Genomic DNA, 144,179 nt, shown 5'->3' on the forward strand with positions numbered 1-144,179 from the left:
TGCTGCGGTGCTACAGTGGCCACCTGCAGCACAACCTCAACCAGCTCAGCCAACAGCTGCTCAACCGTAAGCTGGTTGAGGACTACACAAAACCTGGAGAGTACACAGGTGAATATTCACCGACTGAATCCGTATAGCACTGTTCACCAACCAATATTGCAAACCTGTTATTATTATTGATGAGTTTGTTAAGTTAAATTGTAATTATTGATGTGTTTCAGGAGAGCTGATCGGTGTCGAGTACCTCTACTCCCATCAGTGCAAGGAGTTGAGAGAGGACATTGGTCGTGATCCGGATACTCCAGATGGCACCCCAGATGACGAGTCGGACTGGGAGGATGAAGGGTTTGCTGAGGCTGTTCATTTGGGTACGGAGGAAAGTGACCCCACTATCGTCCCGCTTTCGGTTGATCCCCACCGCAGCCTGCTGTCCATCCGTGCTGCGGCAGAGGCAGGGGCACCTCCTCTGTCTGAAGACGCCCCATCTGACCCGCTCCTTCCCTCTACAGCGACGTCAGGCGGGGACGATGATGATGGTGGTGGTGGTGATGTTAACGTAAGAACTTAAGATTTAAATAAAAAAAATTTACAAGAACAGCACAGCATAAATTTGAATAAAATTCATCTCCTTGTTGTTGTTTTTCCTTTATCTTGCTAGGAATTCACAGGGCTTGATGGAGCACCTGGCTACGACCGCGTGGTCAGGCTGGCCATGTACCTGGTGGGGCTGCGTGACGAACCCTGTTTCTCCAAAAGGCATGTTGCTGACATCGTCGCTCTCTGGAACTCCCTGCCAGAGGCTGACAAGCGACGTGTCTCTTACTTGCCGAGACACAGGGCGCGGCTCCTCGAGGGACGGTTCAAGGCCAGCCACTCAAAGACCACCGTCAGCAGTGGGACGGAGAGCTTGAAGCGGTAAGGGCACCATACATGCTGATGAGGATTTTTACAGAGAATTCCCTTTAATAGTAATAATAACAACAATAGTAATAGTAATTTATTTATTTAATAGTTTATATAATGCTTTTCATGCTGGTGTGAATGTGAATTATAACTCATCTTAAGTTGTTTGGCTTTTTGTGTTTTTTCCTGAACAGCTGTTTGCTGGGCCAAGGCACAGGGCCTGCACAGTGGCCCCACGCAAGCCGCCTCGTGGAGGCCATTTGCCTGCAGTTGTGTGATATGCACCCTCGTGGCCAAAAGATCGCCAGCTTCAGGTTAAACCGCTGGGGTGTCGTCCTGCGGGACTACGGCAGGATCAGGAGGCTGGTCCTGAACAGTCCTGGGCTCATGCAGGCGACAGCGCTTCAGCTCTTCGAGATCATTCAGCGCACACTATCTGTGTGGTAAGGGTCTTGATCTAACACTGCTGATGCTGTGCGTTAGACAGTTCTTTTATGTGAATTCTAAATTTGTTGTATTTATTTGTTTTCTTTTTGTTTTTTTTTTTGTGTTGATAGGTATAATGATTTGCAGAAGAAGCAGGAACTGGCTGTGCTGTCTATGGAGATTCCAGTCCCCAACCCAAGCATGACAGCAGCCGTCCCGTTGACCGAGCCCAGGCAGAATGTTCCGGAGCCTGAGCACCCGAGGTCTTTTGTGTTCGCCTGTCCTCCGGACCTGTCTGGGCAAGCTGTGCGGCGAGGACAGCATCCAGTTCCTGAATATTTGCAATATCTGGTGCCAGCACCGTAGCCCGCACCTCTGCCCCGTCCTACGCCAGCACCGCAGCCCGCACCTCTGCCCTACCCTGCCCTGCCCCAGCACCGCAGCCCGCACCTCTGCCCTACCCTGCCCCAGCACCGCAGCCCGCACCTCTGCCCTACCCTGCCCCAGCACCGCAGCCCGCACCTCTGCCCTACCCTGCGCCAGCACCGCAGCCCGCACCTCTGCCCTACCCCGCGCCAGCACTGGAGCCCACACCACCTCTGCTACTGTTCCAGCCTGCACCAGCACCGCAGCCCACACCACCTCTGCTACTGTTCCAGCCTGCACCAGCACCGCAACCCACACCACCTCTACCACTCCACCCTACACCTCTGCCCCAGCAGACTGTGCCACCGCCACCATTTCCGCCCATCCAACTGCCACACCTTCAGCCAGTCCATGATCCTGAAGGGAAAGTGTGGAGCAGGACCACTCAGTGGAGGAGGAGAAAGGCAGCCGAGGCCTTGGCGAGGCAGCAGGGTCTCCATATACCACCTCGCGTCACCCACACGCACTACATCTGTTCCCAGTGTGGGCAGCCGAGGACAAGGCAGTTTGGGCATAGCAGGATGGGAAACAGATTTTTCTGCTCTACAGCAGAGGGGAAGACTGTGGAGGAGTGGCGGGCTGAACAGGGACATTAAGTTTATAATTAGTATGTTTTTGATTATTGATGGCCACACAGCTGGCATATTTGGTAGCCAGGCCTCTTTCTTTCTTTCAAGCTAATTCCCAGCTCCTCAGCCTCCTGTTCCTTTTGCCTTCTCCTCTTCATGTTCCAGGCTGTGCTTTTTGGGATGCCTCTTCCCTTATTCTCTCCAGCCTTCCTCCTCTGCTCTGTCAGCCAGTCATGGGCGCTCTGGCCAGAGGTGTTAGAGCAGAAACTTGTGCCCTTATAGGTGGCATGGCCAAACTCCAGCCTCTTTGGCTGTCCACACAGGTTGCAGGGGAGTCCAGCTGGGGCCTGCTGGTGATGGACCGTTCCAGCTTCCTCCAGGATCCTGTTGTCTTCCTCCACAGTCTTTTTTCTCCTGTACACTGTACATCTGGTCACAGGAACTGAGGTAAACCAAAGCACAGCATAAAATTTAATCTCACAAAAGATCTCATAAGCGATAACAACATGCAAAGGGGAACAAAGTGACAGTAATTCAAAAAAAGGCTCTGCTAAAATGCATTACCTGGTTTAGATCCCTTCCTCCTCCTTTTCTTGGCCTGAGCAGACTGGGCCCTCTCAAGCTCTCTCAGAAGCCACATTCTGTTTGCCCTCTCTGCTGCAGAGATGACGGGCGGCCAGTGGGGAGGGCAGAATGGAGACGCTCTGCTGTCCTCACCCTCTGTCTGCCTGCCACCTGAAGGGGTGTGGGGCCTGCTCCTCCTGCTACTCCTGCTACTCTTCTGACGTTTTTGAGCAGAAGCCTCAACAGTGGGGATCCACTCAAGCTCTCTCCTGGCCTTTTTTCTTCTTTCCCTCTCCATTATGGAGATGACGGGTGGCCAGCGTGGAGGGCAGAATTTTGCTGCTTTTTTTTCTCCCCATCGAGCCTCAACACCTCCGCTTTCATTGCGTGCAAATGTCCATCCGGTCTGCAGTGGACCTGCCTCAGCCACCCAATGTAACTGTGTGACACAAAAAAAATGTAAATAAATTTAAAAAATACACACAGAAACATGCATGACTGAAATGAAATGTTTAAAAAAAGCAAAAAGAATGATTTTCAGTTTTATTTCATATAATAACAATATAATACAAACAAACTACACATTTTAATATTATATGAATTACGGTTGAAAGGATCATTAACAGGCTGAAAATACAGTCATTATGAAATAATGAAATAATAATAATAATTATAATACCTTCTGTCTTTCAATCTGGGTGATGCATGGATCCTCCGGATCCTTTCCTTCTGGCAAACTGTCAGAGTTTTCTTTGATTTTATAATCATTATGTTTTTAATTGTTGATATTTATGTACAATTACAAAACTTTATTCAAATTTCTATTGTTGTTGTTTTATCAGTTGTATTATTACAATTCAACAGTTTAAATTGGCAGTGCTTATAAGTAATTGTGTGTATCTATACTATTTTAAATTATATAACTAATATTCTTATTATTATCCATTAAGCTTTTATTATCTACTCATGTAATAAGCAGTGATACTTTGTAAATAAATGAGAACTTAGCATTACCCTGCAAATAAATAATTTTGTGTTATTTAAAGATGTTTTGTATTTCTCTAAAATAATTAAATTAAAAAAAATGTAAGCACAGATTATATATATATATATATATATATATATATATATATATAGATACACACACACACACACACACACACATTATATATATATATATATATATATATATATATATATATATATATATATATATATATATATAATGTGTGTGTGTGTGTGTTATATATATATATATAAAAGAACAGCTTAGGTTATAAGAATAAAACACAGGGTATGGTGAATTTTCGGATAAGAAATATTTACAAGTTTTGAGGCTACTGAGGTTATACTGGTCAAGCTTTTCTTTAAGCCTTCTTTCCACTCTCCTTTGTGGCTGCTTTTGCCTGGTCTGCAGCACGTTGCTCTGCAAGCCACAGTTCAACAGTCTTTCCCTCGTGGGTTGAGCAGAAAGGGACCCCCTTGTAACAGCTGTGACCCTAAGCATTTTGGCGTGGCTAGCCACAGAGGTGGCATGTAGCAAAGGGGGGCCTTTTCCTGTACTTCACAGGAATGCCCTGCTTCTCCTCTGCCTTTTCTTTCTCCAGCCTTTTCTTCATCCTCCACGCGGTTGTTTTCGGGATGCTCCTCAGCTGGTCCTGTCCAGCCGCTCTCTTCTGTTCGGCCAGCCAGTCTGAGACACTACGGCCTGCAGCTTTGGAACAAAAGCTTTTACCCCTGTAACAGCTGTGGCCAAACTCAAGCCTCTTTGGCTGGCCACAGAGCTTGCAGAGGGGGACCGTGGGGTGCCGCCGGCGAGGGACTGTGCCACCTTCCTCCTGCACCTTCTTGTCCTCCTCCATTCTCTTCTTCCTTCACCATGCAGTAGCCCTAGGGACCCTTTCCATGGCCGCTTGAGCGACCGATGGTGGCGTCGGCAACACTGCCAGGGAGGCTGATGGAGGGAGACCTGACCAAACGCAAAAAGAATGTCACAAAATAGCCCAAAGCAATGCTGTAAAAACAGAATGAATTAAGACTGGTAATAAAAAGGCCTGTCAAAATACAATACCTGGTTCAGACAGATTCTGAAGCACAGGCGGCCACTTGGAAGGGCCTGGCAGGAGCGAGGAGTGCGCGGTTGCAGAGTGGGGCCTGCTCTGTTTGGCCCTGGACTGGAGTTCTGGGGAAGTAGCCTGGGCAGCACTGGCCCTCTCAAGCTCTCTCCTGAACCTCTTTCTCCTCTCTCTCTCAGTCACTGAGATGACTGGTGGCCAGTGTGGAGAGCAAAACTTGTTGTGTCTCTTCTTCTCCCTGTCCAGTCTCTCGACTTCTGCCTTCATTGCTTCCATAAAACCGCCAGGTCTACAGCGAACCTGCTTTAGCCAGCAAATGTAACTGTAGTAAAAGAAAAGCACAAAAACAAACAAAAACGTGAGAAATGATCACCTCTAGGAAGCAATCACTGAAATGACTAAAAACACAAAAAAAAATACTGTACGCTCGAAAAAGAGATATAGGAATATAAATGGCATAGTAATAACGGATCATTTCAGACAAAATGAGTTAAAAACAGGCAAATGAATGACATACTTTCTGGCCTTCAAAGTGCTTAAGGCATGGAGCCTCTGGAGCTTTTCCTTCACATTACCCGGTAGCTGTTTCATGCTGAAACAAAAAAAAAGAAAAAATAAATAAAGAAATGAATGAAAACAGGGAAAAAACAGAAAAGCAAACGAACAAAGAAGCACATCACGCACCTTGAAGCGAGAGCGATTCCTTCACCGTCTTTCTCAGCTGGGCGCTCTGTCTTCTCTTCGCGGTGGGGGGGAGCACAGGTGAACCGCGATGCTCCGCACCTCGGTTCAAGTTTGCCGGCAAACCCCGAAGCCACGCCTTCTCTCGATCCCATTGGCTCAGCTGCTGGCGAGGACCGCCCCCTTAAGAGGGCAACGGCGCAGCGCAGAGCCTGTGGGGCCCACCACCGCTGAGCCCGGAGCGGCCCGCAGTGTTTTTTCCGCCTTAAGGCAAAATAAACTTATCCCGACCTCTTCGGCCCGGTGCGTTCGCGGGGGGCCCACGGGGGGGCCCACAGAGAACATTAGGGCCCAACTTGTGGGACAAGTCAGTGGAGATCTTCTCTGCATGCTTCCTGGATCTGGAGGCATGCGGTTCCAGCAACGTGGGTAACTTAACCCCAATTGTCGTCTCTGCAGACCTGATGATGCGTTGCGGTCTGTGGAGGTCATGCTTGGTGGCTGAGCTGCCCCACACTGTGATGGACGTGGTGCGGTTCTACACAGCCATCACAGAGTCTGTCATCACCATCAGCTCCTGGGGCAGGTTGAACTTCCTCAGCTGACGCAAGAAGTACATCCTCTGCTGGGCTCTCTTGATGATGGAGCTGTCCCACTTCAGGTCCCTGGTGATTGTTGTGCCCAGGAACTTGCAGGACTCTACTGCCACCACAGTTCTGTTCCAGATGGTGAGTGCGGGCAGGGTTGGAGGGCTCCTCCACTGTCATCTCCACTGTTTTGTTGTATTCAGCACCAGGTTGTTGTGGCTGCTCCAAAGGACCACCTGATCAACCACTCGTCTGTAAGCAGACTCGTCACTGTCTCGGATGAGACCAATGACTGTAGTGTCATCTGCATACTCCGAGGTTTTGACTGAGGGGTCCGTGGAGCTACAGTCATTGGTGTATAGAGGGATGAGCAATGGTGAGAGTACAAAACCCTGTGGAGCGCCTGTACTGATGATCTGGGTGTTTGAGGTGAACTTTCCCAACCTCACCTGCTGCTCTCAGTGAGGAAGTTGGTGGTCCACTGGCAGGTGGGGGTTGGCACGCTGAGTTGGAGCAGTTTGTTGTGTAGCTGTCCTGGGATGATCGTATTAAAGCCTGAGCTGAAGTCCAAGAACAGAATTCTTGCATACGTTCCAGGGTGTTCAAGCAAGAGTCCCATGTTCACTGCATCGTCCACCGACCTGTTTGCCTGGTATGCAAACTGCAGGGTGTCTGGCAGATGATCTGTGATGTTCTCCAGATGGGTGAGCACCAGTCTCTCCATATCATTCAATGTTTTATTGATGCAGTTTTCAGTTACATTTTCACTATGTTCTGTGAGCTTTTGGGAGGACTAAAATGTCTGCATGCAAAGCCGTACACTGAGTCATTCTTTTAACATTCAAGTCAGGGGTGGATATTGTACCAGGCCACCTTGGAACTACTTCTCCTGTCTACCATTAGAGTCCTTGAACACATAAATATTATGTGGATGTTTAGGTTACTTTCAAGCAATCACAAACCTACAAATGTTTATAGACACCATATAAACTGACTAACAGGGAGCTCTTTAACATCATGGTTACAGCTATGAATGCAAATGTATTTTTTCCTGTCTCACACTCAGCTTCCACCTCGCCCTCAGGCCTCACTTCTAAAATGTCCTTCTGTCTCTACCTGCTCTACTGTGTCTTCACTGTTTGAACCATAGATATGCATACCTAGATGCCGCGCTGGGTCCAGTTGGGCACGTCAACCGTGCCATCATTTTAGGGCGGTCAACATCGCTGCTGGACTGCACTCTGTACCATTACAGAGCGGCAGTTTGAGAAAGGCACTGTCCAATATTATACTATTTCAAGAATATTGCTCTCAGAAAGCGGGATGGGATTATATAACGGAGGGAACGCAGCGATCCACGCTCAGGTTTGTGTGATGCGCATTGTTTGTGTGATGTTTTTGTGTAGATATGGCCGTGCGGTTGGTGATGCACAGAGAACCTGTTGATGTGATTGTTTTTCCTCTGGTTTTATATTAAGCTTATTTCACTGAATAGTCAATTCAGGGGATCTTAACTTCATGTAGTAGTTATTTATTTACAGTCATGGTATTGCTTTGTAGGTAAAGTATAGCATTCCTTAATCCTTGTAGATATCCATAATAGATTAACGTTAGCAGCTTCTTGTTCGAATTTTCCCGTTCCACCTTAAATGGTGCAGCTTCAGGCACCAGAAAGTTAAGGTGAAACGGGAAAACTCGGAAGAAGCTGGCGAATAAGAAGACATACAGCTTCGTCCTTCTTACTGTGTTTTGGGAGGGTTATTTTGTTTATATGTGTATTAAGATTAGAAGTGATTCACATATTGATGGGTTTGCTGATGTTTCTACCGGAGCTCGAGCTAAACTCGGTGCGGACAGCTAATTAGCACGATCAGTCGTTAAAAGAAATAAAAGCTACCGAGAGCAGTCCGAGCAACCTAAATTAATCTATGCCTGGGGATTATAACAAAACAAATTTGGTGAAAATCGGTTGAGTAATAAGGAAGTTGTGGCCGCTTTAATCATAAGAACTCGTCATTTCTCAATACAAGTGCATTTATTCACAAGCGGATCTTGACCGCTCCAACATGGCGGACGCGCAGACGTATCGCCTCACATAGAGAACAACAGGCAAGGGGGCATCTAGGTATGTATAACCAGAGCCGGTTTATGAGGAGCCTGCCCCCCCCCGTTATATCAAAAACAGGACTGTTAAACAGCAGAGGGCGCCCGCGAGCGAGTCCTCAATGAATGGGAGTGAATGGAGCTCAACGGCTAAAAACGAAAAGTTCAAACAGTTTCTAATCACTTACCCAGAACGTTTCTTTAATTTTAGAAAGTAGAAGGATGTATTTCACTAAAAAACAAAGAAATCTTACCGATATATTTACTTTTTTCTACAGCAAACGGGTTTAGAGCAGCAGAAGGCGGGCTTTACTGCTAGAGCGTGATGATTGATTGGCGAGCGGAGCAGCTCATTGGCTGTTCGCGCTCACTGACGTCATGAACGTACATGAGGCGCCGTTTTAAACTCCTATAACTCGAGTTTAAAAGCTCTTACAAATATAACAGCGCTGTTAAAATGTTTTATGCTGCTCTGTGTTCATGAAATGATTATTTTACATTAAAATTGTTTAAGTATTTATAAACTATGATTTTGATCAAATGCTCCTTATTAACCCATTCATTTTGGACTCGCTCGCGTTTAAGAAAACCCAACCTGAAAGATCCGGTTTTGCCTGACTTCCTGCACGACTGTTTGGATAAAGAGCAAATATATAACACTTCTCCTCTTCATTTTGGAAACAACTATAGAGCAGAAAACAAACATCATGGCACCACTACAATGGGATTTCTGCGTTAGCTAACTGGCTAACACTATACATGTACCTAGATATATAACGTATTTCGTAATGCAACACGTTCTCAATATCGCTGGCCTGCATGACTGTTAGTATATACAACTAACGTAGCACACTTAGACAGATTTGACCAAACATTTTACTCACCTTTCCCTCTTTTTGTTTGGTCTCTTTGGCGCTTTCTACTCCACAAAGGAAACACGGGCCGTCACCTAAAAGGGTCCGACTGGAAAATGTGTCCTTAGGTTTGTGTGCCGCTTTGTCACTGCGCGTTCGCGACTCACTGCTCATTTGGGGGAGAGGGTGGGGGAGGGGGAGAGGGTGGGGGTGGGGGTGGGGGAGGGGAAGGGGGAGGGGGGGGCAAGCTTGTTGTCCCAGAGGCACTGTTATCACTCTCTTTACTAAAAACAATACATTGAGATACATTAAAGCATTGAAAGAGATGCCGAATTTGTGCCAGAATTTAATACAGTCCGCCTTGAAATAAAAGGCATGATTATATTGCTTTCCACCCTCCAGTACCTCAAACAACTTTAAATCAATGTAATGGATTTTTAACTTCTGATTTCGGAAGATTTTCTGCCTGTTACTGTTTATAAGTGCAGTGTGTTGGATTTAGGAGCATCAGTAAGGGCGATTCAGCGCCACTAAATCGTTTACATCATTGTAAGCACAGGTGAGTGTTCAGGGGTAACATTAGATTCGATTCGACTTGACTCAAATTGACTGTAACATGTGCCACTGATGAATGTTGAGGGCTGGTCAGTATTTTGGTCATCAGTTATTTAATAATAACCTCTGTGGCAAACGTAATAACAAATGTAATTTATTTACATATTATAAACGCGTGTGAATGTTTAGAACGATTCGATTCGGTTCGAATCGACTCTGCAGTGTTCGGAGCTGATGACTTTCCCCGCGCGGGAGACTCCGTGTCACTGTTTTTTTGTGTGCAAACATCAGTTACGGCCTCGTTCTGGAGAAACTGTGGCTCGTGCGAGCAGAAAGCAGGCCTGTGTGGAGGCTGTGGTGGGACGCTTGGGTTTTAAAGGGGAACTCATTCAGAGTGGTTTGGTGTGAAATGGTTCATCTGCAGAGAAACTTACAGACTCAGATTTCTTTAAAGTGGTGGTGATGGGAACCAGGGGTCCTGACGTCCACAACACAAATATAGCCATTTTATTTACTATCCAAAACCACCAGTGAGCCTACATGTATATTCTGAGTTTTTATATGTGATGTTGATGATGGTAAAATAGTGATAACCTGAAAAAAATATTTTTCTTTGTGGACTATTTTTGCCTTCATTTATCTCTCCACCATGAATAATGGATTAAAATACGTCTTAGACCAAAAACTTCTCAGACATTAGGCAGCGTATATCTAACCACTTCGTTTAATATGTTTCTGTAAGGGACATTTACGGGTGGACGTCTGGTTCCTATCACCACCACTGTGAACAATTCTGACTCTGCAAGTTTCTCTGAAACGGAGCATTTTACACCAAACCTCTCCGGGTGACTCTGCTTAGAGCATAACCATTTAATTTTACAGCAATTTTGAAAAATCGGTGGAGTTCCCCTTTAAGTGGCTCCACAGCCCTGGCGGGCTCTCTGAACACCCACGTCAGCAGGAGCCGTGTGGGGCTTGTGTGTGTGTGTTTGTGTGTGTGTGTGTGTGTGAGTGTGTGTGTGTGTGTTTTTCCCCTCACACACAAGCGGGTTTCGGTCTTTCGGGCTAAGCAGGAAGTGATCAGTTAAAGCTAGAGGGGTGGGAAAAAACCTCCACCACGACCAAAGTAGCCGAAAGACATGGAGATGGTTTGCGAAAGTGGGACGTGTAGACCGTATCGGACACCGAGCGAGCCGGGTCGTCAGTGAGTATGTTGTTTTGTATGAGCAGAGGGTCGGAGGACGGAACAAAACCCGCAGAAACGGGGGGAGAGCCAGTGGGGCGCGGAGGGATGGAGGGAGGGAGAGAGGGAGGGCGAGAGGGAGGTGGGTGGCGGGCGGAGGTCAGGGAAAGGGAGTCAACGGGCTATGCGGAGCTCCGCGCCCGGGGAGAGAGCACCGCCGCGCCGCTGCGCAGTGCAGGCGCTCCCGCTGAACACGGGGGGCTAACCGCGGGCTCTGGGAGCGAGCCCCGCAACCTGAACCGCCCCGGGCGTGGTGCTCCGCTTTTAACCGCCCTCCTCCAAACCTCGAAGTCTTTATTTCCTTTATTTCTGCGCTAAAAGTCGAAATGTCAGCCTGAGAGGCGAGGACGTTGCATTTTCTTCCCCTCTAGAACAGAAAAGGGGGGAGAGGTCGAGGGGCTCAAGTCAGCTTCTCATTCGCCAGCTTCTCGGTCGAATTTTCCGTTCCACCTTAAATAGTGCAGCAGTTACATTCTGGCGTTGCACCATTTAAGGTGGAACGGGAAAATTCGAGAGAGAAGCTGGTGAATATGAAGCCAACTTAAGCCTCGCATGGGGCTTTCAGGGCTACCGTTTCCACATCATTATCTCTTTTTCTTCTTTAACCGCTTCGTTTTTAACTGTTGGAGGAAAAAGGCACGACGTCCACAGACGGGTGTAGCCTGGTCTACCGGACGGACGGGCGTTTATGTGCTCATTTCTTCGCTATATTAACCTCATTTTTACCTCAGAAATATTGTAAATAATGACAAAAACAAAAAATAATACCATTAACTCACACCTTTAACTGAAAAAACGGAGCCTAAGATATGCTGTTTTGCCTGCTTCCTTATGAAAAAGCCTGTGCTAGATAACACTTATATAGAAATAAAATGCTCGCCTTTTGCTGCCCGTTTGACGCTTCCTACCCCCCTTTTTACCCCCCACCCCAATTCTTGTTACCCGTTGGGAGAAACCGGGGATGTGGGCGTTTTATTTTCCCCACCCGTATTCCGACACGCCGCGCTAGGATTGGCTGGCAGTCCCACACTCATGCGTCATGATTGGCCAATAGAGTCCCTCCTCCTGACGTAGAGCCAATCTCAGCGTAGGAGGGTGGGGCTTTCCGGAATACGGGTGGGAAATAAACAACACGGGGTGTGTCTCCGTTTCTTTTCCAGAGCCAGCGCTTGATTGACAGGCGTTTCAGCCATTCAGAGCACAGGGTGTCTTTTTTCCTTTCTAAGGGAAACAAAGGGTTTGGGGAGAGTAGGGGATGACCCAGAAATGGGCTACTCGGTTAAATTATGGCCTAAATTTTGGAGCACATCGTCAGTGTATAATGCAAATATATAATATAATGCAGTGAAGTACACTTGCATGCATGAAGAATTTATATAGGTGGAATCATAACTGGGCTATGCAGAGTACTCATAGCAAATGAACAAATACTCTTAATTTTAGGATTATTTTACTTTATTAGGTATGGCCTAGTATGTTGCTTAACCTTTTTCTTACTGCGATCCTTTTTTGACATTATATTGCATGACCCCCTTTGCCAAGCCCCGGTTCTGGCCACTCCCCCCGAATCCCTTCCACTCCACACCCCCCCACACCCCCCCCCAACAACACACCAGTATACACATCAAAGAAATTGCAGAAGAGCAATCAAACAGCAAGTCTACTCCCTTACTGGGCCTGCATCCCTTAACTGACTGGGACACCTTTCAGTGGTCACTAGCTGTCAACTTCTTTTTTTTAAGTCAACGTTAACCTGTTTCCCATCCATATTGTGACGTATTCTCTCCCTTGGGAAGGTGGGAAGGGATTGGTAAACATGATATTATTGGTTAATTTTATTTTTTCCAACCTTTCTGGTGCACGATGAAATCATCAAACCTCAGAAGACATTTTGGAAGTGGGCAAAAGTCACCACACTTCAATTAAGGATTATAAGATTGCTAGAATTATGTCTTTTAAGTGGTGTAGAATGATGAACTGTGCTTAAAGGGGCACTGTGACCACACTGAGAAATGTTCCCATTAATATATCTATCGTAAACATGCCTATTTGCCTCTTACAGCAGTGCTGTAGTGATCTCTAGAATGAGGTTTTCCAGTTTAAAGGCTCCTTATGATGATGTATCTTGAAGGTGGAAGTAAATTCTAAAAGACTTCAAGTGCTTTGGGGTGGATACTGATCAACGGCCGATTGAGGTTAGTGCTGTACCACCACAGATGTATTTCTTGGCTGTAGATTAGTGGCTAGCAGTCAGGATTTGTTGAGTGCAGTAGGAGTTCCCAATAATTGCATGATGTATTAGCGTAATGCATGCTGGGTATTGTAGTGTAGTGATGGTGACAGAATGACAAAAAACATGAAAATGTGAATTCTGTCAAAGCGATGAGGTCGAGGGATGCAGAATACTAGATGACATATTAAATGCTAGTTTTAGTCTGGAGTGCCCCTTCAATATGACCAGAGACCAAAACTAACAATGGAAAAAGGGTCAATTTTGATATCAGTGATTAAGCAGCAGTGTAGGTGCATCTTTGCAGGATTTAGTATTCTGGCTTAGGCTGGATCAGAGATGCTCTTGCGAAAGAGAGAGATATCTGGAGATCTCCCTGGAGTCCTGTGCTCTCTCTCTCTAGCACAGATTCGCAGGCTGCTGGTTTTGACTAATATCACTGTCTGTTTTGTTGGTCTTAGCGTTTGCATTATTTACTTTACTGGGCAGAAATGATTTGTCTAATGAAGTCACATGGTATGCAAATATTGCATCATTTTTGCTGACGTGCATTAAAAGCCCGGTGCGTGTTTATTTATTTCAGGCCTGTTCACAGATGGACGAGCGCAGACATGTCGGCCAATCACCAGAGCTGCCTCCTGAAGCAGCTGGACCAGCAGCGGCGCCAGGAGCTCTTCTGCGACTGCAACGTGCTGGTGGAGGGACACCTTTTCCGGGCGCACCGCAACGTCCTGTTCGGCAGCAGTGGCTACTTCCGCATGCTGCTCTCGCAGGGGGCCAAGGACAGCCTGGAGCCGGTCAGCGCCTCCTTCGACGCCTTCAGCCCCGACATCTTCACCGTCATCCTGGACTTTGTGTACTCGGGCCTGCTGGAGCTCAACAGCACCAACGTCATCGAGGTGATGTCGGCCGCCAGCTACCTGCAGATGGACGACGTCATCGCCTACTGCAAGTCCTTCATCAAGTCCTCACTAGAGATCAGCGCCAAGGAGGACGACAGCCGCTACCTGTGCCTGTCTGATGGCAGCCCTCCGCAGGACGGAGGCGAGCAGGGCTCTGAGGAGCCAGTGGCCTGTGAGGTCAGCACGGGCGCTCAGAACATCCTGTGGGACCACCAGGAGGACACCCAGACCAAGTATGAGTACCCTGGAGAGGTGACCAGCCCACAGACGTCGGCCCTCCCTCAGAGCCCCTCGGCCCAGCCCGGTCTGGAGTCCGGAATGGAGGAGGACCAGACGGTGCAGTTCACGGCAGTGGTCCCGGAGGCCAGGAGAAGGGGAAACAGAAAGAGAACAGCCACTCATCGCTATGCTCCAGACGACAGTTCACCTATTGACCTCCAGAGGGCAGCAGCAGCCGCGCACTCTGCACAGAAAGCGGACGAACTCTACGCCACCATGCCCACTATCGTAGGGGTGGTAGGAGTTTTCAATAAAGGTAAGATTGAAGGACCATATTCTATTTTTTTCAGTCAGAGACCACCTTTTATTTCATTTCCAGACAGAACACCCTTAAATTGTAAGTTATTTATGTTTCAGCATTGGGAAAAAAATTACACAGAGGCCTCAACAAAATAATAAATATAATATGAAATCTTTCAGCATTTAGTGTTACTGGGGACTCGCTTTCAGTTCTTCAAACAAATCTGCAGGGATATTTTTTTCAGACTTCCGAAGTTCAGTCTTAGAAGTTGGTTTTGCATTTTCAACTTCTCACAATCAAAGTAATCCCAAACACATTCAGTGATGTTGAGGTCTGGACTTTGGGGTGGTCAGTCCATCATTTAGCTTCTTTTTTGATGTGTCCGTCTCCTTTTCTCAGTGAGAGCTTCTTGACAGCTACACATCCTTTCAGACCCATAGCGCTGAGTTGTCTTCTCACAGTTGAAGGATGGACAGAAACACCTGTGGATGTTTTCAGATCTGAAGCAGCTTGATTTTCTCCTCTCTCTCAAAGATGAAAGCTTTAAGTGCTGTTTATCTGATGGGGGGCAGTTTGGGTGTCTATCAGGTCTTCCAGGTGGTTGTTAGGAGTCTCATTTTCTCTGTATCTTTTAATCGTTTTTTGAATTCCAGATTTGGAAAGACATGTTTTTACTTATTTTCCTTGGATTTTCCCCTTTCCCCTTCATTGTCCAAGTGGATTATCTTGCATCTAATTATTAGATATATTCCAGTTTGACTGGAAATTAAATAAATGATGGGTGCTCTCTGGCTTTACTGTATACTGTACTGTATAGTGTTTACAATGACCATCTCCCAACCTCTCTTTATGCCTATGAATTATACAAGCTCTAGCAAACGCTGATTACATAGCTAAAACTGTGGCAGTTATCACTAACATTAGCTGAGTTACCAGTAGTATGGTAGATTAATGGCTATGGGTAGGTTAAATGAATGCACTGATTGCGCGGTCACATGTAAATATGTTCATGGTTGTGACATCACAGCAATGCTAAATTCAAACTGGCCTGTTTAGTTTCCATATATGGACCGTATGGAAGGGGGAGCCAATAATATATTTTGTTTACATTGTATATCAAACCATAAAAAGCTAGAAAATGTTGGTTTTCGACTCCCATTACTGAGTCTATCTGAGTCTAGTTTACACCGGTCATCCTTGATTCTTCCATTTTCTTGCACTGTCATGACCACTCTTTTCTCTTTTATCTGTTCTTCTGCTCATACTTTATCTCCCCCATCTTAATGTCTCTCTCTCTTTCTCTCTCTATCTCTGTCTCTCTCTCAGACTCCAGCCCCTCAGTGCGCTTTAAGTGCCCGTTTTGCACCCACACAGTGAAAAGGAAGGCAGATCTGAAGAGGCACCTGCGATGTCACACAGGCGAGAGGCCATACCCGTGCCAGGCCTGCAGCAAGCGCTTCACCCGCCTCGAGCACCTCCGCAGCCATTTTGAAACGGTGAGGAGTGCTGCTGGCATCGACCGGCACAGTGTGTACTGTTTCTTACAGAGGTTCCTTCTGAAAATCCAACCCAATATAATGCATTATTCACAAGTGCAGGCCACGCCTGAAACAAAACAGATTTGACAAGGTTTTAAGAGACTGAGGATGCAGAATTGTTTTGGCTAATGGCATCTTGAGGGCTGACAAGTAAACAGAAAACAGGGAGGAGACAGAGTGGTGGTAGGTGCAAGAAAGCAGTTTAGATAATTGCACAAGTAAGCGGGTTTGCATATGGTTAGATGGTCTGTCTCTCAGATTTAATTCCTTTTATGTAACCTCTATGTGAGGCCAACACTTCAGTTCTCAACACTCATAACTACAAAATTTATGTAGTATTTCCAGTGTAGATACCCAAGAATAAGTGTTAATTAATGATTAATAACTACACAATAAGCCTGTTTAAGAAGAGGTTAATTAAAATACAGTGCTGAGGAGACCACCCTTCATTTATTAATATCCCTGTCTGCAGTTCATTGTTCAGCAGATCTTTCTGAGGAGATTAAATATAAGATAATCCATTTGCATAAGGAAGGAGACAGTCGAGGGAAAATAAGTAAAAAAAAAACAAAAACAGGAGTTTCCAAAACTACAGTTCAAAAAGTGATTAAAAGATATAGAAAATGGGACTCCTAACAACATGAAGCCTAGAATTAGGAATTCAGTTTAATTAGGAACCTATAACATAGCTATGATCACACATGGGTCACCATAATAGTATCAAAACAAAGCTAAGGCCCAATCCCATTTCTTATTTTTACCCCTACCCCTCGTTTTTGAGTGTGACCTCGCCCCTTGGAACTGAGTTACAAGGGGTCGTGGTTGTAATCTCTCCTATGAAATGGGACCCTCAAATAAAAAACAGCATTACTTCATTAACAGCTACTAGTGCTGCTCTGTAGGTGACCCTGCCAGTCTGCAGTGACAGCAGAGGAGGGTAAAGTTCAGCTCCTCACTGCTGGGCTTTAGTTACATTTAGGGCATCATATGCCTTCAAAGAGGGGGGCAACTATTTATTATTGTCCACCCCTAATTCTTCAGTGGGAAAATGTAACCTAATAACACTGAGCTTCTGAACGACGTGTAGTTGAATTAGACCAATCAGAAGCAACCAAACAGCCATGTGAGGTGTATATGACGCCCACAGCTAACTGGCAGTGTGGCATACTATGTTCAGTGTCCAAGCTTCAAGCCATATACAAGGTGTATATGGTGGTCTTCTCAGACAAGAAAACAAGCCAGAACCTCAATTTAATTGCAATTTTAATCCAAGTCACAAAATAGTTAAAAAAAATAGTTGCAAAAGTTATGGCACATTTTTATATTTTATGTCTTATTTTCTTCTCGATATGTTAAACTCCTGTTTCCTGTAGAGTATATGTTAACTAATCATGGCATTTCGACCAGGTTGTCCAACTTTTGCATACATCTGTATAGCCAGTAAACCCCCTCTGCCTTCCTCCCTGCAGATCCACCAGGCACGGAAGCTGGTGTGCCGGAAGTGTAAGCGTCCAGTGACGGAGCAGAGCGGCCGTGTGGTGTGTGAGGGGACCCGCCGATACCGGCTGTGCAGGACGTGCATCCAGGAGAGTGGCCTGCTGACGGATACCACCGACACCAACGGAGAGGAACCAGGGCTTCTGCTGGGCGTTGAAGAGGACCTGGACGAGAACAGGGACATGGCCTGGACGATGGACGACGACGATCTGGCCGAAGACTCTGGAACTGACCTCATCATTCAGGAAGTGGAGGACAGCGATGAGGAGACCGCCGCAAAGTGAACAGTGCGGGTGGATGTGTGGACAAACAAGCGACTGGTGCCAATTTAAGTTCACATCTTGAGTTTTTTTTTTGAAACTCACCTGTTTGAATCAAAGGAGAAAAAAGGATTTCCATTTTGAAACTGTGTCTAAAAGAGCTCTATAACAGTAATACTTGTATAATTGTGTAATATAAAAATGATGTAAATAGATTATTTCAGTAATACAGTTGGTTAAATTATAATTATTTACCGTTATATGGGACAGATGATCATGCAATGTTATATTTTGCAAAATACTTGATAATTTTTCAGTTGTTTCCTGCAGTTTTAGTTGACATTTGAAAAAAAAATGCTTTGGACTTGCTTATTTTATCTAAACCTGTCCGTACCTTGCCAAATAATCTAGCTACTTATAAAGATTCTCATGGATATGACAAAAAGGGAAGTTCTTGAAACGAAGTGTCAAGGATTTGTTTTTTCAAAGTGACTTTTTCGAAGTGACTCTTCATTGAAGAGTTTGAACAATCAAGTGTCATTTTTATGTGTGTCATTTCAGTTTTGTGGAGACCAATTTTGCACTGTATCATTATGTATCATTATAATTTTTTATCGTTCTGTAAAACCATTATTATGTTAATTTATTATATTTTTACGTTTTTTAAGAAAATATATACATTTATTATTGCCTTTGTTATACACCTGAATTAAACCTGAATTAAATGGTTACAATTTGAGGTACTTCAAGCATCACTCGTCACTGCAGGCTGACATGACGGGTAAGCAAATCAAACAACTTTTCTATTGAACTGTGAAGATAATAGACAAAATGTACTAATGAATAAACTGGAAACCATAAGTTACCTTGTAGAGATTAGTGATACGACAAAAAATAGAATATTGAGATACTCCAAGAAATTGTCACAATACGCAGTATGCCACAATCTGATCAGTTGGAACTGAGAAAAAAGCACCAGGAGTGATATGTTTTAAAAATGACCACCATTTCTGAGGGCTTAAGTGATATCATATGCTATAATAGAATAAAAATTAATACATAATGATTTTTATAAAGAAACAATGAAATAAAATCCCTGTACTTTTTGACAAATAATATGAATTTTTCAAAAAATACATACTTGGGGTCCCCGGTTGGCCTGAGGGCCCTACGCAACAGCTTATGCTGCATACACGCAGAAACAAAGTCAAATGCAGGGCTTAATTTAAGACTCATGGTCCAGGACATCCTTTGTATGTAACAAAGCAGGATTTCTCGGTTAGCCTGATAATTTAATACCACGTTAGGTTTAAGTGATACTGGATGATGGTTGAGGAACTGGCAAGCAGTGCGCTAACCTGTATGGCTCCACACCAGCAGATGGCCCCACCGCCCCTCTCTCTGTCCAGAGTAAACAGTAGGAGTGGACATGGCGGCCGTGCTGATGAGGTTCGTGCCCTGCTCTCTCGGACCCGCTGTGGCTCAGCGGTCTCTCTCCTTCAGCTCCAGTGCTGCGGTCAGAGCAGTGAGTCAGTTCATTTCATTCATTTATCCGAGTATCACTCAGGGCGACCGCTTTAACGCTGAGGAGCTGTGGCTAACGCGGCCGTTCGTTATGCCACGTTAGTGCTTAGCGATGTACAGATATTTCTGAATCTATCTTTGTGTTTAAACACAAGACGTGGCCGGTCTCGGTCCATTTAAGAGGAAGTAGTGACTCAGTACAAGTTCGTTGTTTTCCTGAGTCCGACAGGCAACTTTTTTCAGTTGTAGTTTAGAAAGTGAGACGGTTTCACTAAGTTAAGGCGGAGTAGACGTCGCGAAAAACTGCAATACCCACCTTGCATTGCGGTAGCAGGTTACCTAGCAACAAAACATCAACAAGCGACGTAGAGCTCTGTCGTCATTTTGTAGGCGGCCATGTAATTAGTGACGTCTAACAGTTTTCCAGGGTATATTTTGGTTTTTCCATCTGAATCTACATGACCAAATCGTAAGGCAAATTATTCAGTAACTGCATGAAATAAATGTAAATTTTTATTTTATTTATTTATTTTTTGGTAAAAGTTCCCCTCAAATTAACAGAACATGTGTTTTATGATACACATATTGCTCTATGCTTACAATTTACTGCTGAAAGCCAAAAATCTTAGACGCTCTTTGTATTATTTTATGAAAATAATTTTTACAGAGCAGATCACTGAAGAAACACCATCTGTTCATAGTTTATAGCCCAGATTTGTGGGAAAATGAGTCGACTTTCAGTAGACAAAAAACTTGTGAGTTCAGCTTCTTTTATTATAAGGGTTTAAAACTACATTACCCATCTATTTGACTGGAAAGAAGACAGTTACAGCTCTCATACGACACCCACCTTTTGAATGTAGCTTATGAAATATGAAGGTTATGAAGAATATGACGAAGTGCATTTTGGAAACACTGGTGATCTCAAGGGGTTGAAGAGGTTAAGTAAGAAAAATCCAACATTTAAACATTTATTATTAATCAGAAAAATTAGCGTAATTTCCGAAATTCGTCTTATTTGAAATTTGCCATATATTTTAGTCATGTTTTTACAGTACATTATAAAGAACATTATTCCTATATGATGGTATATATTACTCATATATGCTAGCTTCGTGTTATATAGCTAATGGTTACATCATGCTATACATGTTATACGGATTTTATGCACCTTTTTGAATATATTCTTCCTAATTAAGTAAAGTTTAGTATAATAGCTACATGACTAAACTAAAGCATGCACATTGTAAAGTGTGCAATAAAAGCATTTAAACATGAAATAAATAGAATTTTTTTTCCGTTACACTAATATCATAGTAAAAAATAAACGTATTGGGATATATGTATCCGATGTATATTTGTGATCCATATATTATGCATATATGTCCAATATTTGATACTTACATATGTGTACACAACATATATGTACAAATATGTTTAAATATATGCCTGGCTCTTTATGATACATGTGCATATATGGCCGTATTTCAGATTTCCATATGGACTCACTGGTTCCTCTGAAATATGATGCTTTTAAGGGGTTAAAAAAAGAGTACATTGATCATCCGTCAGCATGGAAAATTAAATTTACCAGCCACTGTTCTTGTTTGGGGTAATTTTCCTATTCATGCCAGTGTGAAAGGTGTCCGATGTCCATCAGACGCTTTGCGATCACTCAGACCACCTCTTTAGGGATGTAAGTGACCTCACAACATTGAAGGTGTGAACACTAAAGCATCCGGCAGCTGTCAACTCCATCATCACAGCAGAGACTAAATCATTTGTGTGGTTTCATCTCTAAGTGTGGGCTGAAAAAACAGCACAGACCAGCATGAATTGCAAGCTGTTTTAAGCTGTCCTAGCTTGCCTAGTGCATGTTTGACTGGTTGACCAGCATACCAGCATCTAAAACACAACATATGCTGATTTGCTGATGACCAGCCTTGGCTGGTTTGTGCCGGCTGTTGTAGAAGGGGAAGGCAAAAAAAATCACAGTACTTCAAGACATTTTCACCGTACAGGAAATTCATCATGACATTTCATTTTTCGAAGGTTTATAAGTTGTAATGGACAAAAAATGGCACCAAAAACCGTGAACACAGTCAATTTTGACTGTTTTATATACAGAACTGCACTAAATCCTATTAAACCACTAACATAATATGCTCAGAAAAGTATATTGTGATGTAATATTTTATGGTAGCAATAGATATCGTCATCTTAACCACCCCTAGATACCAGTCCATGTATCTAAATGTTAGAATAAGGTGTGCTAGCATGAGAAAATCACTCAGACGATTGAGAAACACTGTCCTGTGGTGCTATATCAGTCCTATAGTACTGTATAGCTCAGCCTCGTTGGTTGGACAGAATTCATGACTTTATGTCGTTTTTTTGTGTTTTTCATTCATCAATATTCTCTCTACATTATGAAAAACATCATACAATCCTGGTGGTGCTAGCCTAGCCACAGAGCTACAGGCTAATAAATACAACCAAGCTAGCGTTAGCGTCTCGGAGAGTTGGATGCGTTTACGCTGCTAAAACTTGTGACTCGAATGCGTCTCAGACCAGCTTCTGAAGTGGTTTGAGTGATCAGATTTGTATCTGTTTTAAATGGTGTCTTTACACTGGCATTTTTATGTGGCCTGGGCTCATCCAGATATACTCCTGATAGTCAAGACACATGAAAGGGTTGTTTGGGATTTAGCCACATGCACACAACTCCCTACCGGACATATAGTGCACTGTTTGTGTGAGGAAGCCACTATTTCTTATTTCACATAGTGCACTATGTAGGGAGTAGGGAGTTCATTGAGATTCAGCCCTACTTTATCTAATCAGTCCTTCAGTAAATTAAACCAGGTGATGCTGATGGAACTGAACAAAACCATTTAATGACTGGAGTGCAGTGAGAAGTCAGGAGTCAAGACTGTGCTCTTCTAACTGTGTTCTTTAACAACATATTCATAACCGGCAAAAACACTCTTACTGTCACGATGGGTTGTTTTAAACGATCTCTGTCTAAAACGTACTGCATAAAATCTTTTACTATTAAAGTAGACTTAGGAGAAAAGGAATGTACCTTTAGCTACAAATTCTTTTTGATGCTTAAATTATTTTAAAGGTTCCTTTACTGGAGTCATTATTTCACTGAAGTAGCAGTACTCGTCTTGTATATGGGTTTAGGCTACATTACAAGTCCAAAAACTGCTTCGAGACGTCATTACACCAACATTTAAACCTGCTTTGCACCTGACTTAAGTTTCTCCTTTGTTGCTTCTTGTATTTACTGGCTAGCTAACGTTTACCTGCACCTCTCATGCGCCATGCACTTTCATTAACAGCCGCTACATTTTGAAAATAGCCCAAGAAAATGCGCCCAAGACTGCTTTTTCAAGCATGGCCCAATTTGGTGGGAAAACTGCGACTCTGCCCCAGAAGAATTGTAGTTTTTCAAAAGGTCCTCCCACCTTCAAGAAATGGCATAATAAGGGGGGTTTAGCTAGTTCTTAAACTGGGCTGTAGTCCATCTGTTTCTCTGCATACTTTGTTGGCCCCCTTTTACCCTTTTCTTCAGTGGTCAGGACCCCCATGGACCCTCACAGAGCAGGTACTGTTTGGGTGGTGGATCATTCTAAGCACTGCAGTAACACTCATGTGGTGGTGGTGTGTTAGTGTGTGTTGCGCTGGTCTGAGTGGATCAGACACAGCAGTGCTGCTGGAGTTTTTAAACACCTCAGTGTCACTGCTGGACTGAGAATAGTCCACCAACCAAAAATATCCAGCCAACAGCGTCCTGTAACCACTGATGAAGGACTAGAGGATGACCAGCACAATCTGTGCAGCAGCAGATGAGCTGTCGTCTCTGACTTTACATCTACAAGGTGGACTGACAAGGTAGGAGTGTCTAATAGAGTGGACAGTGAGTGGACACAGTGTTTAAAAACTCCAGCAGCACTCCTCTGCCTGATCCACTCATACCAGCACAACACACACTAACACACCACCACCACATCAGTGTTAGTACAGTCCTGAGAATGATCCACCACCCAAATAGTACCTGCTCTGTGATGGTCCATGGGGGTCCTGACCACTGAAGAACAGGGTAAAAGGGGGCTAACAAAGTATGCAGAGAAACAGATGGACTACAGTCTATAACTGTAGAACTACAAAGTGCACCTATATAGTAAGTGGAGCTGATAAAATGGACAGTGAGCATAGAAACAAGGAGGTGGTCATAATGTTATGCCTGATCGGTGTATGTGCCTGTTTAATAGGTCAGCTTGTCCACCACGAAGCCTCTTCCAGAAAGGGTGAAGATAGTGGAAGTGGGACCCAGAGATGGACTTCAGAACGAGAAGGTTAAAGAAGTTTCTGCTTTATCTATGAATATGATTGTTCCATATGTCAGTGACCAGCAGGTTTCACCTGAGTATAGGTGAGTAGCATTCATTTTAGTGACATCACCTTTTTCCTTCTGCTAGACCATCGTCCCGGCTGAAGTGAAGATCCGTCTGATAGACATGTTGTCTGAGGCAGGACTTCCTGTCATCGAGGCCACCAGCTTTGTCTCTCCTAAATGGGTCCCTCAGGTAAAATATCATGAATTTATTTATAGAAATATGTACATAAGTGACCTTCAGCTCAGCACATTTCTTTTTAAACATACACAAGCAGTCAAAAGTTTGGGATCACGCGTAATAATAATTGCTGTTATTTTATTTGAGTTTAACTTGTACAGTGTAGACTGATACTGTAAGCTACATACCAGAAGGTACTGTAAGACATTTTATTCAATATTCCTGGGAACATCAAGAAGATATTAAATGATAAATAAAGTGTTGTAATCATATATTTATAGTAATTTCTTAAAAGATTTTATTTGATCTCTGCAAGTCAAATATGAGGCGCGCCAGATGTTAATTTTATTAGCCCTTTTTTAATGTTATACAGCTTTTAGCTTTCATCAGCTCTGGTTATCATTCTGGAAACTTCTAAAAGTTCACAGCTTCATGCTTATTAGCTGGCCTGCGCAAAAGTCATGGCCCATTTTATATTTAATATTTTATATAAATCAAGTGTGGTTGGAAATAAAGGTATGAATTGATGCTATGCACTTTACAGGTTTTAATAAATTAGTAGGAAGCTGTAAATACATTAAGAAATGTTTACAGGATGATCAACAGAGTTGTGAAAAGCTGCATAACATTGAGAATGAAGTTATAATAAATCCAGAATGTCTAGTTTTTTTAGTTTAAGATCAAATCTCCATTATAAATAAAGCCATTGTAAATACAGAATTTAAATATTAATCATTTAATAACTTCGTTTTCCCAGAATGTTTAAAAATATAAAATAAAAATAGTTTAGTCTGTTATATATTGTTTATTATTGTGTCTAAAATTAACAATTATTAAAAGTCAAAAATTATTAATATGATGGTTGATTCCAAACCTTTTACGGTCGTGTGGAGTGCGAGTTCAAGCCTGCAGTAAATTAGCTGCAACCACAGTCTCACATGTGTTTGTTTAATTTACAGATGGCTGACCAAGAGGAAGTGATGCAAGGCATTCACAGGAAGCCTGGGGTTAACTACCCAGTACTGACCCCCAACCTGAAGGGCTACAGAGCTGCTGTAAGTACTGCAGTCTAGAATGGGAAGCTTAAATGCTGTAATAGGATTCAAACAGAAGTTTCATTATCTTATCAGAACTAGTGTTTCCTCCACTGCATACTTTTGTGGTCCAAAGCAAAACTAAAAGACCAGAGATCCCATATATTAACACTTTGAGGGACAAATTACAAATGAATCACATATAGTTAGAAAAACATATTTTGTCTTTGGTTACAAAACACATTTGTATATACAACCCCATTTCCAGAAAAGTCGGGACGCTGTGCAGAATGTAAATAAAAATAGAATGCAATGATATGCAAATCATGTAAACCATATTTTTAAAGAAAAAAAGACTACAAAGACAACATATCAAATATTGAAACTGAGAAATTTTATTGTTTTTTGAAAAATATATGCCCATTTTGAATTTGACAACACTCTGTAAGCATTGGGGAACTGAGGAGACACTGCTGTAGTTTTAAAAGTGAAATGTTTTCCCGTTCTTGTTTGATACAGGATTTCAGCTGCTCAACAGTTCAGGGTCTCCTTTGTCGTATTTTTCATTTCATAATGCACCAAATGTTATCAGTGGTGACAGGTCTGGACTGCAGGCAGGTCAGTTTAGCACCCGGAGTCTTTTAACACAGAGCCTTGCTGTTGTAATACTTGAAGAATGTGGTTTGACATTGTCTTGCTGAAATAATCAAGGCCTTCCCTGAAAAAGACGTCATATCTTTTAATGATATTATGTACCGTAGATGATGAAAAGCAAAAGTTCTTTGCTATTTATGTTGAGAAACGTTATTCTTTGTTGCTCTTTTTGCTCATGCAGTCTTTCACAGAGTGCTGAACCCCTCCTCATCTGCACTTCTGAAAGACTCAGGGTCTCTGGGATGCTTTTTTATACCCAATCATGGTATTGACTTGTTGCTTATTAACCACTAGGTGTTTTTTTTAGCATTACACAACTTTACCAGCCTTTTGATGCTTTTTTGGAACGTGTTGTTGGCATCAAATTCAAAATGGGCATGTATTTAAAAAAAAAAACAATAGAATTTCCCAGTTTCAGCATTTGATTTGTTGTCTTGTACTATTTTCAGTGAAACATAGGGTTGAAATGATTTGCACATCATTGCATTTTGTTTTTGTTTTTTGTTTTTTTTTACATTTTGCACAGCGTCCCAACTATTTTGGAAATGGGGTTGTAGTGAAACCTTTTTGTAATGATACTTAAAGGGCAATAAATTCTAAAAATAAATGGTATGGCCTAGTTAGCATTATCAATGAGATCATGCTCTTGTTGTGCACTAGATTTAATATTGGTTTTAATATTTTTGTATGTATGTGTGTGTATTTTCCTGTTGTGGTTTAACCCCAGGGCCTTTTATTTTTATTAAGTTTTATTACACCCTTCTATAACCTAAGAATAGCTCAACTAGTTTGCACCAGCATTGAACTCCAGTAGTTACTGAATAATAAGCCTTAGTATGTAAGAAAACTGGGATTTTAAGGGGTTGAATGTTGTATTTTATATGCTTTTTGTCTCTGCTACTTATATAATGGATAATCAGAACTACTGTTCACATCACAACAATTTGGCAACCTATGTAAAGACCAGTCATGTCATAAAAAGAGTAAGGGGTGCCCCCCAAAACCACCACTCCATTTCTGTGGTGATGATCATGAATTGATGGTGATTGTAAAATAATAAAAACCTCATTCAATGTTTTTACATTAAACCAAATTAATGTCATTAAAATAAATTAGATTTTTCCTCAGATATAAGAGGGAGACTCTTTCTCTCTCACTCATCCAGGTGACTGCTGGGGCAAAGGAAGTAGCCATATTTGGTGCTGCCTCTGAGCTTTTCAGTCAGAAGAACATTAACTGCTCAGTGGAGGAGAGTCTGCAGCGGTTTGAGGAGGTGATGAAAGCAGCCAAACAAGAGGGAATACCTGTGAGGGGGTAAGACTTTATCCTGTCGTTAAGAACACCATAGAAAGATAGCTTTATCGTTAGCATGCTGCAGTGCCGGCCGGCATGACACGAAACCAATTTGTGATGCTGTTTGGTCGTCTTAAAAATTGCAAGCCATGATGTATCTTGAGTTGGACCTTTAACATATCATTTATGTTTAATGGAGTCTGTGTTTTAATGCAGTTTCTTTTTTATTATTTCTATTTATTGATTATTTTCTCTGTTGTCCTTGTTTATTCATTTAACCCTTGAAGGTTTAGAGTTATAGACCATTCTCATGGTTCCTTTTCCTACTTATTGCACTTTTCTTTGTTTTATTATTTTACTTTTTATGGGTCACAGTTTTCCAGCCAGAACCATGAAACTTTGCAGGATCGTAGAGCCTATATGGGAAGAGTGCACTTGTGCCTTATAGAATCGATTGTACAATAAAACACAGAAATGAATGGCAGAATATTGAAAATTCAAATCTAACTGCCACAAATGATGTTACAGAGGACATCTCTCGCAGTGACCCTATAATCATTACATACAGATTCACATACATACTAGCCCCCAAATATACACACATGGGACTCCATAGCCTTGCAGCACCTTAGTAACCACCTGGGATACCATACCAACGGCCTAGCAACACCTTAGCAACCATCTGGGATTCAGATCTTTCAAAGCTTAATAAAATATCTCCTGTTCTACTTAAAAACCTTAAAAACACAGCTGAAAGTTTAGAATCTCCACTTACAACAGAATTCCCCTGCTTGTTTGATTGAGCTACAAGTAAGAAATAATTAATATAAAATAATAACATGCTTTTGTTATTGCCAGTAATAACTGCCACTTCTAAGATATTTTAAAATTTTACCTGTTTATGGGCAGATGATTAATTCTAATATGTATCTGGAAGAAGTAATAATTTATTTTTGGCCTATCAAAGAAGACAAAAAAGTAAGAGCCTATTCAGAACAGTTTGTAAACATATGCTTTATAAAAAACACTGATACTCTATTCACACTGTCCTCCTCTCACACAGGTACGTATCTTGCGTTCTAGGATGCCCATATGAAGGCAAGGTATCCCCTGTGAAAGTGGCAGAGGTTGCGAAGCGACTGTACTCCATGGGTTGCTATGAGATCTCCCTGGGTGACACCATCGGTGTGGGCACTCCGGGCGGCATGGCTGAGATGCTGGAGGCAGTGAAGAAGGAGGTGCCCGTCCACGCCCTGGCCGTGCACTGCCACGACACTTACGGCCAGGCGCTCGCTAACATCTTGGTAGCCCTGCAGGTCAGACATGAAAGAATTCCCATAATAAAGAAGAGTGTTTACATAAGGATCCTGAAGTGTCACTGTATTACACAGTTGAGGGGTTTCTAGGGCTGACAAATTGCACTACACTACAGGAACCATAGGGGGCGACATGACTTGCACCACAAAAGAAGTCGTTTTGTGCAGAAAAGGAGCTTTAAATGATGCTGACAGCAAAGGAAGAAGGCATAATCATTAGATTTTTTGATTAATCAAGTAATACTTAGATAAGTAATTGTTATTTGTAGTCTTCTTTTCCTTGCTTTGAGTGGTCAACTTAAAGTGACTCTCCAGCCAGACTAGTGCATGTAAGCAGGTTTGGATCGGATTCAGGCTTCAATTGCATGTCAATGCATGAAGTAGAGAAGTAGGGATGCACTGCAAGTTCAGCCACTAAAACAAAAATGTTCAAAACTGGCACTTTTGGCTGAAAGAAAAAGATTTGTTATTGTTGTTATTGTTAGTGTGTGTTGTGCTGGTACGAGTGGATCAGACACAGCAGTGCTGCTGGAGTTTTTAAACACTGTGTCCACTCACTGTCCACTCTATTAGACACTCCTACCTTGTCAGTCCACCTTGTAGATGTAAAGTCAGAGACGACAGCTTATCTGCTGCTGCACAGTTTGTGTTGGTCATCCTCTAGTCCTTCATCAGTGGTTACAGGACGCTGTTGGCTGGATATTTTTGGTTGGTGGACTATTCTCAGTCCAGCAGTGACACTGAGGTGTTTAAAAACTCCAGCAGCACTGCTGTGTCTGATCCACTCAGACCAGCGCAACACACACTAACACACCACCACCACGTCAGTGTTACTGCAGTGCTGAGAATGATCCACCACCCAAACAGTACCTGCTCTGTGAGGGTCCATGGGGGTCCTGACCACTGAAGAACAGGGTAAAAGTGGGCTAACAAAGTATGTAGAGAAACAGATGGACTACAGTCTGTAATTTTAGAACTACAAAGTGCACCTATATAGTAAGTAGAGCTGATAAAATGGACAATGAGCGTAGAAACAAGGAGGTGGTCATAATGTTATGCCTGATCGGTGTGTAACCATAACCAATAACCACTGCTAACCAAGAATAATCATTGCTAAACAAGACTTATTCTTGCATGTATGTTTAATACTGATGGAGATGTCTGCTGTTGTGTAGAACGGTGTAAGTGTCGTGGACTCCTCGGTGGCTGGATTAGGTGGCTGTCCCTATGCCCAGGGGGCTTCTGGGAACGTGGCTACAGAAGATGTAGTATATATGCTAAATGGACTAGGCATTCACACGGTGAGTGTACCGTTTTATTCCATTTCTTTTTTTGCCAATGTCAAATATTATATTACATTAAGACAGGTTGGGCTGCAAGTGTTGAGTATTTTTATTTTTGAATATTCTATCAAAAATACTCTCTTGAGTGTTTGAATATTCTGGTTGGATAAGATTATCATAAAATAATAGGTAAGTAATAAATCTGCAGAAGTATGCAAATCATATGAAAAGTTGTGGTACACTCAGTCTACATATAGTGGCTGAACATCAAAGTGGGAATTTCACAGATTATTTCTAATTTCTGCATAATTCAGTCATTGAATGTTTTTTATATATATATATATATATATATATATATATACATACGTAGATTTGTAGTTTTCTGCATCATTTGAACACAGTGACTGGACCAATAGGAATGCTCTAAAGTTAGAATAAAATCTCTTCACATTAACTAACATAAAAAGTAAAGAGCGTTTTTGCCGTCTCCTGTAAAGTTACCATTTTGGAGTTGCTTTCTTTGGACAGCGATGATATTTATATTTGATAGGGAGCGTGGGAGGAAGGGAAGGACCATGCTTGGGTGGCTTCTTTTGCCCAGAGCACTGTTCTGTAGTTAACTTCCACTAATTTGAATGTTTCCCAGCCACCTCCAAGCCACCGTGGTTATTCTGTTTACTCTTCATTGGACAAGTGTTTTGGAACCATAAACCAGAGACTCTTTCATTTTGATTCAGTTTTAGTTGAGTTCTGCTGGCAGTGATCCTTTTACCAGGCCAGGATTTATGTTTTCTTGTTTTCGTAATATGTTCAGGGATCTTAAGTTGCTCAAATACCTTTTTTTTTTTTCAAACTAGAGCACAGGCTTAATGGCAGGGGCAGTCAACGTAATTCCGTAAATTACTCCGGATGTGCTCTTATTTAATATTTAAAAGAAATGCAACTGATAGCCTGCAGTCTGGTGTAGTAGGGAACTTCCTACTTATTATCACACCTGACAAGACCAATAATGTAGCCTCAGATTGTACTAACAGCTATCCAAATCCAGTTTCATAGTTTTGGTCAATTTTAATGATCAGATTTATTAAACATGTCAAATTTAGCAGATGTTATTGGTTATTTGTTTCAACACAAATGCTCGTCTCATTGTAATATCATTAGTTCTTAAGATAAACAGACAAACATCTGTTGCCTCAGCTAATGTTGCTAACCTAGTCTTTTTTCAGGTCATTTAACAGGGATTTGTGAAAAGTGCTGATACCAAATGGGGTGAATTTATTAGTGGTGAAGGTTAGAGTGAAAAAATGAATTTGAGCTTGATGTTTATCGACACCCTCACTGTGACGCATTCTATGTAGTGCAGCTGCGCTTTGTACTCCTCACTTTAGTTGACTGAATGGCCTTTACTTGGGCCCAATACCATTTCAACCCTCTACCACTTCGCCCTTATCCCTTCGTTTTGCATGTTCACGCCTAGGGGGTAGGGTGTCCCAACTTTTGTTGAGACAGAGGGGTGGGACGAAGTGTTAGAGCTACATGGCCCTCTAAATGAGGGTTTTTAAGAGGCACGCTCCAAAAGGAGAGAAAGGACCATCAAGATGGCTACGCAAGCGACCAAAGAAACCCACAAATGTGAGAATTTTCTCTGTTAGAAATTACGGTAACAATTGTATTATCTTAGTTTAATGTCGTTTCAATGTATTATGGTCCTTTCCTTCATATCAAGCATTTAAAAATCGCTAATAGTTTGCTGATGTCTCAGTAGCTAGCTAAATTTCCCGTTCCATCTTAAATAGTCCAGTAGTATTGACACCTTATGTGCCAGAATGAAACTGCTGCTCCATTTAAGGTGGAACAGGAAAATTCGAACAAGAAGCTGGCGAATATCTGACTTCAGCTTCATGTCACTGAAGAATTAGGGGTGGGCGATAATAAATAATTGTCCCCCCCCCCTTTGAAGGCATATGATGTCCTAAATGCAACTACAGCCCAGCAGTGAGGAGCTGAACTTTACCCTCCTCTGCTGTCACTGCAGACTGGCAGGGTCACCTACAGAGCAGCGCTAGTAGCTGTTAATGAAGTAATGCTCTTTTTATTTGAGGGTCCCATTTCATAGGGGAAGATTTCAACCACTACCTCTTGTAGCTCGGTTCCAAGGGACAGGAGACACTCGAAAACAAGGGGTAGGGGTAAAAATAAGAAATGAGACTGGGCCTTGGTCTTGCCAGGTTGCCAGTTTGAAGTAGGCTGTTCCCAAACAGAAGTCTTGTTTTGATCTAAATCATACTATCAGTCGAGATTTTCCATTGCATAACCTTTGTAATCAGGCCTTAGTGTGTGAGCTAATCTGTGATTGTGTATGTTTGTGTGTGGCAGGGAGTGGATCTACCCAAACTGATGGACGCTGGCTCGTATATCTGCCGTTCCCTCAACAGAAGGACCAGTTCCAAAGTAGCACAAGCCACCTGTAAACTGTGATTTGCAATACAAATGGTGTGTTTTGACTGTCTTCATCTCTGCATCTCTCTCTCTCTCTCGTTTCCTATTGATCTCAGCCCTAGTCTTTCTCAGTGTGCTGTGCGGGAAAGAACAGTAATAGCTGACGGGCCTACAGAGACAACACTAAGGCACATATGCGACATGATATGCTTTGTTCTGAATGTTGCGTCCACCCCACGTTCCTTCCAGCTGCGGAATGTGTTTCCTGACTTTCCTTCTCATCTCATAATGGAAGGAAGCCGTATGAATCAGCTGGTTTGCCGTTTGGCTTTGGCAGTGCGCCCACAGATGCTGTGGCATTGGAGGCCCTTCTGATGAATTAGCCTGTAATTATATACACAGAGACACACACTCTCCATCTCTGTTTGTCAGGAAGGAGTGTATGAAGACTGTTTCTTGTCTTAATCGCTCAGGCCTGGCAAGCTGTGTGTGCACGTCTGGCAGTGAGAGACTGTCTCGTGTGAATATACAGAAGCTGAAATCTAAACCCTTTATTCCAGTGCCTTGTTTTCAGGTCAGGGAAACGGCCTCATGTGCCAAGTTCTCCTTTGACTGATCCCTTGGGTTTCTCTGCCAAAGTTAAAAATTGTGCTTTGGAGCTGGAAGGTTCAAACAACACCCATAGCACGTGGAACAGGAGCTGTACAGCTGCGAAAGCATTGCAAGAGTCAAAAAGGAAAGTCCTTATAGCAATGTCTGTCCACCCTACAGTCATCTTGGCAATGCCTCCAGACAGTTATTCCCAGTCATATAAGACCAGGTTCCTATCTCTATCTTACAAACTGAAAATAACCGTTTGAAAAACGTACTTGAAATCACTCATAAAATAGTATAAATAGTTTATAGTGTTTGGCTCAATAATGCACAAAAAAACATATTTTTCCAGGTAAATGCTTTATGTTTAGGTTCAGGTTGGCTGCTGCACTTAGGCCGATCTCTGCCACGTAATCGCTTGTGGTATAACCAGCAAGCTGATTGGCTCTTTTCATTAAAGAACGAGACTTTCTCTGTAACACGCCATGTTGAGTGCTATGAGCTCTCCCTTTCATTTTCCAACCAGTGACCTTTCTCCCTCTTTAGAACATTTCTCCTTTGTAACCCAGATTTGAGACGAGCTTGGACAAAGGAATTCAAGACCAAGTTAGGGCTGCACAATATGTTGTTCCTTAATCGTTATCGTGATGTTGGCCTTCGCAATACTGACGTATGCGAAGAGCCTCTAACAAATTCCTGAATGTTTGATTGTGGCTGTGAAAAAAACTGACCAATAGACCCTTTTCACATTTGGACATTAGCAGAATATTAGCAGAAGTCCTCATAGTAGGGAAAACATTACAGTGGTGGCAGCATTTACAAATGAGGACAGTAGAGGACACATTTTTCCACCTTCATGAAAGTAATTACCTAATTTTTCCCATGGAAAATGTTCGCTTGGTGGAACGAACATTGGTAGATGTTGCAAGTATACGCAACAAGGTCAGCTAACATTACCTGTTTAAAGTTAGTTACTAGAATGTAGTCAATGTTGTGCAGGTTGAAAGTTAACATAGTCCGTTGTACCTCACTGCCAGTGTAATTTGACTTTAAGTTTTTACTTTTTAACCTGTCTAATGTTTGTTTTGTAGTGTTGTAAATAGCCAGGTCATTGTCAGAGCTTGGGGCCACAGATCAGTTAGGAAGAAAATATTACAAAATTTACAACCACAGTTAGCAAACAGGAACATGAAGTTAAAGGAACATCTTCGCATCTTATGAGCTTCTAATAAACCTCAAGCTTGTAGCTCAGCTCACTTCTTTATTCATATGTAGCACCTAGCTGTGACTACATCCTGGCCGTTAGCAACCCTGGCTTAAAACAAAACAACATTAACATTAAACATGGTAAAATCTAAAAGACATAAGGTTAAATCACGGGGGTTGTGCAATATGACAATATTTATTACCGTTATTGTGATAAATTACATCACAATATGCCGCAATAGACTACACTAAGCGTATCATGGGTATCATCAGCACTTAAAAACACTTCCTAACTGCATGTTTGATTACAAAGAGAGCATAATTAGTCCTATTTTATTGGTTATAGTGCAGCACAGTGTGTAAAATGTTGAATGTAAAACATTGTATTCTAAGTTATTTTTGTCATATTTGCACTTTTTTCCCCAATTTTAGTCATGCCTGATTCCACCCATTAGCTAGTCGGCTAGCGTCTGGGTGATGGGAGAGACGGAGAACCCTCTTACCCCCCCCCCACCCCCCCAGAGAGAGCGAGGCCAATCATGTTCTCTTGGACTCCCAGTTACAGATGGCTGTCGCATCACTGGGGTTTGATCTTGTGATAACCTGATAATAGGGCCAATGCTTAGACAGCCATTAATTATATAATATAACATCATGTATCATGAAAACTTATTGAAGCACCGTGATATAACAATTTTTCCATATCACCCACCCAAACACGTTAAACATTAACAGCTAAACATTAAAAGCTAATGTTAGTCGACCTCATTGGGTAACTTGTCGTGGTACCTACCTTCATAGGCATGCATTTACACATTATTTTGTTAAAAAAATATTTTTTTTGTGTATATATATATATATATATATATATATATATATATATATATATATATATATATATATATATGAGCTTTGGAACTGTGTTTAGATTCGACTGATAATTTCACAAAAGTGAAATTTTAGAATGCAGCTTTTTCCCCTAATATCATTTAAAGGGGAACTCCACTAATATTTCAAAAATTTGACATAATTAAATGGTTGAGATGTAAACAAAGTCATTCAGAGTGTTTTGATGTGAAATGATTCAGTCTAGAGAAATTTGCAGTCAGAATTGTTCACAGTGGTGGTGATAGGAACCAGATGTCTGAGTTTAATGCCTCTGAAAACTCCTTCCCAGAAGGTTTTTACATGAAATTGTTAGATATATGTTGTCTCATGTCTGTTTTATGATAGTTATTTATAAGTTTTGGCTTAAAAGGTATTTAATCCATTTATTTATTTTAAACCATTGATGGCAGAATGATACAGGGCGTGGTAAGGCAAAGCAGTCCCCAAAGAAAACTTATCATTTTTAGATTTATGACTATTTTGCCATCATCAACATTACATATAAAAGCTCAGAAGACATGTAGGTTCACTGGTGGTTTTCGATAGTAAATAAAATGGTTATATTAGTGGTGACCCCTGGTTCCCATCACCACCACTATAAAGAAATCATTGTCAGTGGGTTTCTTGTAAGTTTCTCTACAATGAATCGTTTCAGGTCAAACCACTCTGACAGAATCTGTTTACATCTCAAGGGCTGAATAATTCAGAAATTGTGAAAAATTGGTGGCACTCCCCTTTAACCTTAGGTCTGTAGTCAGATCTAAATTGAGAAAAGTAGTATCATAAAATGCTATGCTGTACGCTGCTTGTCCACAGAGTGCTAGCTGCTGGTTTTGAACCCCTACATGGTCAAGCGTTTCTGTGAAACGTCCACATCCAGAGACCAGGGTGTCATCTTCGTGTCCAAAAGCACTAAAGTGTTTTAATGAGTTTCGAGGAGTTTTACCTTGCTAAAACAGAGCCATGTGCTCAGCATCGCCAAGATACGACCAAAACAAATACTTCATGCTGGGAATTATTTCACATGACTTCATGCGCAATTAAAAAGCAGGACGATGCTGTTTGTGAATTGATTTCATTGCTCTGCATTGCATCATATGATTTCCGAGTGACCTTTTGATGTCGTGGAGATTGGTCACTGTTTTAGTAAACACATCAGCCAAGGATGGAGGGATGGAATATAACATCTGGTGAACCAGTAAGCAGCTGTGGCACTGTATAAACTGTCCAGTGAATCTTTTATCAAGGGTTATGGCACATATGTGATATCTTGCTCTATGTATCTTTCATTGGACACAGATTGGGTAGAACCAGGAGGGGTGAATATGATGTTTTGTGTTTTTCTTTTTTTTGTTTTTCTCTCTTTTTACCATATCTACAAAGATTCAGTGACATTACTGTACTGACGTAAAACTCATACTTTATAATAGTGATAATTTCCTTTCAAAGCTGGGAGATTTTAATACTGTCAGTTATGAAGTTTGTTTTTAGTTGTGTCTAGTTTACAATGTTCTATTTAATATTAAATATTTAAAAATGGTTTTCTCATTTTTTTGGATTTAATGTTGTCACATATATAATGTTAACTTCATTTGTCATCTTATTTAATGACCTAATAAAAGTTGAAGGAACAAAATGAGTGCTGGTATCTTAATATATTCTCAGGTTGGGCCTAACCCTACTGCATTATTATAATTAGAAGGAACTGCCTGTAAAAGGAATAAATAGAATCAGAAAAAAATCCATTTCATAGGAAAATAACATCCATGTCTTACCAGCGAAGCATAAAGTAACCTGCTGTGACTAATATGGAGGATATGCAAAGTGAAGATCGTGATGGAAATGATAGCAACCAGGTCTTCACAAGTTACTAGATCAAAACAATCTGATGTCTTGCAGTTTCAATGGAACTGAAACTAATCCTAAAGCCAAGATCTCTTCAGGTCAGTTATGAAAAATGACCCCAGAAGAACCTGGTCCCTTTAACTGCCTTTTAGTTTTCAATCAAGTTGTGGCTCGAGTCTGTGTTGGCTGAGACTGCCATGGACTTTATGAAGATGGCCACCTTTATTCCTTAAAGCGATAGAAAAAATATGATTACATGTTTTTTCTCTTACTTCACACACATTTTCTAACCACTTATCCTTCTGGGTTGTGGGAGTCCAGCAGTCACTGGGGAGGATACAAACTGAACAGGTTGTCAGTCAGTCGTAGGGCAGACAGACATATACATTCACTCCTAGGAGAGGAAACCCACACAGACACAGGAGAACATGCAAGTCCACACAGAAAGGACCCTGATTGCCCGGCCAGGGAATTGAACCCAGGCCCTTCTTGTTGTGAGGCGACAGCACCACCCACTGCGCCTCCATGCCGCACAATGTTGGTGACCGAGGTGTCTGCAGTTTGCTCCTTTAGTTTTGCACTGAAGCTACAAGGCTAATAAAGCTGACTAGTAATGGAAGCTTATATCCTAGCAATTGGCAAACTGTATGCCTAAATGACCACATGCGGGGTTTCAATTACCTGCCTGGGCAAGCACACCACTCTACACCAGTAAGAGTCCTTGGGATAGACGCTACATTCACCTACACATTGCCGCTGTCAGAACAAAACCTTGTATTTCTATTTTTGTCATTTTGGACTTTTTTTTTTACAGAATTTGAAAATGCACGCTGGCCTTTACAATGTTCTAAAATTTCATAATGAATGGTCCAATGGAAAAGCTCCACAATTACTTGAAAAATATTCTGGTTCCATTCACTTTTATTGAACGTTAAGAAAGTTTTTACCTTCTCCTGTAAAGTTACCAATTTGGAGATACAAGGTTTTGTTCTGACAGCAGCGATATGTAACATGATTCTCATGGAAGTCACTGTAGGTAAGAGCTTCTGCCGGTTTTGTAAACATGAATGTAACGCCTGACAAAAAATACAAGGTAATATGATGGAAAACTTTTGTTTCAGGCTGTAAGATCTTGTTTTAAGTGGCACCCTGCTGGAATCACCAGCACAGACCAGCAAGTTCCACTGGTCACCCAGTATGGTCATGCTGGTTTACCAGCATACTAGCATCCAAAACACAGGATATGCTGGTTCATGCTGGTTTTCCTTGCAGGGCAGTTTCATCATTTCCACTTCAATTTAAAAATTATATAAACACACACAATTTCATAATTACAAAACATTATAGATATGTTTAAAGCTCAATAACAAAAAAAGTTAAGTTTCAAACTGGTGCACTCTTTTAAAATTGTACTGTAAGTCCCTAAACTGATATATGCAATAGCCTATGTCACATTTTTCACACATACCAAATTAAGCACATGTTGGGGACACTAAATAGTGCCCGGCTGTGACCCTCAAACAATGTAATCTGAAGTGTCCCAACCCATGATACTCATTGACGGAGCCATGCTTGTTTTCCAGTCGCAGGGTAGGGCAGGTAATCCGGCTCAACCTGCTGAATTAAAGACTATTCACAGACGCAAACAAATGAAAAACATACTTCATCACTGTGCGGGCGTTCAACGTCAGCTTTACATAACAGCAATACATCCGTTAGTCAGTTAGTAACTAGAGGAATGAAGGAAAAATCATTTCTTGATACTCAGTCTGAAAATATCACCACGAGGAAATTAAGCTAACTGGACACACAAGGAAATGTGATTTTTTTTATCTGATGGTTTCCAAAAATGTGTCAAGTATGAAAAACTATAACTTGACAAAAGGAAAGAGAACATATTAATAATGTTCCTTACAGTTAGAGGACAACTTTACCCAAAAACGTTACTGTGGTTAACACTGAACAACGGTAGTAAGTGCACCTTAGCATGAGCTCATTTGTGTGATGCTAACCAGCCCCACTAGCATTCATTATGAGCAATGTTAGCATTTTTTTTTGTTAGCAGAGTTTTTCACTTTAAATTGATGGTGATTTTGGGAACCTGGACTTTTGTAAAAAGAAATGGGGAAACAAGTGGCCTCTGTTGGATGTACAGTACTGCACCAACGTTTTAGGCCAGCTAAATGATAAGTAAAGCTATTTTTACATGACTGGGAAGTTTCTGAGGAATGGTCATCCAGCTTGTAATTCCCACTTAGAAAGGTCAGAATTTCTCAATAATCACGTCCATTAAAAAGATGTAATAGCATTTCAAGCTTTTTAGGCAGAATTCCCTGCTGAAAAAACAGCCTAGGCCTGCATTCCATCATGCTGATCTGGCGCTGGTTTAGCCAGATACCCGATAAGGTCATGCTGGTTGACCAGCATGCCAGCATCCAGCACATAACATGCTGGTTTTGCTGATGGCCAGCCTAATAACTTCCATGTTCCTGACCAGCATCTCAGGATCCAAAACACAATATATTGCTGCTGTCAGAACAAAACTTTGTAACTCGATTTTTGTCATTTTTCAGTTTTTGTTATAATTTGAAAATGCCTGTTACTCTTTATATTGTGTGTAAATGTCATGATAAATGGACCAATAGAAATGACCCCAAATTTCTTGGAAGAAATGTCTGGTTCTATTGACTTGCATTGAAAGTAAAGTATGTTTTTTCCTTCTCCTGTAAAGTTACCATTTTGGAGATACGAGGTTTCCTTCAGACAACAGTGATATGTTAGTTTTGCTGGTTCTGTACAAGATTTATCTTATGATGCTAGATTAACAGTGATATACCACTTGTAAAATAAATGATACACAACATCTCCATGTTTGTCCAGTCTCAAACAGCCGAAGGTGGGGAGGTGTAACATAGGAGGTTGTCATGAACGCATTATTTAAAGCAATTTTAGAGTATTTCTGTTGATCCATTCATCCTGACATAAAACAGGACAGCTTTCTCTTTCAAATGAGGTTAAAAAAAGACAAAATGAAGACGAACCAGGTTTTGTTTCGACAGCATCAACTTATTTGTTCACAGAAACACTAACATTAGAACAAATATGAATGAACCATCCATTGTGATGTATGCATGTGTGTTTTAGTTTGCCCATTTCCAAAGTTCTTCTGGAGGAAGATGAGTATTTACAGCTACAATCCAATACCTAGTTTATCTAATCAGTCCTTCGTTAAATTAAATCAGGTGCTGCTGATGAAATTGACCAAATCCATACAATGGCTGAGGAGCACTGAGAAGAACAGGAACCAAGCCTGTGTTCTTCTAACCAACATATCAACAACTTTATTGAAATTCTTGTTATGTTTTACTGTATTTATGTTTATTGTATTACATCTAATGTTACAAAGTGTTTTAACTGTCAGATTATGGCCAAGATAAATAGCTGTAAACAAGTTTCATGGCTGCCGAAGACTTTTCCCCAGCACTGTAATTCTAAATTACGGAGCACCGCTGATGACATCTTGTATAAATAAAAATACAGCATGGCCATGCCGTATTTATGTGTGGGAATGAGATCCAAATGTGTGGCCACAACTTAATAAGGCATGAGAATGAGATAATTAAGTTGTGGCCACAACTTAGTAAGGCATGGGAGCAAGATCATGCCTTTTTAAGTTGTGGTCAAGGCTTAATTATCTTGTTTCTGAGCTGTACTAAGTTGTGGCCACTGCTTAATTATCTTATTCACACGCCTCACTAAGTATTGGCCACGCATTAGGATCTCATTCCCACACCTTACTAAGTCATGGCCATTAGGATCTAGTTCCCAGGCCTTACCGAGTCATATTCATGACTTAATTATCTCGTTCCCATGTCTTAATAAGTTGTGGCCACGCATTAGGATCTTGTTCCCACACGTTAATATGCCGGCTCCGTACCAATCCTGGTCAGCATTGAAATATTACCCTGGCAGACATTTAGAGTACTTCAGAATTCATAGAAATATTAACCTTATATATTGTCTGTAGCTGTTGCCTCACAGCAAGAATGGCCTGGGTTCGATTCCCGGCCGGGCGACCGGGGTCATTTCTGTGTGGAGTTTGCCTGTTCTCCCCGTGTCTGCGTGGGTTTCCTCCGGGTACTCCGGTTTCCTCCCACAGTCCAAAAACATGCAGTCAGGCTGATTGGACATGCTAAATTGCCCCTGGGTGTGAGTGTGTGTGTGACTGTGTATGTCTGTCTGTCTGCCCTGCGATGGACTGGCGACCTGTCCAGGGTGTATCCTGCCTTCCGCCCAATGACAGCTGGGATAGGCTCCAGCACCCCACCGCGACCCAGAAGGATAAGCGGTTTAGATGATGTATGTATTGTCTGTAATCCTCTGTGATGTCAAACACAGCCTGTCTTGTTTGGTCTGTTCCACCATTTACTGGCATTTCACACCTGTAACTACAAATAATGCTTCATGTCAGCAATGATGACAAAGCATTACATTCATTATGAGGCATTGCGCCGTTCCAGGAACAAGCGAACAATGTAAAAGGAAGAAAAAAGCAAACAATCTTAACTTTCAGGACTGGACAGTAAAGTCTTTGTTAATTACGTTTATCAAAGTTTTTGAAATCAGAAGTATGATCTGTCAGTGTTGTAAAGGTTTTCTCTTCTACAGCAATAAATAACTCACATTCCAGCCGATCCACTCCTTTATTAGTGATTGGAGTATGCTATGAATGTGACTGCCTTCTTTCTTCATCTCTAGCATAGCCATCTGTCAAGGCTCTCAAGAGAAGAAATGCATGCTTAGTAACTGAGGGAAAAAAGTTATTGTCCTGTGCTTTTGACTTCGGCCTTGGACAGCAGTAAAATCAGTTTACATGCGTTCAACGAAGGTTTATGAATAACCTTTAAACAGAAAGTGAAGGCTCCTTTCAAGCTGTGCTCTTGTTTAGATTACTGATTACCTGATATAAATTGTAATCGGAATAGTCTGCAGGCTGTAAAATGGTGAGGCAAGGTTCACAAGGTTCAGTTATTTTTGTAGTGGTTGTATTTATTCTTGCTCTTAGGACGCTTTTTTCTTGGCCTTCCAAGCAAGAAAGCACAAATCTGCATAGTGCAGCTAGACTATGAGACGGTTGCCTCATTCGGATTTCCAAAAAAGGTTGGGACTCTGTGCAAAATGTAAAAAAGCCCAAAATGCTATGATGTGCAAATCATTTAAACTCTAGTCATTGAAAATAGTACAAAGACGACATATCAAATGTTCAAACTGAGAAATTTAATTGTTTTTTGAAAAATACATGCCCATTTTGAATTTGATGCCAGCAACACATTCCAACATCGCATCTCAGAGAGGCTGAGTCTTTCAGAAGTAAAGATGAGGGGGGGTTCACCACTCTGTGAAAGACTGCACAATCAAAAGTGCAACAATTTAAGACATTCCTCAACATTCCTCTACAAAATCATGTCTGTTTTTAATGCAGTGCTGCCTGAGGGCCCAAAGATCACGGCCAGCATATACTGGATTTTGGCCTTGTCCCTTACATACAGAGATTTCTTCAGATTCTCTGAATCTTTAAATGATATTTTGTACTGTAGATGATGAAAAACAAAAGTTCTTTACTATTTTACATTGAGAAATGTTATTCTTGAATTGTTGCACTATTTGATTGTGCAGTCTTTCACAGAGTGGTGAAACCCTCCTCATCTTTACTTCTGAAAGACTCAGCCTCTCTGGGATGCTTTTTTATACCCAACCATGTTACTGACCTGTTGCCAATTAACCACCAGGTGTTTTTTTTGTGTTACACAACTTTACCAGCCTTTTGTTGCCCTGTCCCAACTTTTTTGGAACATGTTTCTGGCATCAAATTCAAAAAGGGGAATATATTTTTTTATTTCTCAGCTTCAACATTTGAAATGTAGTCTTTATAGTATTTTCCTTTAAAATATGGTTTACATGATTTGCATTTCATTGCTTTCTATTTTTATTTACATTCTGCACAGCGTCCCAACTGTTTTGGAAATGGTGTTGTATTGTCAAGTGTATGTTTAGTCTTCAAACTGTCTGATGGTAATGGAGTAATGGATTGCATTTGCCTTTTTAAAGCAGTTTAAAACAAAAATTTGATCACTTGCTTGGTGAAAGAAAACATTTTGTAATGTGATCATTGGAGATAAGTGTGACCCAATGATGCAAGTGGTTAAGAATCGGTCATTTGTTCAACTACTTACCTGCTTCAAAAATTCTAATTTTTCATTTACATTTCAAATGAACCATTGGTGAAAGAAAAAAATCAAACTTACAGAATTTTCATGCTGCCAACTGGTGAGGTTTAAGCTTCTGTTACTTGTTAGCAGCATTAGTTCTGTAGTAAAACAATGTTTTACTATCCGGTGTCGACCAGAGGAGGATGGGTTCCCCTTCTGAGTCATGGTTCCTCTCAAGGTTTCTTCCTGTTTCTCTTAGGGAGTTTTTCCTTGCCACTGTCGCCTCTGGCGACGCTCATGGGGGCTTGGACCCGGATTTCTTTCTGTAATGCTGATTTCCTTGTAAAGCTGCTTTGTGACAACACCTGTTGTAAAATGCGCTATATAAATAAACTCTGCTTGCTCGCTCGCTTGCTGTAGCTCCAGTGAAAAACCGCTGCTGCATTCAACAAGAGCTTTGGAATTTTTGACCAGGAAAAAAAACAAAGAAAACGGCCCCTCAAGTGAGAATTTCTACTCAGAAAGTCAAGACGGCATTCTCAACTTTGAGTTTACCATACAATTTCATATTAATACTGTTTTGAGAAGGTAAACACACCATAAATGGTAGTCACATACTAAAGAACAAGCTAGTTGGCTAACTTGCTAGCCAGACAAAGCAATTTTTCACAAATTCCATGTGTTATGTTCAAAAGTTTGCATGGTTAACCAGTTCCCTGATAGCAAACATATATTGGTCCACTGGCTTGATAAGGTCGGTGACCTGTTGACTGTTTGCCACTGCTGGTCCAACTTTGGACCACCCAGATTAGTGTCCTGCATACAAGCTCTGACTAGTTTTAGTTTTTAATCTCCTCAAAAAGATTTTAAATGCACATAGTTTATTTCTTAAAGCAAAAAGCTCAGACAAATATTACCAACAACTGAGAGAAAAATAATTAATGATTAGCCTGATATAAAAAGATTTTATAGAAACTGTTGTTGCTGACACTGTGCGAGATTAAAATTATTTACCAAACTAATTTACAAAGTACAGGGCGATTCAAAAAGATTCATGCGATTTCAAAGCACCATATTTTTACAACCGTGAGGCGTCTAGGAACCAATCACATACCAATTGAAAGAGGGGGTCATAGAGTTTCTGTCTGTCAGTGGAAGATGGCTCCCTTCAGTTTCTGAGCAGGTGGCAATCCCTGAGCAGAAAGCGTTTTGCGTTCTCCACTTCAATAAGAGTGAATCAGTCATAACTGTGCAGTGTGATTTTCGTGGGCAGTGAAGCTCCAACAGCTCAGAGCATTCAGTGTTGGTTCCACAGCACTGGATGATCTCCGAAATTGCACTGAAAGAGCTGTGAGTACAGTGACACCCAACATGCTCAATCCAGTATGGGATGAATTTGACAGTGGCGTTGATGTTATCCGTACAGCTGGAGGAGGTTCATATTGAGCACTTGCAAAATTCTATAATTATCTTTATGCTCAGTTACACCATTTACAATTTACTGCATTGTTCTGTAATGATTTACAAGTGAAATAAGTCATTTTGAAACCGGATGAATCTTTTTGAATCACACTGTAGAACTAAAAAAAAGGAAGAAAGGAAAAATAAGTAAATTGGTCTGTCAGTGGAAAATGAGCGATGATAGGTGGAATTTTGTCTAATACTTTGCTTAACCATTGGTGGGCCACCCAGAAAACCTTGAGCAAAACGCCAGTGGACCGCCAGCTCTGCCATCAGTGGGCCAACAGTGGCCCACTGTCCTCTTGCAATCATGGTCAGCTCACTGAGGCTAACCTAACAGAGGACGAGTGCTTACCATTTGAATAATCCGCTCCTCACTGTCCCCCTCATTCCCTTCTGCCACACGTGGTCACTTTTGTAAAGCAGGTACAACGCACTTCTGAGTGGCAAGTTGAAGTGGACGAGGGCAAGTTAAAAGTATTGTAGCTTGACTTTTGTAGCTTATAGCTGAATGTAGCATAGAGAATCAAACTTCAGACAGGATAAGGGGCAAATTGTGTAAGTTTACACTGAACTATTGCTCTAACCAGTGGGTGGAAACAGTTTTTAGAAAAAGAATTAAAGCAAAGACACAGAGTCAATTTTTAAGACCAAACTTTATTTGTACAAAAATATAAATATATACACCAAAAAGGCCTTGATGTGGCCACAGTGTCTTGTTCTGTAATTAAACCTCTCAGGTCAGGCAGCTTTCTGTGTCTTTCCACTCATTTTCTTTCAAGCTCAGTTCAGTCCTCAACAAGCCTTCAGATAAACTCCTACATTCCATGTAGCTCATTTGAATCAACACTGCACTGACTCAGAGCGACTCGGTCGACCCTTTTCGCAAACCACAATGAAACGCAAACATTACCCTCCTCACATAAACCTAACACTGGAAAAAGACTATAAATCTGTTTGTTCTAGCTAGTGTGGTATAGAATGCATTTCACCATTTATGATGCATTGACTGAGTAATACCACTACAGTATCCCCAGGATGGTGCTGCGTACATGTTTCGAACTGCTTGAAAAGTTACTGGCTTTGTTCCACTGCAAGTCTGTACTGATGTGGAATTCAAAACCTTCAGGCAGTTTTCAGATAAGAGGCTGGTTTATGCCCTGCTTGTTCAACTCCCTTCTAAGAACGGAGGCACAGCGGCACCTTGAACTACCATGTTATTCTAAAATTATTGGCCTAAAGTGTTGTCAGTTCCTGAGGCTTCCTATTTTGTTGGGTTAATCTGACCATTATATGTAGAACCAGTCAAACTTTGAACAAACCTACACATAAAAGTGCTTTTCCTTTATTTTGTAATATAATTTGACCATTTCCCCCATTTCAGTTACCATTAAGACCCACTTTACCTCACAATGGCTGACTGGCTCCGACTCATTAACAGATATTTCACTAATGTTTAATAAAACTACAAGAAAATGTAAAGAGGACGATATAACAACTAAACTTTAGCATTTTGCAACCTTAAAGTTCACTGAAGTTGTAAATGAGAACCATCTATTAGGGAAGGCATTTCAAATTATGTTTTGGTTTTACATATCTTGTTAATGTATTAAAATAAATTGATACATAGAAATCAATTTTAGCATATCTATTTGTCTCAGAAACAAAGCTTTCAGACCAAACTGCCTTTAGGATTCTGAAAAACACGCATTCAATGAGGGGCGTCCAAACTTTGACTGGTACAGTACATATTAGCTGTACATATTAGCATGGATCTTCATGAAAGCTCATTAGACTAGTTTCCATGACTCAGCGCTCTCTCCCTCTTTCCGACTGTCTCTCCGTCAATCTGTCTCCATCTTCCTTTTATTCAGTCTCTCCTTCTCTCTCAGTGAACTGATTATGCAAGTTGTGAGGTGGGGCTCTCTGCTGACGTGGTTATTCTCAAGATTTTCTGCCGCTCCCAAACTAAGGAATGTTAGAGAGAGTGCTAAGCTAACATTCATGAGTTTTAACAGTTTGATCATGGTCAAACATGGAGGCAGGGCAGTGGTTGCTTTTGCGGGACAGTGAAGTATTTCCGTGGGAAAGGCTGTAAGAAAGTGGCCAACATGGTTGAATATTTTCCACAGACAGTTAAGGTGTCAGTGCTCTTGCGAACAATGTAAACGTTAAAGAAAGTTAGCACATAAAATCATGCTAACTGGCAGTGGTAACTTTCATTACTTGTTACAAATGGTAGCATTTAGCATATAGCAGTATTCCTTCACACGTCCTTCAAGGACTGTGTAGCTGTGTGTTATTCTGTAGTTGGTATCATGCTGTATGAGGAACTCTGGGTCTAAACTGTTTTTCTCGATGTTAAAAATAAACGGTGTTCTTCAAAAATTGCTGTGGTGAACAAAGATGTTCAAAGTTTGACATGTTTTATATTGTGTATAAAAATTTACCTCAGAATGTCACTGGATGCTACATCAAATGCTACTAGCAGGCTAACACTTCTGCTCACTGAAATGATGTCGCATGAAAGTAAGTCTACTATTACTATACACTATTATATACCAACATCAATTGCTTAAAGCAGCTTAACTACCACACCAGATAACTTTTTTTGTTTTTTATACCACTTTTTTATACTACTCGTTTTTATAAAGTTTTCTGATGAGGTTACCAGTCTTATGAAGTGACTTCAGAGCGCTGCAATGTTAGCTTGTACATAGCAATAGCCCTATTTTGACTCCTTAACCTCGTAATTCAGAGGATACTGTGACATTAGGGCAAATAATGTACATAGCAAAACATATCAGGTTTAGAATATCTTTGTTAACCACAGGTGACCAATGGTGACTTCTGAAAAACCCATTCATTTTTCACACAAAGAAAATCTACTTAGATGCAAACTTCCTAATATGGCTATTACACCAACTACAGAATGATGACCCAATTTCAGAGATCTATGTTGTCCTCAAAGGAAGTGCAAGGTATGCTGCTACATGCTAAACCGCTAATCACCACCCCAAAAAACAGCTGGCCTGGAACCAAAAACAGAGATGCAAGGGGATCATGCCATCACAAGGTAAACTTTATAGAAAGAACCACTATATTTCATGTTGTCTGGAAAAAATTAGTAAAAAAGGGTGAAAACGTGAATCATGAGTGGTCCATGGATGAAATCAACACTTTACAACATTAACATTACTAGATGTTACCAACGTTATAATGTAGCATGTAGAAACATCCAGTAATATTACCGTTCAGCTCTTAAGCCAGTGAAACCGTTCTTGAAAAAGTTCACTGGTTCCTGGAAACCAGGACCAACTCTGGCAACAGCATCTCCACCTTTTTGTTGAAAAAAGGTACGTGTTTACGTGTACGTGGTACAGTCTTGGTGAAGATGCTGAGCAGCTATGACCACCAGAGGCAGCCTTGCTTCTTGCCACAGACTATTCAACCCAAGACAAACATTCAGATCTCCTTATTACTTTAATAGTTTGATGTAACAGTAGTTGATGGAAACCCATTGTCTTTTGGCAGCTTTTTGGAAATACCTTTGGTTTATCCGTGTGCTTACAAGATATCCCGCCCTGGCGCTGGATCAGGTGTAATAGAGCACAGACAACAGTAAACCATGTTTCGCCCTGGCTCTCTGGTATAAGAGTATGAGTTCTTAAGATCAAGCTAAACGTACGTAGTTCTGTCCGGCTAAATATTTAGCTTGTTTTAAATGCTCAGCTTGGAGCCCTCCATCTTAGTTCATCTCAGTCTAAAGCTGAGTTTATACCACACCTAAGCCAAGGAAAGATTGGGAGCAGAAGCCCTCATGCAAACGTTTGGCTTGTAGGCCACAGGCTGCAGCTCAGCCTTCGGTTTGACCTTGTACTCCGGCTTGTGGTCCAGTTCGTGCATGGGCAGGGTGCAGTTGCTGTCCTGGTCCCGATACTGAGGGTGGTAAAGAGCCATGCTGTGCCCACGGTGGCTCTTCATCTTTTTGGCACATCTGGAGATCCGTTTAGAGATGAGATAGATGATCTCGCAGATGCTGAGCACGATGCAGATGGCCGAGGCGCCAACCATGAAGTAGGTGAAGACCTTCTTCTCCATGGGCCTGCCGATGTAGCAGTCCACCACATTGGGACAGGGCCTGACCTCACACTTGACCAGCCGGGGCAGGTCGAAGCTGTTGTAGATGTGGTGGAGGATGTAGAGGAAGGCCACCTCAATGCCCGTCTTGGCAAAGAGGCTGAGCAGGTAGGTCCACCACAGGCCACCGTGCTTCTTGCCCGTGTTGTCGTAGAGTTTGGCGTCCGCGCCGTGTTTTTCACGGTACTTCCGCTCACGGTCTTCCCTGTACTTGACGTGCATGACCACCAGCAGTGAGGGGCATGTGACGAAGATGAGCTGCAGCGCCCACAGGCGGATGTGCGAGATGGGAAAGTAGTGGTCGTAGCAGACGTTGGCACAGCCTGGCTGCTTCGTGTTGCAGTCAAAGTCCTTCTGATCGTCACCCCACACGCGTTCCGCTGCCACCACGTACACCATCACCCGGAACACGAAGACCACAGAGAGCCAGATTCGCCCAAATGCCGTGGAGTATTTGTTCACCCCGCTCAGCAGGGCCTGGAACGTCTTCCAGTCCATCTCTCACTTTCTCAACTTCTGTTACTCTCCTAAACTCTTGTCTTTTTTCTTGATTCTTGTTTCTTTTCCCCACCCACACGCTTTTTTTCTGATGGTGGGTGTCACTACAGCAACCTGGAAAAAAAACAAACAACTGTATGTCATCTTTATCCGAGATAAAACTGTACAACATGCCAACAAACACCAAAAATGATTCGCACTACAAAATAGTCATATGCAAAAGTTTGGCTGCCCCTGGTCAAATTACGTTTAGTCACTTAAGTACACTTCGTCTACAGAGATCACATTTCTGCACATTTTGTCGCATGGATTGAACTGAATTGAACATATTGGGTGTACAAAAATTATTTTATGGGATTTTTTTCTAATCCATTAAACTCAAACACACACAAATTGTCCCTGTAGAGCAGGGGTGTCAAACTGAACCACTAAAAGGGCCATATTAAATATATAAATACACAGGCCAGCTGTGTTTTTATTTCATTTTTACTTAACATTTTGCCACAACCCCAAATTGATTATATTCAAAATATGCCAAAACTGCAACAGCAAAATAGACACTGAATATCTGAACGATTCAAAAATAATTTTAAATTAAAATCATTGTTTTATATAAAACAATAGGCCACATTAGCGACAGATAACTGTTAAACCCTTTAAATGTCCCCAGGAGGTATGTTTTAAAAACCTGCTTATTTGCTTGAACCAGACACCAGGCATCTTTTCTTTTTGTGTAACCACTGGCCCAATGATTGTTACTAGAGGAAGGGACTTAGAGCGCACATTATGTTGCAGTGCATGCTGGGGATTGTAGTGCAGCTCAGGGTAAAATGTGGTAATAAAAATAGAGAATTAAAATAATTTTGCGGGCTGAATAGGGATGTGCCAAGGGCCTGTTTTGTGTTTGACACATGGGCTGTAGAGAATGTGTTAGCTTATTTTCACTCTCTTAAACTGAAATTCCACTGCAGTTGTTTTTTAAACTAACAACATTGTGTAATAATGCTGTAATTTATGACAGATAGAGCTTAAATACTTAAATGGATATTGTAACTGTATGTTTTGTATACAGATATTTACTGAAAACGAGGATGAATTACACAAAAAGACAACTCTTCCCAAACTTGTTAATGATTTTTCATTCCTGAGGTTAATAAGACTCTTTTTGAGTTGAATTTGACTCTTGTCTGTTGATGTAAACTTCAGAAAAGAATGTTAATTGTGTTTGATCACACACAGCAGTGTGCAGAAGGGATTCATAACGCTGGAAAACAGTGTCGGTGGCTGCATTTGCGTATGGGTTCTTCCTTGTCTCAGTAAGGAAGAGCTCGTATGCAAGAAGCTTTCATATTAAGGGCCAAAGAGACGTGAGATCAATTAATCAGATACAAAATATCAGGAAATTGTACTTGATTTGCAGCACATTCTCTAGAACAACAATACTGGTCACGACAGCGAGGGGCGACATCACTAATTTTACTTTCGATCCGATACCAAGTGATACCAACAGCAATACCAACACTGATGCTTTTAAAAGTCTTCTTGCACACACAAAAAGAGGAATTCTTTATGATTTTAGTGGTGTAAACCAGTAACGGCGTGAGTATCTGCATTAGTATTAAGCAACTGCCACATAAACAGACTTTTGCATTAGTATTAAGCAACTGCCACATAAACAGACTGTTGTTCAAAGGTTCTTTAGGAAGGAAAATGGTTGTATATAGAACCAGGAACACTCAAAGAACCCTTTGCATAATTCAAGGATTCTTTGCATCAAGAAATGGTTCTTCAGATTGATAGAGAATGTGCTATAGATGGTATACAACCTTTTTGAAAAGGGTTCTATATAGAACCCAAAGGGTTCCTTTATTGTTACAAGCTTGACACCGTACGAATAGAAGAACTCTTTTGGGTGCTATATAGAACCCTTTTCAAAAAGGTTGTATACCATCTATAGCACATTCTCTATCAATCTGAAGAACCATTTCCTGATGCAAAGAACCATTTCACCATGCAAAGGGTACTTTGAGTGTTCCTGGTTCTATATAGTACCTATATAGTAACTATATAGTACTATTTAGTAACAAACCATTTTCTTTACTAAAGAACCCTTGAAAAACCATCTTTTTTAAGAGTGTTTATTTGCTTCATTCTTTCTTTCACCACCAAAAAGACTTTTTATGATCAGCTGAATAAAAAGATGGATATTCCGTTTACTGTTTAAAGAAAGCAGTATTAATACCTTCACGTGAAGACTAAGGGTTGCATAGACTAGTACACTAGTTGACTTGTTGAATGCTGCTTTAAACTTGAAGTCGACTAGCCGCTGATCTCATGATTACGACATTAACAACATGGACGCCTCGGTGAAGACAACAGGTGAGGAGCGTTGCAATCTCTGGTTCCCTGAAGGCGATGCAATGCGATCCAGAGCTTGTTGGCCATGTCACGCTCTACTGACCTGTGGAGTTTGGCTTCGTTATGGATTTTAAAAGTCAAAATTTTTAAAGTCACTTGCTGCAAAGCATTCCCTTCTCCTGTGGTCTTATTCATGACATCATCAGCGATTAGTCGGCGTCGACTCGTCGACTTTCAACACATAACTGTCGACTTTAAAATATCTGAAGTTGAGCATCCCCTACTGAAGACCGACATCAGGATCAGGAATATCGATATTTCAGTATCAATCCGCCCAAACCTAGAGATCAGCACACATCCCGCTTGTAGTATTTACTGGACTGAGAGAAAGGCCTGTTTATATGGGGGTCTTTTTCTTGTTGAAATATAGCTAATGGAAATGATCTAGCAGTAGAAGTGGGCAATATGACAAAATGTATCATTATGGTCATTAATTACATCATATTTGGTTGATACTTGAAGAACAATTGCATGATTTATTACAAAGAGAACATAATTAGTATTTTTTTCAATAAAAAATAAAAGATTAGTGCAGTTATAAATTTAAAAGGTCTGCCCTCATAATTTTGGTAGTCATATTTAAAGTTGGTTGCTTTTGTCTGTACCAACCTCGGAAGAACTAAATATCCTCTTGAAATATCGTTATGTTATATATTGCCATGTCGCCCATCCCTTTCTTTTCTTGTTCCAGTATATATCAAAGCCTTAAAGGGGAATTTCTGAGGACGCCTGATGTCCGAGACATTGTTCTACGATAGTTTTGATAGCTCTGAAATTTATTCATGGTGGAGGGGTACATGCAGAGCGTTGTGAGGCAAAATAGTCCTGAAAAAAAACGTATTTTTCTAGATTTACCACTACTTTACCAACATCAACATCACATATAAAAACTCATGTAGGTTCTCTGGTAGTTTTGGGTGGTAAATAAAATGGCTATATTTGTGTTGTAGACATTGTGACGCCTGGTTCCCATCACCACCACTGTAAAGAAATCCGAGTCTGTAAGGAGGAGCGCACAACTCCAGTCCTGGAGGGCCGGTGCTCAGCACAATTTGGTGAATTAACTGCTCTACAGTGAACCATTACACATCAAACCACTCTGTCTTGACGAGTGACTCTGAGACCATCTCAACCACTGAATTATGCAGAAATTTATAAAAATGGATGGAATTCCCTTTTAAACTGGGCCTTCGCTAACCAGCTTACAATGAGCAGAATTTGAACCCACAACTGAAATGATCATTTAAGCCATACAGTAAGCTAATTATAATTATATAATTATATTAATTGTACTGTATTTGGTTATTCACTCCACTGTCAGCAAACTGTTTGTTATGTTGCACATACACAATTATAATAACCACATGGTGGAGTTCAGTTTGCCTTTGTAGGTTTGCACTGTGGCCTGTAGATTAATATATACTATTGTTGCCAGACCAGTTTAACACGACTCTCACCTCTTTTTTTACACTTGAAAATCACTGAGGTACATCTTCACATGCCTTGATAACAATCTCCTCAGATTTAGGGGCCTAAAACTATGAGTATGCTCTATTTCTATTCTAAATGCAACCACAAATGATGACTTTAAGATGTTTAAGACTAGTAGATACAGTGCCTGAATGGCTGAAAGGAGAACTCCACCAATTTTTCAAAAATTCTATATCTAATCTGATGTTTGAGATGTAAAAAAGTTATTTAGCACACCAAGAAGAAGAGAAACCAAGTCAGAGCTGTTCACAGTGGCAGTGATAGGAACCAGGCATCCAAATAGTTTAATGCCTCTGAAAGCTCCCTAACAGGAAGTAATTACATAAAATGTTTAGATATATGCCGCCTGATGTATGAGACATTGTTTTATGATAGTTTTGTGAAAGGGTTTGGGCTTAAAATGTATTTGAATCCCTTTATTGTATTCTATTCATGGCGGAGGGGTACATGCAGGACATAGCAAAGCAAAAGAAAACATTTTTTTCAGATTTATAACTATTTTACCATCAACAGTATTACAAATTCAGAAGACACATGTAGGTTGATGGGTTTGGGTAGTAAATAAAATGCCTATATTCGTGTTGTGACCCCTGGTTCCTATCACCACCACTGTAAAGATATCAGAGTCTGTAAGTTTCTCTATAATGAACCATTTCACACCAAACCACTCTGAAACCAGTGAATTATGCTGAACTTCTGAAAAATGGTGGAGTTCCCCTTTAAGTAAAAAGCAAAAGCACTGTCTGGCTAATCAAACGCACATCCTAAGCTTCGTATTCTAGTTCCTGACGATTAAAACGTTCTAATTAATACAAATGGGGTTATAAAATTGGACTATTTTCCTGCCTTTCACCTTTTTCTATCATATCTCTGAAACACATCTGAACCACAGACTGGCTGATCTTACTTACTTAATTCCAGCACATTTCGCTTCAGCTGACAGGAACTCCGCTCCTCCAGCGAGGTTTTGCAGCCTTATAAATCCAACTCGGTGAAGTAAAAGTCGTAGAAAGATCGATGAGACTCCTGTGAGAGTTAAACAAAGAAAACAGGCTCAGCGTGTCTGAGGGTGGAGTTGTAAAAAAAATCAAGCAGAAACGCTCAAACTTACTCTGCGCTCTGGAATCACTCTGAGGCGCTGACCTGCCTGCCTGAACAGGCGCTTACAAATCTCCTCCTCCAGGGGTCGGACCGAAAAACACGGAGCACAGACAGGAGCTCAGCTTCACAGCCGCTCAGTTTCACAGGCAGGTGAGAGCGAAAAAATCCGGAAAAAACACGAATGTTGAAGGTAACTTTAAGTCACGGAATAGTTCTGTGAGCAGGCTGATGGTTACACAGCTCCGCCCCCAGTGAGAAAAACAGCTAAAGCTGCCTTTTAGCCATGAAGCCTTATTTCACTGACAAAAGTTAATTTAAAGGGGAATTCCACCGAATTTACAAAATATGACTGCCTAATTCAGTATCTGAGATGTAAACGAAGTCATTTGGTGCGGTTTACTGTGAGATGGTTTATTGTAAATAAATGTATCGACTCATATTTCCTTAGAATAGTGGTGATCGGAACCAGATGTCTACAGCACAAACATAGTAATTTTGGTTACTAATACAAATGACTACTAGTGAATCTGTATGTGAGGCTTGTGATGCTGATAAGGATTAATATATATATATATATATATATACATAGATAGATAGATAGATAGATATACACACAACATTATGACCACCTCTTTGTTTCTACGCTCATTTTCCAATTCATCAGCTCCACTTACTATATAGGATATAGGTGCAGTTCTACAGTCTGTAGATTCTGAGTCGTCATTACAGACTGTAGTCCATCTGTTTCTCTGCATACTTTGTTAGCCCCCTTTTACCCTGTTCTTTAGTGGTCAGGACCCCCATGGACCCTCACAGAGCATTTACTATTTGGGTGGTGGATCATTCTCAGCACTGCAGTAACACTGATGTGGTGGTGGTGTGTTAGTGTGTGTTGCGCTGGTCTGAGTGGATCAGACACAGCAGTGCTGCTGGAGTTTTTAAACACCTCAGTGTCACTGCTGGACTGAGAATAGTCCACCAACCAAAAATATCCAGCCAACAGCGTCCTGTGGGCAGCGTCCTGTGACCACTGATGAAGGAGTAGAGGATGACCAACACAAACTGTGCAGCAGCAGATGAGCTATCATCTCTGACTTTACATCTACAAGGTGGACTGACAAGGTAGGAGTGTCTAATAGAGTGGACAGTGAGTGGACACAGTGTTTAAAGGCTCCAGCAGCACTGCTGTGTCTGATCCACTCAGACCAGCACAACACACACTAACACGCCACCACCACGTCAGTGTTACTGCAGTGCTGAGAATGATCCACCACCCAAATAGTACCTGCTCTGTGATGGTCCATGGGGGTCCTGACCACTGAAGAACAGGGTAAAAGGGGGCTAACAAAGTATGCAGAGAAACAGATGGACTACAATCTGTAATGACGACTCAGAATCTCATAATAATGACTTACTACCTGAAGTAATTACTTTCTTGAAATTGACTGGCTCATTATTTGAATCTCATTGAAAGTCATTGTTTTGAGACACTAAGTCTATATTTCAAGAAAAATGTGTTTTAGTGACCTCCTTTAGATTGACATTTACTCCTATAGAACTTGTTTTAGCTCTACAAAAGTCTGCTCAACACTGTAATTAGTACCTGTGTGATACTAAACATAAGTGACTTGATTGAATTAACCAATTTAACCAGGTTTAGGTTTAGTGTTTTTAACCACAGAGCTAAAAACTAGCAATAAACTCAACTGCGCTGGCAGATCATGACTGTGTTATTCACATGACTGTGAATTTTGACATAGTATCTCACAATAATGACTTAATTTATCTACTACTAAGTATAAATATGATACTATGAGATACTATGTATCTACTACGTATCTCATATTAATTACTTATTGTGCTGAAATACTTTCTTGAAATTTAATAACTTGAAAGACATTATTTTGAGATATTAAGACTATATTCCACGAAAATTAGTCATTATTTCAAGATATGAAGTTAATGTTTTGAGAAAATAATCAGCACTTTATTAACATGTGAAAATGTTTATGGACACGTCTTTAGAATTGTTTAGTTTTTAAGTATATAGTTAGAATTACAGCCTTGTTACTCTGTCATGTAATATAGTCCTGCACTAACAAAACACTTTTGAGCACATCAGTTTTTGACAGCTGTGTTTTTTTAGTATCTGTCTTTAATTGGACCCAAATGTAGGCTTCTGAATCTGCAGCTGTGTCGTAGACTGTTTTTCCAATTCAAAGCAGTTTTTCATTAAACTCCTACTGAGCAGCCTGACATGAAATGAGCCTGAAAATATATACAGGGTGATGCAAAAAGATTCATGCAATTTCAAAGCACCATATTTTTACAACTGTGAGGCGTCTAGGAACCAATCACATGCCAATTGAAAGAGAGGGTCATAGAGTTTCGGACTGTCACCGGAAGATGGCTCCCTTCAGTCTGAGAGGAGATGGAGACCCCTGGGCAGAAAACGTTTTGCGTTCTCCACTTCAATAAGAGTGAATCCATCATAACTGTGCAGTGTGATTTTTGTCGGCAGTGAACCTCCAACAGCTCAGAGCGTTCAGTGTTGCACTGGATGATCTCCGAAATTGCACTGAAAGAGCTGTGAGTACAGTGACACCAGACATGCTCAATCCAGTATGGGATGAATTTGACTGTGGCATTGATGTTGTCCATACAGCTGGAGGTGGTTCATATCGAGCACTTGCAAAATTACATGATAAACTTTATGTTCAGTTACACCATTTACAATTTACTGCATTGTTCTGTACTGATTTACAAGTGAAGTAAATCATTTTGAAATCAGATTACTCTTTATATATAATCACCCTCCTAATTATTGAATTCAGGCGTTTCAGCCGCACCCATTGCTAACAGGTGTTAAGTGCATAAAATAAGCACATAGCCATGCAATCTCCAAACACTGGCAGTAGAGTGGGTCATACTGAAGAGCTTAGTAACTTTAAACATGGCACTGTCATAGGATGCCACCTCTGCCACATGTCAGCAATTCCTGGCCTGCTAGATCTGCCCCAGTCAACAGTAAGTGCTGTTATTGTGAAATGGAAGCATCTAGAAGCAAAAGCAGCGGGACCACTCAGTGTTGAAGTGCATCACATGTAAAAATCAACTAAACATAAATACAGTAAGTGTTACAATCATTCCTTATTTTCAAAACAGTAGTTCAAGAAGAACAAAGTTTGGTTCCATATTTCTTCTGGATGCATGGATTTATTCACCAGCACACGTGATTTAACAGTATTGATTAGGCAAACCAGGTATTGGATGATATCTACAATTAATACTGGGATGCTATAAGGACAGATTTGGAAATGATATTGACATTAATATACATATAAAATTGCTGCTGGGACAAAACCTTTTTGACAGAATTTGAACTCCAGCTGTGTTAAATTCGTTCATCATTTCAAGATGAATTGATCAACAAAAATATTTGGAAAAACTTAATAGATTTTACTGTACAAAAATATGCACGTATGTCCATACTCCGACTTGGAAGTTAACAAAATACTGTTTCCAACATCTGCTCGTAAGAGGCGCCTGCACAGTTTAGAAAAACCTCAGCATGGTAAGAGTTTCCATGAGTGTGACCTAAAGCGTCCTGTTTGGAATATTCTGCCAAGCAAGCTGTGGTGAGCAGTGCTTCACTCGGGACGGTTACATTCAACCCTGTTCAGACTTGCCCCAGACTTGTGTCACGCAAGGGAGGGCCCACGCCTTTTCGCTAAAGGAAGGCCTTTGAAATTTTGCCAACTCACTGATTTTAAAAGGATTTTGTTGCTTGGAAACCTGTGCTTATGTGGTGGCTTGTAAAGGTGGGGCAAGGGGTCTCACTAGGTCTGACAATTGTTGGCACAAAAAAAAAAAGGGGTTTGTTTTTCAGCATTTCTTGTGAATGGGAGATCAAGTTTCCTCAGTTCCTCTACAATGAGAGTGTATTATAAACTGTGTATAACAGCCCCAGCGACATGTGTTTATTCTTGCATTGAGCTGGAATCACTTTAAAAGTTACTACATAGTCACCACTAGTTTTCATCTATAACAGTCGTAAATGGTGTCTCCATTGATTTAGAGTGAAATCACTGGTGTTTAATGAACTCCCTTAGATTTACATTTACTCCGATAGAGCTCGTATTAGCTTTACAAAAGCCAGTTCAGCATTGCGATCAGTAACTTTGTGATTTTAGCATGTGAGCTCATGCATGCCATGTAGGATAGGCCTTTATTTAGCCCACAGAAGCTAATGCTTGAGATCTTTCATCTTTCATCATAGCCAGACAGCTAGTAGATGTTTTGGCTTCAAAAAGGATCCTCCAAGCTAAAGACGATGGTGAGATATGGTCAAGGAAATGCAGCAAATTGAGCCAATTATGCTACAGGAAGAGAGGACTGAGAGAAAGTTATGCAGCTGGACTGGCCAGCAATGTGTAGTTCAACAACACCACTATGACTGTGATGCATTTTTCATTTTATCTGCATTTTGCAGTCCTGCTTGCAGTGCGTTTATGTCATTTTTGAAGAAAAGTGCACATTTTAAATGCATTTTGCTGTACAGCAGCCGGCTGCAAGTATTTCCACTCACGCTAAACACTCCACTCCCTTCCTGAGGGGACGTTAGAAATCTCCATGAAAACACACACATAATCATCACTGGCGGGCCGGATGACTCACCACTAAAGCCCGCTGCATGGTACAAAGCCACATGTGAAGGGAAGACCTCAAATTAGTCATTCCCAGTAATTCAGCTGATGAAAACTCCTGGATGAATGGGAAAATGACCTCTCAGTTCTCCTTAGCGTAATCAGTCAGGCAAAACATGTTTGTTATCACAAGTCTTTTGCACTGGAGCTACAAGAAAAGGTTAATCTATCTTACGAATAATGGAAGCTTATACTTCCCCAGTTAGTGTGGTGCAACTGCCTGACTAAATCATCATACTTCCTTCAGGTTGGTAAATCTACTCAAACAGACTTGCTTATGTGGTTTCTGACACTGTACCTTTATAAAAACATGGACAAAATTACACCGCATTGCTAAAAACTGTAGCAGCAATCATAAGCTACCATTACTTGTTACTTACATTAGCCTTGCAGCTCCACTGCAAAACTAAAGAAGCAAACGTGTCTTGCCTGACCAGCTACACTGTCTCATTCAACGTTTCTTCTGAAATCCAGGGTATTTAAATGAGAAGTCCATCCATTTCTGAGTAATGAAATAGCTAAGATGTAAACAAAGTCATTCGGAGTGGTGTGATGTGAAATGCTCTATTCTAGAGAAACTCTAGAGAAACTCTCTAAAAGTTATCTCACAGGAAGCTATTGCATGAAAAGTTTATGAACACAGTGCCGGATGCCTGAGACATTATTCTGTGACAGTTTTGAGATAAGAGTTTGTCCTAGAACAATGTTTTTTGGCAGAGCGGTACTTGTAGGCTGTTATAAAAAAAGAAAATGCATTATTTTTTTATTCATGTATGTATTTATTGGTTATTGACATTGCTTAAAAATTCAAAAGGCACTGGTTTGCTGCTTGTTTTGCATAGCAAATAAAATGGCTACAGTTATGTTGTAGATATCACAATCTGTGGTTCCTATGGCCACCACCTCTAAAATGAAACACTTCACATCAAACCACTTTGAATGACTTTGTTTACATCTCAATGACAGAATTAAGCAGAAATTTTGAAAAATGGTGGAATTCCCCTTTCAAGGAGAGTTTGTCCCCCTTTGCTGCAGTAACAGGCTCTACTCTTCTGAGAAGGCTTTGCACTAGATGTTGGAAAATTGCTGTGAAGATGTGATTGCATTCAGCCACAAGAGCATTAGTAAGGTCAGGTACTGATGTTGGATGATCAGCTCTGGACACTCCAACTCATCCCAAAGGTATAGGATGCTGCTCCATCACTCCAGAGAACACTGTTCCAATGCTCCTCAGCACAATGCTGAGGGGCTCTATAGTCAACCTTGGCATGGTGACATTAGGCTCATGTGTGGCTGCTTCAGAGGGTCCCATTCTTTTGATCAATTCTTTTCTGTGGAAATTATAAAAACTGTAAAAGCACATTTGAATGCTTGTTGAGTTCACTAATTAGAAGGGGTCTGGGTACTTTTGGACATGCATTGTACTTTGGGGTAAAGGGAAAATTGTAGAAATTTGATGGTTCCCCAGTTTATTGACTTAAATCGCAAGTCCAGTCACTTTGGCCTGTTTTTCTCTGTAGAGTCAAGTGGTCCCCACAGCCATACTGTGCCTTTCTGTGTTGTTGCGAACTCACTGACTATGGTATGTTTTGCCATCTGCTGTGCTGCTACATCAGGACTAGGAAATACCACAGAAAAACCACACATGACAGTGGCTCAGCAATAGCTAACAGGCTAATAGCTACACATACCACAGAGCACATTTGATTCCTGCTGCCATTCCAACACCAGTCACTTGACTTAGTGCTCTCAGATATGAGTCTTTATCCTCTAAACGAGTGTTATTGAACATCACGTAGCTGGAACCAAGCTTATGCCTTGGTGTCTCACACTTTGGCCTGATAACTAAGCTAGCATTAGCTTAGCCCAGTCTTCTACAGCTCAAAACACCACAGAACAGGTTTGGTTTTGTTTTTCTGTCACTTCAAACATAGTCACTCAACTTTGTTCACTGAAACATTTATCATCTACATTTGTGTCAGCAGAGCACCAGTTAGTCGGAATTGAACCTGTGCTTGATTTGTGGCACTGTCTGGCTCTGTAGCCTGCTAGCTAAGGAGTGCTGTTATCTAGGAGAGTGGAGACAATTAGCATTAGCCTAGTTGACTTTCTATAAACCCAAACACCAAACACTCCAACAGCAGCTGTTCCACTCCACCTCCTCAGATTTGAGTCATTAGCATCTGCTTTTGCATCAGTGCAGCTTCTGCTAGCCAAAAACTAACCTGTTCTGTGGTGAACACTGAGCAGAGTTATTATCATGCTAAGCTAATTGTTGTTAGGCTGCTAAGGTAATGGCTGCTAGCTAAGTTGTTAGGCTGATGGTTTGACATTTATTACTGCTCTACTTTATTTGGTGACCATGTAAGCGAACTGAACCTTATTTGATATGAACTGGTTTAAAAGGGGGTGACACAATAGCGACATAAACATAAAATCAGTCAATGGCTACGTCATTAAGCCATCTCACCGAACGGTTCTCGGGCCCTTAGCGTGGTTAGCTATCCGTGTCCAGGAAACCACACTAAGCACAGTTTGTAAGTGCTCCGTGTCGAACCGTATCCGTGTGTAAATGGCAACGGAACGGTTTGTCTCCATGCTAAGAACTGCATGATCCTGCAGTGGAAGAGAGGTTGTTGACTTACTGCTAAACAATTGAATCACCTGAATGACTGAAAACCTGGAACTTTCTAAAATAATTTGTCTGTCTTTTTCTTCAGCAGACGGAATGCTGTCTTCTCCAGCCTTTCATCTGTAGATAGAAAAACAAGACACGCTGGCGTGTCCTCCTGTCTCCAGGGAGAACTTTATCTGTCAACTTTTGATTTGCTTTCGTAATTAGTGTTTGTCACAACCTGTCTATACTGGTAACAAGAAACAGTTTGTGCCTTTAGGGGAGGATACCTGAAAATATGTGTATCTATGAGGTGCACAAGACAAATGAAAAAATGAAAAAATCAAATTCTTCAAACAGAAAGCACAACACAGAGAATTCAGCCACTGAAAAATGAAAGTTTTAGCTATGTTAACTGGTGGTGATGAAATCCATTATCAGATTAAAACGTGCACTTTGGAAAGATATCTACTTACGCTGATCTTTTTTGTATATACATTGTAATAAAACATTGTACAGTCATGTTAATATATTGTAATTACCTGCAGTGCTGTGCAAAAGTCAGAGATATATTTAATTTCCAGTCAAAACAGCCTTTAAGTACAAGTTATTCATTGTTCCGGAGGTATTTCCGGGGAGAAAGTCGAAGCAAAATGTGCGAAAAATCAAGAGTATTTATCTAAACGTGTGTTATTGAATATCAGGTAGTGGGAACTAAACCTGTACCAAGGAGTGTTGCACTTTAGCCTACTAACTAAGCTAACGTTAGCTTAGCTCAGCCTTCTATAGCTCAAAACACCACAGAACACTATTGATTTTGCTTTTTTGTCACTCCTAACATAGCCACTCAACTTTGTTGAAAACCAAGAGTTTGCAAAACTGGAATTCAAAATTATTGAAGGATACAGAGAAAATGGGACTCCTAACAACCACCCGGAAGACCTGGTAGACACCAAAACTGCCCCCATCAGATAAACAGCACTTTAAGCTTTCATCTCTGAGAGAGAGGAGAAAATCAAGCTGCTTCAGATCTGAAAACATCCACAGGTGTTTCTGTCCATCCTTCCACTGTGAGAAGACAACTCAGCGCTGTGGGTCTGAAAGGATGTGTAGCTGTCAAGAAGCCTCACTGAGAAAAGGGACTGACCACCCCAGAGTCCAGACCTCAACATCACTGAATGTGTAGTTACTTGGATTGTGAGCATAAAAAGTGCAACCTAATGAAATAATGAAAATTCTTCCCTTTGAGCGCTTATATGCTAGAATTAAAGGTAATGATACAGAATTTGAGCACACCTGGTCTCCATTCCTTTCCAGTCTTCCACGTCAAATATGTGAAATTGTTGAATGTGCTCAGGTTTGGCTGAGATGTTGTACTTGACAATGTTATTAAGGCGGATGGCTACGTTTATTTATACGTGTTTGTTTTTGAATGGAATGTCTAGAATGTCCACCATTATGTCTAGCAAGCTGTCTCTTGTTGTTAGTGGGATGGGTTAGAGGGGTGGTTCTGTAGTTTCTTACCCTCCTCTGTTTTTGGTTTTTATTTTGTTTATTTGTTTTCTCTTTTTCCTCTTTTTCATAATTGAAAATTAAATAAAAATTGTTATTGAAAAAAAAAAAGTGCAACCAACTTTTAAGACTGAACTTTGGAGGTGTGGGAGAACATCCCTGCAGATTTCTTAGAAAAACTGAAAGCGAGTCTCTTGATAAGAATAATGGAAGCTGTAATAAAGGCAAAGTGTGGACAAGCTAAATACTGAAAATGTTGATAGTAAACTTAGTTTTGGAGGCCTTTGTGTAGTTTTCTGTTCAATGTATGCAGCACTAACAGTGGTAACAGTAGTATAGGTAGAAATGGTCCGAGTACACAGGCGAAGAATGAGAGAGAAAAGAAAGAAGCAAACAGGACACAGGGAGAGAGAAAGAGAGGGACAGACAAAGAGAGATAGACAAAGAGTGTGAGACGCAGCTGGGAGGAGACGATGGCTGCTGAAAACTTGTCAGGTCGGCTGAAAGAAGAGCATATCCGTACAGTGCATGCCTGCACATGCACAGGCAACACAACCCCTGTCCTTTCATCTCTGAGAAAGAGAGATAGAGAAAGAGAGAGTGAAAGGTATGAAGAATCAGGGGGATGGGAGCAGGTTCGGTTTACCTGTGTTAAGAAAACACATAGGGGTTGTTCTTGTTCCAGATGTACTGATAAATGATAAATAAATGATAATTTCATCATGTTCAAGTGTTACACAGTGTCAAACTGTTGTGTCATGGTGATGCTTTTGGCCACATGTCAGTCTTGCAGGACCAGACATGATCTCGCAACGAGAGCAACCTGGGAACAACCATGAGTAACTCTGGGCTAAATATCGGTGGGAACATAGACTAATATAGGCTGGAATTTTCTAACCCAATCCAACACCTGGTGAAAGTGGAGCTCACAGTAGGGGAGGGGGGCGATGATGCACTTGTCAAAAACAGTGAAGTATGAGGTTGTGTGTCGGATGTGTCGAGAACACATTAAATCACTAGCTAGTTTTTTCTTGTGTTATTGATTGTAGTCTGCATGATTTGACCTCTGATGTCTTCTTCCTCTTGTGAGACCATGTCTGGCCCTGCGAGACTAGAGTACTGTCTTAGGGTTCTGCCTTAGAATAGTACCTTTGTTGAGGGATCAGGTCAAGGCCAGACCACAGCGACCCAACAAATACCAACACTGTAATGCTGGCAGTCGTTTTATAATTATTCCAAAATGATATAAACCAAGCTGGGGAGAACGTCTTAGAACAGTGTGAATGAGGAAAATGGCCTAGGACAGTGTGGATGATGAGAACATTCTAGATCAATGTGAATGGGGAGAGCATTCTAGAACAGTGTGAATGAGGAATACATTCTAGATCAGTGTGAATTATATAAAGGTGTTAATAGTGGAGAACATCTTAGAACAGTGTGAATGGGGAGAATAGTCTAGAACAGTCCAAATTATGAAGTAGTACAGTATCAGGAGAACAGTCTAGAACAGTGTGAATGAGGAAGAACATGCTAGTACAGTGTAAATCCTATAAAGGTGTTAATAGGGGAGAACATCTTAGAACAGTGAATGAGGAGTACATTCTAGATCAGTGTGAACGGGGAGAACAGTCTAGAACAGTGTGAATGAGGAGTACATTCTAGATCAGTGTGAATGGGGAGAACATTATAGAACAGCATGAATGAGGAAGAACATGCTAGTACAGTGTGAATCCTATAAGAGTGTTCATATGGCAGAACATCTTTGTGAGAATGTGTGAATGTGGAGAACATTATAGATCAGTGTCAATGTGGAGAACATTCCAGAACCGTGTGAAGAAGTGGAGAATATCTTATATATTAAGGGGAGATTTTAGAACACTTTGACCATGGAGGAATATTCTGGAGCAGTAAAAATGAAGGTGGAGAACATTTTAGAACATTGTGAATGGGAAGAGAATGTTCTAGGACAGGCAGATGTTAATCTGCTGACGTGTCCTTTTTTGCTGTCATCGTGATTCTGCCTGCTTTTTTCTTTTCACCTTTGACAGTCATTCTTCGCATATTTTTTCTCACCTCAGCTACCTGTCTTTCCACCTGTACAAGTGATGCAAAAATCATATAAAAAAGCCTATATTTAATTGAAAATAATACAAAGACAACATATCAAATGTTGAAAATGAAAAAATTAATTGTTTTTTGAAAAATATATGCCCATTTTGAATTTGATGCCAGCAACACAAGGGAGGCAACAAAAGACTGGGAAATTTGTGTGATACTGGGATAAAAACACCTGGTGGGACATCTTAGAACTAATTAGGTTGGTTGACAACAGGTCAGTAACATGATTGGGTATAAAACGAGCATCTCAATGTCAAATATCAAAGAACTTGGGGATTTCATAATCTACAGATCTAAAGATTCAGCGTATAAATCTCTGTATGCAAGGGAAAAGGCCAAAAAACAATATTGGCTGGCCATGATCTTCAGGCCCTCAGGTAGTACCTCATTAAAAACAGACCTGATTCTGTACAGGAAATCACTGCATGGGTTCAGAAACACTTCTGAAAACACTGTCTGTGAAAACAGTTTGTCGCTGCATCCACAAGTGCAAGTTAAAGCTCTAAAATGCAAAGAAGAAACCAAATATAAACAAGATCCAGAAATGCTGCCACCTTCTCTGGGCCTGAGCTCTTTTAAAATGGACTGAGGGGAAGTGGAAAAGTATCCTGTGGTCTGACAAATTAAAATTTGAAATTCTTTTTGGAGCTCATGGATGCTGTGTCTGCCAGGCTAAAGAGGAGAGGAACCATATGCTTGTTATCAGCACACAGGTCAAAAGCCAGCATCTGTGATGGTATGGGTGTGCATTAGTTTACATGACATGGGTGACTTGCACATCTATGAAGGCAACATTAATACTGAATAGAATATACAGGTTTTGGAGCAACATATGCTGCCGTCCAGATGACGTCTTTTTTGGGAAAGGAATTGATTATTTCAGTAAGACAATACCAAACCACATTTTGCATGTATTACAGCAGCATGGCTCTGTAGTAAAAGAGTCTCAGTGCTAAACATATGGCACTTCATGAAATGAAAAATATGACAACAAGAAGAGGTGATGTAACACAATAGTAAACATACCCCTGTCCCAACTTTTTTGGAATGAGTTGCTGGTATCAAATTCAAAATGGGCATATATTTTTCAAAAAACAATAAAATTTCTCAGTTTCAAAATTTAAAATGTTGTCTTTGTACTATTTTCAAGAAACTTTGGGTTTTAAATTATTTGCACATTTTTGCTTTCTGTTTTTATTTACATTTTGCACAGCGTCCCAACTTTTTTGGAAACGGGTTGTAAAATACAACTGCTGAAATTAGAACTATCAGGATTAAAACCTGATGGTTTTGCTTTCTAATGGGAATTCCTTACTGGTTACCATTAGATACCAATAGTTATGAAACATTCCATAACTGTATTATCGCATAACTGTATTATCCGATTTGCAACCATCAGGAAACAGGTCACCCAAATAGGGGTGTTCCACAAACAGGAAACATTCATATTCATGGCCCAGTTGCTGATTTAATGAAATATTTCCTTGTTGCTACTCAGTACCGGCTGGCGTACCCTTTTACTGCTGTCATGATTCCGCATGTTTGCCTTTCCACCTTCATTCTTTACATACTTTTTCTCACCTCAGCTACTTGTTATCTTAGATATATAAGTATAAGGAGCTGTAGAAGACCGTGGAAAACTGAAGAGGTCCATATCTGTTCTGTGTTCATGGATTTTGGACTATTGGACGGCTGTCTGATTCACAGTTAATCAGTTTGTGGGATATGAGGGTCCCACAGTCTGAGTGCTAACAGTGCTAATGCTGCTAAAATGTTTTGACATAGAAGTTAATAGCCTTGTTCGGGGCAACTATTTCAGCTTCATGTTTCTGTTTTTTTCCTCATAAAAACCTTTTCTTACCAGTTTCTTACATTTTATGAGGAAACTCATAAACTCAAAAAAGTCATCTCACTTCCATAAGAATCTTTTCCTCATGAAATGTAAGAAACCGGTAAGAAAGAGTTTTTATGAGGCTTTTTGTGCTTCAAAAAGTCTATGGTTTTCACAAAGCATAGAACTACATCCAGTTATACGTTCAAAAGGGTCTTGTTCAACCGCAAACATTAATAAATAAGTGGTTTTTAACATATTCACCAACAAAATTAGCATAAAATGGCTATTTCCCTGTTAGCACGATAGCTAGCATTCTAGCTCTACTAGCTTACTGTGTTCCTCCACCATTTAAACGTGCACGGAGCAATAAAGTAGTGGCAGGCAAATTGTAAGGTTCTATGTGTTCTGTTCTTCACCATGTCTTTGCGTAAATTCTTAATAAGAGTATAATTGTTTAAGAATATTGCGCTGGTGCATTAGTAGTAAAGTAGTCTTTTTTTGCAGGCCCCCTAGTGGCCATTCGACAGACATGAACAACTTTAACATTTTTACTTCATATGATAAAAACTAATTTTCCCTTTAACTCTGTTATCAGATTAACTAGTACCCTGTTGTTTCTCTGTGTGTGAAATGTTGTGACCCTGTGTTGAGCTGCTAGCGAGCAATGATGGGTGAAAGGGGAGGGGGACCGTCGCTGTGAAAATTCACGTTCTCACAAAGACAGCAGTGCCAAAATAAATTGGACAACTGCAGACTTCTTCATATTAAACAGTCCTGTACAACTGCCACAATAAAAAATAGCACTTAAACACAAAACACTAAATGTTGACTTGCCTCCTCACATACAAAGACAGTTGTTTTCAAACATCATATACAGTTCCATCAAAATCGTCAACGTTATTGAAGCAAGAAATGCATACTTCGATAATCCTGAAGGCTACTATGAAAAATGGTCAATAGTTATTTCATATTTCATCCCATACCCTAGATTCAGAGTATTCTCCTAAGACATAATGGTCAACATGTCTAAATTGGCTAGCTAACGTTATTTCACCCTTCTAATTCCAGCGTCTAAACCTGTATATTCCTTTCCTGGATCAGTTCTTTAAAAGGAAGCTCCACAGATTTATCAAAAAGTCATTCAGAGCGGGTTGACATGAAATCATTCATTGTGGAAAAACTTACAGGCTCAGATTTCTTTACAGTGGTGGTCATGGGAACCAGGGGTCTCAATGTCTATAACACAGATATAGCGATTTTATTTACTATCCAAAACTAGTGAACCTTCTTTATGTGTGATATTAATGAGGGTAAAATAGTGGTGAATCTAAAAAAAATTTGAGGGGCACCATTTTGTCACATCAAGCCACAGAATGACTTTGTTTACCTTAATTATCTTCACAAAAAATTGTAAAATATGGTGTAATTCTCCTTTAAAGGGCCCATATATAGGAAAGCCAAATTTTCCCTCATTTTGATGTATATAAACACTGTCCCAATCTCAAAACTGGTCACTACCAAGTCCATACTTGGTACACATATGAAAACTAGGTTGTAAGACCAGCCTCTTTTATATGAACTGTTTTTGTGATGTCACAGAAACCAAGTTTTTCAGCCTACAGCAGTATAGCTTCACTCATTTACATATCTGCCTTGAAGGCACAGTAACTGTCTAATTCTAAGGGAAAGGGAAAGTTGAATAATGGTCATTTAAAAAAGAATGTGTGACCATTTTTTGTTAATAAAGCCACACAAACAAAGAAAAAGATACAATAAAAATATAGGATAAGGGCCCTTTAAATGCCATTCCAGTGCATTAGACACTCAGCCTGCATTACTACTTCCTCTATTACAATAAGACAGAGACTGTTAAGAAAATACAAAACAGACTTTAATGAATGTGAAACTGTAAACAATACAAGATGCACATGGTAAGCAGGAAGGAATGCTGGGAAGATGGAGGCCAAACAGAGGAAATCCACGATCAGAGTGGTTTACATTCAGGGGATGCATGTTTATGAGTGAAAAGCCAAACATGCTCGTCTCCTCTTCTGTCTCCCAACAACATGTGTAGGATTTGATCGTACAGCAGGTCTGGGCAGCTGCAGGCCTAGAGACCATTCAGCTCATGAAAAAAGGCCAAAAACAAAACACATGCAAAGACACCAACAATCCCTGACTGGACCTGTCACAGAGAAATGCTGCAATGCACTGAGAAAATGACAGTCGTTCAGTAGAAGGTGCAGAAAGTCTGCATTCCCTGAGTGCAGCAGTTTGTTCATCAAAACAACAGTAAACCTGTCTGTAAATGTTCCCAGCTCAAACGAGTTCCACCCTAAGAATTCCTGCAGGAAGTGCGTGTATCGAGACCAGGTGCTGGCAGTAGAGTAGCTCTAAAAGTAAATAACATGTACAAAAAATGCATGAAATTTCATTTCAAAAAGTGTAGCAACCAAAAAACAAGCAAGCCTGTGGCCAAAGAGGTGTCCGAAAAGCGTAAACAGACTTTGCTCAAGGATGAATTCCACCGATTTTTCCAAATTTCTGCATAATTCAATCGTTCAGATGTAAACTATACAGATTTCCTTACAGCTCCTGGTCTCAGTATTATTCACAGTGATGGTGATAGGAACCAGGCGTCTGAAGAGTTTAATGCCTCTAAAGGCTTCCATAGAAGGCCACTATGTTAAAAAAAGTTATACACCATTTTCTGTAGTTTTAAGAGACAATTTGTGCCTAAAACAGATTTTCGAAATACATTCTTGGTGGAGGGGTATGTGCAGGGTGTTGTAAGGCAAAATAGTACCCAAAGAAAACCTTATTTCCAGATTTATCACTTTGTCATTTTCAACATTTCACATATAAACTCGGAAAACACATGTAGAGTCACTCTTGCTGTTGGATAGTAAATAAAATGGCTATATTTGTGTTATATTGTGACGTCTGGTTCCAATCACCACCACTGTGAACAATTCTGACTCTGCATTTCATGTCAAACCACTCTTGAATGCTTCATTATGTAGATAATGTTAAAAATCTGTGGAATTTCCCTTTAAGCAACATTGGCTGTGAAATGGTTCCTACGCATACAGCAAGAAAGTTGCCATACAGCATATGGATATTTCACAATAAGGTGCTGGGTGGGCTTATCAGCTGCAGTCTTTCTTGGTATGCTGTTAAACACGTTTGTGCTACTAAATTAAAGCATAAAAATGAGTCACTGTGCAGAACGGATGTCATGAAAAACCTTTGGGAGCAGCCAATGTGAACTTTTTTTAGTTTTTCTCAAAAGAAAAGTCCATCCAGATGTTAGCAGAAAAAACCATGAGCGATGACTAATCAGGCGATATTACTTGCTTTCACTGTGCTGAACTGTACACTGCCCGGGTTAAGAGTTGGGGTTTTGGTTACATGTGGATTCCAGTTTGCAGTCAGTTTTGCAGTTCTGCTGGTAAAGCAAAGATAATGCAGACTACAGTTTATACTGTATATATTTTACTGCCTTAAATTTCCAGGCTTGTTCCATCCTAAGCCTTATTATCCAATAACTAGTGCAAACTAACTGAGTGCTTAAATTATAGTAGGACACCAAATGGTTAAATCAGGATTGTGAGAATGAAAAGTTCAACCAACTTCTAAGACTGAACTTGGTAGGTGTGGAAAAATACGCCTGCGGATTTCTTTGTAAGACTGACTCTCATGAAAAGAATGGAAGATAAAATAAAGTCGAGAGACTTAAGAGAAAATTGAGATCATCTTTAGCTGTTGAGACTTTTGTGTTCCGTTTTGTCTGCTTTTTTTTCCTGATGCTGAAAATGAATAACTTAATGGTCATTTTGACTGGAAAGGGAGGTCTCTGACTTTTATTGTGTATTTATCGTGTATGTGTTGTGTTTAAAATATGAGATAATGTGACTCTTTAAAACTAATTACTCAAGCCCTATTTGAGCTGGATTAGTATTACATGAGGACGCGCTGTAATTTGAATGATTACTGAACACGAAAATTGGCAACGCGAAGTCAGCTGAGTCAGCGACACAACAAAATTGAGCGAATTATAACTTTATGCATGTAAGGAGTGAAGCGATGTGACGACTACCAATAGGAATTGAGCATTGAGCGGCATAGTACGCGCTTTATCTCCGCCACTGCAAAACAGTGCGCTCCTGTTTCAGTTCCTAGGTAATTGTTCTTACTAGAGATGGAATAATGGCAGCGGTGCTTTCACTGCAAACAGACAATAATCGCAAAGACCAAATACTGTGTTCCTCACATACTGACTGCACAGACACAGGGATTAAATAAAAATAAGCACACAAGCAATTTCTCACCAGGATTTGTATTTCTAGCGGAAATTTGTGCTTGGGGTCAGCGAAACCATGGCAACCAACCATGGCCCACAAGCGATGAGCAACCAGCGATTTGAATGACAAGAGGCAAAAAGTCGCTGCCGGTGTGTACACAGAGTCAGGTGCCTGAATGTAACTGCTATAATTTGGTAAGTTGAATGAACCCACTTTTCTAGCCTAATGCTAGTCTATATATCGTTTAGCCACACAACGTGTTGTTATTGTTCGGAAGTGTGGTGCCTGTCGCATAATGCTGATGTTTACATCCGTATGATGATGTTTCGATTCAGGCTTTTTGGGTTAATTTGGGTAAATTACTGAGATCCTTTCTCCCGTACAAATCAGCCAGTCAAATCATGTACAGATTACATTACCGGCCCTCGCCTGGTAAAACTAATCCAGCTCCAATAGGGCTTTACTTTAATGATTCATCCTTTTTTGTAAAAAATGGCTACAGTTGGTTCCTTATGTTCTTTCATATTAGAAACACAGTATCCTCATTAACCTGAATAAGAAACATACTGAGATTTAGGCACTTTAAAAGATTACACGCTAGTCACCCTGTAAGTCCACTACATTGTCTACTGTTTGTACTTTATAAGTGCTGGATAAGCTCTAAATTTTGTTCTTTATTTCTCATTTCAAGTGTAACACTAGCATTCAATACCTCAGTGCCGTTCAAGATTTGGAATGGCCTTTTGCATAGTTTGACTACAATGTCACAAAGTGTCTCACTCTGGGGAACAATGGATACATCAGTTATCATCAGCTCCAGGAAATATTTTGTTCATCACCACATTCTCTGGCCGCTAGGCCACCACCACCACCACTGTGTAAAAGAAAACAGCGAAGAAAAGTCTGTTCCTGGGCCGATCCCTACGGCAGCATGGCCTTCTCTGTCCGAACCTGTACTCGGGTGTGGGGCTGATACATCAGTTCACTGTTTGCACAATATTCTCTTCTCTGACTCGAGGATGACAGATGGCCGGCTTTGCCTTTGAACAGAAGGCCTAGCTTGCTTTTTCTTGTCCGCTTTGATTCAGAGCCGAAGCAGGCCTGAATGTGTGGATGAAAACGCAAAGGGAAGACTTGAGAGAACTTGTTCTAGGCATTTCCTGATGGAGCTCCACCCCGTTCAGTGTTTATGTAGGAACACATCTTCTCCAAGACTTTTGATCGAGCCAGTCTCCACTGGTTACCTGGTATGAGGAAAGAACGACCTGAGGGTAAATTTCTAAGTAGTAAAAACAAGCCTGTCTTGGGACGATAAAGGCACAGATTGATGGATAAGCAGAATGTTGTGTGTGTTCTTCCCACTCTGAACTCGATCTTTTCGCAGACTTGGAAGTTAAATGCATTCTCAGTCTTTGAGTTAAGACAGAAACCTCTCAGGACCACGTAGGCTCTTCAGTTTCTTGTCTCATGAGGATCCCTCTTGAGATACCCTAATGGTGGTCTCTCCTGTGTCACTCAATGAATAACTGAACAACACATCTAGGCATTTAGAGTTAAATACCCTTACGATTATTATCATTGTCCAGTTAAATCCCTTGGGTCTTGAGTCTCTTGTGTTTTGGTACTTGTTCTTCTCATATTGCAACCGTCACCATGTACTGTGGAGCGGGCTCGCCTTTGCGTACCAACCGTTTGGTGTTGGTCTCCAGCAGGCTGTTGGTGTTCTGGATAGCCGTGGCCCGGGCCGCCTGCTTGGAGCCCTGTAACTTTGAGACGCACTCGCAACAGCGCTTGCCCATCAGGTAGAGGATCTCGAAGAGCGAGAGGAGGATGCACACCAGGCTGGTGATCACCATGAAGAGCGTGAAGATCCTCTTCTCGGTGGGTCGTGAGATGAAGCAGTCAACCGTGTTGGGACAGGGCTCCTGAATGCACTTGACCATCGATGGGAAGTCATAGCCCGCGTACAGGTAGTAGAGCAGGTAGATGAAAGTTGCGTCTACGCCCATCTTGAAGATCAGTGAGAGGACATAGGTCCACCAGAGGCCTCCGCGCTTCTTGCCTGTGTTTTGGTAGAGCCGCTGGCAGCCTTCGCCGTACTTCAGCTGGTGCTTGCGCTCCCGTTCCTCGCGGTAGGCCACGTGAAGCACCACAAGAAGCGAGGGGCAGGTGACGAAGATCAGCTGCAGGGCCCAAAGCCGCACGTGGGACACGGGGAAGAAGAAGTCATAGCAGACGTTGTGGCAGCCTGGCTGGGCCGTGTTGCACGTGAAGTCTTTCTGCTCATCCCCCCACACCTTCTCCGCAGCCACAACGAATACCATGACCCGGAAGAGGAAGACGACTGAGAGCCACACGCGGCCGAACGCTGTAGAGTACTTGTTGACCCCGCTCAGGAGGCCTTGGAGAAATGCCCAGTTCATGGCACCGAGGGATGCCGGACGCTTCGGGAAAGAAAACTGGGATGTGGATGAGGCTGCTGGATGGAGATCTGGAGCTTTTAGAGAACAGGGTAGCTAAGGTGCATAGACATTAGGCCTGCAAAGATATGAGGTTATAGAAAGGATAGAGAGAGAGAGAGAGAGAGAGAGAGAAAGAGAGAGATATGAACAGTGCTTCCCAAATGTTTTCTATCATATGAGGTGATAGAAGGCATACACAACCAAGTTCATTACCACTCTGCAAACACTTGAAAGCTAATTTATAAACTTTATAATACTAAAAGACGTCACTATTTCAATTCTCAATATGAATTCCTACCTAATGTTAGAATAAATAGCCCAGGCTATGATCAATATTGAGAATTGAGAAGGTGTGTCTCCCAAATAAGAGGAAAAATAATGAGTCAAATGAGTAATAAAATTAAGCAAATACACACACACACACACATATACATATATATATATATATATATATATATATATATATATATATATATATATATATATATATCATTGTCCATTTTATCAGCTCCACTTACTATATAGGTGCACTTTGAAACTATGAAACCGAAGTTTGAGTACACTGAAAAATATATTTACATACACCGTCCAGCCACATCATTAAGTACAACTCCTTGTATCTACACTCATTATCCATTGTACCAGCATTGTACATTGTATATAGGTGCACTTTGTAGTTCTACAGTTACAGACTGTAGTCCATCTGTTTCTCTGCATACTTTGTTAGCCCCCTTTTACCCTGTTCTTCAGTGGTCAGGACCCCCATGGAACCTCACAGAGCAGGTACTGTTTGGGTGTTGGATCATTCTCAGCACTGCAGTAACACTGACGTGGTGGTGGTGTGTTAGTGTGTGTTGGGCTGGTCTGAGTGGATCAGACACAGCAGTGCTACAGTCTGTAATTGTAGAGCTACAAAGTGCATCTATGTAGTAAGTGAAGCTGATAAAATGGACAATGAGTGTAGAAACAAGGAGGTGCCTGATCGGTGTTATACACACACACACACACACACACACACACACACACACACACACACACACACACATATATATATATATATATATATATATAGACTCTACCAGTGTCTGCCGCACAGCGAGAACAAATGAGTAACTTAAGATCTGCACTTTCTGACTTTTAGTACTTCCAAAACGTCCTGTTTACTCGCCTCTTTATAAACGTATTTTGAAATATTAAATAATCAGATAATACTTACAAATAAAAGACGACGAGAAGCGGCTTCGTCTCCGACTTAAACTTGTTGAAGCTTTGTTTTCAGCTCAGCTACGGACATGAGTTTGAGGAGAACGGAGGCTGCGTTATTCTCTCCACCCGTATTCCGACTCGCCCCGCCTCCTACGCCGGATTTGCCAAAAAAGATGGATTGGCTAATAATGTCTCGCGTCCTGCCCTAGGATTGGCTAGTAGGGTCCCGCCCCCTGCGCTACGGATTTGTTAGTAGTTCAGACTTATAAGCATTCGAGCCAATCGGAGCGCAGGAGGCGGGGTTTTCCGGAATAGGAGTGCGGAGTGTTTACTGAGTAGCTTCATTCCAGTGTTGGGGGATCAGTTTCTCGACCACTCGTGACGTTTAACGCCCCTCTGAGCAGAGGAAATCTGATCTGAGATCGGCTCGGGCAGGATAGCTACTTAACAATGATCTGACGACATCTGAGCGCCGCCTAGAGGGCGTTTAGGGCACTTTACTCACCACAAAACGACTTTGCCTGACCAGCTCTCAGTGTGGGTTCAGATACTTGTAGGTTTAGTGAGGCCTTGGCCAATCAAGTTAAGCATATTTAATTAAACGTAAATAAGTTTTATTCATATATTCGGTCACAACATTTACCAAAAACCGTTTTATATGATGATACAGGACAGGTTTGAACCTGAATACACCAAATACAGCTCACTGAGGCCTTTGGGATGGGCTGAGGAGCTGGACCAGCTGTGTGGAATGAGAGACTTGCACCTCTGCTACACTCTTAAAACTGGTTCTTCAAGGGTCCTTTGGTATAGTGAATGGTTCTATGTAGAACCATGGATTTTACATAGAACCATTTCATGCTTGAGAGGTTCTTTGCATGGCGAAATGGTTCTTCGGATTGATGGAGAATGTGTTGTATATGGTTCTATATAGAACCTTTTTGAAAATGGTTCTATATAGCACCAGAAAGGGTTCTGCTGTTGTTTAAAGCTTGACATCGTAAAAATAGCAGAATCCTGGTTGGTGCTGTATAGAGCCATGTACACAACATATTCATCAATCTGAAGAACCATTTCACCATTCAAAGAACCATCTAAGCATGAAGTGGTTCTACCTAGAGCCCATGGCTATAAACAGAACCATTCCCTTTACTAAAGAACCATCTTTTTTAAGTGTAGGAAAGGCAACGGTTCTATATGGAAACATGAACAGACAGAATTATTTGAATGCATAAATGGTTCTTTGCAGTCAAATAGTTCTCTATAATGAAAAAAAAAACAGCTGCATGTGGTTCTTTAAAGAACACTTTACAAAATGATTCTATACAGAACCCTGAGTTCTACATAGAACCATTTTGTGCTTAAATGGTTCTTTGCATGGTGAAATAGATCTTCAGATTGATGGTAAATGTGTTGTATATGGTTCTATACAGAACCTTTCTGAAAATGGTTGTATATAGCACCAAAAAGAGTTCTTCTATTGTTACGAACATGACATTATAACAGTAGTGGAACCCTTTTTGGTGCTATACAGAACCGTATGCAGTGTAGACTCCATCAATCTTAAGAACTATTGTACCATGCAGGGAACCATCTAAGCATGAAATGGTTCTATTAAGAACACATGGTTCTACACAGACTATAGAACTATAGTTTACTATAGAAATATCTTTTTTATGAATGTAGGAAAGGCAACAGTTCTATATGGAACAATGAACACTGAAGGAACCATTGAAATGCATAAACGGTTCTTTGCATGGTCAAACAGTTCTTCTCTGTAATGAGGAAAAAAAGCTGTATGTGGTTCTTTAAAGAACTCTTGTATAGAATCAAAAAGGCTTCAATTGTTGTTATGAGCCAAAACCCCTTTTTTTGCTAGTGTATGCTATTAAAAAGATGGTTCTTCGAGGGCTCTTTAGTGAAGGGAATGGTTCTATTTAGAACCACAAGTTCCATATAGAACCATTTCATGCTTAAATGGTTCTCTGCATGGCGAAATTGTTCTTCAGATTGATGGAGAATGTGTTGTATATGGCTCTATATAGGACCTTTTTAAAAAAAAAGTTCTATATAGCACCAAAAAGGGTTCTTGTATTGTCACAAGCTTGACATCGTAACAACAGCAGAACCCTTTTTGGGTGTGACACCCACTCAGCCACATGAGGAAAGCCATGGCCATAGGGAGGTCTCAAAGGGAATTCCAGCAAATTTTCAAAATTTCAGCATCATCAAATGGATAAGATGTAAAGTCAATCATGGTTTGATGTGAAATACTCTGTTCTAGAAAACAGTCTCAGAACTGTAGGCTCCATATGGTTCTATATAGCACCAAAAAGGGTTCCGCTACTATTATAATGTCAAGCTCGTAACAGAACTCTTTTTGGTGCTATAGAACCGTTTTATAAAGGTTCTGTATAGAAACATACAACACATTTACCATCAATCTGAAGAATGATTTCACCATGCAAAGAACCATTTAAGCATGTATTTCTTCATAGAACTCATGGTTCTGTAAAGAATCATTTTGGCACTATATAGAATCATTTTCTAAAGTATTCTTTAAAAAAAAAAAAAAAGAATCACCACCAGTTTTTTCATCATTAACATTACATAGAAACTTTAATTAAGGCTCACTTGTCTAGAACAGCAAGTCAAGTAAAGCAGCTCTTTATTGACATTCATCAATGTAACTTGTATGCAGTTTAAACCACTCTGAATGACTATCATATGCAATAGAACTATCCTGTAATTTCAAAAATTTAGTGGAATTCCCCTTTAACTAAAACCATCTAAAATTGAGTTTGATTTAAGATGTGGCTTTGCTTTTTTATTATAAGAACCCACACACAACCTCTGAGAACCAAAAAAAAATTTATTTCATTGAAACTGTACAACAGTCGTGGATATATTGTTTGCATGAAAAAGATTATGGTTGACAAATTTTGAAGCAACCACTTTTTTTTGGAGCATCAACAAGCACCTCTCAAGCCTCTGAGAGACGTATGAATAAACTCTTGAATATTCGTTATTCACCTAATTGGGCAACGTTCACATGGTCTTCCACTATTAAGCTTGCCATCTAGCGGTAATTAAAGGACACAAGTCCCCTCCAACACTGCAGGCAGACAGACACATACAGAGAGAAAAGAAAGGGGGGGGGGTAAACATGAAAAGGTGGCTTAGAAACACAAAGGCACATTATAGACTGTTGATCGACAGATTTGAAAAATTTGCTCGATGTGTGACGATTTTATTTCTGGACCCAAAGTCGTCTTGATACTTTCAAGGAGTCCATGTGTAGGGGTTAAAGCCACAATCAGTACAGTTTTGGTATTGAATGATTTTTGGGCCTTTCAGGTTATGATATACATCTCATTGAGACCTGGTTAAGTCTGACATCTTTGCAATTCTCAGTCATATGGCAATTATGATTCAGACTGACCAGAATCTTGACTTATTCACTTATAAAATCAAGCAGGGTAACTGTTAGCTCTGTGTGGGTTCACAATGAAGGAAAATCCAAAAAACTACAAAACACTGATCAAGTCTTTAATTCCCAGTATTTGTTGGCAATTTGGAAATTTCATCATAAAGCTGCGAGACTCAAACACGCTGTACTGGACAGATACACATATTGTATATGGATACAATATACAACCTGAGCCTTGACTAACTCCTGCCACATGTTAAAGGAAGGTGTGGTACAGTTACCACAGCACCGGGGCAAAAAACACAAAAGATGGAGGCAGTCTGTGGACGAACTGCAAGTAGAATGGAATTCAGACACTCATTTCTGCTGTGCAGTTCTCAGCCTGGTCAAGCTGTCAAGTGTCGCCGCCCTAGTGGCCATCCTGGGGAAACGGCCACTCTAAGTCCAGGACACAGCGGCTGTTGGAACTCTATAAAACAACCTTTCTTGTATTTTACAATAAAATGAAAACAAGAAAAATAAAATGAAATATATAAATCTTCCCGGATCCTTTTTTTGTCAATTTCCTTTGTTGATTTGTTTTTCACTCCTCTTCACTCTCATTTTCAGGGTCTAAGTCCGAATCACCGTTCACTTTGGACTCTTCTTTCATGTCATCCTCGTCATCGTCATCATCCTTGTCTGCATGATTTTCCCCATCTTCCGTCACCTCCATTGCCCCGTCCTTTTCCTCCTCTTCCTCCCAGTCCTGTTGACACATAGAATAATGAACTGTGTGTGGACGTTTGTAATAAACTGCACAAAGCTGAACAATTTAAAAAGCTACAAAGAATTCTGACGAACATGTTTCAAATAATTTTTTTAAATGCTTACATCAGAGTCATCGTCATGGAGTCCTTCAGCTCCGGAGTCTTCATCTTCTGAAGACTCTGCAAAACATGGCCACAGACATTAAAGGCAGTTCTTCAAATCCACAAGAACGAAGGCCCATATTCTGCATTTTTCCTTGTATTTTAGTTTTTCTCCTTCAATTCTTACATTCATGTACCAAAAGAGTCACAATTCATTTTTACATTACCATTCACCAACCTCTTTATCCCTGTTTATACCTTTAAGACTGGAAATGCTCTGTTCTGATTGGCTGCCCTGTATTGTGCCTCATTCAAACTGCAGTCCATGCTGAAACACTGTTGCTCTCTATTTTTATTTTTCATTACATTTTTAAGCATGATTTGAGAATACAGGCCAATCTTTATATGGTAACATTTCATCATGAATGGAGACCAAGAAACGGTCCAAAAACACTTGGAACAAAATCATGTTACATTCAACTTCTGATTAAAATTAAAAGGACCTTGTCCTGCAATTTTCTTTATTTTTCCCCCCAAGGTGTGCTTTTTTGTACCAAAAATCTTAACATGACCATTTCCCAATCTCTTTATACCTTAGAAACAAACCGGCTATTTTTTCTTAACGTGCCTTAAAGACTGATATATGTAAATGATCTCTGTTCTGATTGGCTGCCGGTCAAACACTCCCTAATGTGACTAGGCAAAGCAAAACTATGACTGGCTGAAGAGGTGGATATATGTAACTGAACTGGCTCTCATGACATCACAGAAACACAAAACTGACTTTTTTTTGTATGGACTTGATGTGAGAGTCTTGGAACTCAATGTTTACTGATTACCTCAAACTGCCGCATTTCAAAAAACGAGGGAAATGGTTTTCCCAAGATATGTACCCTAAAACTCCTGTAGTTTTTGGAGGCTTTTCTACCTCATATCTGCCATATGTAGGGTTCAGATTTCGATATGGGCCCTTTGACTGCGGTCATTGCTGATCTTTCACTGAAAGTCCTAGGAGCAAGTTGAGTGCGTGTCCAGTAATTAGTGTCCAAGTTAGACCAAAACCTGCACCTCCTCAAACACTTCACACGCTGACCTCACATGGCACTAATCTTATGAACGTATAATGTAGTGATGCAAAGCGGGAGGCGTCACATTTTTTGTAAGCGCAAGACTGTGAGGTTTGTGTGCAACCATTTAACAAAACATTGAAAAGTTGTCACAAAGTGACTGTCCTTTCAACAAATAAGGTATTAAAGTGATGCATTCTTACCTTCCTCATACACAAGCTTGGCTGTGTGGTCCAGGTCACCAGCTTTGGGAGCACTGCTGCTTGCTGCCACCTAGTGGAGAGAACAGTTATAAACAGTTAATAGCAATACAGAGCAGAGTAGCACTCATTTCAAATAAATACTCCTAGCAACCGTAACTTTGGCAATAATCTACAGTAACATAGCCAATAATACATATAAAGCCAATATCACAGGACAAACAGGCAGCAAAATATTCATCATTAATAACCCCCAGTGCAGTGCAGTGACAACTAAAAAACTTCCCAGTTCAGACAACAGCACTGCCACACTGCCCAAAGGGTCTTCAGTGACAGTGGAAGGCAAAGTGGTGGAGGATGTATTGTTTGAATGACCTTTTCCCCCTTAATATAATCTTTGTGTGAAGCAAAGACCCCTTTACTGTAACTGAAGTGGGAGAGAAGCTTTGGCTCTAGTACCTGAGTCATGAGCAGGTAGAGTTTGCCGTGAAGTCTCGTCAGCTGATGGTACAACTTCACCCGGCTCTCAATCATGTGGTACAGCATCCCTAACTGAGACACCAGGTCTGGTAGCTGAACCATAGAAAAGAACAGAAAACCATTACTGAGGAAAATCAGACAGGACAAAAGCTAACCCGTCTACATAAAAACACACATTCTTACCGATGATAAGTATGACGTGTGCTGCGTCAAAACTGCCTTTAACCACTGGACTATAAGTATCGCCCTGCAGAAAGATGCATTAAATGAGTTTATCCACAAAATGCACATTTTACCACAGGACAGCATTACAGAATAATTAAGCAGAGTTTACTTACGCAAATGGATGTCCTTGCAGTCTTCTTGATAGCTACAAAACACAAAGTATGAGTAATGACAAGAATGAAATCAAAAACGGTAAACACCAAAAAGCTTGTTATAATGTGGGAAATGTGAGCTTCGGTCCCTCACCTCTTCCAATAGAGGCAAGACAGCCGTAGGTGGTAACCGGGCAACCGTTTTCTTTATCAAGGCTTCTTTCTTTGTTTGGAAGATTTTCTGGAATAGGGAAAAAAGGATGAATGAGACATGCCATCATTTTCATTGCACAGACGCAACATAACTTTGGGTAATTTAACAAATGTATTACATTTAATTCTTGAAAATCCTCCAAGTATAAACCTTTCGGTTATCTGCATTTCTGCTCTTTGACTGAACTGGAAGTGAACCAAAAACACATCAGTTGTGCTGCCTCTCCTGGAGCTAACGCTTCAAAAAGGGGATTAGACACGAACGCCCCTGATGTGCAGATGCACTGGAAGATCATTGCTATCTACATCAAGCATGTTAGATAAGGTGTGAAACTCCACAGATATCCAGGCTGGTTACACAGTCATAGTTTGAGTACTCAAAAAGAGCAACTGACAAACAGGTTAGAACTACTGACTGAAGGTATTCTACATTTTAAAAAAATCTGCTTAAGTCAGCAAAGTCATTCAGAGCGGTATGATGTGAAATACTCCGTTCTATTGCTCACACTGGTGGTAATAGGAACCAGACACCTGAAAAGTTTAAGGCCTCTAAAAGCTCCCTTATAGAATGTTATTACATGCATTATGAAAAAGCTGACTGATGTCAGACACCATTTTACAATAGATCTGAGAATGTTTTGGACTAAAATGTAATTTTTAATGCATTGATGGCAAAAAAAAGGTACATGAAGGACAAAATAAGACCACCATTCTACCAACATTACATATAAAAAACACTCAAGAAAGGTAGGTTCACTGGTCATTCTTGATGGTGAATAAAATGGTTATATTTGCATAGTAGATTTCACGACCCCTGGTTCCCATCACCATCACTGTAAAGAAATCTGAGTCAGCAAGTTTTTCTACAATGAACCACTTCACACACCACTCTGAATATACACTTCCTCCTTAAAATTTTAACATTTAAGTTCCCGCATCATGGATTAAACCTAGTCTTGGACTGAACTGCAGGACCAATGGTGGTTCACCAAGTTCTTTTAATCTCGCTTTAGGCTTCATCTGGTCCAAAGAGCTTCTTGCTAGCACCTTGCAGAGACACCCAAATTTATCAAAACATTTCAAAGTTAATTTTGCAGCTTCAGCAATCTAATCAATTACTAGACAATGCTGAAAAACCTCAGATATTCAATGGCCCACTGTGTTTGCAGCATCTATACTTGTGTACAATCTTGATGCTTCATAATAGCTTATAAGGCACTAAACACTAGTACAACAGGCCCACAGAGTATTGAGAAACTCTACCTGTGCTTCTTTAAACAAGCACTGACACGTGAGGCAATATTGATTTTGTGGGTATGCATACTCACATTAAGGATTTTCTCATCCTTGCTCTCCAGGCCCTGCACCAACAGCACAGCAAAGCTGTCCGTCTGTAGAGAGGAAGCAGCAGCCTTATCCCCACCTTTACCCCTCGATACACTTAACTCGATCTGCTCCAACCGCTCCTCTATAGAAATCTAGGGAGATTGAGAACATTAAGAGAAAGAGGGAAAGTGAGAGGTGAGCTGGAAAAAAGACAATGTCTCAAAAATACAAGTTTGTGCATGTTAATGTAGTCACTGGCCGTACCTCTGTTGCGCTGGACCCTTGCTTCCTCTTCTCTGATTTACTGGGAGCTGCTTTGATTGGTGCTTGATGCCCAGGAAGTCCCGGTATTAGAACTTTGCTTTTCTGTTCATTTACAATAGGCGTCTTCACCTGTGAGGGAAACATTCCAGTCAGGCAAACGCTCCTGTTATGCTTCTAATTCCACTAAAGCAGCTACGCATTTCATGCGTTATGCATTAAGAGTCACGTAGACATAGTTTTCTTCTGGTTCTATACAAATCTTAGCTAATCGATCACGGCAGCTGCAGTGTCACACATTCACTGCAACACGGTTAAAATCGGACAAATTCTGCCCTCAACTAGATGATAATTATATAATATTGAGAATAATTTAACTAAACGACAGAAAAAAAAAAACAGTAGAGAAAAAAAAAGTAGAAAAAAGTATTTATTACCTTGGACACAGCAGCATCAACAGAAAGCGAGAGTGTGGTGTGCAAGTCTCGGATCAGGCACATGTGCCTCTCTGTTGTATTTATAGGCTGTGGGAAAATACAAACAAGCCACTCAGCACTTTATTTACTATTTATATATGATTACAGTAAAGACTCATAACAAGTACAAGATCAATAATACTAAGTGTGATGACATGCAAATTCATCTGCCTTTGAAGAAACAAACACTACAAAATGGGTCAATTCATCTGCCCACAGGGACGGTTTCTTGGGCACGGATTAAACATAGTCTTGGACCAAACCATTCAAAGTCCTATTTAGTCTAGGCTTATGCTTAATCCAGCTCTAAGAGACCGGCCAATAAAGTATTAACACTGTCAACGGTAAACAGTGCACTACACTATAAACAAGGGCTCTAATGAATCATGACTTTAGGGGTTACAGGTTTTTTGCAAAGTAAAAGAGAATTAAACTGCAGGCGCCCCATGATCTACTGACAATACACTCTAACAATGTTAATAACAGACATTAACATTCACAATCGTCCCTTTATATACATTTGCTGATCATGGACAGACAAGCGTTAAGAGCCTTGATCAGACAGCAAAAGCCACTCACCATTTTCTCTACGACAGGCTGTAATTGGTTTCCATAAGCCAGAACAAGGTTCTGTTTGTCTGCACACAGAGATGCAGCCAGCAGGGGCACAGGTACAGGTGTGTCGCCCTCCGCTTTTCCTCCAACACTTGACACCTGCACCGAACACACTGGAGACAAGGGCTTTTTGCATGGCCTGCAAGAAAGTAAAGAGACGGTAGAATAGCTGTCATTAAAACAGTAAGTAATAATAAGAATTCGATAAAGTATTTTAATATAAGATTGGTACAAGCACAATTCTACTCATAGGGAATTAAACACTCAAATAGTGAAGACGCTCTACAGAACGGGGTTCAAAGGCTTGATAAAAAGGAAAAATCCATGGCATCTTTACTGAGTTAAAAAGGCTTCACTGCAAAATGACTGCGGACAAAAACTCAATGTGTTTTGGCATAAGCCTCCATCAAGGACAGTAACATTGATTACTGTGAACATGAGAACAGGGAATGTGCAGTTATGAATGTTTGGGGAAAAAAAATTCTGCAGATTCATTTCATACAGCACTTTCCATATCTTCTGTATGAATGTCACATTTTAAAACTAACAGACCAAATAGGCTACATCAAACTACGTTTTAAATAAGCAAAGAAAATTTGGATTTTCTATGATAATATATAACAATAGTAACGGGGGGCAGGGGGCATAATTCACAGTGTCAGTGGCTGTCAGTAAACATCAGGGAGCCACTCAAGTACAGCCCATGTGTGGGGAAACACTACAACTGCAACAAGAAAAGAACCAAAATAAGCCAAAATCACTGAGAACCTGCTGGGCTGGTAAAGTTCACTGGAACAAAGTTTGTACTGGACCTCATCAGTTTCTTTACTTTACAGGATGACTGTAAGAAGTAAGCAAACACACTCACCCATTGAGAAAGTGCTCAAAGAGGTGAAGCTGCCCATCCCTACACACCACTGCTAACCTCACCGCCTGGAGAAGAGAAATATTAGCAGTTACACATGTACACTATGCAAACTGATACTCTATCCAAAACTATGTATATCATATTACACCCAACAGGATACTACATACATAGTATATTGTTTTGCTTGAACTATTAAAACTGGTTGAATTAAACTGGGCACAATTCTTTATACACATACAGGTTAACTGCAGAGAACTGCAGGGTTTCTCAGCAACTTGGAAAGACTTTGCACAAAGATCTCAGCGATTAAAGAAAATAACATGGTCTCACCTCATCTTTGCTGTTGGATGTCTGTAAGTCAATGTGTTGGGGTTCGTCCGTTAAGGTGAAGGATACCACAGAGTTCTTGTCTTTGCCATCAGATCGCACCTGCCTGTGGAGCGAGGGATGAAAAACTTAAAACCGATCGGTAACTACAGTGGAGATTATTTCCATCCAATCTACCTTATTATGCTAATTATCAAACCATCATCTTAACAGCTAATAATTAAAGAATGTCAAAGAAGGGAAAGCACTGTATGCTGAAATGTGTACTGGTGCAGCACTCCAGAATCTCAGCTTAAGGATCATAGTCGAGTAAAGCTCACAAATATCAGATGAGTTTTTACAAACTATAGCTGCCTACATTCACAGCATTTTCACACACATGACAGGTGATCTACTAAAGAGCTGTGATTCATGAGGACTCAGTGCTTTTTGAGCACAAATCCCACACCTTACACATGTGATGACTACAGAGAAAAATAATAGGGAGGAATAACATCATAAAGACACTGATTCAAATCATCTATCAAAAGCATGCCAGTCAAGCATGGATCGTACTTGGTCTGCTGCATCTAGGACTACAGCAGCAAAAGGCTTTTAGTTTCCCCACTATTCATGAGTATTTTAAGTGCAGGAAATGTAGTTTGGAGAAAACAGGCTCTGTTTCCGTACCACACACTGAGAAGTCTGTCGTGAGCTGCTCCAGACACAAAGTAGAGGCCGTTGCTGTCCGGTGGTCGATTTGTGGCAAAGCACAGCATCGTTACCATGGTGGAGTGACCTGTGAACTTCTGCAAACAGGACATGACAATTCTGAGTTAAATACTGGAGTAAAATATGGCAATACTTAAACCTGCATGTCCACCTACCAGCCAATCAATTAAAGTCACAAGCACCTTAAATAAGCCTCGTTTGAGTATTGTGGGCGACAATCTGATGAATTTTTTTTTCATGTACATCTGCTGATGCTGATAAACGTTTACAACATACTAAACTTACTTGAACCATAATTATGGAGAAATACAACATTATTTCTGTCCATTATAAATACAATAAAATGTATAAAATAAAACATTTATCACAGTAGCCCATGTGGCCTAATCTATCTGCCCTTTTGGCGTACAGAAAACACAAACAACAGTTTGAAATCTCAGTTCAATCTAAACATCTGGACACTGCAAACTACTTTATCTACTGATCCTGCTGTCTGCGATAGTGTGCATTCCTAAGATGAATGTCAAATGACAAAACAATTAAATGCTACACATCGTAACTAATTTCCCATATACAGCTGTATTCAGAATTTTTTTATAGCTCTGTGAAATGTTTTGTCGATTTAATACGTTAAAATGACATTTTTCTGCTATTTTTATTTTTTTGAGTTTACGACAGTAAAAAAATAAAACATTAAAATATTAAAATGGGCCACACATTTTGCACAGGCCATATTTTGTTGCGTCTAAGTGTTAAGACTTACTCTGTACACTTCCTTGGTCTCTAGATCCCACATTTTGATGGTCATTCCAGCGGAGAGCAGGAGTTTCCCATCTGGACTCACACACAGACTGGTCACCGCTGCTCTGTCTGCTTTCCATTTACTAAGGAGAAAAAACACATTCCTTTAGCATCCACAGGCTCTGCTTAGACAACAAGCGACAAGTGGCCACATTATCATATTACTGTTCAATGTTGACCAAAAACAGAAACAAGTTCATAGCACAGATGGACACAAGCATCACCTCCTTCTAAAGCACTACAGACACATATTAACCTATTCACAATGACCTACTGAGGACACAGTACATAGTAGAGACTGCTTTGCTGGACAGTTTTCTCTATGTATGAATTCTTTATGCAAAAGTACTGATCCAATATTAGTTTCTTTCTGCTATTTTCACTCACATTTATAGGTCAGAAAAGCTGATGATTCCATGATTCACATATGATACTTATGACCAGAAGACTGAGCACTGAGAAGCTCAATCTAAGAAGCTGTGCATGTTATTTACATAGGGTGTTCCTCAACTGACCCATAACCCAGAGCAACATAAAATTATCTACTTTCCTAATTAACTAGAGCAGGATACAGCCGCACAACGCCATATAAACTGTCAATAAATAGTTGCTGCTACGGGCTGGCTGATATGAAATTGTGTGGCTGATATTCTAAATGCACATTTCAGATTTTAAAGTTTATACAGCAATAATGTCACAATCAGTGCTTTGCTGTTTTGAATCGTCATGTTTCTTGAACTCAGAAACTCTTCTTAAATATAAATATTGTGTGATTCTGGTTTCTGTTTCTTACCTCTGAGACTTCATATTTTTCAGCCTAGTTCTAATCATAATTTATGTACAGTTTGCATGTGTTTGTTTCACAATCCATCATGGTCTTTGGTGTTCAAATGCACCAATTCAGCCTGTATACCTGCTGTTAAATACTAAGCGTTTTGTCCTACCAGCAAGAGATCATAAAGATAAATCCCAGCAATGCACTGACCAGAATAAGTCTAATTATCAAGGCACACCAATACTGATAAAACCATGGGTCACTAACGTCAGCTGATAGCCAAAACCTAAATTCTACAGGCTAACTTGACTAGTTAGACCTGGCAATTTCAAAACGATTTCAACGTGCAATCAGGAATTCTCTCCAATTACCTTCATCTGTCACATGACCAGTATCCACTTCCAAACAATTTAAAGGGTTTTTACAGCTAAGGTCCCAGGCTGAAACTGCACAACTGCACTTAGCGTTATGTTTGATTAGTCAGACTCAAAATTTCACAAACTGCAGCATTAACAGACTGAAAAGTGACAGGCAAATGCAAATCAAATCATAATGTCACAGCTAAAAGATTAAACATAAAAATGGGCTCTTCTTACCAACGCGTTTTGCCCGTCTGCAGGTCCCACTCAACAATGTGCGTGTCGTCTGAGCCGCTGTAAAGAAGTGACTCTTCTGGGTGCCACTGGACACTGTTAACCCCTCCATTATGCCCTCCATCCTGCGAGTTGGTCAGTTTTAAGTACATTAAAACACGGACAACAATTCCTTATGTCAAGTTATACAACTGCTGAAGGTCTGATCCAGATAATCTGATGGCATTAACATGTTTTAACTAGAAATAAGCATGGCTATTCGAATACACAGATATCTGTCTCCTCTTAGTACTTACTAAGGCATGCATGTGTAGTTTGGAACTCAGTTTCTTTAACTGAGAGTGAACTGCATAGAATGTAGGGACAAAAACAGATGACACTATGTCTCTTAAGTGAAATGGCCACATTTAAGCACAGTTAAAAAGATGAACCTTTTTGTACAGAGCCTGTTGTGCAAGTCTGTTATTGTTCTGATAGTTTATTAGCTGAAAAGACAGCTGAAAAGACAAATCACTACATCAACCAAACAAACAATCAGACTGTGTGGGTGTGTAGATTTTTTTTTATTATTAAATTTTCCTCACAGCAATAGTCTAATAGTGTTTGTTAAAATGTGCATGTTAAAACGGCAAAGAGGTTTAAAAATTTCTGCCTTTTTTTTTTTTTAAACACATATTTTTCAACCCTCAGATCTATAAAACCCACACAAAACATCAGGTGTAAGATGGCAAAGTGTGGACAAGTGTGAGCGGCTGCCTCGTACCAGTGTGCAGTGGAGATCGCCCTTCACTGTGCTGTAGATGAGGACCGTGCCCGCAGCTGTGCCCAGTGCCAACAGATCCGACTGCTGTGCAGCCTGTCCTGCCTCTGATTTCCTTTTCTTCCTCTGAGGACCCTCCTAGACACAAGTACAAAGACACAAAAATGATATAGCTTTCACAATACATGAACAAAAATACAACCAAATAAATATAACAAATATAACAAACTGTAGCTTAAAACTCTTAAACACCTGCATGTTTAAATTCTAAGACTTATTTAGCATCTACATAAAAACAACAAAAAAGTAAAACTGATCGTCACATGTTGCTTCTCCAAAGTTGTCATCTACTACACAAGTTACATCCTTTGATGTGACCAATCCTAGAGACATAAAGGACCCATACAGTACAGAAGGCTGCACTTTCCTTACACTACTAATATCAAATCTGCTTTTCAAGAGGAAACCCAAGTGTCAAAGCAGGGAAAACACAAAACTGAATGGCAGTTCTCCAGTACTGCTGCTTTAACTGCCAAGAGCCACTCTGACATCAATTACGAACATCCAACAAGAGCCAAAAAGTAAGACACATACACGTGCCATCTGAAGAAATGCTCTCCCAACACCTGTTGACACTGAAGTAACTTAAAGAGGAACTCCACCGAAGAACTTGCCAAGTCAGAATTGTTAACAGTGGGGGTGATGGGAACCAGACGTCTGAAGAGTTTAATGCCTCCAAGTTCCCTCACAGAAAATTATTACATTAAATGGTTAGATATGCGCTGCCTGATGTCTGACACATTGTTTTATGATAGTTTTGGTCTAAAATGTATTTTAATCCATTCATGGCAGAGAGAAACATGCAGGGCGTTGAAAGACAGTATAGCCCACAAAGAAAGCTTTTCTGATTTATGACTATGTTGCCATCATCAACCTTACATATAAAATCTCAGAAGACACAGGTAGGTTCACTGGTGGTTATGGATATTAAGTAAAACGGCTATATTTGCTTGTAGACATGTTGAACCCTGGTGAGGATGTAAGTTTCTCTACAGTGACCCACTTCAAATCAAACCACTCTGGATGACTGTTTACATCTCAAGGACTGAAAATTGGTGGAATTCCCCTCCAAGATGTCCAGCTCGAGTACTTTTACAACAAACGGGTCCAACAGGATTACATTTAATGCCCTCAATACTTTGAAATAGCTGCCTGTGGTAAATGTCCATGCATGCCTTTCACACTAACGTTAGGCCTTTCAGTTTACCACCAAAACCTGTACATTTTAGTTGTAACTAATTAATATTTAAAAAAAAACAAACAAACTTAGTGCTATTAACGTTTCTAAGTGACACATGAAATGATAGCGGTTATAAAATATTTATCACTAGCGAGCCAGATCAACAAACTTCAGCCAGACACCACTAAACGTTAGTTAACTGCTCTCATTTCCTCTGACAAACCGCGACCCTTCAGCCAAGTTCGCAAATAACGACCGGGCACGAATATGAACGGTAACCAAAACATTTAGCCAGTTTTTACTCCGATAAAAAGGGCAAAACAGAAGTTTCCAGCGCTTAAAAAACACCCAGAGGCCTTCTTAGTAGCGAACATGTGCGACGGACCACATGTGCGTTTCACCACTGCGATGCTAACGGGCTAGGCTAACACGCTAGCTTAACGTAGGCCGAGAAATAGCTGAGCTCACTTATAACGTTACACACACACGACAACATAGAAGCTCGGACATGCATAGCGCGTTATTAAGCTTAGTTTGCTCCTTACAAACACACAAAAATGTCAAATCAAATTGTTTCGTTCTACGAAGTAGCAGTCGGCGAATTTCCCCGTTCCACCTTAACTCGTGCAGCACTACATTCTGGAGCCTCGGGCTGAAGGAGCTCACTTACACATTTAAGGTGGACCGGGAAAATTCGAACAAGAAGCGGGCTAAGCTTAGCTTAGCAGCCCTAGTACTCCCGTCACTATAGCAACAGTTTAGTTCCCTTATATGGACTTTAACGGTTGAGATAATTTAAAACAGTTTCTTTCTTTCCGAACAAAAATGCACCAGTTTCTGCTTTTATAACGGATCTGTGACTCGCGCACCTTGGTCGTTCGGCACGGGCCCCACGCCACGCAGCTGCAGGCGGCGCTGAGCCGCGCGGAGGGCGCGTATTCCTGCCGCAGGTTACCGCCGCCGTCTGAGTCCCAGATGCGCAGGCGACCGTCCCGAGCGCACACGGCCAGGTACTGCCGCCGCGGGGCCGGGGAGAAGGCGCACGGGAGCGCGAGCGGACACGAAGGAGGAGAACAGCCACCGTCGGCCGCCATCGTAACGCTACTCTCTCGCTCTCTCTCTCTGTGCGTGCGCAGCAGAGCGACCCTCGGGAAGACACGTGGGGTATTACGGAGTGCTGGGCAGGCGAGCGCGCATGCGCAGGTGACGAAGAGGCGTCATTGGGCCCTGTCAGGCTCCGTGGGCGTGCCCAGAGCCTTTTTTGACCAATGGAAGGTCGAGCTGCGCGGAATAAATAAATAAGCGAATAAATAACAATGTAAACTAAGCAAACAAACAAACAAACAAACAAAAAACTGAACATATAAAAAAGATGAAAAGTTCAGGTTTTAAGAGTGTTTTTACTACTTTAATGTAAAGAAAGGTAAAACTCATCAGGGCGGATGATGCACAGAAAAAGTAAATAAACAGATATACTTAATAGGCAAAACTAGGTGGACACATCACATCCATACGGAGCCCTGCTGGTGACATCCCATATAATTAAAAATAATGCGTGGCCATGACTTAGTAAGGTGTGGGAACAAGATAATTAAGTCATGGCCACGACTTAGTAATGCACAGGAACAAGATCCTAATGCGTGTCCATGACTTAGTAAGGCATGGGAATGGGAAAATTAAGCCTTGACCACAGCATAATAAGGCCTTACCTAACCAAGGGCTTTAATGAGTTTAATATAGATTCTGTCACCCCTTTGCTGCAGTAAAAGCTTCTGCTCTTCTAGGAAGGCTTGAACTCACTGGAACTAAGGGGTCTAGCCCACACTATGACAAACAGCACAAACCATCGTACTTTACTGTTACTCTACTTTTGGGCAGGAAACAATCGCCTGCATGTGCGACAGCTCGGCCATGAAAACCAAAACCGTGCTGTTTTTGTTATAATGTTGCCTTCAGAGGCAATCTGGAGCTTGGTAGAAAGAGTTATAACAAAGGACAAACCATTTTTATTTATAAACATTTTATTTTTATGTGTTTCCTCTTCATAATAACAGCACTTACAGTTGGCCAGCGCAGCTCTAGCAAGGCAGGACTTTAACAGAATTACTTGCATCCTATGACGGTGCCATGTTTAAAGTCAATCAGCTCTTCAGGACAGTTCATTCTACTGCTAATGTCTGTGTATGGATAGCAATAGGTGTGGTTCAATTAGTCAAACAAACTGATTAGAAGAGGTGTCTGTATATTTTTGGCTATGGTGTATATGTGAAATAAAATCAGGTGCCCTTAGCTCCTGTCTAATTCTGTGAGCAATGGAAAGCAGCATGTGTGGAACAACATTCCTTTACTGCCTAGAAAACATACACAGAACGAATGTGTGGTTTCTACATATATATATATATATATATATATATATATATATATATATATATATATATATATGCACTCTTTAATACATATACATGCACAAGTGAAAAATGATTACATAACTCTCTAATTTCTTTGTACAAAGATAAAAACCGACATTTTCATATATTAAAAAAATCAAATTAATAATTGTTAAATAAGAGTTTATAGAATAAAGTTAGTGCTTTATTTTGGACCTGAAAAGTTGGTTGAAGGCGAGTCAACGGAATGTGTTAACCTGCTCCCATCTAGCGGCCACTCTCGGTACTGCAGCCCTCCTGTTTGTCGCCTGGGTATGGCGTAACAACTCAACATGGCGTTGCCCTGTGAGAGTCATGCTGTTTTAACGTTACTCTATTTACTCTCGTTTGCTCTGTAGAGGTTATTGCATTTAATGCATAAACATTAATGTCTCCATCCGTACGTTGTCCTCTAATCGCTCAGCGGAACACTGGACTTCGTTTATGTTCGATTTGATATGAGCTGCTTGATAATTAATGTCATTAATCTCAGAGGTGGGTAGAAACTGGGGGCATGTTAGTCAGCCCCGCACAATTACATGCACTTGCAAATGATACTAATACTGCAGTATATTAGCGAGGAAATTAATGTAATTTTTCCTCAGTTCCTTTTTAGTCCTTCATGTTCAGTTAGTAGTTCTTTGTGGTTTAATTTCATTGTGTTTTGCTGGTTTGGATCCTAGACTGCTTTACTGTTTCTCATGTTTTATTTCAGAGCTTTAGCATGTTATCTAGTTCGCCGCAGTTTTATACAAAATTTAATACTTGGGACCTTTGCAACTGCTTTTAACTAATAATGGAGTCACTATTCAATTGAATTGTTGAGATGTGAACAAAGTAATTCAAAGAGGTTTGATGTGAAATTGTTGATTTTAGAGAATCTTACTGAGAGATTTCTTTACAGTGGTGGTGATAGGAACCAGGGGTCATGATGTCTCTTACCATATATACACATTTATACATATATACAATCTTAACAAAAACCTGTCTCAAAACTATCATAAAATGATGTCTCAGACATCAGGCAGTATTCTCATAAATATTTAATTTAGTAACTTTCTGTGAGAGTTTTTTGAGGCATTAAACCCCTAAGACGTCTGGTTCCTATCACCACCACTGTGAAAAGTTCTGACACTAAGTTTCTCCAGAATGGAGCATTTCACATCAAACCACTCTGAATGACTTTCTTTACATCGTAACCATTTAATTATGCTGAAATTTTGAGAGATTGGTGAAATTCCCCTTTAACACCATCTACAGTTAAGTAAAGAATGAGTCTATACATTGAGTCAGATATGTCACTGTTTAATACCAATGCCTTAATACTACCCTCATTTCTTTGCAGGGGTCAAAGATGCTTAACTGATTTCAGCTGATGTCACTTGGCTTGTGTTCACAATGACACAAAGACTGGCCAGAGTTTGCACCTCCTATTTAAGGCAACAGAGACAGAACATCAAGCGTGTTGATAACAGAATAACACCAACGGTGTGGACGTGTGGCCTGAAGGGCTTTGGAACAGGTCCTAAAAGTTCAGATGGAGATGATGGTGAGTCGGAAGCACCGGCGGCACCTGGGCCAACACTTTCACGCTTCTCGAGAGGATCTTCTGTGTTTGGGAGACGGCGACCCTTGTCGCCTTTAGAGCGGGTCAGTCAACTGCTGCCTCAGGACTCTCTGAGTAAGGAGGTATGGGAACTGAGAGAGAGTAAATCTCTGGAGGAGGCCGAAACGGAGGAACAGAGTCAAAAAGGGCCAACTAAAGGTAGGGGTGGGCAAGATGGCGATATGTTATTATGATAAATTACATCACAATACACTTTTCTGAATACATCATGGGTATCTTGAGCATGTCTAGAACACTGAACAGCCACATGGTTCATAAAAAAGACAGATTTAGAAAAATTATGGAGAGCCTGTGAACAACAAAAGTAACTGCATAGTAAAAAGTAACTGTTTGAATGTCAGCTCATTATGACGTCTTATTTTATTAAAGGTGAACTCCACTTATTAAAATTTCTGCATAATTAAATTGTTAAGATGTAAACAAAGTCATTCAGAGTTGATGGTGTCAAACACTCTGTTCTAGAGAGACTTACTAAGACAGAATTGTTCACAGTGATGGTGATAGGAACCAGACGTCTAAAGAGTTTAAAGCCTCTAAAAGCTCCCTAGCAGAAAGTTATTACATGAAATGGTTACGAATACGCTGTCTGTACACGCAGGATGTAACTACCCCCCCCAGCCCCCAATATTTTTTAAAGAATAGATTAACCACTATTTTACCATCATTGAATTCACAAAACTGGTAGTTTGAAGTCTGTTTCTCTACAACACATCCAACCACTCTGACTGACTTTGACATTGACATTGACATACTGAATTACTTATGCAGAAATGTAAAAAAATCAGTGGACTTCCCCCTAAACTACAGGTGAGTATCACGCAGATGTTCAGAGTCCCAAGGATGACAGTGGAGATGTGGCTGCTCAGATGCAAGATGCTCTTATTCAAGGCGAGGAGACCGAGGAGGAGAGCAGGAGGACAGGAGCGATGGAGCGGATGATGTGTTTTGGGGAGGCTCTGCTGGCGGAGTACCGCCGTAATCGAAGGCTGGAGTTCCGCAAGATGTTCCAGCTGCAGGAAGGAATGAAGCTGCAGAGTAACTGGGGTGTTATACCTCATCGGGATATCGCGGGACGCCCTGCTGGAACTGTCCTACGCACCAGCCTGGGACTCCCCATGCTCCTCCGCAGGCCCAGTCTGGAGGAGTTCACTCTGTTTATGAGGAGAGGGCCTGCCATTGCTTATCCTAAAGTAAGAATACTGAGACACATATAACTACAACTACACACATACAGTCACAGATGCCACAACAAGTCAAAACTGGACATCCTTATGCCCCTCCGGTCACATATTCTACATGTTTCATGTATTTATTTCTTTTCCTTTTGGTACATTTATAACGTTAGTGTGGCTTTATGTTTAAGCACCAATCATAATTAGTTTTCTAACTTTTCTTCCTTAGAATCAAACGGGAAGCTTATTATTGCATGTTTGGGACTGATCTATGTAAACGACCTTTGTTTTGATTGGCTGCTCTGTATTGTGTCTGGTTCAGAAAGCAGTTCAGCCCGAAACACTGCTTATAACTTCAGTGTGAATAGGTGGGACAAAACTGCTGTAGACTGAAGGGGCAGATATATGTAAATTTCGCTGACATCACAAAAAAAAATAAATAGGCAACTCACATTCCATAATTGAAGACTGGAGAGTGAACCGTACGTTTAGAAAACTGAACAATATTTACAGCATTAAATTGTTATATTTAATAAAAATGAGGAATATTAGGTTTTCCATGATACGGGCTCTTTAAAATCAAAATTCCAGCTGAAAACCGAACTGTCCGGGTGAAATCTGAATGGGTGGCAACCCTCTTCCACATCCATATAGCTACAACCATGCTACATGCTGCCTGCTATCTGTTTGGTCCACTGTCTATTTTGCACATCCACTAATTCTTTCATTTATGGATGTGAAAAAAGTCATTGTAATTGTAAAAGTAATAATTTCTTTACAAGGATTTTTACCCAGTTTTCCCCCCAAATTGAGTCATGACCAGTTTCCTCCTGCTAGCTCTATGTCTCCAATACTGCTATCAAGCTAGGATGGTGAAGGCTAGTACATGTTTCGTCTAAGACGCATGAAGCACCATCGCTCTTTTCAAACGTCTGCTAGCATAACATCATTAGACAGCTCAGTATGCTCGGAGGAGAACACTAAATTCCGTTGTGTCAGCTAACAGATGCCTCTGTTGGTTAGCATCATGCTAAGTGAGGAGGGAAGAGAGAGGACCATTCTTTTTATGCTCTGTTTTCTATGATACATAATATGTAATGCATACAAATTTGCCCCGCAAACTCATGTTTGGTTTCTGAAGTGTGTGGCTTTAGTTTTTGACTGGAGCTATGAGGCTAATGTAACTAAATAGCTATAGAAATCTATATGCTACCAGTTAGCATTGTGCAAACTGCATGCCTAAATTATAACACAGTTGCCTCAAAATGGTGGTTATAAGCTTCTGTGATGTGTTAGCTACATTAGCCTTAGCTCCAGTGCAAAACTTAAGAAGATAGATTCAGGGCACCAACATCTTTCCCTGCTAGAAAAAACAGCATAGACCAGCAAAACCCAGTGTATGTTGTGTTTTGGATGGTGGTATGCTGGCCAACCAGCATGACCATGCTGGAGTGACTATCTAGACCAGCATGAAATGCTTCCTGGCCTGTGCTGTTTCTTCTCAGCAGGATACAGTGAGAGGAAAATATGTAAATTAGATTTTTTGGCAGAGTTATCAATTTAATGGGCTGGAGATTAGGGAACCAGCCCTGTGACCGGAAGGTCACCAGTTCGATCCCCTGATCCGACAGTACATCCTGAAGTGCCTTTGAGCAAGACACCTAACCCCCAACTGCTCCCCAGGCGCTGCGGATAGGGCTGCCCACCGCTCCGGGCAAGTGTGCTCACTGCCCCCTAGTGTGTGTGTATTCACTAGTGTATATGTGGTGTTGCACAGATGGGTTAGAATGTGGAGGTGAAACTTCCCCGTTGTGGGACTAATAAGGGTCACTTAATCACAAACTAGATTGAAAGAGCTTAGAAATGAGATGTGTAACTTTCATTCAGTGCCACATTTGCATTGTGTGGAGTGAATTTTCAGTCTTTGTGCAGGACGCCAGTGCCATGCTGATGATGATGGACGTGAGCGAGGGAGACAGTGTGCTGGAGTCAGGCTCAGGATCAGGAGCTATGAGCCTCTTCCTCTCCAGAGCAGGTGTGCAGACCTTTTGGCCCCTATTTACTCTGGACACAGGTTAAAATTCTAATGAGGAATTAGGAAAAAGTACAGTAGCTGCCCTGGGACTGGGGGCTGATTTTAGCATGTCTTTACTAGCAAAGAACATGAAAAGGTATCGACTACACAGTTCAACTCAAGTCATCTACACTACTTACACACTGCATTTGTAGTGGATGTACATGTAAGTAGGTGGCGGTTCAGATCTGTTCATAGTAGTCATTGTAACTTGCCTGGCAGGACTCTGGACTGTGGCTTTAAACTGATGGGCCCCCTTGGCCTAAATGTACTCGATCAGCCAAGACATGTTTGGTGTCTGAATTTCGCTTCTTTAGTTTTGCACTGGAGCTACGAGGCTAATGTAGCTAACAAGTAATGGACGCCTATACCCAGTTGGCACTGTGCACCAAATCACACATTTGCCTATAAACATGTAGAGTAATCTCTAATAGACCTGCTTACGTGGTTTCTGACACTGTATGACACACTTATTTATAAAAATAGGCAAAAGTACAACACTAGCAGCCACCTGGAAGCCTGAAATGTGTAGGTATTCAAGCTCATAAGCTTCCATTCCTTGTTAGCCTCATAAGCCTAGTAGCTCCAGTAAAAAACTAAAGAAGCAAAGCTCAGACACTAAACATATCCTGGCTGATTGACTAGAGTTGGGGTAAGGGGGCAACTGTAAATGAGATTTGAGAAATAACTTTAACCTGTATCAAAGCTTTTGTCTATTAAAAAGCTGTATAAAATCTGTTTGTTCTCCTTCAGTGGGGTCTAAAGGCAGTGTGTTGAGTGTTGAGGTGAGAGAGGACCATCACAAACGCTCCGTTTTAAACTATCAGCGCTGGTGTTCCACCTGGAAACTCCGCAGAGGAGAAGACTGGCCTGATAATGTTCAGTTTCACCATGGTGACCTGATAAACTCTGCTCCTTTGCTTGCTGGGCGAAGCTTCAATTCGGTAAGAAGCCAAACCCTAAGAGTTTGGATGGTAACTGAAATATCAGTTAGAAAGTCACAAAAGCCTGTTGTTAATGCCACTGTGGAACAATATTCCTATTTGTTAAATCACAGTTGTATCCATGTAGAGTGCTGTAACTATTAAAATATACAAATAAGATTTGAAGTTAGTGTCAACTGAATAAGAATTTAAACAATGCATTACTTCAATCACAAATGTCGACTCATGAATCTGTCCAAATCGTAATCTGTGTAGTTTTTTTTTGACGAAGCTTTGCTTGAATCTGAACTGTGGCTTAGTTGTATATGTTCATGCATGTGTTCCAGGTTGCTCTGGATATGGTCAGTCCTCATTTAGCACTGCCATCAGTAGTTCCTCATCTTCATAACGGAGCCATTTGTGCTGTCTACCTGGCTAAGTAAGTAGTGTGCAGCCTACGGATACCAAAATCATCAGTTAGTTTTCCTGAGAATATTCTGTCTTAAATCATTAATAAAAGACATTGCAACCTAGATTATCAGCCAATTCAAATACAGTCGAATGCAAAAGTTTGAACATGCCTGGTCAAATTGTGTTAACTTGTGTTGACTTAGAAAATTAAAAAAAAAAACGTTATTTGACCATAGGCACCAAAACGTTTGCAAGTTCTCAGATGAAACTATCCAAGCAGTAATTTCACACAAAATCTGTATGACTGTGAAGTGACCCTACATTAGAAAAACACTGATCAGAGCAGAATTAACACTAACCAGGGCCAAATTGCCCAAAAATGCTGTAGTATTAAGATCTTTTCAAAGGAATGGTTTGGCAAAGAATCAAATTCTCACAATTTTCCTCTTACCCTAAATGTAGTTGATCAGCCAAGACATGTTTGGTTTCCAAATTTTGCTTCTTTAGTTTAGTGCTGGAACTATAAGGCTAACAAATACTATTAAATCAATAGTCACCCATAATTTTCCATAAATACATCACCAAAACGTTTCCTAATAAGCTGAAACCACACCCAGATCTTCATTAAGGTGACACAGGACTCCATTAACATGCGTTTTTGGGGATCGGATTACAATCAGATTCCTCAAACCACATTTGGAAGTGGTCAGAGACAGATCTCGACCACTTTTGACAATGTGTTTTCATTATCCGTGTACAATTACATGAGCAGTGTTTGTCTGCCGAGCACTAACAGGTGAGAGAATAAACAATGAAACAAAAGATAAGAGGATCTTTCGTGCACTCCAGGCAGATAAACTCAACATATACAGTCTGTTGCAAAAGTCTGCACACCCCCTGGAAAAATGTCATGTTTTGCTTTAAGTGAGCACATCCTCACATCCATTAAAAATGTGATTTCTCTGCAAATTTTTTATTATTTTTATTTATTTACTGAGTTTAACATATTGGAAATAAATCTAATATATGTGCCATAATATTTGTACAGGTTAGCCACACAGGCCTCCTTAGTAGAACTTGTCCTGTATATTTTTGACGTCCAAGTAAATTTACAGCCAAATACTTTTGTACTTCTAGTCAAGCAGTATTTTACCAAGAGTAGTACTAGAGCAGTATTATATTCAAGTAAAGACATATTACATTGGGCTTTATCCACCCCTGTTCATTTCTGTAGTTCACAGTAAGTCACGTGTCTTAAACTACATCGACAAGTCTTCGTGACTAATGAAGACCTTAATGTGCGATTTGAGAGACATTTTTGGGATGTATTTATAGAAAATATTTGGTTGACTATTGACTTATAGTATTTGTTAGCCTCATAGCTCCAGCGGCAAACTAAACAACGTCTCGGCTGACCAACTACATCTAGGGTAAGTGCAAGTTTGATTTTTTTTTTTTTTTTACCAGGGGATACTTATTTTTTAAAGTGATACATGCTTTGTTTTATGCCATGTTTAAGACACAGGCCTTGGAACAGTTTCCAAATAGAGGAATTCAGGTAGTCATTTAAACAGTTTTGTTCACCTCAAATGGTTTTCCCTGTTGCACCTGGCAGCGTTACACAGATTATTGACATGTTGGAGGGACTGCGATGTTCCTCTCTTCCTCTGGTGTGTGAACGCATCATCGAGGTGCAGTACAGGGATTGGCTGCTGGCACCGTCACTCAAAAAAGATGGCACCTTCAACCGGCGTAGGCCTATGAGTGAAGAAACTGTTGACAGTGAGGAAGATATCTCGACTGATGAAGAAAAGGGTAAAACATCTATTGTTTTCACTCCATTAGTCACATTAATTAATGAATTAGCTTAGGCCAAAACTGTGTTACTGTAGTTGCTCCAGTTGTTTGTTGCAGCCCAGTGATGATTTTCATTTCTAGCTGTTTGTGTCAGTATGAACATAGAAATCAAAACTGAAGGAAATGCATAATGCACAAATGTTAGTGGTTAATGAATGAGCAAATGTTAATGTAGGACCAATCAGTGAGTGCGTTTACGTGCACTCAATAACAGAAAAAAAAAAGTGTTCTGCTGCGTCTCACAGCAACGCTGCTTGCTTATTTCCAGTACCGGGGTCTGTTTTCGCACATGCGCAGACTGAGAAATCCGAAAGAAATCAGAGTTAGAGTTTACATGAGCTGAGAAATCTGATTACTGAGCTGAAATCCAGCCTCTTTATTGGATTTCTAGACCTTATTCTGATCTAAGAAATCAGAGCATGCTGTTTACGTGACCCTTTGAATAATCAGATACCTGCTGAAATCCAATTATGATCGGATTATTGAGTGCATCTAAACACACTCAGTGTCATGTAGATAATTCTAACTGGCATAACACCCACCAAAACTAATAAGAGGTAAAATGCAGGGTCAACTTTAGTATATAAACATATGATAATAACCTGTACGTAACCAATGTCTCTGTTTGTGCATATTTTAGAGGAGCTCACCAGTCCAAAGCAGGCCCCATTTGGGAGTGTCCCATACATTGCTAGGCCTCATCCTGAACAGCTTGGACACACGGGTGCGTTGAAACGTCCACAAGCAAGTCCATGTATTTCTTCTGTTGCTGTACCAAATCACCTACACCAGCTAATCAAGATCTTTAGGGCTTTTTCTGCATATTTAGTGTGTTCAGCTCAGTGGCGAACTGAATCGATAATTTCGATAATTACCATAATTCTGCTAGCATCCCTATGGGATTCTAGGGGAGTCTTTGTTTCACACTGTTCAGTTGTTGTGAGGCGGTCATAGGAGTGCATATATCGAGGATTTTCCAACAGCTTTGAACAAGACTCAGCCAATCAGATTTTAGGACTGGAACTATCTGCTTTATAATGTGGAATACAAAGACCACTTGACTTGACTATTAGTTTGTTAGCACTAAGCTAACAGTGATTCACATGAACATTTTTGGCAAATCTAGATAAAACAGACATTTTCTAAAAGACATGTTTTATTAGAAGCGTGTGACTGAAATATTAGCGCATATTTTGCCTTGTAGCAGTTTTACGGTGACTCAGTGGAGAGGCTGATATCGACTTGCTGCTGCTGTTTTTTCTGTTTCTAAGAACTCAGTGAGTATGAGCAGCAGCCTAATCACTGTCAGTCATGTATCTAAAGCCCATTTCACACCAGACCCTGTAATAATCAGTGTGTGGTGCGCACAGCATGCTGGCAGGTTCTAGGCAGGAACAATAAAGAAATGCAGTGTTAATGCTATAATATACAATCAAGAATAATAAACAATTTATGTAGTTTTGATATGTAGGTAAATGTTTTGAACCCACATGCATATCTCCCTCTTCATATAGCTGGACATCACATGGTGAGAAAGGTAGGAACAGTCACGGCAGCAAGTTGGGATACACAACAAATGTCTTTGAGTGGTTCGGATTACCACACACACTGCATCTGGTGTGAAATGGGCTTAAGATGGCTTACAGTGCCCTTTTTTCCATGAAATTAGTTCCGCCTTCTGGAAATCAAACTGTGATTGGTTGATTCTGCTGTTACTTTCGTAATTATGCTGATAGTTATCTAATATGTTAGGTCATCTCTTCAGATCTTAAAGTCCTAACCAATAAGAGAGTTCATTTTGCTATATCTATAGATACCACAGAAAAAAAACAATTCCTGATCGGACAATTTTCCACTTGGTGTTTCACAAACTTAACCCTTTTGTTTCCATCTAAAACTTAACAGTGAAACAAAAGTAGTACTGTATTTGAGTTTAAATACAAGCATGATTTTGTTTATTATCGGCATGTATTTTTAAATTCCCAGAAAACATCAGGCCTTCTGTAAAGACTTAGAAGACCCTGAGGGTTTCTGGTAGAGTCTGTACCAACTTGAAAAGCAATATAGTCCACACTAATGTCTAAGGTTGGGAGAACAGTGAGATGTAGTGATGGTAGAAGTGAGCGAGACAAATATCAAACGTTTGGATTCTTTGGTAACACAGATTTTGAACCATCCACATTCTCTGTGTCCCCACAACCGGCAATCATATATCTTATTGTTCGACTTTTTTGGCATTACAACCCTTTTTTTGGCCTCAGACCCAACAGCGTTTCACTTTTTAGGACTAATCCACACCAGCAGTTGAATATGAATGAATAAACAGGATAAACTTAGTAGAAACTTGGTTCTAGTCTATGCACTGATACAAATATGTAATGTCCAGGAGTGAAACTGAATGTATTTTGCTTTTAGCTGAGCTGTCAGTTTGCACCGAATGCATTAACATGCCTGATACTTTTAGCCTGTGTGATGTCAGGTTGTGTGCGAAACCCAGGCTTTGAAACTTTAAGTCAGTGTGAGGTTACTTAGCATGATGCTAATTGGTAGCTAAATGTTTAAATGGGGGAAAAGTGTTTTAAATGTTTTTTTGACAAAACCATTGTTTAAGCAAACAGATCTTGCGCATTTTGTTTCTTCTTTTCTATAGTTTTTTCTTTTCAGTGTGGCTAATAGAAGGTTGTTAAACACCTATTTTCACCTTACTTCCAGCCTTCCTTGTGAAATTACGGAAGATCCTGAAATAGCTCATCTACAACCGCGGCACCCGTCATGAAGACCCAAGCCAAGGCCAAATAAATACCTGTGTGTAGAAATGTTTTTTTTTTTTTGTTCTTTTTTAATAAAAGCTATATAACCAGCACATTCATTTGACTTTCAAACAGTATATGAAGAAAAGCTACAGAAGTATCACCTGAATTCAATCAGAAAATCTGTGACAAAAACAGATTACAGAATTTAATATTTGTATGCGCTGCATGTTTATTTGACAAACGCGATCACCGCCTTTTAAGCAATTTCATGTATGTGAAGGAAATCTGTTAAACATTTCCAATGTCCAAGACAGTTTTACTAAATAATTGCAAAATGTGAACATTCTAGTGTTAAATAGAGAAGTACTAAATATACTTCATAAATAAATAAATGCTATAGTGATACAGGATATATTGTGCACTTGAATAAATAAATAAAGCATATGCACAGAAATATTTTCTGGAATCGGACAGAAGGGAAAAAAAAACTTTTGTTTATAAGGCTCTGATGATTAAGCCCTAAAACATGGAACTTTTTTATACAGGATGTGAAATTACATCATTAATATAGATGGGTGTCAAATGTACTTGACAACAGTCCTTGCTACATCCAGCTTGTCTCCATGTAAAGCCTATTTCAGTTCTGTTAGTCTGTTAATGCCCACCCTTAATTCTTAAATTCAGTGACTGACCCAATCCTTGCCATTTAGACGCAGGTGTAGATGATGCTGCCAGTCAGACAGTGTTGTATAGTTAACAGATAAACGCTCAACTGGTTGTTTGTGGTTGGAATCTACTCCTCGTTGATCCAGTCCATGGAATAGTCATGGCCAGCTTCACTGTCCACATCACTCCCTATTTGTGAATACAAAACGAGAAGAAGGAAGACCCCAAAATACTGAAAAAGTACCAAAACTTTGGTTTTGGAGTACCCTGCCAAGCTTAATTTAGTTTAATTATTTAACTAATATGCTAATTAACAAGTTAAATTGGGTGTGCTAAAAAGCAAAAACACTAAAATCTGCAGTGGGGTGTTTCACAAAGCAGGATGTCTCAGTTAGCCTGTCAAACCTGTACAATGCTAGAAAAGGTATGGGAAATCCTACTGGATGATGATTTTTTTCTGCATATTTTCTGAGGAATCCTGCTTTGTGAAATACCCACAAGGCCCACTGCCATAATTAACTACTAGTTTAGGAAATACTACATAGAGTTATTTGTAAAAAAAATAAATATATAAAAAGATTACATGTCAAATTAAAAATAAATGCATATCCTCTCCACAATTTTAATGCCCATTTAATGCATAATTACTGTTTATTTGCTAAAGTTAACATATTGGATATAAACAACATAAAATATTGTCTGTGCAAAATGTATGGCACATTTTAGATTTTTTCTAATGTTAAACTCGGCTAATAAATAGAAACTGTGCACTAAAATTGCTGAAAAACATATTTGTTTCTTATAAAGAATGTGTTAACTTATTTTCAACAAAAACATGCAATTTGACCAGGGTATTCAAACTTTTGCATATGCTGGTACTGTGTACTAACTTGCCACTAGAGTGCGCCACACACTCACCCACCTGCTGGATTGTCCTTACAGCTGCAGGCAGCCTTCTTGCTCGGTTGGTGGAAAGCCTGTTGCTTGGAGGGTGGTGTGGCCTCCAAGCTGAGTTTTGGCGCAAGGGGCAAAGGGGAGGAGGATGGGGAGGAAAGGCCAGAGGTTCTGGCACAGAGAGAGCAGGGTTCAGGGGAGGCGGCTGGGCCACGAGGCATGTGCACCTCCTCCCGGTCCCGGGACAGCCGCTGGGCTCCGCTGTGGTGCTCCGCACGCTCACGCTGCCAGATGAAGTGAGATGGAACGATGGCCATCACCTGATTTGTCACACAGACAACTGATTTAGTATAACAAAAAGAACAAGTGATGTCCAGAACAGCCAGAAAATGGAACTTGGTGCTTATTAGTTTCATGTCACCATCAATACAAAGCACAGATGTTCTCAGGCAGAAGTACCTCCTCACAGCAGCGACGGCTGACAGCAGCACGGTACTCAATTCGAGCCCACAGCTTGTCTCTCTGCTTCAGGAAGCGTGGGAAGAGCTTCCTCCAACTCTTTCCCAGCGCCCAAGGAAAGATCTCATACTTTGTCTCCTCCTCATCCTCCTCCATGGTGTTTGCCAGGTATCTGAAACACACAGTGAATGACAGGCAGGGCAGAGATAACTGCTGTTGACTTAGGCACACTGGCATTTAGAAGCCTTCTTTGAATAAAATGAAATGAGAGAAATGTCTGAACTTACAAAGCGATGAAGAAGTTCATCCTGCTGTGTTCACTGATGCTGAAGCGTGCTCTCTTGAAGTAGACAAAGGTCATGGCAAGCAAATACTACAACACCAGGGGGAAAAAAACAATATGAATGAGATCAAGATAAAGCAAGATAATTAAAATAATAATAATAATAATAATAATAATAATAATAATAATAAGTTGGCAAGATGCTACTAGGCCTGCAAGTTGCATACCTTGTCAGTAAGTTTGCAACAGCAGTCCATCCACAGAAAATCCTGTATGAGGTCATCATCTGAGAAAATAAAACAAAAACGGCACAGAAAAAAAAAGTATGTACATAAAAAGACTGAGCTGGTATAACCACGACTGTGCAGGTACAGGTGTGACTGAGTCAGGTCAATTTCCACTCACCAAACAGTCTGAAAAAGGCAGCCATCTCTTGGCGCTGTATGACCAGAGTTGGGCCCCACGGTTGTTCACATGGCCGCGGCATTTCGTCGCGTTTTCGGCCGTGCTGGTGCTGGATTTTGCCCGGTGGGCCACGGGCCTCCTGGAGCTTCGGCCTCTTCATGCGGAGACCTCTCCGGAGCTGCAGGTTGAGAGCCGCCGAGGGCCTGATCCTCAGCGTGATGGAGGGAGGCGTCTTAGCCCAGCTGTGTCTCATCATCATTTAGCCCAGCCCTCCGGGAAGTGTTTCCGTAGTCTAAACAAGTGAAATGGTAAAAAAAATTATGTTCATTTTAGTCTGTGGATAAAATTTCAAACTTGGGTGAGTCAGATGCCAGATTTTAACATGTGAGTAATAAATTAGCGACAGCAAATGGCGTCTTTGGTTGAAAAAAATGACGTAAAAATGTTTTTTTTTATTGAAGCTGTACATAAAATATCAATGTCAGTAATATTTCTTTGATTTGCCGCAGACTTGGAGCACGAAGCTGAAGTCAGCTGTTTATTTGCCAGCTTCTTGACCGGCTTTTCCCGTTCCACCTTAAATGCGGCAGCAGCTGACTTCAGTATGGTATTCACCATAATGTAACTGGTGTACCATTTAAGGTGGAACGGGAAAAATGGAAGAGGAAGCCTCGTAAATTAACATAGCTAGCTTAGCTTACCAAAATTCAACTCTTGGCAGGTAAAGGGAAAAAATAGGTGACAAAAAACTCACAGCTGGTCAGAAAAGAAGCTCGTTAAGCTAACGTTAGCTTCCGCGCTAAGTACTAAGCTAGCGTTAGCTGTTTACTGTATGGTGTTAAGTTATTTCATTGCTACCAAACACGATATAAGCTGAGTTCACTTTTCTAAGCAGTTTTATCTCACCTCAGTTTGATGCAGAGAAGCTAAGTTAGAATATATGGACTTTTACGCGGTGGGACTTCAGGACAAGCCTGATTTGATTTTGGTGCTAACTGGCTAAGTTCGGTAGCTGAGCTAGTTACGTTGGGTGTTACCCTGAACGCCACTCAGACCGTCGGCACTGCGGAGGAAAACAACGTTCACAACGTGAATAATGGTTACATTTAGGACGCAGTAGGTTCTACTGAAGGCATATATGCAGCAGGGTATTTGCTAAATATAAGAATCAGGCTAATGAATGTGGGATTATATAGATTATAATATAATTTCCGTGTGAGAGCTGTAACTACTGGAGCGGGAGCGGCGACATGCGCGCGCAATCCGATGGGGTTGCCAGATTGCTTCCAAAAATTATTCATAAGCCGCCAAAAAAGAACACATCTAAGGAGCCCCGCTGGTGACATCCTGTATAAATAAAAATAATGCGTGGCCACGCCTTAGTAAAGCGTGGGAATGAGATGATTAAGTCGTGGCCACGACTTAGTAAAGCGTGGGAACGAGATCACGGCTTACTAAGTCGTGGCCACGCATTAGGATCTCATTCCCACGCTTTACTAAGTCGTGGCTACGCATTATTTTTATTTATACAGGATGTCACCAGCGCGGCTCTGTACACATCCGAAACAGCCTTAGGTAATTTTAACCAATATACGAAAGCATTTAACCATCATGACGCCAATATTAAGCTTTACAGTATGTTAAGCGCTGATGTCTCGCCACGTAATTTTCAGTATCTCTGTGAAACATCTAAGAAACGCGTTAAGACCTGCTGTTCCACGCAGTCAGAAAAGCAAATGAATAGCACTAATATTGCAAGTATAACCGTTCCTTGTGCACATTTTTAACATTGACCTTTTTAGGCACTGATGAACAGACCACAGGCCCAATTTCCAGCTTTCTACTATAGCAGAACTGTACAGTCAGTAATGCAGAGTGAACTGGGTAATCTGTATAGTGTTAGACCAAACGCACATCCATCACATCAGTAATAAACTGGGTAGGCCACGTTAACCACTCCTAACCTCTTATTGACCAGGGTATATTTTGTTTTTTCCATCTGAATTTACATGACCAAATCGTAAGGCAAATTATTCAGTAACTGCATGAAATAACTGTAAATTTTTATTTTATTTATTTATTTATTTATTTTAGAAGCTCCCCTCAAACAGAACATGTGGTTTATGATACACATATTGCTATATGCTCACAATTTACTGCTGAAAGCCAAAAATCTTACACACTCTTTGTTTTATTTTATAAAAATAATTTTTACCCAGCAGATCACTGAAGAGATGCCATCTGTTTACAGTTTATAGCCCAGATTTGTGGGAAAATGGGTCGACTTTCTGAAAAAAAAATATTGTGAGTTCAGCTTCTTCTATTATAAGGGTTTAAAATTACATCACCCATCTATTTGACTGGAAAGAAGACAGTTACAGCTCTCATACGACCCCCACCTTTTGAATTTAGCCTATGAAATATGAGAGTTACGAAGAATATGACGAAGTGCGTTTTGGAACCACCAGTGGTGTCAAGGAGTTGAAAAAGCTAACAGGTGTATATTCCATCAATCCTGCATTCTCAATATGGATTGTGACTGACATTGGGTGGCTCAAAAGGAGTGACTAAATTGTATGTCAGTTTTGATAACTGATTGGATGTTGGCAGGAGTTAGGTCTAGGCTAATTTCAGCTGTGTTATCAAGTAATGCAGTTTATCAGTTGAATATACGTTTTAAAAACCAACCAATAATATTGACAACCAGCCCAAGTTTCGTCCACCTGCCAAAGCACTTTTTCTCCCGCCAAATCCAACCTAAATTCTGCCCAGTTTAAGTAAACATACAAAAAAATCTAATCTTTAGAGGACATGAACCAGGGCGTAATGCATGCTGGGTAATGTAGTGAGAGAACATTGATGGAGGAACACAAAATTATGAATTTAGTAAATGAGGCTGCTGCACTGCAGAACTCAGTCATAACAAGACATGTAAAATGCTAGTTATTAGCCAGAATGGCCTTTAAAATGATTTACAACCTGCCAGCCAGTCTAATGCAATCTTGTAACCAGAATAACCTGTCAGTGAAAGTGAGGAGGCAAAATTCAGCGAGTGAGTGAGTGAGAGTGTGGGATTGATGAAATATACACCGCAACGCAGGTACTATTTGGGTGGTGGATCATTCTCAGCACTGCAGTGATACTAACGTGGTGTGTTAGTGAGTGTTGTGCTGGCACGAGTGGATCAGACACAGCAGTGCTGCTGGAGTTTTTAAACACTGTGTCCACTCACTGTCCACTCTATTAGACACTCTACCTTGTTGATCCATCAACCAGTCAGAGACAGTAGTTCATCGGTTGCTCACCCTCTAGTCCTTCATCAGTGGTCACAGTAAATATGTAGTATGTAGTATGCATGTGTAGTATGTAGTAAGCATTGATATATAGTATGCATTTATATTGTGTAGTATGCATCTGTAGTAAGCAGTGTGCTGTGGCAAATATATCAGTTGGCCAGTATTACTCATTTCAAACTTGTCGTTGTGTTACGGCCAATCCTAATACAGATTTTACTGTTCGTCCACTTCATTGATCATCACTGATTAGCAGCCATTCAAACATCCGCAGTTTCTTTGGCCAGACTTTCAGATTTTGCAGTTTTTTCAGGATTTTATATTTGTTACTTTGAATTTGAATGTCCAGATATTCAAAGATTCCACACCCCATATGTGAGTATGCTGTAGCCTAAGGTGCTGCTTTCTTCTGTCTTTATTATGTACATTTCAGCTGTCTGATTTTGATTTGTTTTTCTTCACTGGGCTAAATGTTTAGCTTTTTTTTTTTGAGTGGACGAATGCTTTATAAGGAAATGTTGCATTAGTTGTTGGGTTTGTTAACCTGTGCTCTTAATAATGTGAGCATAATCTCGCTACTGTTTTGTCTCGATTGGGAAAAAAATATGCATTTATAGTGGTGACATGCTGAACACCAAAGTCAGGAAGTTACTGTCGTCGTGCTGCATAGGCCTCATGTACCAGGGTGTGATATCATAAATTCCCAGACCATAAAAAAAAGGTAGCAAGCCCGGGGCCCACCAAGCATTTGTGCCCAGAGGCCGATGACTTGGCGATCCAGGCCTGATTACAGAGTGCGCCTTTGTGGATTATAGAAAGCACCAAGAATTCAAAAGCAGTTTTATTTCAGTCATAGACATATTAAAGAATGAAAGCAGGTCAATAACAAAGCTCAGACATTTTGGAAGTTAAGACAATATTCATAAATTTGCAAATTAATCTTCTAACACAAGTGTATTTGTTTGCAGCTGTCTCTGGCGTTATTCCCATGGAACAGCAGGTGAATGGCCATGGTCTCGTACTTGTACGCTTGAGTCTTGCAGTTACGTTCGAAATGCTTAAACTTCTTGCACATTGTGTTTATTTCCTGTAAAAAAAAATAACCAAACTCAATCACATTTAATAATATTCATTGCATGGTATATAGTACTGAAAACGTACAGACAAATCAGCAAGTTTACCTTCCTAATCTCATGTTTAGCCAGAGCCATAAGCTCACCAATGGTCCTCTTGCACAACCAACACAAACCTGCATTCATCTCTCCTTCCTGAGGAGGGAAAAATGGCAAGAAAAGAAATAGAATTGCTCAATTTTCGAAACTAAGAGAACATTTTTCTGATGCGATTTAGACTTTTTAAAAATATATATATATTCATTTCTCTTTCATATTCACCAGTCTTTGAACTTCATATTTGTTTTGGATGTTTTCTGGTAGGTTGAGTGCTGTCTTGGCCAGCAAGTCAAACTGTCTGGGTGCACCGTCACATTGGCAAATCACTGTATAGACAAAGACATTGAAACACTGCTCAGACTTTTAAAGAACCTCAATTCAGTTCAGACAATAGTATCCCTAAAATAGGGGAATTACACCAATTTTTCAGAATTTCTTTAAAATTCTATGGTTGAGATGTAAACAAAGTCATTCAGAGTGGTTTGATGTGAAATGCTCTGTTCTAGAGAAACTTACAGACTTATTGTCCTAAACCTACAGGTGTCTTCTGAGGTTTTATGTGTAATTTTAATGATTGTAGTCTTAAATCTGAAAAAATGTCATTTTTGGGGTCTATTTTGCTGTACAATGGTCTGCATGTGCCTCTCGGCCTTGACAAAAAATGATTTTAAAATATGTCTGTGGCCAAAGCTTTCTCAAAAACTATCCTAAAACAATGTCTTAGGTATCAGTCAGCGTATCTATAACCATTTAATGTAATAACTTTCTGTGAGGGAGCTTTTAGAGGCAGTTTTGTGAACTCTTGAAAACCACTGTGAATGATTCTGCGGTAAGTTTCTGTACAATGAAGCATTTCACATCAAACCACCCTGAATGACTTTGTTTACATCATAACTCTTTAATGCAGAATTAAATTGCACAGTTTCTATTTGAAGGAATTTGTTGCAAAACATATCATTGACCACTTTGAAAAATGCCCTTTTATTCGAAATATGCATTGTCAGGAGATGGCTTAATACATTAGAAATCTCATTACATAAGAAATGTAAGTGCTACATTATGATTAACACCAGTTTTAGAGAAATAAAAAGTGTTCACTGGAATGTTAGCTGTTTATTCATTTCAAAAACTCAGCATTTTGGAATGAAATTCATTTGCTGACATATTGGAAAATGTGCCATAACTTTTGCACAGGCCACATTTTGTGTTAAATTTTTTCCAATGTGTTAAATTTGGCAAATAAACAATATTTGTCCATTAAAACGTGCGGAAGTGAGTTCTCTGTACAGGATGTGTTCATTCATTTTGGCATAGAAAAGCATTTGACCGGGGTACCCAAACTTTTGCATAGAACTGTATATCGGTGCGCTTAGAGAGGTGAACCTAATATTTTAATGCGTAAATTTAATCTGCATACTTTTCTCTTTAAAAGAGCGAATGTGCACAGAGAGTAGCCTTGCTAACTTTTTATGCTACCAAGTGAGATCAGTGAGGCTGATTTGATGTGATATTAAATTTAAATGAAGTCTTACCTGACAGAGCTATTAGCAGTCCAGTTAGCAAGACGTGTGACATGATGCCTGCTGCGTTCTCAGTGAGAGTAGCTCTGACTTCTAGAGCAGTTTCTTCTTTACGGTTCCCAGCGGTTACGCTTTCCAAACCTCCTTCCAGCATGTCATTATGTGAACCATAGAGAATGCTGCTGATGCTTTGACACCTCGCTCTCTCTCTCTCTCTCTCTCTCTCTCTCTCTCGCTGTAGGTTTACCTCTGAACGTTTGTGGTGACACAGTATTTGTGAAGTGCTGACCTTCAAATATGCAACATCACAGAAACACTGCAAGCTGGTAAACACCTGCCCCAAACCACTGCCCTGCGCTAAACTCACTCTGAGGCCTTACGTAAGTAGAACGTTTCTTAGAGAACTTGAGCAAAACATTGTTGCTTCAGTTTGCATATGGGAGAAAACTCACAGAATGCACATAAAGCACAAGCCATCAACTTTCTCGCCTCTTTTTTGTTGTATATTTTTGCGTGCTGCTATTATCACTGTCGAAAGAAGGCCTCTCATTTTCTTTTTTAATTTTTGACACTATTTAAAAGCACCAGATACGCTTTACATTGTTTCAACAGTTTTTCCAAAAAAACCCATAGAAATGGTCTCAATCCCTGATGACTTGGGCCCGACCCCATTTCTTTATGTTTCTTTAAATCAAACGTTTGCAGTGCGATAACTTGCAATGAGTCTTTTACATCACTGTGGAGGAATTTTGATCCGCTCTTCATTGCAGAATTGTTTTAATTCAGCTACATTGGAGGGCTTTCGACCATGAACTGCTCATTTAAGGTCTTGCCACAGCTTCTTAATGGGCTTCAAGTCAGGACTTTGACTGGGCCACTCCAGAATCTTCATTTTGTTTCTTTTGAGCCATTCAGAGGTGGACTTGCTTGGTGCTTCGGATAATCGTCCTGCTGCATAACCCTTTGTGTTCTTTTTGGTGAGCAGTGGTTTGTGCCCTGAAACTCTCCCATGGATGCCATTTTTGCCCAGTGTCTTTCTTACTGTGCAATTCGTGTGACAAATATACAAACGTAGAAGAATTTGGAAAGGGGCGAAAACTTTTTCATAGCACCGTATGGGGTTCTTGGATCGGACGTGCGGCTCTAGGAGAAAAACTCAAAGTAATGGATCTTTTACATGATGTGGGGGTGTTTCATACTTGTACACCTCTACAAAATCACTTGTACAAAAATTGTTCTTTAAAGAACCATCGATTGAAATGTTCATTAGGGAACCGAAAGTTGTTCTTCTTTTGCCAAAGAATGCATTTTGGCCTATTTTGTCCTTGTTGCCTTTGTGTTTTATTCTAAAAACATATAAATAGGGAACTTCTCTCAGAATAAGACTTATTTTCCTTTGTATAATGAAAAAATATTAAACCCTTACCAAGCCATGGGCCCCACCGGTAGGCCCAAAGTTCTGTTACACACTCATAACCTAAGAAAAGCTCCAGTAGTTTTCATTGAAGTCCCTGTAGTTACTGAGTAATATGCCTTAGTATGAAATAAGCCTGGAATGTTACGACTCTGTTACACTCAGGAAGCTACTACAAGTAAAATTAAACAATAATATAAAGTTTTTTTCTTATGGAAGCCTAGAACAAATGCTGTTTGCTTAAAACTGAGACCGAAGTGAAAAACCAGTAACGTTTCTTGCCATCTCAGGAACGCTGACGAGGTGGCGGTACACCCGCACCACACTGTCAAACAGACGCAGCTGAAACGTTTGACACTGTGGCTCAGACACTGTTTGGTTCATCAAGTTTCATGCAGTCCCCTTAACTCACTATGTGAGTGCCTTGAGCACATCATTAACTAGATGGGACAAAACTTTCTGCAGTTGAATAAAGATAGAACAGGGATTATTTTACTCAGGAATCTCAATGAGAGGCACAGACTAGCTGCCTGTCTGGACTCGAGAACCTTAAAATCTGAAGAACTCGTATGTAATCTTGGTGTACTAATGGACTCAGACCTCAGTTTTAGCAGTCATGCCAAGGCAGTTACTAAATCACCTTTTTATCACCTTAAGAACATCACGATGAGGTTTTCTGACTAAAGCAGACCTGGAGAAACTCATCCACGTCTTTATTTCTAGGATTGATCACTGTAATGGTCTCATAACTGGACCCCCAAATAAGACAAATAGCTTCAGCTGATTCAGAATGCAGCTGTCAGAGTCTCACTAGGAGTAAAAGTAGGGAACACATCGCCTCCATTCTCAAATCCCTACACCAGCGACTAGTCTGTTATAGATTAGAGACTTAAGGTGCTGTTACTGGTCTATAAATGTCTTTATTTATTTATCTGATCTGCTGCAGCGATATGAGCCCAGCAGAACTCTCAGATCATCAGGAACTGGTCAGTTAGCTACTGTGCTGCTCTTAAATGGAACCAGTTGACAGAGAGCATTAGACGAGCCCCGACACTGGACACTTCTAAACCCTGCTGAAATTATCCTGTTTAAGGAGCCTTTCTATGGTGTCCAGGTTGGGTGCTAAGCTTTTGATGGGCGGATGCTATTTTGTCCAAGGTAGTTGCTAAGCAGTTGATAGACAGTTGCTATGGTGTCCAAGGTGGTTACTATGGTGTCCAAGGTGGTTGCTAAGATGTTCCAAGATGGTTGCTATGGTGTCCAAGGTAGTTGCTTAGCAGTTGATAGGCAGTTGCTATGGTGTCAAAGGTGTCTGCTAAGCAGTTGCTAGGAGGTTGCTATGGTGTCCAAGGTGGCTACTAAGTAGTTGATAGACACTTAATATGGTGTCCAAGGTGGTTGCTATGGTGTCCAAGGTGGTTACTAAGTAGTTATTAGGCGGTTTCTGTGGTGTCTGGGTTGGTTGCTAAGCTTTTGATGAGCGGTTGCTATGGTGTCCAAGGTAGTTGCTTAGTAGTTGATAGGCAGTTGCTATGGTGTTCAAGGTGGTTGCTAAGCAGTTGCTAAGAGGTTCCTGTGGTGTCCAATGTGGTTGCTAAGATGTTGATAGGCGGTTGCTATGGTGTCTACTTTGGTTGCTAAGCTGTTGATAGACAGTTGCTATGGTGTCCAAGGTGGTTATTAAGCTGTTTTGAAACACTTCACTCGGTTTAAAACACATTTCTCCTGTAACGGCGCTTTATGATCCCAAATAAATTTTTTATTAGATTCTTGATTTAATGTTTCATTTCTTCTTCTTTTAAATCTATTGTTTTATCACTTTTTAATCATATTTTAATTTCTATTCTACACACTTACATTTTACAATGAATTATCTTTTTTTTTTTCTATTTGCAGGGCACCTTGAATGACCACAGTGGGATGAAAGGGGCTGCATAAATAAACTTGCCTTTCCTGGTTCTTGATTCTCTTAATGGCAAACATTAGTGTAACATGCTGCAATCTTTTTGACAACCAGCTGTAATACTGAACATGTCTGAGGGTGGGCAATTAGACGCTACACTGTTTTTATCATGATAAACTACATCACTGTTCTGAGTATATTGTGAATATCATCCGTACTTAAAGAACGATGAAAAACTGCTCGTTTCATTACAAACAGAGCAAAAATTTTATAAAGCTCTTTCTATTCATAGTTTTAGAAAGTATTTTAAAATATAACATAGGTTGTGCATTCTGTCTGTTCCAGTGCCTCAGAACTCTTAATGTCATTAGCAAAACTAAAGACCATGATACATACACAGTCATGTACAAAAGTTTGGGCACCCCCAGTCAAACGGCGTGTTTAGTTTCTATTTTCTAAATTAAATTATCACGTCTGCTACAGAGAACATGCATCTGCACATTTTAATGCACATTTACTGTTTATTTGTTGAATTTAACATACTGGGGGAAAAATAATCTATAAAATGTGGCCTGTGCAAAACTTACAGCACATTTTATGTTTTATGTTTTATATTAAAGTCAGTAAATGCAAAAAAGTCAGTTTGCAGAAAATACCATATTTCACTATCGTCACTGTCCAACGAAAAACAAGTATCTCCAAAATAGTTACTTTACAGGAGACGGCAAAAACGCTCTTTACTTTCAAGGTAAGTTAATGGAAAATGTTTTAATTCCAAGCAATTTTGGAGCATTTCTATTGGTCCAGTCACCATGAAATTTTCACACAGTGTAAAGGACACCTTTGAGCTCAAATGACGCAGAAAAGTAAAAATTGCAAAAAATGGAGATGCATGGTTTTCATTGGACAGCGACGATATGTTCCTTGTAGAGGACGTCTTACTTTACAGTTAGAAAATCAACAAGATGTGAATTGACCACACCCAAATGTTTGCATACGACTGTAATTGGGCCCTTTTCAGTATCATGTTCAGCTGATATTGGAAATATGCTGATCATTTATGGAATGTAAGTGAATTATGTAAATGAAGGGCTTTTCAGGGTAGTCGCTGCTTGTTAACAAATGCCAGGTCTTGATTTAGTGCCTCTTGGCTCTGTTCTTCAACATGGAAGTGCTAGTTTAACCAAAAATGGTTAAGTGACTGACAGTGAATAAACTGCTAGCGTTGCTATTCAGCATCATTCATTCTTAGCCTGTTAACTGGCTTTTAGCTCCTGGCTAAACAGTCCCTTCGGAGTTAGCTTTAGTGTCTCACAGTGACTTTTTCCACCTTTAGCTTTTCTAAGTTCTGCAAGTTCTTTCAGATCAAGCTTACAGTAATAACAATAAAGGATATACATTAACTAACTAAAGGTTTTCAGTGATTAAGTCATTACTTCACCAGCAGAATTTGAACTTGTTGAATGATTTATTGTTAAGGTTCACAAAGACATTTACAGATTTTAAGATTTCCAGTCACTCAAGGTTAACAGACATACTAGAAATACTGCCACAAAATATTTCCTCCACCAGGCGGTAATGCTGACATGATTATTTGCTCATTATCATCATTATTTGCATATCTTCATTACTTTGCATATGCCTTTGGGACCACCAGGGAAAAGAGCACGTATCACTTTTCGTTTATACACATTGCCTTTGCTGATGCATTGATCTCGAACGCTTTTTATGACGTTACATATATCGTCAATTTTCTGAAAAAGAGGGGAAACATTGGAATAAGTAAAGCACTGAATTTAGAAATTAATTCTATATTTTAATAGAGCTTATAAATTGAAAACTAGACAATTGTTTAGTAAGCAGTAAAGTTAGCTTATTGTGACGTGACAGATGTCATATAGTTACAGGCAGTGTTTACTGACTGTTTTACTGAATTGCTTAATTCTTCTTTGATCTGTTTAGGTGTCACAAATAAAGGATGAGGACTGTTGAGCAGAACTTTACCTGCTGAATCTCATTCAGGACCAGAAACCTCACCGCCCTCACAGATTCTTGGCACATGCAGCATTTGTTTGGGAATTCCTTCAGACTCTGCAGATGAGATCCAACCGAGGTTTCTCAGTACCCGTATTTGGTTTAGTAAGTTGAATACACCACACAAACACTACAGCACATTTATTGACATATACCGATCAGGCATAACATTATGACCACCTCCTTGTTTCTGCGCTCATTGTCCATTTTATCAGCTCCACTTACTATATAGGTGCACTTTGTAGTTCTACAGTTACAGACTGTAGTCCATCTGTTTCTCTGCATACTTTGTTAGCCTCCTTTAACCCTGTTCTTCAGTGGTCAGGACCCCCATGGACCCTCACAGAGCAGGTACTATTTGGGTGGTGGATCATTCTCAGCACTGCAGTAACACTGACGTGGTGGTTGTGTGTTAGTGTGTGTTGTGCTGGTACAAGTGGATCAGACACAGCAGTGCTGCTGGAGTTTTTGAACACTGTGTCCACTCACTGTCCACTCTATTAGACACTTCTACCTTGTCAGTCCACCTTGTAGATGTAAAGTCAGAGACGATAGCTCATCTGCTGCTGCACGGTTTGTGTTGGTCATCCTCTAGTCCTTCATCATGCTTCATGCTTGATATTTTTGGTTGATGGACTATTCTCAGTCCAGCAGTGACACTGAGGTGTTTAAAAACTCCAGCAGCACTGGAGTTCCACTGTCAGCACTGTTCCACTGGCAGCACTGTCTGATCCACTCAATCCAGCGCAACACACACTAACACACCACCACCACGTCAGTGTCACTGCAGTGCTGAGAATGATCCAAGACCCAAATAGTACCTGCTCTGTGGTGGTCCTGTGGGGGTCCTGACCACTGAAGAACAGGGTAAAAGGGGGCTAACAAAGTATGCAGAGAAACAGATGGACTACAGTCTGTAACTGTAGAACTACAAAGTGCACCTATATAGTAAGTGGAGCTGATAAAATGGACAATGAGTGTAGAAACAAGGAGATGCTCATAATGTTATGCCTGATCGGTGTATGTAATCCATAAGAAACCTCTTCCTGGTGCTTTATTAAAGCAGGAAAGTAAAATTGCTATTAGATTTACCGGCGTGTGGTTTCCATATTTGCCTGTTAGGCTGTCCAGGAAACTCATCGTCGGCTCCTCAAACTTCAGGTCACTCTCATGGTAGGACTTCTCACGCATAGCAATGACTACAGGAATAAAGACCTTTATAACATACTGACCGGTATTACTCTATTTATAATCTGAACAGAGTTATAATCAGTAGAGTAGACACATGTTTACAGTTATAATCTGAACAGTAAACATGTTTACGCAGTTAAAATGTGAACAGTAATTGTGTTAACAGTTATAATCTGAAGAGTAAACACATGTTTACACAGTTGTAATCTGAACAGTAAATACATGTTTACACAGTTATAATCCGAACAGTAAACATGTTTACAGTTATAATCTAAGCAGTAAACACATGTTTACACAGGTATAATCAGAACAGTCAACACGTCTACATAGTTATAATATGAAGAATAAACACAGGTTTACATGTTACAATCAGAACAGAATTCTCACACAGATATAATCTGAATGATAAGATGCATAAATTATAGTGATGATTTCATAATTATACTAGAGTGTTTGTTTTATAAAGAAATTTCTGTAGGTTCAATAAAAAGCCTCACTGTAATACATCTGGCAGAATTATTTTAATATGTATTAGTGCTTTTTAAGCATTTTCAGTGTATTTAAACAATAATCACTTGTTCACTAATATATTGATAGGACTTTTTCCTATCAACGTTCACTAAAATGTGATAGTTGCAGTATTTGTCAGATGCCGGATGCCAAATGTACTACAGTACATTTACTCAAAATATTGTGTTATTGTCATATTTTGGCCCAGTGTGCTATAAATAATTGTGAAAACACAGCAAAAGTCACAAGTAAAACATATTGAGCTCCTTACCTGAGCAGATCAGAAAGATTCCAAGATGAATAACTGATAACTTGGCCATTTTTCTCTTTCATAACACAGTGAACGGTTTATGATATTAGTCAAAGATCTTTTACCACTTCACTCCTCAAGCCCGTCCTCTCTCCATCTGCCTGTCTTTACTGTGAAAGAGCTTCCTCCAGTTTTCAGTTGATGTAAGCTGATTATTTAGTAGTGATGCAGAAGCAGATGATCTATGTAGATAAATGACTTTTGAAATGTAAACTGCTTGGTAACAAATGTTAAGTCTTATTTTAGTTTCTTGCTTAACCCCCTGAATGAGTAAAACGAAGTTACCAGTCAGCATCATTTTTAGACTGCATTTCTTCTTTCCACCTTTTAATTATGCAAATATTATGTATATGACAAAAATCTTACAGTAACAGACAGAGAGTGTATAAAATAGTGGAAACAGCAGACAGAATATTCATACTCATTGGTCATTTTATCAGAAACAGCCACCATATAGGTGCATTTTGTAGGTGTCTGACTGTAGCCCATCTGTACATTGAGTTAGCCCCCCCACCCAAATCAGTGGAATAGGACCACCATAAGATTCGCCCTGACTAGTTGTTATTTGGTGTCGTCTGGTGGATTTATACATGTTAACAGTATATATGTTTACAATAGTTATAATCTTAGCCGTAAAACATGTTTACACATTTATAATATGGACAGTACACATTTACACAGTTCTGACACGTTTACCCAGTTATAATGTCATCAGTGCACATTTATAGTTATAATCTGAGCAGTACACATGTTTACAGATGGATAAATTGAACAGTAAAACATGTTTACACACTTATAATATGGATAGTACACATTTACACAGTTATAATCTGAGCAGTGCACATTTACAGTTATAATCTGAGCAGTGCACATATTTACACAGTTATAATCTGAGCAGTACACATTTACAGTTATAATCTGAACAGTACATGTTTACACAGTTATAATATGAACAGTACACATTTTTTACAGTTGTAATCTGAAAAGTACACATTTATACAGTTGTAATCTGAACAGTAAAACATGTTTACACAGAATCTGAACAGAACACATTTTACACTGTTATAATCTGAACGGTACACAATTTTCACAGTTATAATCTGAAAAGTACACATTTACACAGTTATAATCAGAACAGTAAAGCATGTTTACACAGTTATAGTCTGATCAGCATGCATGTTTACACTGTCATAATCTGATCAGTACACACATTTACACAGTTATAATGTGAACAGTAAAACATTTACATGGTTATAATCTGAAGAGTGAACATGTTTACACAGTATTTTTGGCTTCTGTTCCTGATAGACTTATACCAGTGCAACACACACTAATAGGCTTCAGCCATGTCAGTGTCACTGATGTGCCGAGAGAACAAAATCTGATTAGTGGTGGTCTTATGGTGGTCTCTTTCACTGATGAATAGGACAGAAGTGATCTGATAAACTGTGCAGCAGCAGCACAGTCTGTGATTGTAAATCTACAGACCTCACCTGGTCAATGAACATGAGTGCTTCATGTGGTGTTTCCTGCACTACATATGTGCATATTATGTGTATTGGTATTAAATGTGTTCAATAGTTTAAATACGTGAGTTCATTATTTTTTTCTCAGCAGAATTATTCTGTTAATTTCTTGAAGCCACACAAAATCTTTACAGATTACTTTAACCCCTTACCAAGCCAAGTTTTATTACACACTTATATAACCTAAGACAGTTAGTCCTTGTAGTTAATGAATAATAAGCCATAGTATATAAAAGGCCTGCAATGTTGAGGGGTTAAACGATTATTTCATAACTGTTAATCATACATACCAGCTTATGTACCTTTAAAATTAATTTTGCTTGCTGAAAGAAAATGATTGTCTGTACCAGTTTCAGATGCATCATTTATTTGAAATGCAGTCGTTTGCAAGAGTTTGGGCACCCTGGCCAAATAACATTATTTGTTGTTTTTTCTAAGTGAAAGTAAGTGAACACATCCTCTACAGAGAGCACACTTCTGCACAGTTTAATACACAATAACGGTTTATTTGCTGAGTTTAATGTACTGGAAAAATAAAATGTGGCCTGTGCAACAGTTATGGCACATTTTATACTTTGTTTTATTTCCAGCATGTTAAATTCAGCTAATAAACCGTAATTGTGTTTTAGAAATCTGCTGAAGTGTGTTCTCCGTAGAGGATGTGTTCACTTACTTTCACTCAGAAAATCAACAAATACGTGTCATTAGACTGGGGGTGTTCAAACTTTTGCATATGCCTGTACATTTTCATATGTATACGTAACTAGAGATTAATTCTGATTGGTCTGATGTCATGATGTGGACATGAGCTTAAATTTATAAATTCAAAAAATAAACAAATACTTAAGAAATACTTATTTTAAGGAAATCTGAAAGTCAAACCCCACAAAACCTCTTAAACACAGCCAGCTAAAGAATAAATTCAAGCTTTATTAACAATCAAATATAGTTCAGCAGTTTCATTTGACACTTTATACGTACATCTATATATAAGACATGAACAAAAGACCTGGTTTTCCAGGCACAGATAAACACTAAAACTACACTATGAACTGCTAAACAGTTTAGTTATTCATTGAAATGAAGTTCAGCTTCTTTTATTATAAGGGTTTAAAATTACATCATCTATTTGACTGGAAAGAAGAGAGTTACAGCTCTCATAACACCCACGTTTTGAATGTAGCCTATGAAATATGAAAGTTATGAAGAATATGACGAAGTGCGTTTTGGAACCACCGGTGGTTCCAAAACTACAAGGAGTTTAAGAGGCTCCACACTCAGGGCCTTGTTCTTTTGATTTTTCCAGATGCAGATTAAGTCTAGTCTGATAAAACTGCTCAAAAAAGGGAAGTGTTGTTTCATTGTTTGTTTGTTTGTTTGTTTGTTTGTTTGTTTCATTTGCACTCAAAGCTTAATCTGCATTTGGCTAACTGGCCCAAGTCATTGCTGCTAATACATGCATAGCTTTATCCTCCTGCAGGTGTCTTTGGGAGTGGGTCCAGGGAAAAGCGTTTTGAGAATTTTGTTCCTGAGTCTTGAACCGAGATTCTCACATTTTTCTTTCACGCCTTTTACAAACTTGCTACAAATTTTGTTTACCTGCTGTAAAAGAGCAAAAAATAAAGCAGTGAACATTAGTGTGTTAGAACAGGATTATTAGAGCACTGCATTCTGCATGGTGTATTATTATAAGTATTATTAGTACTATTAGGAATGCACGATGATATCAGAATCATATCGGTATCAGCAGATTTTTGGTTTAAAAATAAATGTTGGCATCAGACAGATTTACATTTGACTGATATTTCAAGCTGTTATTTGAGGTAAATATATAAATATCTGCATTTTATTGATTTTGCAGCTTTTATAACTCTACAGAGTTCTATTTTTCTGCAATGCTAATCCAGGTAGTCCCATTTTCTACTTTCAATAAATGTTTATCAGCATCTGAAAATAGTCATGTGCAGATGTTTGCACGCCCTGGACAAATTATTTTATTTTTCTAAGTAGGAAAAAAATATAAAATGTGCCATATCTTTTTCTTTCAGGATGTTAAATTCAGCAAGTAAACAGTAATTGTGCATTAAAGTGCACAGAAGTGTGTGCTCACTAAAGGATGTGTAACTTATTTTCAGAATGAAAATCAACGAAACATCCTTTGACCAGGGGAGCCTGAACTTTTGCAAACGATTGCATGCACATGAAGAATATGATATACCTAATCTGATTCCCATATCAGCGCATCCCTAAGTGTTTTGGATTATTGATTCTGTAAATCAAGCTCAGTTTCAGTGTCTTACCATTTGTATCTTGCGGTAAATCTTGGGTTCTGTTTGCTTAATGATGTCTTGGCACACACAACAGAAGACAGGGTTCCTCTGCCACTTTGGAGGAGCAGACATTGAGGCAGTCTGGAGAATAGAGGAAAGTTTATTCACATTGGTATTTTATTCTGGTTTTTATATGTTGTCAGAGTGAAATGGTAAAAAATAATAAGCTATAAATGTCACTTTTATAGAATCTTCTCAGATTCTGCGGTGAAATCTTTGATTTTGCTTTTACTTTCATGCACCTGTGAGTGTTCTTGATGCCAGGCCTGCATAATGCCAGGAACGCTCCGCGTCAGCATCTCCAGCTCATGTTTCAGGTGAGATTGATGTGGAAAAGCATCAGGCTCAGCATTCGCTGCTGTTTAGAAACAGAAATGTTTGTGGCATTTAAAGTTTTGGCATATTAACTAAGCAACAGGTCATGTTACAAGACTTCAAGACAAGGCTAACAGCTAAAATGGAGCTTGCTTTGACCCAATTCTTTAATCCTTAAGTTCAAGATGAGACCGCTAAACTCCACAACGTTTTTGGTGATGGCTGAATTATAATGAGAAGGAAAATAAAAGCACCTCTTGCAAGGCAATGCGTTTTGTCTTGTTGGGCAGCATTTGGTAAGTTAAATGAACCCAATTTTCTAGCCTAATGCTAGTCTATATATCATTTAGTTGCACAATGTGTTGTTATGGTTCGGAAGTGCAGGGCCTGTCGCATAATCCTGACATAAACGTCCACGTGATGATGTTTCGGTTCAGGCTATTTGGGTTAATTTGGGGAAATTGCTGAGATCCTTTCTTCCAAATGAATCAGACAGTCAAATCATGCACAGATTACAATACCGGACCTGCTCTGGAAAAACTAATCCAGCTCCAATAGGGCTCTAGCGAGTATAGCACACGTGTCAGGCTCCAGTCCTTGCGGGCCAAAGCTCTGCAGATTTCAGCACACTGCCTCATTAAACACACCTGATTCAGCTCATCAGCTGATGAGCAGAGCCTTCATGAACTGAGCTCAAAGTGTTAGATGAGGGTAAATGGCCAAAAATCTCAGCAGCGTTTTGGCCCTCAACATACATAGAACAGTACAGAAGGCATGTATGCAAAATAACAAAACGGTATTCTTTTTATCAGGTTTAGTAAGTAAATTATTAATAATAGCCATAAGTAAATAAGTTGTAAGTAAAACTGCAATATTGTAAAATCATCTTACAATTAAAAAATACATTTGAATATGTCTCATGCAATATCTTTGGTAGGATCAACTTCCATGAGAACAGCCAATGAGGTATGGAAATCAGAATAACTATGTTAACATTTCTTTGAAACTTTTTTAAAAACAGCTGGAATTCATGCAATGCAGACAATATTTAATAAATTGATAAATTCTGATTTTATTATTTAATAATCTTTATTAATATAATAATATTGTAATATTATTGTCATTTTTTCCGCAATTTTAAATATTTTAACTTACTAAAAAATAGGATGTACAAAACCTGGAATTTCAAGGAGTTAAAAAGTGAAGTATCTACAAAGCATCAATCTAAAGTGTGCTGTCCGTATAAAGTGTTACCACGTTTTTCCTTCTGTCAGAAGGAGCTGTTTTGAAGATACAATGTTATAATGTAAGTTATATAATAATTACCTCACCTGAGAAAATTAGCAGAACTCCAAGGTGAATTAGGGGCGACATGTTCCGGTCCTTTTGTTTTGTTTTGTTTTTTGCTAGTTTTATAGAGGTTGTAGTTGAAAAATAAGGCTGATAGTACTGACAGAAGTCTGTTACACCTTTGCCTTCACATGTGCGCTCTCTCTCTCTCTCTCTCTCTCTCTCTCTCTCTCTCTCTCTCTCTCTCTCACTCTCTCGCTGTAAAATGCACATGTAGTATTTCTGTAATGTTTTCTGCGAGGGCTGCTAGCCTCTATCATCATCCTTCTGATGAAAATGTAAAACTCTACTTATTCATTCAGGGTTTTGTGTTAAAATTGACTTAATTTTGCTATGACTAGATAGACATCCCAATGCTGTAATACATAGGAAAAGGGATTGAATATACATCGCTTATATTTTCAATTCCTTGACACCACCGGTGGTTCCAGAATGCGCTTCATCATATTCTTCATAACTTTTATGTTTCATAAGCTACATTCAAAAGGTCTTCTTTTCAGTCAAATAGATGGGTGATGTAATTTTAAACCCTTATAATAGAAGAAGCTGAATTTGCACTCTAAGCTGAAAGTTTTTTTTTGTTTCTACTGAAAGTCGACCCATTTTTCCACAAATCTGGGCCATAAACTATAAACAGATGGCGTCTCTTCAGTGATCTGCTCTGTAAAAATTATTTTTATAAATGAATAAAAAAGAGCGTCTAAGATTTTTGGCTTTCAGGAGTAAATTGTAAGCAAATAGCAATATGTGTGATCAAAAAAAACACATTTTCTGTTCATTTGAGGGGAGCTTTTAAAATAAATAAATAAATAAATAAATTAAATTTTACATTTATTTCATGTAGTAACTGAAAGATTTGCCTTACGATTTGGTCATGTAAATTCAGATGGAAAAAACAGAATACACCCTGGAGAATAACAGGTTAACTTTGAGTGGAAGTCAATGGAGCTAAATTTTTTTATTTTTAAGTGTGTGTGTGTGTGTGTGTGTGTGTGTGTGTGTGTGTGTGTGTTAGAACATTAGAAAATTACAATTATATAGATTGTCTATTTTTTTTTATTTTCACGTAAATATTTTATATATTTTTTTTTATTTGTTTCATTTTGACATTTAATTGATAAAAAGAAAGACAGACAAACTGCACTGACAAATCACAAACGTTTTAATTGCAAACACAGTTGTTGAGTACATTTCATACATTGAATGAAATTGGACTGACAGTGTAAAGTTTAGTAAAAGAAACAAAATAAATACAAAAATAATAGTATACTGACAGAAGAACTGCAAAAAAAGGTTAGTTATCTTTTTGGTTTTGCCTTTTTGAGGAAACTTATCTGAATAAACAATTCTTGAATAAAAGTTGAAGTTAAAAGTAAAAGATTAAAAGTTAAGGTTTAAAAAATATCTGAGCATAGGAGAGTGGGTCCTAGTGCCGGTCCTGGACACCTAAAACTGTTTCCAGCACATGTCTATCATCTTACACATTATTTCTGGAGATCTGCCAGGAAAAATCAAGTCAGTCAGAAAGTCTCTGAGCTTTATGGCATAATTCCTGCAGGATATCCACCAAGATAGAGGTTTAAGTTTATTACAGGCCGAGTTCAACTTCTGGAAAAAATGAGTGAGAGAAGATCACAGTTTAGTACTTTATTAGAAACACCAATACCTTGTAATTCTACTCAGTGGCCACTTTATTAGAAACACCAACCTTGTGCTTGCACTCACTGGCCACTTTATTAGAAACACCTACCTTGTACTTCAACTTACTGGCTGCTTTCATTAGAAACATCTACCTTGTGCCTACATTCACTGGCCACTTTATTAGAAACACCTACCTTGTACTTCAACTTACTGGCCACTTTATTAGAAACACCTACCTTGAGCTTCCACTAACAGGCCAGAGGGTTAGAGGGGTGCACAACTCTGGTCCTGGTGGGCCAGTAGCCAGCAGTTTGGTGATTTACCCACTCAAACACACTTGATTACATTTATCTGTTAATTGCCAGGTTTAGTGAGTGCGTTTGAGTAGGGAAACTTCCAAACTTTGCCGGACACCGGCCCTCCAGGACTGGAATGGTGGACCCCTGGGTTAGAGGATATCCAACACAAACTGTGCATCAATAGATGGACTACAGTTTCTAACCAGCAAAATGGGGCTACAAAAGCTACAATAAAGTGGCTGCTGTGTAAATAACTACTAAATTAAGTGATAGCAGTTTTTAATAAGTAAGTGTCAATGAGCAGATGTTGTATGAGTGAAGCAGTAATGTTCATTTCTCTTTACTACTTTTTAGTTTAGTTGCTATATTTGAACTTATTTATGTTTAGCATTATTCTGCTCCATGTATCCTAAACAGCAACATTAAACTAGACTGCAGCTGGTTAAAAGGCACATTTTGGTTATTTCCAGGACCAGAAATTACCGTGTGAATCTTTTGTGAGACGGAAGGAATCACTCTTCCCATTAGCTTCTTACAGATGGAACAAATTAGCAGCATTTCAGCCTGCAAACAACAATTGGACCTTAAATTTACCACATTTACATTGTTTGTACCTTGATGAGTGAAAAATGTACCTGCATAGAACCTTTATTTCTGACAGTGTAGATCAGCATGTTGGAGAAAAATAATAATAGTAACGGTGTCATCAGAAGTTGACCAGCCCAAACTCAAATGGTGTCAGTACATTGTTGCTGTCAGAACAAAAACTCCAAAAAAAGTACTTTTACAGGAGAAAGAAGAACTCGCCTTGTAAGTTAATGTAACAGTATTTAATTCAATGTTATTTTGCACCATTGGTTTGTTGGACATATAAGTTTGACAGTACATAGAGGGCAATTTGAGATGTACAGTACATATATATCACTTTTGTCTGAAGAAAACCTTGTGTCTCCAAAATGGCAACTTTCCAGGAGAAGGGAAAAACCTACTTTACTTTTAATGTAAGTCAAAGGAACCAGACATTTTTCAAGTAATTTTGGGTCATTTCTTTTGGTCCGTTCATTATGAAATGTACACACAATGTAAAGGGCAACATGACAAAAATGGAGATTTTGTGACATATATATGAAGTAGAAAAAATAGTTAGTGCTCAGTACATGGAGAATATTTCAAAAGTTATGACTTGCTTTTGAAAATCTAACAAGTGAATCACAAGGAATAAAACTCTTTTGAACTTTAAATAGCTTTCTTTTGGAGTGCCTCAAGGCTTGTGTGTGTGTGTGTGTGTGTGTACATATTCACATTATTACCCACCTTATCATCGTCTTTGTGCTTGTCAGGTACGTAGTCATGAAGAGTCAGAGTTTTGTTCTCTGTCTTTTGTCTGCCGCTGTCGGCTGTGACTGTGCAGAATCAAACATTTTGGTAGATGAAATAAATGAAGTCCAGTGCACAATCACAAAGCAATATGGAACATATAACTGTATCTCACCCAAGAATAAGAGGAGAAATCCTAACTGGGTTATTGGCGTCATTTTCCCAGCTCAGTCTTTCTGCACTGAAATAAAAAGCTATTCTAGCAACAATGTATTTGTTAACTCATATTCTCTAAAGAAATAAACCACAAATGAACAGAAAGCTTGTAACTGAAGTCACAGCAGCTCTCACGCCGCCGGCCAGCACTTGAGGTTAAAAGTGTTTAGTGGACTCTTTCAGAAGTGCTGATATTTGCAGCAGCAATGATACGGTTAACCGATTTGTTGAAGAGCAGCACTGGTGTCATCAACACCTCAAACAAGAACGCTCTCTGCATTTTCTTATTCTGTCAACACTTTTTGTTCAATAGCTTTTAAATTGTAGTGCATGGTTTATTATATGAAGGGCACAACTGAGTTGTTAGTTTTAAAACTGTCTGTTAAGGAACCTTGTGAGAGTAGATATTTTCAGTAAATACTGAACTAAAAGGTTTAAATGTGGTAATAATAAATTTTACTGCATACAATACACTAAAATGTCTTCTAAAATGATCTAAAAACGGCTGTATGTGCTGTTAGTATATGTTATCTTCATGCCCCATAAGGGTAAGCTACCATAATGAGTAAAAAACAGTGGTTATCATAGGTATAGGCTACATACAGTTCTTTAACATGCTCTGTGCTCAGCAGTATGTAAAAAGAAATGTTCTACCTCCATGGCCATAACTCAATCGACTTTTCAAAGCTCTTAGTAAACATGAAATAGAAAAAAAAATATTTAGTGTTCAGAACATGGAATTCACAAAACCTATCAAGTGTATCATAGAATAGAACTCTTTTGAACTTTAAATAGCTTTCTTTTGGAGTGCCTCAAGGCTCAGTGCTTGGGCCATTGTTGTTTTTTAATATTCATTTAAAGAATATTGGAGTCACTTATGGAGTAAATTAGACACTCATAAGTAATGATCTAATAATGACTACACATTATCATAACAATTCATGGTAATGATAACATAACTGTTATATTACTGAACATAACATAACAACTCAAGGCAGCATATGACAACTGCCATGATGTGTTTATGGCATGGTTATGTCAATGTTATATAGCACAGTTCAAATAAAGTGTTACCAAATTGTCTTTCACTCACTGTAGCCTGGCAACTGGAGCACAGTGAGATGTTTTAATAGCCCACTTTATTGTCTAGAACCACATTCACACCTGTGTAAGGATATAGCAACACTATAGCATAGTCTGGCACAGAAGATTTCTTTATTTGCTGTATGAGTATTTGCTGAGAAGTGGTATTATAAAGCATTAATTTTCTTAATATACTATCCATCTTAATCAGAAGCAAAACAAAGAAATGGCTACAGTGGCATTGCATTTAAAGTATCACACCAAGAATGACTAGAAGTTACAGAATCTTAACCATAACCATAGGATTGTGCAGTTTCCTACAGACATCAACAGTGGCCCATCTTTATACAAGCCCCCAGCGCACCACCAGGAAACAGGACGTTAAGCAGCTTGTCTTTGTACTCTTTGGTTCGTTGGAAGCACTTTTCTTTGTACTTTGGTATGAGGCTTCGACAGAAAGACACTGTCCTCTGAAAAAAAAGTGTAAAGAAAAAGCAGATTGAATTAATGACCTTTACAGCTCAAACCAACTGAAAATGGAACACATTTGGATGTGATAATTAGCTTTTGTAGTCCAATTCTTGCGATTGGAAATATACTGTAGAACTCCATCTTCAACATTAAACATTGTTAAAATAATGTAGTTAAAATAATAAAGTAAAAAGTCATGAGAATTTTGTCATTACCCTCCGAATATGTTCTTCAATTATTCCTTCTATTGCTGCCATAATTTTTCGGCATATATAGCACCTGCTCAGGCGAGTTTTGTCTGAATTCTGGGAAAGAGGTAAAATCTTCATGGAATACAGAGCTTGGTTTACAAAATAAAAGATTATGTACATTTTTGAAGTTGGGAATTCCATCAACATCAAAGAATTGTTAAATGGAATGAAATGGAAAATGGAAATTGTCTTCCATTTTCCTCAGGATTCAATCCTATGGATCCCATTCTGTGCATTCTTTGGGAGACTTTTCTACAAAAATATTGTCATCAACCAGTAAAGCCTACCTGCGCATGGTTGCTTTGTCCCTCTGTGTTCTTGCCGAGAAAACTCTGATTTACTTTCACCATTCCACGCTGCAGTTGAGGCTCATGTGGAAAAAGCTGGCTCTGTACAATAACTGTTTAAAAGGAGTTAAACTGTGAGAGAACACTTAGATGTATGTATGTACAAGTCGTACATAAATAGATGTATTTAGGAAGATAGGTCAGAGGGTCTCACCTGAACATGCCAACAGAAGTCCAATGTAAAACACCCACCACATATGTCCCATTGTTCTCTGAGTAAAGTGATAATCAAACTAAAGGCTGAATATGTATGTTTATTACTGTATTCTACAATATTTATCTGATTTCGAGATGTTCTCTGACTTGTTGCGGAGTCTGTCGTTTCTGAAACGCTTACCAAAAGTGCTGATATTCAACACCACAAGACTAGCCATGTTGAGGAACACGGAAAGGAGTGGCAGATTACTGATGCAGTATGCAAAATAGAAGAAAATATGAACAATGTTTACAATGTAGATACACCAAATTGTGGTTCCTTAACTCCAGTAACCTGCTGTACATGCACCAGTTCTTAAAAAGGAACATTCTAGGTTTGCAGCATTAGTTCAGTTGACCAGATCTCTTAATTAGAATTGAATGAGTTTTGAGTGCTAATTGAAATGAGTGTTTATTTTTTCTGAAAAATTTGCTGCTTCATTCATAACATTGTTATAAAAAAAAATGAATGGAATTAAAATGGTCTGTAAAAGTCTCTGTGGATCTTGTGAAGTAATACTCTTTCTTTCATTTGGAGTACCTCAAAGCTCAGTACTCAGGCCATTGTTGTTTTTAAGTGCTAAAAGATATTGGAGTCACTAGATACTCCTAAGAAAAATACATACTGTGTTTATCTTTACATTTCCTTCTAGTATTTTCAAAGCAGATCTCAATTATATATTAACATAACTAAAATGATTAAATAAATAATTAAATAAATAAGCAATATATATGTAAGTTATAACCATGAATAGGCTGTAAATTGTTGAGATATATAACATAACTAGGTAAGACCTGTATGTGAAATATGCAAAATGTGTAAGGCCTGTATTTGAAATACCCACTACGTATTTCCCATTACACTCTGAGTAAGTCACAATTCAACTTAAAGACAGAGGATGCTTTTTTATTATCAAATTCTACAATGTATTTCTCACATTTCTTGATGTTCTCTGACTTGTTGCTCCGTTTGTAATACTTACTAAATTATGATAAATGATATTCAACACCACAACACATTAGATATGAATCAAAGCAGCAAAAGACGTGGTAAGTGGTAAGCAGATCTAACGGAACATTCTCCACCAGACCCTCGTGTCCACATTCCAACTAAATATAGACCAAAATAATTAACATTAGCTAGTTTTAGTTTCCTAGGAAACGCTACCTGAATAATATGCAAAATAGAAGAAAATATTGACATATCAAAAATTGAACATTTATTCAGAAGAATTCATTTATGTAAAAAAAAATTGAAAATCTTTTGTAATATCTCAGTATTTTAAGGCTATACAAAGACCACTCCTACATGGATATGATTACATTTTTTGAAAACAACAATATATTATACAATGCATTCCGTTCATCCTATACATCAAACTGATATCACCAAAAGAAGTAAAATCACATTAAAATACATACAGAAAAAATCACATTAAAATCCAATGAGAAAAGGAGCAAAAATAAACTACAAAAAAATAAATCAACACTAACGGGAGCTGGATATTTAAAAAGAATCCGAAATATTTAATGATAATAATAATAATTATGCTCTTTATAGTTTTTTTTCACTTGCATGCTTTGTACCTCTGACAGGTCTGCTTCGGACCACCAGAGAACAACATGTTCATCACTTTGTACTTGTATTCTTGGGCTTTAATCCAGCACTGTTTACGTAGTTTCAGTATGAACTTGCGACACAGGACAGCTGACCTCTGAAAAACAAAGTGAAGATGAAGAAAATTTACTACTAAAATTATTTCAGAGAGGACAGTTATGATATCACAGAATCAATGAGTGTGTTTGTTGTCTTAATAATCCGATAACTGCAGAAACTCCGATTTTGTCTGAAATCTGATCGTGTTTACATGCACTTGAGTAATCAGATAATGGGGAGACTCCAGGTCTACATGAGTCAGGCAGTAATCAGATTTCTGCTTTGCAACCAGCCAATAAACTCACAGAAGAAGACGTGACGGAAACGAAAGGAGCTCTATTTATCAGACTTCTTAATCGAATTTCTAGACCTTATTCTGATCTAAGAAATTTGAGTGTGCTGTTTACATGACCATTTGAATAATCCAATAACTGCAGAAATCTGATTGTGATTAGATTATTGAGTGCATGTTAACACACTCAGTGTCGAAATGGAAACAGTTGTCATGTTCAGCAGGTTCTGTTGTTATGTATTGTAGCAGGTGCTGATGTTTTGAGCAGTTGAGTGGGGGAAGCTGTTCATTACCCTTCGTAATCGTCCCTCAACATACTTGATCAGTCCCGTAACAACTATTTTGCATACTGCACATGCTCCGGGGGGCTTCACATCTACGTACTGTAAAAATACAAACAAAGGAAGATTGCAAAGAGGTTTATTCAGTGGAGCAGGAGATCAGTTTTCTCTGATTACATTTTAAAATAGAAGATGGTTCTTCAAGGGTTCTTTAGTAAAGGCAAGTTCGTTGTAGAACCATTTCATGCTTAGATGGTTCTTCGTATGGTGAAATGGTTCCTCAGACTGGTGGAGAATGTGCTGTATATGAAAATGGTTCTATATAGCACCAAAAAGGGTTATTGTCATGAGGTCAAGCTTGTAAAAATAGAACCCTTTTTGGTGCTGAGGAACCATTTTACCATGCAAGGAAGCATTTAAGCATGAAATGGTCCTACATAGAGCTCATGGTTCTAATTAGATCCAATGCTTTTACTGGAGAACTCTTGAAGTGCACTCTTAAAAAAGATGGTTCTTCAATGGTTCTTTTATAAAGAAAATGTTTCTATATAGAACCATGAACCCTCCAAGAACGCATGATTAAAGGGTTCTTTAATTCTTGAAAGGGTTCTTCTGATTGATGGAGAATATGCTGTAGATGGTTATAAATGGCACCAAAAAGGGTTCTTCCATTGTTGCAAAGTTAAGCTTATAATGGTAGAAGAACCCCTTTTGGTGCGGAAGAACCATTTCACCATGCAAAGAACCATTCAAGCATGACATGGTCCTATATAGAGCTCATGGTTCTAAATAGATTCAATGCCTTGAAGAACCATCTTTAAGTACACTCTTAAAAAGATGGTTCTCCAGGCGTTCTTTAGTAAAGAAAATGGTTCTACATAGAGCTGTGAACACTCCAAGAACCCTTTGCATTATTAAAGGGTTCTTTGCATCTTGAAAGGATTCTTCTGATTGATTATGTGCTGTAGATGATGGTTCTATATAGACTTTTTTTGAAAATCGTTCTGTACAGCACCAAAAAGGGTTCCACTATTGTTATGATGTCAAACATGTAACGATAGAAGAACCCATTGCGGTGCTGAAGAACCATTTCACCATGCGAGGAGCCATTTAAGCATGACGTGGTCCTATATAGAACTTGTGGTTCTAAATAGATCTAATGCCTTTACTAGAAAACAATTTTTAAGTATACACTTGAAGATGGTTCTTCAAGGGTTCTTTAGTAAAGAAAACATTTCTATATAGAACCATGAACAGTCCAAGAACGCTTTACATGATTAAAGAGTTCTTCTAATTGATGGAGAATGTGCTGTAGATGGTTCTATATAGACCCTTTTTGAAAATGGTTCTGTATAGCACCAAAAAGGTTCTACTATTGTTACAACTTTAAGCCTGTGACAACTTGAGAACCTTTTTGGTGCTGAAGAATCATTTCACCATGCAAAGAACCATTTAAGAGTGATATGGTCCCACACAGACCTCATGGTTCTAAATAGATCCAGTGCCTTTGCAGATCCAATTACAGACTGTAGTCCATCTGTTTCTCTGCATTCTCTGTTAGTCCCCTTTTACCCTGTTCTTCAGTGGTCAGGACCCCACAGGACCCTCACAGAGCAGGTACTATTTGGGTGGTGGATCATTCTCAGCACTGCAGTAACACTGAGGTGGTGGTGGTGTGTTAGTGTGTGTTGCGCTGGTCTGAGTGGATCAGACACAGCAGTGCTGCTGGAGTTTTTAAATACCTCAGTGTCACTGCTGGACTGAGAATAGTCCACTAACCAAAAATATCCGGCCAACAGCGTCCTGTGGGCAGCATCCTGTGACCACTGATGAAGGACTAGAGGATAATTAGCTCATAATGAACAGCAAGAGATGAGCTATCGTCCCTGGCTTTACATCTACAAGGTGGACCAACAATGCAGGTGCGTCTAATAGAGTGGACAGTGAGTGGACACAGTGTTTAATTAACTCCAGCAGCACTGCTGTGTCTGATCCGCTCGTACCAACACAACACACACTAACACACTACCACCACGTCAGTGTTACTGCAGTGCTGAGAATAATCAACTACCCAAATAATACCTGTTGTGTCTGTGGTGGTCTTGTGGGGGTCCTGACCACTGAACAGAACAGGGTGAAAGTCACTGGTTTGTGTCAGAATTATTTCATTTATTTAATCAGGTTTCTGTATATTTAATCAGTTAACCTCTTTTGCAACGACTCTGCAAAACCTTTAATGGCCAGGACCCACCAGTGGGTACAAAGTTGTACTACACACTTCTATAAACTAAGAGTAACTCAGCCAGTTTGCATTGTAGTCCATGTCGTTACTGAATAATTACCCTTAGTTTGTAACAAGCTTAGGATTTTAAGGGATTAAATTCCACAGGTTTTAAAAGTTTGTACAAAAATGAACGTATCAGACATTCAGAGCAGTTTGGTGTGAAATGCTCTGTTCTTGAGAAAAGTCAGAATTGTTCACAGTGGTGATCATAGGAACCAGATGTCCGACTGTTTTAATGCCTCTGAAAGTTCCCTCTCAGACAGTTATTACATGAATAAGCTGTCAATTTGCTGCCTGATGCTTGAGACATTGTTTTATGATGGATCTAAGATGGAGGGGTATAGGTATGTATATATAGGCCTCAAAGAAATACTTTTTTGGATTGAACAATATTTTACTCTTTACTCTCAGCCAAGACTCCTCTAGGTTCACTGGTGGTTTCAGATAGTAAATAAAATGGCTATATTTGTGTTGTAGTCATGGTGACTCCTGGTTCCTATCACCACCACCTGAGTCTATAAGTTTCTCTACAGTGAACTATTTCACACCAAACCACTCTGAATGACTCTGTTTACATCTTTCCAATTGAGTTGTGAAGACATTTTGGAAAATGGGTGGAATTAACCTTTAAAAACATTGTGTATGTTAGGATATGGAATTATTGTGCATTCAACATGTAAAACAGTAGTTGCATTCATGTTTCATAATAATAAGAAAGTTTATTCATAAAGCACCTTTCATACATTTTAATGCAGCTCATGAAGTGCTTCATATAAAACATAAGGAAGATAAAAAATTGAGAAAGTAAAAACATTGAGTAAAAAAGGTAGGAATTCAAAAATTACAATGTAATCCCATAAAATTATGAAAAAGATGATAAAATACATTTTTAAATAAAGTAAAATAAAATAATATAATATAAAACCAGAAAGCATGTTTAGTTATTCTGTCTGGAGGTTTAAGAATATGGCTCCTGCTTTATGTGCTCATTTGAGTGAAACGTTTTTGGGACGTTTCTTAAAAAGAAGAGTAGTTCCAGTGACTTTCCAGGCCAGATTTCCTTGCCAGTAAACTGTCACTGAACACATGTACCACAATAATGACCAGATTCTGAAATGGCTGTAGCTGATCAGTTTCTAAGCAGCTTTCCAGCTGTTATTAGCTGCTGTTTTGATATCTTCATCACTGAGTTACATTGAAGAGGAATCCCACTGATTTTTCAACAGTTCTGCAAAATTCAGTAGTTCATTGTAGAAAAACGTACCTACTTCTTTACAGTGGTGGTGATAGGAAGCGGGTCATGATGTCTGCAACACAAATATAGCGATTTTATTTACTATCCAAAACCACCAGTGAACCTAAATGTGCCTTCTGAGTTTTTAAATAGGTTTTAAAAGTGTTAAATCTGAAAAAATGATTTTGGAGACCCTGTATGTACCTTAAAAGATGAGTTTTAGGTCAAAAGCTTTTTGTAAAAGTATCGTAAAACAAGGTCTCAGACGTCTGGCAGCATTTCTTAACAACTTTCTGTGACGGAGTTTTTAGAGGCTCTGGTTCCCTTCAGATGTCTGGTTCCCATCATCACCACTGTGAATGATTCTGACTTGGTATGTTTCCGTAGGATTTTGAAATCTTAATGATGGAGTTATGCAGACATTTTTGAAAAAGTAAGCAAGTATATGAAAATATGCAACTATAATCCAAATTGCTGTAAAAAAAATCTCATACAATATTTGGAATTTCCTTGAAAAGTATTAGGGCAGGTTTTAGCACAGTTTCAGTGATTTGCATACACCGACACTCCGCTTTCCTGCAGAGATGGCGTCAATCAGCTTCAGTTTATATTTCAGTATAAATCTGCGGCAGACTGATACTAATCCCACTTTACTGCATATGCCATCAAGGGCCCTTTCAATGTTGCCCTGCAGGGAAAGAGAAGTGGACAGTTAATCAGCTCAGTATGCTACTTAGTTGGCTAACGGTTAACGTGCTGCAGTTCTGATGTACCTTAGAAATGGAATTTCCCACTTTTTCCAGCACTTTCGTGACGACCCTCTTGCAAACAGTGCAGAACGCTGGAGCTGCCTGTCTCTGTGCGTAAAAGAGAAATGAATGGTCAGTGATCAGTTTTTGTGTAGATCTAAGTACAGATACAGCTCACATCAGTGCTGTAACTGAGCTCTTATGGCCAGAGCAGAAACCTTGAGTCAGTGATGTAAAACATGTTGACATATGGGATACAGTAAAGATGTTAGGGGGCCTGGTGGTCATGGCGACCCCAGTGCTGTTGCCATACTTTCACTGCTGTTAGCTACACCGTTGGTTCACATACCTGCAAGTTGTTGTCAAGTGCATCAGTCATGTGGGTCGTAGTCGCTGGCGGTCAGTTCTTCACATTGGACAGCCACTATCCAGGAAAAGTGTATTTATACAACAAACCATTTCAAAGCACATCAAAGCGATTGTTAAGTGATTTGACTGTGCAGTGTGTTTTTCATGTAACGTTTGCATATCACTGCTTTCGGAACAAAACCTCATATCTCCATTTTTGTAGTTTTTCAGTTTTTGACATAATTTGAAAGTGCTTGTTGCCCTTCACTTTGTTTGTAAATTTCATGATGAATGAACCAAAAGAAACGGTCCAAAATGACTTGTAAAATAGTCTGGTTCCATTAACTTACATTAAAGGTAACAGCCAGTGTACAACAGAAGCCAACTGAATGGGCTTATGAACGCATGAATGTATTCTAGTGTTTACTTCAGTGTTTTACAGCTCAGCATCTGTAGATCTGTACAGTATTTTTTAATACAAATTGAAAATACCAGCTCCTCTTCTCAATTTCATGATGTATACACCAATAGAAACAATGCAAAATCACTCAGGGAAAAAAAAAATCATTTATTCATTTATTCCGTTAACTTGCATTCAAAGTTAAGAATGTTTTTTCTTCCTCTTAGAAAGTTCTGACAGCAACAACAGGCAATAATTCTGACACTATATAAGCAGCAGCTGGTGTTTTCAAATTCCATGGAAAAAAAAGAAAAATGAAGATACAGAGACTCTCTCTCTCTCTCATATATGTGTGTGTGTGTGTGTGTGTGTGTGTGTGTGTGTGTGTGTGTGTATATATATATATACACACACACACACACACACATATTTTTTACATTTTTCAGTTTTTATCATAATTTTTATCATAATTTGAAAAGCCCAAAATGAAAACTCTGGTTCCACTGACTTACATTAAAAGTAAAGTACTTTTTTCCCTTCTCCTCTAAAGTTACCATTTTGGAGTGACATCGATAAATAAATAAATAAATATACATACATATACAGTGCTTTACAGAAGTCTTAGGCACCTAAGCACATTATTTAAAGCCATTTATCTTGGCAAAGTAATCAAGAATTTCATATTTGATATCTTACTGAGCTAGTTTGTTGTTACTTTATATCTTTGACGTAGTTTGAAGAACAAAGTCCGGTTCCAGATTTCTCCTGGATGCCCCCAGTCGTTACATAGGGTTTGTTCAGTTCCATCACCAGCACACGTTGATTTAACTTAATGAAGTATTGAAGAGCTAAACCAGTATTGAATAATAACTACAGATGATACTGTGTTTCCAGGAGAAGAGGTTTGGAAAGGGTTAAACTGACATATTGACATAGATCCTAATGTCCCCCAAATTCCTACATACTGTATTAATGTCATTTGTAATGTTACTAATGTTATTAACTCTTACTGCTCAGACAAATAGCTTTTTTTTTAAATCAATGTTTTCATTGCCTGTATCTCACCTGAAAAGAGAAGCAGAACACCGAGCTGAAAGGCAGGTGACATTTTTCTTTCTCCTTGAACGCTAGAAAGAATGAATCTCTAACAAAGTGAAGTAGTTAATGCGGCTAGTCCTAAACTGTGGATTTGTTACATGCGAAGTGAGCCGCCTCCCTCTCACACTTCAGCCAAAGAACGTTTCTTTGCACTTCTGTGGCTGCTGTTGTGGGAAACCCACGAAAGGGTCCCAAAATGATGACTACTTACAATTTCTTTTTGAATGTTAAGCACATTCGCATGAAGCTTACTGACGCCAACATATCTTGTTCTGTGCACTGCTCAGTTTCTGAGAGGAGCGATCTGGATATTCACATACAGTTACGGCCAAATTCACACACACTGCAAAGAAACCGGCAAATAAACTGGGTATCACACTCTTGTTAGAGATACAGATCAATAAAGCAGAGTTAAATCCATTAGAACACTGCTTGAACTTAATAAGAAACTAAATTTTAGGTGAAAGGTGCAACACGGAGGTTAAAGAAAGTACTCAGAGCCAGTTATTCTTGATTATTGACTTTCACTGTTGGTGTGTTTAATAAATGGTGTAGTTCATTTAACTTTCAGATGTTGGAGATGCCTATTCATTTGAATAGAAGTGTGTACATGAAACCATGAATCAGAAGTTTGAGTACACTGAAAAATCATGTTTACACATTCATGTTCATAAATATGAACGTATGCACATATGCATAAACTGTCTGTTTTTTTTTTGACTAGTAAAACCAATGGATATGATGTTATGCTTATGTTTTCTGTAAGAATCCTATATAATGAGAAGAGCAGGACATTATCTAACATGTTTTTTTCCCAGTGAATTGTACAGACACTGAACTGCTATACAATAGCAACAGAAATATTGCATTTGGTGCTCTGTGTCACTGCCTGTGCACTCTTTCAGGAAAATAGGAGGCTGATAGAGTGCAAACCTAGTGCTTTAACAGTAGCCTAGTTGTAGATGTTGGCATGCTATATGGTTTTTTTACAGTTTATCTGAGTAGTAGGTATGTTTTTTGTTGTAAAAATGATATAACATTAGAATAAATCTTATAAAAACACTTCACAATGTTAGAATAAAATGCCAAGACACTTTTGTTAATGTCGACTAAACAGAGGGACCTTTAGGGCTAGAAGATGCAGCCAGACGGACCCTGAGGTCATTGTTAAGGAAGAAAGACACACGAATCGATAACATTGCAATGGAAATATTTCAAGATTCTGAAGATGATTCAGTTCAAGTACTGACCGAATTATACTAACAAATATGGAAAACGGCTCATCAGTTTATATCCCGATATCAAAGAAAGTAGACAAGAAAGAGTGCAAACTATTATATAGTTTGCTTAATATTAGATGCCAGTAATATTGTGCTTAAGATCATTCAGTGCAGACTAGAACCTTACATTGAAAGAGAACTGCCAGATATGCAAGTAGGATTCAGGAAAGGCAGAGAAACAAGAGATATCATTGTGGATGTTTGCTGGGTCATTGAAAAAGCCAAGGACCCCTGTAAAATAATGCAAATAGGAATACCACAGCATCTCATTGATCTCATGAAGAATCTCTACACTAAAACACTACATAACATTAGAAATAATCTTATTAGAACACTTTTAACATTAGAATAAATACTTCTACATATTAATACAGTACCAACCCAATTCTAAATAAGTTGGGGCACTATGCACTATGAAATGCTAATAAAAACAGGAAGCAGTGAACAGAAAATTCAGTTTGATATTTAACGTTATGAAATCTATTGTTTTCTTATTAATATATGCTCATTCCACATATGATGCCTGCAACATGTTCCCGAAAAAGTTGGGACGGGAGAATGTTTACCTCTGTGTTACATCACCTTACTTTTAACAGCACTTTAAAACATTTGGGGACTGAAAACACAAACTGATCCAGTTTTGGAATTGGAATTTTTAGCCGTTCTTCAGTTAAATGAGTCCTCAGCTGTGCAACTGTACAAGCCTTCATTGTTCTATGTTGCACTTAGTAATTCACCACACACATTCAGTAAGAGGCAGGCCAGTCTAATAACCGCAGTCTCTGATTGAGCAGCCGTGCTGTTGTAACAGTCCAGAATGTGGCTTGGAGTTGTCATGTTGAAAGATGCACGTCCCAGAAATAGGCAGCATATCACTGTTGTCGGAAGAAAACCTTGTATCTCCAAAACGGTAACTTTACAGGAGAAGGAAAAACATAGTTTACTTTTAATGTAAGTCAGTGGAACCTGATTTTTTTCCAAGTCAATTTAGGCCATTTCTTTAGGTCCATTCATCATGAAATTTGCACACGATGTGAAGGACAACAGGTATTTTCAAATTATGTCAAAAACTGAAAAACAACAAAAATGGAGAGGGTTTTCTTCCGACAGCAGTGATATGTTGCTACAGAATGTATGCACTAGTCAGCCACTTCGTTAAGTCCACCTCCTTGTTTTTACATTCAGTCCATTTTATCAGCTCCACTTTCCACATTGGTGCACTTTGTATTCCACAATTACAGACTGTAGTCCATCTGTTTCTCTGCATACTTTGTTAGCCCCCTTTTACCCTGTTCTTCAGTGGTCAGGACCCCCATGGACCCTCACAGAGCAGGTACTATTTGGGTGGTGGATCATTCTCAGCACTGCAGTGACACTGACGTGGTGGTGGTGTGTTTGTGTGTGTTGCGCTGGTACGAGTGGATCAGACACAGCAGTGCTGATCCCATATGCTTGCATTTGAACTTTACACTGGCAGCAATGTGGACGCTCTTTTATATATTTGCACCCAGAAAACACAGCATGCACTGTTTCCATCAACAATATGAAAGGTTGACTCATCTGACCTACTTTTTTTGGAACGTGTTGCAGGCATCAGTTTCAGAATGTGTGTTTATTTGCAAAAAACAATCAAGTTGATAAAATAAAACATTTGTTTGTTTCAGTCCAGGTCAAAGTGTGTTTACAAATCACTGATTTCTGTTTTTTTATTTGCATTTCACGTACCGTCACAACTTTTTCAAAATTGAGTTTGAAATAAACTAATAAGAATTTCTTGCTTTTATTAAGGTTCTTGCTGGGTTGAACGCCCCATATCCTTGATTCTCATTAGCTTACTGAAGGAGAGCTTTGAAAATAGTTAAGCTTAACACACTAAGGAAATCCCGCTTTACTGTTTATGGGCCCATATTATGAAAAATCTCATTTTCTTTAGTCTTTTGAAATATAAGAGTTTGATGCAGTATGTCAACATTGAGTGCATCTGATTATAATCAGATTTCTGCAGTTATTGGATTATTTAAATGGTCATGTAAACAGCATTCTCAGATTTCTTAGATCAGAATAAGGTCTAGAAATCTGATTAAGAAATCCAATAAAGAGAGCTGGACTTTAGCTCAGTAATCAGATTTCTCAGTGCATGTGAGCTCTTACTCTGATTTCTTTTGGATTTCTCAGTCTGCGCATGATACTGGAAATAAGCGAGCAGCGTTGGCAAATGGCAGCAAAACACTTTTGAAGTGACCCTGAAACCAACTACATGCTTGACGAAATGAAGAATATAAATATTCTTCATCTTCTAGATGATGTATGTTCATATTTTCAGGAAAGGGGACGTGATGTTTGTTTAGTCGAGTCATTGGTAATTAGTTTTGTCCCGTAAGATGATACTGCTGTATTTTTAATCATAGACATTGCTACTCCTGCTTATCCCCTTTTTCCATATCTTATACTAATGATCAAATTTCATTCTCTGCTGTTATTGTTTCCTATCCGGTGTCGACCAGAGGAGGATGGATTTCCCCTTTCAGTCTTGGTTCCTCTCAAGGTTTCTTCCTCTTACAAGGAGTTTTTCCTTGCCACTGTCGCCATTGGCAATGCTCATAGGGGCTCAGACCCAGATTTTTCTGTAAAGCTGCTTTGCCACAACAAAGTAAATAAACTTTGACTTGACTGGACTTGATGTTTTTTAAAACAAAGCCACGGCACGAGGTTTGATTTTTACAGCACATTTATGTTGCTTCTTCTTCTGTGAGATTGGCTGGTTGCAAAGTAGAAATCTGATTACTGTCTGACTCCTGTAGACTTAGAGTTTCCCCATTATCTGATTACTCAAGTGCATATAAACGCGTTGATTGGATAACTGACAAAATCTGATTTTCTGCAGATATTGGATTATTAAGTGCATGTAAACAGCCTTATTGTTAAAGTTTCAGAATGTGTTCACTCCCCAGTACTCCATACAGTCCATATATGGAAACCTGTTGTGAATTCACTGCTTTCATGATGTCACAAAAACCAACACATTTACATACTTCCACCTACTCAGAATACAGCAGTTTAGCCCCGCCCATTCTCACTGAAGGAGTGCTTCAGTCCTGACCTCCTTTTGAAAGCAGCACAATACAGGGCAACCATTTTTACAGTGCAAATTTCATGAACACCTACCTGTACATGCCACCGGACATCACAGCTGAGTTACCGTGGACATGCTGACCATCGTTCTCTGCGTATGTGGCCTCATGACCTCGCGTTTGTAGTTTAATAACTCCATAAAGGATAAGCAGCTGAGAAGATATGTGTGTGTGTGTGTGTGTGTGTATGCATTATGGGACTGATATGGAACATGTTAGCAAAATAGTTAATTGTAAAAGTAAACCGTAACATAATGAGGGAGGCAGTCTTTATGTATAAGAGTCTTTATTCGACAAGCTTGTTTATTTGCAGTCATAGAGAACATCAGAGAAATCTGGTTCCGGTCACCACCACTGTGAACAATTCTGACCGAGCAAGTTTCTGTAGACTGAAGCATTTCACATCAAGGCCCTAGAATGGCTTTGTTTACAGCTTAATGGCTGAATTATGCAGACATTTTGAAAAAGTGGTGGCATGTATATGAAAATATGCAACTATACTCCAAATTGCTGCTTATACAATATGTGAAATTGTCTTGCTTTATGGAAGGAAAGGATAGAAATAGCACATGCGCAGTGTTGCGCATACAGTGTCAACACCCGTTCCTCCAGAGATGGCGTCAATCAGCTTCTGTTTGTATTTCATCAGAAAGTTGTAGCACGGCTCTGTAAATATTAATCTTGAGCATAAGCCATGAAGGGCCCTGTCAATGCCGTCCTGCAGGGAAAAGAGAAGTGGACAGTTAATCGGCTGTTATAAGTGATGAATATGCTGTTTAGGTGCTTAGCGGTTAATGTTACCCTTGAAAC

At 39.8% G+C, this 144,179-nt stretch overlaps 8 protein-coding genes across 10 annotated transcripts; 3 read left to right on the forward strand and 5 right to left on the reverse strand.

Moving 5' to 3' along the window:
• Nucleotides 1-2,326: 2,326 nt before the first annotated feature.
• On the reverse strand, nt 2,327-9,301 carry LOC118823343. The gene is made up of 3 exons (XM_036592876.1): nt 9,219-9,301; nt 2,889-3,327; nt 2,327-2,766 (listed from the first exon to the last, which is right to left on the reverse strand). The coding sequence occupies exons 2-3, from the start codon at nt 3,184-3,186 to the stop codon at nt 2,375-2,377; spliced, it is 690 nt and encodes a 229-aa protein (XP_036448769.1). The 5' UTR covers nt 3,187-3,327; nt 9,219-9,301; the 3' UTR covers nt 2,327-2,374.
• A 1,076-nt stretch (nt 9,302-10,377) lies between these two features.
• zbtb8a (zinc finger and BTB domain containing 8A) lies at nt 10,378-18,553 on the forward strand. Of its 2 annotated transcripts, XM_036593410.1 has the most exons (5): nt 10,876-10,947; nt 13,049-13,181; nt 13,800-14,653; nt 15,965-16,134; nt 17,646-18,553. In XM_036593410.1, exons 3-5 carry the CDS (start codon nt 13,828-13,830, stop codon nt 17,955-17,957), a joined length of 1,308 nt encoding a protein of 435 aa, XP_036449303.1. In that variant the 5' UTR covers nt 10,876-10,947; nt 13,049-13,181; nt 13,800-13,827; the 3' UTR covers nt 17,958-18,553. The 2 variants fall into 2 exon arrangements, with proteins under 2 accessions (XP_036449302.1, XP_036449303.1); XM_036593409.1 differs by lacking the exon at nt 13,049-13,181 and having other exon boundaries at nt 10,378-10,947.
• A 776-nt stretch (nt 18,554-19,329) lies between these two features.
• On the forward strand, nt 19,330-34,695 carry hmgcl (3-hydroxy-3-methylglutaryl-CoA lyase). The gene is made up of 8 exons (XM_036593412.1): nt 19,330-19,458; nt 23,738-23,821; nt 23,945-24,052; nt 25,000-25,095; nt 26,894-27,042; nt 28,085-28,337; nt 29,513-29,638; nt 31,997-34,695. Exons 1-8 carry the CDS (start codon nt 19,363-19,365, stop codon nt 32,096-32,098), a joined length of 1,014 nt encoding a protein of 337 aa, XP_036449305.1. The 5' UTR covers nt 19,330-19,362; the 3' UTR covers nt 32,099-34,695.
• A 12,201-nt stretch (nt 34,696-46,896) lies between these two features.
• Nucleotides 46,897-54,101, reverse strand: gjb3 (gap junction protein beta 3). The gene is made up of 3 exons (XM_036593395.1): nt 53,921-54,101; nt 53,721-53,835; nt 46,897-49,014 (listed from the first exon to the last, which is right to left on the reverse strand). Exon 3 carries the CDS (start codon nt 48,898-48,900, stop codon nt 48,049-48,051), a length of 852 nt encoding a protein of 283 aa, XP_036449288.1. The 5' UTR covers nt 48,901-49,014; nt 53,721-53,835; nt 53,921-54,101; the 3' UTR covers nt 46,897-48,048.
• Nucleotides 54,102-68,563: 14,462 nt separating this feature from the next.
• gjb10 (gap junction protein beta 10) lies at nt 68,564-74,814 on the reverse strand. Its single transcript, XM_036593612.1, has 2 exons — nt 74,677-74,814; nt 68,564-73,536 (listed from the first exon to the last, which is right to left on the reverse strand). Exon 2 carries the CDS (start codon nt 73,419-73,421, stop codon nt 72,633-72,635), a length of 789 nt encoding a protein of 262 aa, XP_036449505.1. The 5' UTR covers nt 73,422-73,536; nt 74,677-74,814; the 3' UTR covers nt 68,564-72,632.
• A 3,764-nt stretch (nt 74,815-78,578) lies between these two features.
• wdr43 (WD repeat domain 43) lies at nt 78,579-91,098 on the reverse strand. Its single transcript, XM_036593639.1, has 18 exons — nt 90,847-91,098; nt 88,741-88,875; nt 87,981-88,102; nt 86,572-86,692; nt 85,767-85,885; nt 85,101-85,203; nt 84,771-84,835; nt 83,867-84,041; nt 83,249-83,335; nt 82,815-82,943; nt 82,553-82,702; nt 81,166-81,252; nt 81,033-81,064; nt 80,878-80,941; nt 80,674-80,787; nt 80,218-80,287; nt 78,970-79,025; nt 78,579-78,844 (listed from the first exon to the last, which is right to left on the reverse strand). Exons 1-18 carry the CDS (start codon nt 91,069-91,071, stop codon nt 78,680-78,682), a joined length of 2,019 nt encoding a protein of 672 aa, XP_036449532.1. The 5' UTR covers nt 91,072-91,098; the 3' UTR covers nt 78,579-78,679.
• A 1,579-nt stretch (nt 91,099-92,677) lies between these two features.
• trmt61b (tRNA methyltransferase 61B) lies at nt 92,678-103,279 on the forward strand. 2 transcript variants are annotated; one of them, XM_036593812.1, is made up of 9 exons: nt 92,678-92,898; nt 93,749-94,168; nt 94,838-95,220; nt 97,135-97,237; nt 98,030-98,220; nt 98,547-98,638; nt 100,226-100,425; nt 101,108-101,191; nt 103,180-103,279. In XM_036593812.1, exons 2-9 carry the CDS (start codon nt 93,802-93,804, stop codon nt 103,212-103,214), a joined length of 1,455 nt encoding a protein of 484 aa, XP_036449705.1. In that variant the 5' UTR covers nt 92,678-92,898; nt 93,749-93,801; the 3' UTR covers nt 103,215-103,279. The 2 variants fall into 2 exon arrangements, with proteins under 2 accessions (XP_036449705.1, XP_036449706.1); XM_036593813.1 differs by having other exon boundaries at nt 92,684-92,709.
• On the reverse strand, nt 100,332-106,186 carry spdya (speedy/RINGO cell cycle regulator family member A). The gene is made up of 7 exons (XM_036593814.1): nt 105,928-106,186; nt 105,750-105,808; nt 105,527-105,612; nt 105,240-105,411; nt 104,809-105,100; nt 104,018-104,075; nt 100,332-100,368 (listed from the first exon to the last, which is right to left on the reverse strand). The coding sequence occupies exons 1-7, from the start codon at nt 106,184-106,186 to the stop codon at nt 100,332-100,334; spliced, it is 963 nt and encodes a 320-aa protein (XP_036449707.1).
• Nucleotides 106,187-144,179: the final 37,993 nt, after the last annotated feature.

Source organism: Colossoma macropomum, unplaced genomic scaffold, assembly GCF_904425465.1.
Source record: "Colossoma macropomum unplaced genomic scaffold, Colossoma_macropomum, whole genome shotgun sequence".
Classification (NCBI taxonomy): Eukaryota; Metazoa; Chordata; class Actinopteri; order Characiformes; family Serrasalmidae; genus Colossoma; species Colossoma macropomum.

Excerpts from the sequence above, each read along its gene's own strand:
- LOC118823343 (XM_036592876.1), bottom strand. The coding sequence starts at position 3,186 with ATGGAGAGGGAAAGAAGAAAAAAGGCCAGGAGAGAGCTTGAGTGGATC. Across the intron at positions 2,767-2,888 it reads GAGGAAGGGATCTAAACCAG|TTCCTGTGACCAGATGTACA; the intron begins GTAATGCATTTT and ends GGTTTACCTCAG.
- gjb10 (XM_036593612.1), bottom strand. The coding sequence starts at position 73,421 with ATGAACTGGGCATTTCTCCAAGGCCTCCTGAGCGGGGTCAACAAGTAC.
- zbtb8a (XM_036593409.1), top strand. The coding sequence starts at position 10,883 with ATGGAGATGGTTTGCGAAAGTGGGACGTGTAGACCGTATCGGACACCG. Across the intron at positions 10,948-13,799 it reads CCGAGCGAGCCGGGTCGTCA|GCCTGTTCACAGATGGACGA; the intron begins GTGAGTATGTTG and ends TATTTATTTCAG. Across the intron at positions 16,135-17,645 it reads TCCGCAGCCATTTTGAAACG|ATCCACCAGGCACGGAAGCT; the intron begins GTGAGGAGTGCT and ends TCCTCCCTGCAG.
- hmgcl (XM_036593412.1), top strand. The coding sequence starts at position 19,363 with ATGGCGGCCGTGCTGATGAGGTTCGTGCCCTGCTCTCTCGGACCCGCT. Across the intron at positions 19,459-23,737 it reads CCAGTGCTGCGGTCAGAGCA|GTCAGCTTGTCCACCACGAA; the intron begins GTGAGTCAGTTC and ends CCTGTTTAATAG. Across the intron at positions 28,338-29,512 it reads ACATCTTGGTAGCCCTGCAG|AACGGTGTAAGTGTCGTGGA; the intron begins GTCAGACATGAA and ends GCTGTTGTGTAG.
- trmt61b (XM_036593812.1), top strand. The coding sequence starts at position 93,802 with ATGACACAAAGACTGGCCAGAGTTTGCACCTCCTATTTAAGGCAACAG. Across the intron at positions 97,238-98,029 it reads CCTCTTCCTCTCCAGAGCAG|TGGGGTCTAAAGGCAGTGTG; the intron begins GTGTGCAGACCT and ends GTTCTCCTTCAG. Across the intron at positions 101,192-103,179 it reads TGAACAGCTTGGACACACGG|CCTTCCTTGTGAAATTACGG; the intron begins GTGCGTTGAAAC and ends CCTTACTTCCAG.
- spdya (XM_036593814.1), bottom strand. The coding sequence starts at position 106,186 with ATGATGATGAGACACAGCTGGGCTAAGACGCCTCCCTCCATCACGCTG. Across the intron at positions 105,412-105,526 it reads ATGAACTTCTTCATCGCTTT|ATACCTGGCAAACACCATGG; the intron begins GTAAGTTCAGAC and ends TGTGTGTTTCAG. Across the intron at positions 100,369-104,017 it reads ATGGACTGGATCAACGAGGA|GCCTACGCCGGTTGAAGGTG; the intron begins GTAGATTCCAAC and ends CTTCACTCATAG.
- gjb3 (XM_036593395.1), bottom strand. The coding sequence starts at position 48,900 with ATGGACTGGAAGACGTTCCAGGCCCTGCTGAGCGGGGTGAACAAATAC.
- wdr43 (XM_036593639.1), bottom strand. The coding sequence starts at position 91,071 with ATGGCGGCCGACGGTGGCTGTTCTCCTCCTTCGTGTCCGCTCGCGCTC. Across the intron at positions 82,703-82,814 it reads AAGGGTCCAGCGCAACAGAG|ATTTCTATAGAGGAGCGGTT; the intron begins GTACGGCCAGTG and ends CAATCTCCCTAG. Across the intron at positions 80,288-80,673 it reads TCTACCTGCTCATGACTCAG|GTGGCAGCAAGCAGCAGTGC; the intron begins GTACTAGAGCCA and ends TCTCTCCACTAG.